We start from the raw sequence: 116,672 nt of genomic DNA, 5'->3' as shown, positions 1-116,672 counted from the left end.
CACACATGATTGTGCGTGCTGCTGGTCCACTAATAGTACTAACCTTTAACAGTTCATTTTACTCATTTTCATTCATTACTAGTTTCTATGTAACTGTTTTTATATTGTTTTACTTTCTTTTTTATTCAAGAAATGTTTTTAATTTATTTATCTTTTATTTTTTTTAAAAAGGACCTTATCTTCACCATACCTGGTTGTCCAAATTAGGCATAATAATGTGTTAATTTCACGACTGTATATATCGGTATCGGTTGATATCGGTATCTGTAATGAAAAAGTTGGACAATATCGGAATATCGGCAAAAAGCCATTATCGGACATCCCTATAACCAACCATGCATCACTATAGCTCTTGTCTCAAAGTAGGTGTACGGTCACGACCTGTCACATCACGCTGGGACTTATTTGGATTTTTTTGCGGTTTTCCTGTGTGTAGTGTTTTAGTTCTTGTCTTGCACTCCTATTTTGGTGTCTTTTTCTCTTTATTTGGTATTTTCCTGAAGAAGTTTCATGTCTTCCTTTGTTAAAAAGTTAAAGTACCAATGATTGTCACACACACACTAGGTGTGGCGAAATTATCCTCTGCATTTGACCCATCACCCTTGATCACCCCCTGGGAGGTGAGGGGAGCAGTGAGCAGCAGCGGTGGCCGCGCCCGGGAATCATTTTTGGTGATTTAACCCCCAATTCCAACCTTTGATGCTGAGTGCCAAGCAGGGACGTAATGGGACCCATTTTTATAGTCTTTGGTATGACTCGGCCGGGATTTGAACTCACAACCTACCGATTTCAGGGCGGACACTCTAACCACTAGGCTAATGAGTATGTTATTTCAGCGATATGTCCCGCATCTACTTTGTTTTAGCAATCAAGAATATTTCAGTTGTGTTTATCCTTCTTTGTGGGGACATTGTTGATTGTCATGTCATGTTCGGATGTACATTGTGGACGCCGTCTTTGCTCCACAGTAAGTCTTTGCTGTCGTCCAGCATTCTGTTTTTTTTAACTTATTAGCCAGTTCCGTTTTAGTTTTGTTTCGCCTTCCCTAAGCTTCAATGCCTTTTCTTAGGGGCACTCACCTTTTGTTTATTTTTGGTTTAAGCATTAGACACCTTTTTACCTGCACACTGCCTCCCGCTGTTTCCGACATCTACAAAGCAATTAGCTACTGGCTGCCACCTACTGATATGGAAGAGTATTACACGGTTACTCTGCCGAGCTCTAGACAGCACCGACACTCAACAACAACACATCATTTGCAGACTATAATTACTGCTTTGCAAAAAATATTTTTAACCCAAATAAATGAAATTAGATCATCTCCCACGGCACACCAGACTGTATTTCACGGCACACTGGTTGAAAAACACTGCTTTAGATCAACTTCAGATCTATATGTCGACATAAAATGTACAAACCCCGTTTCCATATGAGTTGGGAAATTGTGTTAGATGTAAATATAAACGGAATACAATGATTTGCAAATCCTTTTCAAGCCATATTCAATTATATGCACTGCAAAGACAAGAGTTTGATGTTCAAACTCATAAACTTTTTTTTTTTTTTGCAAATAATAATTAACTTAGAATTTCATGGCTGCAACACGTGCCAAAGTAGTTGGGAAAGGGCATGTTCACCACTGTGTTACATGGCCTTTCCTTTTAACAACACTCAGTAAACGTTTGGGAACTGAGGAGACACATTTTTGAAGCTTCTCAGGTGGAATTCTTTCCCATTCTTGCTTGATGTACAGCTTAAGTTGTTCAACAGTCCTGGGGTCTCCGTTGTGGTATTTTAGGCTTCATAATGCGCCACACATTTTCAATGGGAGACAGGTCTGGACTACAGGCAGGCCAGTCTAGTAAATAAATGATAAATGGGTTATACTTGTATAGTGCTTTTCTACCTTCAAGGTACTCAAAGCCCTTTGACAGTATTTCCACATTCATCCATTCACACACACATTCACATACTGATGGAGGGAGCTGCCATGCAAGGCGCTACCAGCACCCATCAGGAGCAAGGGTGAAGTGTCTTGCCCAAGGACACAACGGATGTGACTAGGATGGTAGAAGGTGGGGATTGAACCCCAGTAACCGGCAACCCTCCGATTGCTGGCACAGCCACTCTACCAACTTCGCCACGCCGTCCCCCGCACTCTTTTACTATGAAGCCACGTTGATGTAACACGTGGCTTGACATTGTCTTGCTGAAATAAGCAGGGGCGTCCATGGTAACGTTGCTTGGATGGCAACATATATTGCTCCAAAACCTGTATGTACCTTTCAGCATGAATGGCGCCTTCACAGATGTGTAAGTTACCCATGTCTTGGGCACTAATACACCCCTATACCATCACACATGCTGGCTTTTTCACTTTGCGCCTATAACAATCCGGATGGTTCTTTTCCTCTTTGGTCCGGAGGACACGACGTCCACAGTTTCCAAAAACAATTTGAAATGTGGACTCGTCAGACCACAGAACACTTTTCCACTTTGTATCAGTCCATCTTAGATGAGCTCAGGCTCAGCGAAGCCGATGGCGTTTCTGGGTGTTGTTGATAAACGGTTTTCGCCTTGCATAGGAGAGTTTTAACTTGCACTTACAGATGTAGCGATCAACTGTAGTTACTGACAGTGGGTTTCTGAAGTGTTCCTGAGCCCATGTGGTGATATCCTTTACACACTGATGTCGCTTGTTGATGCAGTAACGCTTGAGGGATCGAAGGTCACGAGCTTAGCTGCTTACGTGCAGTGATTTCTCCAGATTCTCTGAACCCTTTGTTGATATTACGGAGCGTAGATGGTGAAATCCCTAAATTCCTTGCAATAGCTGGTTGAGAAAGGTTTTTCTTAAACTGTTCAACAATTTGCTCACGCATTTGTTGACAAAGTGGTGACCCTCGCCCCATCCTTGTTTGTGAATGACTGAGCATTTCATGGAATCTACTTTTATACCCAATCATGGCACCCACCTGTTCCCAATTTGCCTGCTCACCTGTGGGATGTTCCAAATAAGTGTTTGATGAGCATTCCTCAACATTATCAGTATTTATTGCCACCTTTCCCAACTTCTTTGTCACGTGTTGCTGGCATCAAATTCTAAAGTTAATGATTATTTGGAAAAAAAAAAAAAGTTGATCAGTTTTTCAAATATGTTGTCTTTGTAGCATATTCAATTGAATATGGGTTGAAAATTATTTGCAAATCATCGTATTCCGTTTATATTTACATCTAACACAATTTCCCAACTCATATGGAAACGGTGTTTGTATATTTCAACACAGATAGAATGTAAAGCTACAGATATATTTCATTGTAACATTAGTAAAAGTAGAGAAAGTCAGTGTTACCCCTCCTCCCCCCTGTAATATAGGTGTCTGTTTCAACAGAAACGGAAATCTAAGCGTAGAATAAAATCATAATAATATTATTTTGAAAATACAGCCATAATGATTTGAAATCGCTATTTGCTAATTTGCAAAAATACACAACTTCAACTTTGAAGCTAAAGACTTAATTTTCCCAGTAAAAGCAATTCCTTACTTCCGGTTTAATTAAAGCAGTGTTTTTCAACCACTGTGCCGCGTGAGATATTGTCTGGTGTGCCGTGGGAAATTATGCAACTTCACCTAATTTATCCCAAAAATATTTTTTGCAAATCAATAATTAGAATCTGCCAATAATGTGCCGTTGCTTAGAGTCTGTGCTGTGTAAAACTCGGCAGGGCAACCAGGTAATACTCCATGTCAGTCGGTGGCAGCATTGCTTTGTAAAAGTCGGAATGTGTCGGGTGAGACGAGGATGGTTTGTTGTGATCCCGATATGCAGACCACAGTGGGAGGCAGAGTGCAGGTAAAAAAGGGTATGTAATGCTTAAACCCACAATGAACGAAAGGAAAAGGCTATGCAAAACAAAAGTCAAACTGAACTGGCTACAAAGTAAACAGAGACAGAATGCTGGACGACAGCAAAAACTTACGGCATCCACAAAGTACATCCGTACAAGACATGACAATCAACAATGTCCACACAAAGAAGGATAGCAACAACGTAAATAGCCTTTTTTGCTAACACAAAGCAGGTGCGCAGAATAGCGCTCAAAGGAAGACATGAAGCCACTACAGGAAAACACCGGCAATACAGGAAGGGCCACCAAAATAAGCAAGACAAGAACTAAAGCACTACACACAGGAAGACACCAACACACTCAAAATAAGACATGACGACTTGGTGGAGTTACATTTTTTAAAGTTTTCTGCTGGTGGTGTGCCTCCGGATTTTTTTAATGACAAAAATGTGCCTTGCCTCAAAAAAGGTTGAAAAACACTGAATTAAATAGCAAAAGGTAATTGTAAAGTGCTGAAGTGTAATGATAATAGTTCAGCAAACTAACTGTAGAATGCAAGTGAATGAGATTGTGTGACATATTTAAAAAACACTGGGTTAAATAAAAGAATATAGAGTAGGGATCCACACTCCATTTCAGTAGGTGGCGGTAATGCACACCAAAAGGTTGCATGCCAACCGCCATTGCAGCAGCAGCAGCAGCAGCAAGATGGTGAAGATGGTGAAAGTGTACCTGCTGAGCGAAGAGGAGGCGGTGAAGGAGATCCACAAGTTCCTGGTGACTGATTGATTGAAACTTGTATTAGTAGATCATCAGCTGAGACCATTTCTAAATTGAAATCGTTGTTGTATACTCCTAGCTTTTTGTAGTAGGCTTTAATGTGTTCTACACCAAAGCGACCAGAGTGGTGAGACAGCTTGTTAAATAGAGTTGTGGCTATGCTGGTGAAAAAGGTGTTAAGTCTGCTTTCTACCTCCAGTTTGTCTGTGACGTCTACGAACTCCGCCAGAAAATTTCCAAGCTGTTCTCCAATCTGAAGAACACCGCCTTCAACATGTACTACAGAGGTCAGTCTACATGTTCTACGGAGGTCAGACACTTGGCAGCTGCTTGTGTGAGCGACATGTTGGAGACCATCGATGTGCTTGATTGGTTGGGTTGATATCAGCACTTCAGTAATCAACAATAATATCATCAGAGAAATGGACATTGAAACAGTGTAGGTCTCACTTGGTAGGATATGTGTAGCAGGTATATAATATATATGTTATGCATTCCACCAAAATTCCCTCACGTTTTATTTGATTGCTCTATTGCAGGGGTCACCAACGCCAGGTCACCCGTAAGGACCAGATGAGTCGCCCGCTGGCCTGTTCTAAAAGTCTTATCTTTTTTTTATTTTTATTTTTTAAATCAACATAGAAAAAACACAAGATACACTTTCAATCAGTGCATCAACCCAAACAACCTCCCCCCATTCACACTCATCCACACCCACTCACACAAAAGGGGTTATTTCTTTCTGCTACCAATATTCTAGTTCCCACAACATAGACAACACATCTGCAAGGGACACAGTCCCTGAAGCACACATGATTGTATGTGCTGCTGGTCCACTAACATTTTCATTAATTACTATTTTTTGTGTAATTATTTTTATATTGTTTTACTTTCTTTTTTATCCAAGAAAATGTTTTTTAATTATTTATCTTATTTTATTTTTTAAAAAAGGACCTTATCTTCACCAGACCAGGTTGTCAATGAAATTGGATTTGTTTAAAGGGTTTTTAAAACCAGGTCCAATCCAGATAATGTCCAAGTCGGACTCAGCAACACACACCTTCATTCATGTACACAGAAAAAAATTAGGGAACACAACGGATTGCATATAATTTATAAACAAAATTACATTTTCAAAATAAGCATTTATGTAGTCCAGATTATGTCCAGGTCACTCAAATTAGGGAACACAACAACAGATAGCATATAACAGTGACGTGCGGTGAGGTTCATGGCTGGTGAGGCACTGACTTCATCACAGTCAGATTTACAAACATATGAACCCTAAAGAGTATCTTATTCACCATTTGATTGGCAGCAGTTAACGGGTTGTGTTTAAAAGCTCATACCAGCATTCTTCCCTGCTTGGCACTCAGCATCAAGGGTTGGAATTGGGGGTTAAATCACCAAAAATTATTCCCGGGCGCGGCGCCGCTGCTGCCCACTACTCCCCTCACCTCCCAGGGGGTGATCAAGGGGATGGGTCAAATGCAGAGGACAACTTTCACCACACCTAGTGTGTGTGTGACAATCATTGGTACTTTAACTTAACTTTAACTTAACACATACAAACTGTAGCACACAAAAAAGCACATTTAATAAAAAAAAAACGTTATTATGGTCTTACCTTTACTTATAAGTGTGGGAACAGTGGTGTTTGTGTTGGAGGAGTTGTGAATGAATGAAATATGAAATCCATGCTGCAGTCTGCAGGTGTACCTAATGTTGTGTCCTCCTCCGGCGCGAGCATTGTTGTTTTTGCACTTTTTGGCTTCTTGTTAAGTGACTTTTTTGGGGTGGATTCGGTCTTGCACGTGAAGGGTTTGGGTGTGGGCTTTGGTTGGTGTGGCCCTCCCGTCAGGAGGTGCATTCTGCGCGAGAGTGCATTATCCAGCACAAGGAGGCGGGGTTACGCGAGCCTCACACAGTGCGTCTTCGCAGCAATTTTATGATCGCTCAGCACAAGAAATACTTTACACACATACAGTTGTTGACAAAATACACTGTACATTATATACCTCAGCTAACTAAACTATGGAAATGTATAATATAATTCATATAGCAATACGGTCTCACTGCACAGCAGGCCAGCAGTTAGCCGAGTCATTGCGCACAATCCATGTTGAGGCTCTGAGTGACGTGCCTCAACTGGCTGCTGATCACCGCACCGTCTCTTCTCAGTATTTGAACGGCAAATGTGAAAATAAAAATAAAAATAATCAAACTGGTGAAGTTAAATGGAAAATAACTTTAGTATAATCACTGAATAAATATAACAATTTAATTAATTTTTTTTTCTTTTTACATTTTTTTTCTTTCCATGATGGCAGGTGAGGCCGTGCCTCCCCTGCCTCTAGTGACTGCACGTCACTGGCATATAATCTATAAACATAATTATACTTTCAAAATAAGCATTTGAGGACTTCCCATCTTTTTTTATGTTTTTTGGCATCATTATCGTTTTCAACCACGTAACTTTCTAAAGTTAAAAAATACTGAATAAATGTTTTAAAGAAAGTAATACTAAGTGAATATCTGTTTTTGGCCTTAGAAATAAACCTTTTACCGAGTACTATAATTAAATTGACTAAATCATGATTGTCAATGAACTCTCCTAAAATAACAGAAACCACATTAAGCTTCATAAACAAACCAATCCTTAAACACATTTTTTTCAACTTCCACCCAAAACGAAGACCCAATATGACAATACCAAAACAAATGCAGGGTGGATTCAGACTCCTGACAACAAAATCGGCAATCATCTGACTGTCATATTCCATCATTTTAACATTTTCCCCGTGGGTAGGAAGTTATAAATAATTTTAATTTGAAAATAACGATTTTGCACATCTATAGTAGTTTTATAGATTAGTTTGAATATTGCATCCCATGGCAACGGGCAGTCAAAAAAGTCCTCCCATTTTCCATGTGTTGTATGGGGCAGCCTTCAAAGATTTCTTTATTAAATAAAAATTATATATTTTTCTATTTATTTTAGTTCCTTTTTGCCAACTAGAATTTCTTATTAGAGGTTTACAAACTAATAATTTAGTAGTTCCATAATTAATTCTTTGTTTCCATCTTTTCCCAATTACTCCAGTTAGTTGATTAAATGAAAAGCTTGAGCAAGCATCACCATACATAGTTCTAAATTCATCATACTTCATCATTTTACCATTCTCATTGATAATATCATTGACAAAAATGATTCCTCTTTCAAACATATTTTTCCAAAAGAAAGGCTTTCCATCTATTACAATATTAGAGTTCATCCATATTATCTGCTGCGAAATATCGTCTCTTTTTTCTGGCACATCAAATTGAAAACACCACCATGAGTGGATTGTTTCCTTTATGAACCCCGCCATGTTTCCCAGCAGACTCTCTACATAAGAAAAATGGGAGGGGATCACTTGTAAAAAAAATGATACAATTTCTTTTGATACAGTACATGTTTTTTGTCCAACAGGACACTTGTGTACCACTCAGTGTTTAAATACATCTTTGGAACAATTGATGCTTTTAAAGACAGACACATAGCTTCAAGGTTGAGAAGTTTCAGGCCCCCATATTCATACTCATTGTACAAAACCTTTCATTTAATCTTTTCTGGTTTGCCGTCCCAGACAAAATCAAAGACCCTCCGCTCATAAATCTTAAAAAAGTTTTGTGATGGAGCTGGTAATGACAAAAACAAATAAATAAATTGAGGAATATTTAACGAGTTGACAATAGATATTTTACCATACAAGGTTAAGGATTTCCCTTTCCATATTGCATAATTTTGTCCAGCTTTCTTAGTCGATTATCATAATTTACTGAGCCTAGATCTTCCAGATTTTCTGGGACAACAACACCAAGTATGTTAACTGGTCCATCTGTCCACAAAACAGGCACTTTGCATTCCATTCGAAAGGACGTTCCCTTTAGATTTCCGATCCTTAACATTTTACATTTATCATGATTAAGCTTAAGGCCAGATTGCTGTGAAAATATGTCCAAAAGGTTAAGAAGGTTCCGCAAACAATGAGGAAAAATCTTATCTTTGTGAATCAGCCTTTTCTGACATGAACTTCATCAAGAACAAACACAGAACACGCCTCACTGATGCACATCTGCAAGACTCACTCAGAGTTGCAGTGTGAAGTTACACACTAGAGTACAACACACTAGTAACAGCATGCAATGCCAGGCTTCCCACTAACTGACAAAGAAACAGATTTGGTGTCCAGTTCAAAGTGTGACATGATTTATTTAAAAATTTGAGAGTTTACTTTTGTATTTTACATGAGTTACTATTTGTACAAACATGGTGCAAAGTAATTCATGATTTGTTCAAAAATGTTATTGGCTAGCTAGTTAAAATGTGATATTGTGATTTCACAAGACTGTCTTAGAAGTGATCATTTGAAAATTTTCAATTTGAAAAATGTGCACTTAGAGAAAATATAAAAATAAAGTGTTGCATATTGATATTTATCTGTTTCTATATATATATATTTATTGTGAGAAATCATTAAGATGATCAGTGTTTCCACAAAGATAAATATAATTAATTATTAATAATAACAGAGTTAAAGGTAGCCCTTCGCATTAATCAGTACCCAAGAAGTAGCTCTTGGTTTCAAAAAGGTTGGTGACCCCTGCTCTATGGTATTCATTGTCACTTTTATTTTGTAATTTTTCAGCAAATAGTTAGTTTTGGGAGCATTTGTCATTTTATTTTGAAGTCCTATCTTCTTCCGGTAGTGACGTTGTCGTCCTCAGGCTCACTCGCTGTTGAGACTTGCCGTGAGGAGGTGAGCGTTTTTCTCTGCACTCGTGTTTTAAAGAGAATGTAACTGTGAAACGAGGTTATAAGTTACTCTTGTGCTGCTAATGTTGCTGACATGTTCATGTACACTTGTTTTGCTCAGAGTTTGAGTGTTTTAGCAAACGTTTTGCTAGTGTACTGTTAGGTAGCACTTCCCACTCACACACAGTGGCAGCGGCACTTCATTGAAGTTTTCCCTCCATTTTAGACTGGTGTGCTGCAGACTGGTGTGTTAATGCTGCCGCATTATTTCCTGTGTATTCCATACAGGTATGTTTCTGTTGCTCCCATTCTATTTTTCTGTACTGTTTTAATTTATTGTTTATTTTCCTATTGTATAAAATATTTGATGGTGGTGTATTAATTTTCAGTGTATTAGTAATTGTGATGTATAGGTTTTGTGACATTTGAGAATGTTTTATATAGCATTTCTGGTCATTTAAACTCACTCGCTGTTGAGACATACCGTGAGGAGACTGGTGTGCTGCTGACTCGTGTGTTAAAGGCCTACTGAAACCCACTACTACCGATCACGCAGTCTGATAGTTTATATATCAATGATGAAATCTTAACATTGCAACACATGCCAATACGGCCGGGTTAACTTATGAAGTGCCATTTTAAATTTCCCGCGAAACTTCCGCTTGAAAACGTCTATGTATGATGTCGTTTGCGCGTGACATCAATGGTTGAAACGGAAGTATTCGGACCCCATTGGATCCAATACAAAAAGCTCTGTTTTCATCGCAAAATTCCACAGTATTCTGGACATCTGTGTTGGTGAATCTTTTGCAATTTGTTTAATGAACAATGAAGACTGCAAAGAAGAAAGCTTTAGGTGGGATCGGTGTATTAGCGGCGGACTACAGCAACACAACCAGGAGGACTTTGACATGGATAGCAGAGGCGCTAGCCGCCGACCTCACCTTGACTTCCTCCGTCTCCGGGCCGCCGACCGCATCGGTGATCGAGTGAAGTCCTTCGTCGCTCCGTCGATCGCTGGAACGCAGGTGAGCACGGGTGTTGATGAGCAGATGAGGGCTGGCTGGCGTAGGTGGAGCGCTAATGTTTTTAGCATAGCTCTAGGTCCCGTAGCTAAGTTAGCTTCAATGGCGTCGTTAGCAACAGCATTGTTAAGCTTCGCCAGGCTGGAAAGCATTAACCGTGTAGTTACAGGTCCATGGTTTAATAGTATTGTTGATTTTCTGTCTATCCTTCCAGTCAGGGGTTTATTTCTTTTGTTTCTATCTGCATTTAAGCCCGATGCTATCACGTTAGCACCGTAGCTAAAGTGTTTCGCCGATGTATTGTCATGGAGATAAAAGTCACTGTGAATGTCCATTTCGCGTTCTCAACTCTCATTTTCAAGAGGATATAGTATCCGAGGTGGTTTAAAATACAAATCCGTGATCCACAATAGAAAAAGGACAAAGTGTGGAATCCAATGAGCCCTTGTACCTAAGTTACGGTCAGAGCGAAAAAAGATACGTCCTGCACTGCACTCTAGTCCTTCACTCTCACGTTCCTCATCCACGAATCTTTCATCCTCGCTCAAATTAATGGGGTAATCGTCGCTTTCTCGGTCCGAATCACTCTCGCTGCTGGTGTAAACAATGGGGAAATGTGAGGAGCCTTTCAACCTGTGACGTCACGCTACTTCCGGTACAGGCAAGGCTTTTTTTATCAGCGACCAAAAGTTGCAAAGTTTATCGTCGATGTTCTCTACTAAATCCTTTCAGCAAAAATATGGCAATATCGCGAAATGATCAAGTATGACACATAGAATGGATCTGTATATACATATATATACACATACATATACTGTATATATATACTGTGTGTATATATATATATATATAGTGTATATATACACAGTATTTATATATACAGTATATATATATATCTATATACACACAGTGTATATATATCTATATACACAGTATATATATCTCTATATACAAACACAGTATATAGATATATATATATATACACAGTATATATTTATATATATATATACACACACAGTATATATATATATCTATCTATCTATCTATCTATCTATCTATATATATATATATATATATATATATATATATATATATATATATATATATATATATATATATATACATATATATATATATATATATATATATATATATATATATATATATATATATATATATATATATATATATATATATATATATATATATATATATATGTATATGCATGCTTGCATTGGAGCACCTGCCTCGAAAGAAAATAATGTTTGCTATGCTGCACTTCCAACTTGGCTTGGTGCCCTAAAATTGCTTTTTTGACACAAAATGTTGCCGACCTCTGAAAAATGCTAAAGTGGACATTTTGCATCAGTTGAAAAAACAATCTCACACCTAGTTAACAGTTCTCTGTCCATTCTCGGAGGTCAAGGTCACCTTTGGGGCGGCCATCTGCCTCGTCCACTTGGGTTGCAGTCAGTAGTAGACAGAAACAAGTTTGACCGAGGGCCATGTTTGTTTTGTACTTGGTGTACCGGTATAAAGTTTATGTAGCATCTTGTTTGACGCTTTCTGCGCTAATTAGCATGCAGCTGAAATCTAAAAGCTCAAAAAAGTCGAGCAAGTTTATTTCCGTCAAGTCAGTCATCCTTTATTTCCAAAATTCTTCCTCAGTTTTGAAGTAGACAATTAAAGAAAGCCAGCGGGACCTAACAGTGTTTTTGTCGAGGCTAACAAAGGAGATGAGACAAGCCTTAATGATGTTGTTTTAGGCCCCGCCCTCAAAAACATAAAGATTTCAGCGGTTTTGTTTGCTTTGATCGTCAGTCGTTTTTAAACATAATTGATATTTTATTTTTGGACTTCCCGTCTAAACTGAGGAAAGCCAGCACGATGCTAACATTAGCAGCGTAATTTTCTCTCGACGTTCAAACTCGGTAAAGAAATGACCAAGAAAGACGACCTCGGCCAATCCGATGCTGAGCTGCGTGTCCTGGCGGTGAGAGGCGCTCCGTCGCCGGCGGGAAACTTCCGGCACGGCCCCGCAGAGTCTGCTTTAAGACCGAGCCTTCATGGACGCCAGCGGCTGATCGTCCTACTCAACCAGGACACCTGAAGGCGACATGACGGACGTCTGAGAAGGCGGACATTTTTGATATCATAACATGCAGGATTCCTTTGTACCAAGTAGTGGGGCTGGACGATTATGGCAAAAATAATAATCACGATTATTTTAATTGATATTGTAATCACAAATAATCGCACGATTATTCATTAATTTGAAAACATGAGTATTTATAGTACAACAAAAACTAAGCTTTAAATATAGTTAAAAACAGATATAAATTAATAACAAATAAACCTCAACAAATAAAACAATATTAGTACTAACAAATTCAAATAATAGAAATATAAAAAATGTTTTTCAGTTTTGTTTTTAATTCCGTTTTTTACCTTTTGCGTGCTTTTTGTGTCAAATAAAATTGTATAAAATGTTTGTTAATTAAATGTAAAAATGCTCACATTTATTGGTGAAATACATCTTTGGACAATTTTTTACCAATAATTTAGGTCAGGGTGTGTCCAAACCAGTGTGTTTTTGTGTGTGTGTGTGTGTGTGTGTGTGTGTGTGTGTGTGTGTGTGTGTGTGTGTGTGTGTGTGTGTGTGTGTGTGCGTGCACTAGTGTTGTCCCGATACAAAAATTTATTTTGATACTTTTCTAAATAAAGGGGCCCACAAAAAATTGCATTTTTGACTTTATTTTAACAAAAAATCTTAGGGTACATATTAGAGATGTCCGATAATGGCTTTTTTGACGATATCCAATATTCCGATATTGTCCAACTCTTAATTACCGATTCCGATATCAACCGATACCGATATATACAGTCGTGGAATTAACACATTATTATGCCTAATTTTGTTGTGATGCCCCGCTGGATGCATTAAACAATGTAACAAGGTTTTCCAAAATAAATAAACTCAAGTTATGGAAAAAAATGCCATATTTATTATTGAAGTCACAAAGTGCATTATTTTTTTTAATATGCCTCAAAACAGCAGCTTGGTATTTGGGACATGCTCTCCCTGAGAGCATGAGGATGTTGGGGGGTAGGGGGGGGGGGGGGGGAGTATTTTGTAGCGTCCCAGAAGAGTAATGCTGCAAGGGGTTCTGGGTATTTGTTCTGTTGTGTTTTTGTTGTGTTACGGTGCGGATGTTCTCCCGAAATGTGTTTGTCATTCTTGTTTGGTGTGGGTTTACAGTGTGGCGCATATTTGTAACAGTGTTAAAGTTGTTTATACGTCCACCCTCAGTGTGACCTGTATGGCTGTTGACCAAGTATGCATGGCATTCACTTGTGTGTGTGAAAAGCCGTCAATATTATGTGATTGGGCCGGCACGCAAAGGCAGCGCCTTTAAGGTTTATTGACGCTCTGCACTTCTCCCTACGTCCGTGTACACAGCGGCGTTATAGTCATAAATTTTACTTTTAGAAACCGATACCGATAATTTCCGATATTACATTTTAAAGCATTTATCGGCCGATAATATCGGCAGTCCGATATTATCGGACATCCCTCGTACATATGTTTCTTATTGCAAGCTTTTCCTTAAATAAAATAGTGAACATACAAGACAACTTGTCTTTTATTAGTAAGTAAACAAACAAAGGCTCCTAATTAGTTTGTTGACATACGCAGTAACATATTGTGTCATTTATCATTCTATTATTTTGTCAACATTATTAAGGACAAGTGGGAGAAAATGAATTATTAATCTACTTGTTCATTTACTGTTAATATCTGCTTACTTTCTCTTTTAACATGTTCTATCTACACTTCTGTTAAAATGCAATAATCACTTATTCTTCTGTTGTTTGATACTTTACATTAGTTTTGGATGATACCACAAATTTGGGTATCAAACCGATACCAAGTAGTTACAGGATCATACATTGGTCATATTCAAAGTCCTCATGTGTCCAGGGACGTATTTCCTGAGTTTATAAACATCATGTAAATTAAAAAAAAAACGAAAGAAGATTTTGTGATGCTAAAAAATATTGATGTAATCATAGTAGTATCGACTAGATACGCTCCTGTACTTGGTATCATTACAGTGGATGTTAGGTGTAGATCCACCCATGGCGTTTAACATTGTGCCGCCAGTGAGCTACGGTGTGTAGTGAAGCATGTTTAGCTATCCCTCGTCCTGCAGGGATGATACTTGTAAGAAACTTACTTTATTTGTCGCAATGGAGGTGAGGATTAGTGATTTAGAAGTAGCTACAACACTGCAGACTGCGGATGGACTTTAGCCGCTAGCTAGCTAGCCATGTCTTAAAGCACCTCTTCCTGAGGGCGTTTCAGTGTTAGAACTTCACCTTTATCGTTAGTTTTTAAGGAAAAATGCGTCCATTTTCCCTTTTCTGTCTACACACTGTGTCTGCTTGTAAGTACTCTGTGATTGTGCGCTGCCGAACATGCTCCTCTGCTCGTAAAACCAGCAATGACACGACGTGATGACGACGGAGGGCGGGGGACCTGTACTTTTTAGAGGCGATTCATTAGTATCGCAGTACTATACTTATACCGGTATACCGTACAACCCTAGTGTGTACATATTATGCTAATATTATTGATATATAATGTATTGGATATATAATTGGCTATTAGGAGTATGTGAAAGTTTTACCCCTACATTGTTTACTTCCAAGATGACCTTCTTAAAGTTTGTAATCAATCAGAAGTATCAAGCAGCTACAATGAGCCAAACATGGATAAGTGTGGAGTGTTTTACACTTTTCCTATCATGCACTCTCATGGATTTAAATGGGTGTTTCATAATATCCACAATGTTCAGTGAGCACGATGTGTTATTTGTGACCATGTTTTATGTTTGTTGCCTTTTTTTTTGCACCATGACTAGGGAAGGTTGTTTGGATTGTGTCATAAAAGCCAATGCTGTGCTATTCCCCTCGTGGATTAATAAAGTATTTCTGCTTTCAGATTATTTCAAAGTACTTTCAAGGGTGATTGATCTGATTTACTCACATTGTCCACAAGATGGCAGCAAATATGTGGCATTCAGAGATCACCTGATATTTAAGATGAATTTGCAATGCTTTGTTGAACTCGTGACGTCTCACGGGCCAAATTGAAGAGGCTGGCAGGCCGTATTTTGGTCACCCTTGCTTTAGGTCTAAGCATAATAATTGTGTAAATGTATCAATAAGTGTTTTAAGTGCATAATACGTGTGTAAGGTACTCTTTTTGAAACCTTTATTTTGTTAGTGCAGTCAGACTGAATGTGGCACACTATTATTGTGAAGCGGGGGGGAAGTGTGCAATGCTATTGTTCTCAGCTTGATGAGCAAAAAAAGGCCTTCGGGCTGTAAAAAAAAAAAGAAAAAAAAAAGTGCAGCGCTACTCCCAAGTTACGGCTGCTCTCCTCCTGTTTGTACATATACACTATATCAGGGGTCACCAACGCGGTGCCCGCGGGCACCAGGTAGCCCGTAAGGACCAGATGAGTAGCCCGCTGGCCTAAAAATAGCTCAAATAGCAGCACTTACCAGTGAGCTGCCTCTATTTTTTAAATTGTATTTATTTACTAGCAAGCCGGTCTTGCTGTGCTCGACGTTTTTAATTCTAAGAGAGACAAAACTCAAATAGAATTTGAAAATCCAAGAAAATATTTTAAAGACTTGGTCTTCACTTGTTTAAATAAATTCATTATTTTTTTTACTTTGCTTCTTATAACTTTCAGAAAGACAATTTTAGAGAAAAAATACAACCTTAAAAATGATTTTAGGATTTTTAAACACATATACCTTTTTACCTTTTAAATTCCTTCCTCTTCTTTCCTGACCATTTAAATCAATGTTCAAGTAAATTAATTTTTTTAATTGTAAAGAATAATAAATACATTTTAATTTAATTCTTGATTTTAGCTTCTGTTTTTTCGACGAAGAATATTTGTGAAATATTTCTTCAAACTTATCATGATTAAAATTCAAAAAAATTATTCTGGCAAATCTAGAAAATCTGTAGAATCAAATTTAAATCTTATTTCAAAGTCTTTTGAATTTCTTTTAACATTTTTGTTCTGGAAAATCTAGAAGAAATAACGATTTGTCTTTGTTAGATATATAGCTTGGTCCAATTTGTTATATATTCTAACAAAGTGCAGATTGGATTTTAACCTATGTAAAACATATCATCCAAATTCTAAAGTGTATCTTAATCAGGAAAAATTACTAATGATGTTCCATAAATTATTTTTTTAATTTTTTCAAAAAGATTCGAATTAGCTAGTTTTTCTCTTCTTTTTTTCGGTTTAATTTTGAATTTTAAAGAGTCGAAATTGAAGATAAACTATGTTTCAAAATTATAACTAATATAATTAATTAATAATAATAACATAGAGTTAAAGGTAAATTGAGCAAATTGGCTATTTCTGGCAATTTATTTAAGTGTGTATCAAACTGGTAGCCCTTCGCATTAATCAGTACCCAAGAAGTAGCTCTTGGTTTCAAAAAGGTTGGTGACCCCTGCACTATATTGTCAAAAGTATTTGGCCACCCATTCAAATGATCAGAATCAGGTGTCCTAATCACTTGGTGTATAAAGTCAAGCACTTAGGCATGGAGACTGTTTCTACTAACATTTGTGAAAGATTGGGCCGAGCTCAGTGATTTCCAGCGTGGAACTGTCATAGGATGCCACCTGTGCAACCAATCCAGTCGTGAAATTTCCTCGCTCCTAAATATTCCAAAGTCAACTGTCGGCTTTATTATAAGAAAATGGAAGAGTTTGGGAACAACGGCAACTCAGCCACCAAGTGGTAGGCCACGTAAACTGACAGAGGAGTCAGCGGATGCTGAAGCGCATAGTGCAAAGACTTTCTGCACAGCTCATTGACAGTCATGATTTAGTCAATTTAATTATAGTACTCGGTAAAAGGTTTATTTTTAAGGCCAAAAACAGATATTCACTTAGTATTTCTTTCTTTAAAACATTTATTCAGTATTTTTTAACTTTAGAAAATTATATGGTTGAAAACGATAATGATGCCAAAAAACATAAAAAAAAAGATGGGAAGTCCTCAAAGGCTTATTTTGAAAATGTAATTTTGTTTATATATGATATGCAATCTGTTGTTGTGTTCCCTATTTTAAGTGTACATAAATGAAGGTATGTGTTGCTGAGTTCGACTTGGATGTGATCTGGACTGTACATGGGTGCTTAATTTGAAAATGTATTTTTGTTTGTGGATTGTATGCAACCTGTTGTGTTCCCTGGTTTTCAGTGTACATGGGTGAAGGTGTGTGTTGCTGAGCCTGATCTGGACGTAATCTGAACTGGACCTGGTTTTAAGAACCCTTTTGAACAATCTGATTTCATTGACAACCCGGTCTGGTGAAGATAAGGTCCTTTGTTTGTTTTGTTTTGTTTATTTATTTTTTTAATGACTTTTTTATTTGTATTTTTTATTTTTTTTATTTGGAATAAAATAAGATAAATAAATGAAAAAAAACAAAAACAAAAGTAAAAAGAAAAAACAAAAAAGAAAAATACTTTTTCTTGGATAGAAAAGAAAGTAAAGCAATATAAAAACAATTACATAAAAAATAGTAATTAATGAAAATGTTAGTGGACCAGCAGCACACACATCATGTGTGCTCTAAAGATTGTATCCCTTGCAGACAGTATTATTCTATATTGTAGGAACCAGAAGTTTTTAATAACAGAAAGAGACAGCCCCTTTTGTGTAAATGAGTGTGGATGAGTCTGAATGGGGGAGGGAAGGTTTTCTTGGGTTGATGCACTAATGGTAAGTGTATCTTGTGTCTTTTTTTATGTTGTTTAAAATAAAATAAAAAATAAAAAAGACTTTCTGCACAGTCAGTTGCTACAGAGCTCCAAACGTCATGTGACCTTCCAATTAGCCCACGTACAGTACGCAGAGAGCTTCATGGAATGCGTTTCCATGGCCGAGCAGCTGCATCTAAGCCATACATCACCAAGTCCAACGCAAAGCGTGGGATGCAGTGGTGTAAAGCACGTCGCCACTGGACTCTAGAGCAGTAGAGATGCATTCTCTGGAGTGATGAACCACACTATTCCATCTGGCAATCTGATGGTCTAGTCTGGATTTGGAGGTTGCCAGGAGAACGGTACATTTCAGATTGCATTGTGCCGAGTGTAAAATTTGGTTGCGGAGGAATTATGGTGTTTGGGTTGCTTTTCAGGAGTTGGGCTTGGCCCCTTAGTTCCAGTGAAAGGAACTTTGAATGCTCCAGAATACCAAAACATTTTGGACAATTCCATGCTCCCAACCTTGTGGGAATAGTTTGGAGCGGGCCCCTTCCTCTTCCAACATGACTGTGCACCAGTGCACAAAGCAAGGTCCATAAAGACATGGATGACAGAGTGTGGTGTGGATGAACTTGACTGGCTTGCACAGAGTCCTGACCTGAACCCGATAGAACGCCTTTTGGGATGAATTAGAACGGAGACTGAGAGCCAGGCCTTCTCGACCAACATCAGTGTGTGACCTCACCAATGCGATTTTGGTAGAATGGTCGTAAATTCCTATAAACACACTCGGCACTCTTTTGGACAGCCTTCCCAGAAGAGTTGAAGCTGTAATAGCTGCAAAAGGTGGACCGACATCATACTGAACCCTATGGGTTAGGAATGGGATGGCACTTCAAGTTCATATGCGAGTCAAGGCAGGTGGCCAAATACTTTTGGTAATATAGTGTACGTTACATCGATGATATCGTTCACAACAACACAAGCAGATGAGATGTGTTGTGGGTGTATGAATTGTTCTTGCGAGCTTTAGTTTCCTAGTTTAGTCGCTGTTTCAAGTGATCGTTTCGACATTGTTTAATTTATGGCGTGTTTCCGTGGCTAATGAGCGTTCCTAGACACATTATTTTCCCCAAACAATTGTTTCTTCTCCTTACAATGACAACATTTCAGTCACATTTAGGTCATCTTCCCTGATATTATTTTTCATTTATTCGGGGATTATGTGACTTATTCCGCGGTTACTGCAACACGGAAATAATACGCCTTATCTTTTTTGTTGAGTTCAGCGATTATTGGTTAGCGCTGTGTCAAAAAGTAGTAACTATGATGAGATCAGAGACATCTTTTTTCCCCACTCATAGATAGATAGATAGATAGATAGTACTTTATAGATTCCTTCAGGAGAGTTCCCTCAGGAAAATTAAAAAATGTGCTCACCCATCTGTTTCCTGTTACAAGCTCTGGAATTTACATGCATGTTGCACGGCCCATTAATTGTTTTTAATCCGATTATTATATTTTCATGATCGTGAGGAGCCATAATCAAAACAAAAGAGTGATTATTGTCCAGCCCTACCAAGTAGTAAGTAATAAAAATGTCACCTGCTTCTGCTTGGTTGGCCCTCATCAATCCTCTAAACCGTGGAGAAGCTTGCGGGATCCATCTGGTTCATCTTCAGGTGGTTGTCTAGAATCTGGAAGATCTCCTGGATGTTTGGCACGTAACCCGACTGAAGCTTCGACCAGATGGGAACGTCTGAGGCGGCACCAAGACGACCAATTAAGAGTCAGTGTTTGATATGAGGCAACGGACCAATCAGACGCACCATTGAGAGTAACTTCAAAGGCTCCGGTGGACAGGAAGTGGGTCTCCATCATGTTGCAAAGGAAGAAGGCCATCAGACAGGAGAAAATCTGACAAGGACAGTCGGCGTAAGTCTGGGGCGAGTCGACATGAGCCGTTGGCATGGCAACCACCCACCTTGTTCTCCTGACTCCAGGTCCAGGCTCTGGGCGTGTTGACGCCGAGCATGACGAACACGTTCTGGCCGCAGACGATCAACAAGATGGAGAGAAGCTTCACATAGGAGATCAAGTTGCCAAGAATCCTGTGGACACAGCAGACACCAGCTTGAGGTTTACAGAACCAACTCCAAACATTTTCCAGCGAGGACCACATCAGTAAAAATTGTAGGATTAAAGATACTAAAACATAGGTCAATCAATGTATTGGTACACTGTCTCAACACAACATCCATATTGTGTTATTGGTAGCAATATTCTTCACTGGCTTCCTGTTCCACTCAGGATTGAATACAAAGTCTCCCTACTAACCCACCAGTGCCTCCATGGAAATGCCCCCCTCTACCTCAAAGAACTACCGTAATTTCCGGACTATAAGCCGCACCTGACTATAAGCCGCACCAGCTAAATTTAGGGGAACATACAGATTGCTCCATATATAAGCCGCACCCGACTATAAGCCGCAGGGTTTTGATGTGTAATTACCGTAGTATATAGGGGTTCCTGCTACCACGGAGGGGATTGTCGGGACAGAGATGACTGTTTGGGAACGCAAAGCGTCCCATTTATTAACAATAAATCTTTCAATCATTCAATCAAACTTTCACATCTTTGACATGGCGAACAGCATTCGTGCAGAGTACAAATAATACAACGGTGCAAAGTAATACAAAGTGCTCACCTGTACGTTATCAAAATAACCAGCCTACCGGTATATGAAAAGTCAGTCTTTAATCATTGTGTCATCGTCTTCCTCCTGCGTACTAAAACCACCGAAATCCTCTTCGTCGGTGTCGGAGAAGAACAGGCCGTAAATAAGCCGCACCCTTGTATAAGCCGCAGGGACCAGAACGAGGGGAAAAAGTAGCGGCTTATAGTCCGGAAATTACGGTACTCACCCCCAAATCCTCAACTCGACACCTCCGCTCCGGACAGGCTAAGCTCCTCCAACCTCCGAGGACAAAGCTACGAACACTCCGCCGCTCCCAGTCTGTGGAACGCTCTCCCTGACCACCTGAGGGCACCACAGACTGTGGATGCTTTTAAAAAAGGCTTAAAAACCCTTCTTTTTTTTAAAAAAACTTTTTTTTAGATATATGCATACTAGTTCTAGCTCAGTGGTTCTTAACCTTGTTGGAGGTACCGAACCCCACCAGGTACAAATGCGCATTCACCGAACCCTCCTTTTTTTTTCAAATTCAAGACAAAGTTATTATATGTTTTTGGTAACACTTTAGTATGGGGAACATATTCTAAGTAACAAAGACTTAATTTAGAGTTATTTAGTTAGGGTTAGGGCCAGGGTTAGAGGGTTAGGGTTATAATAAGGCCATGCCGAATAAGGCATTACTAAGTACTTAATAATGACTAGTTAAGAGCCAATATGTTACTAATTTGCATGTTAATAGGCAACTAATTAATGGTGAATATGCTACCATGTTTTTTTACTGGTGCACAAAATGAACCGTGCATGAACATCACCTTGTTCTAACAACAAAACCAACACAGTGCATAAACTCACAACAAATTACACACCTGCAAATCAGTGTGACTTCTGCTGTTGCCGTATCCGTAATACGCCGATAGGGAGAAGTTTTTATTTACACGATGAGTCAGGTGTGTTTTGACCTGTGCCGAACCCCGTAGCCCGACTCACCGAACCCCGAGGGTTCGATCGAACCCAGGTTAAGAACCACTGTTCTGGCTATTTGACTGTTCTAGTTTTTATTTTTATGTATTTTTTATTATGTTTTTATTTTTATTTTTTTAATACACTGTAGCACTTTGAGGTTGTTTACTCAATATAAAGTGCTTTTTACAAATAAAATCTATTATTATTATTATTATTATTAAGAAAGCATATATATTAGGTAAATGTGCCCTACATCAGTGTTTCTTAACCCACTGTTGGGGCGCTTAGGGCTGCAAAAAAATATTTGTTTCTCAGCTGCAATCCGTATGGGCCGCAGAGGTACTTAATTGCAATACACTTTTCTACCACTTGTGGCAGTAATGACAATGTCAAACAAACAGAAGAAGTCTGGCGCTGAAGTCATAGATAGTTTTTAAGTGCAAAAAATATGACTAAAGTGGTGAAGCTGTATTGTCATTTGCACTTTAATTTTATTGTCAGTTTAGTCAGGAAACATTCGCTATTAATTTAGTTTATTTTAGCACGACATAATTGTAAATATTCATTTTTTTGTCAGTTATTTATGAGTCCTTTCTTATGCAGTATATTTGGTTAGTACTTATTTTTCTAATCAGCCTGACTTAAGTCTAAGGTTTATGCATACTTGCCAACCCTCCCGTTTTTAGCGGGAGAATCCCGGTATTCAGCGCCTCTCCCGACAACCTCCCGGCAGAGATTTTCTCCCGACAAACTCCTGGTATTCAGCCAGAGCTGGAGGCCACGCCCCCTCCAGCTCAATGAGGACCTGAGTGGGGACAGCCTTTCTCACGTCCGCTTTCCCACAATTTAAACAGCTTGCCTGCCCAATGACGTCATAACATCTACGGCTTTTAGAGAGTAGAGTGCACAACAAGGAGAGAGAGTTCTTGGTTTCTTATGTGGGTTTAGTGTTAGGCAGTTTCATTAACGTCCTCCCAGCGCGGTAACAACACACAACAACAGCAGTCACGTTTAGTCTACCGTAAAGCAGTTCGTCTGCTGTAAACAGCAATGTTGTGACACTCTTAAACAGGACAATACTGCCATCTACTGGATAGCCTGCAGGACACTGAAATGCAAGTATTTTATTTATATGTATTGTATAATAAAATTAAAAAAAATATATATATATATATATGTATATATATATAGCTAGAATTCACTGAAAGTCAAGTATTTCATACATATATATATATATAAATGAAATACTTGATTTGGTGAATTCTAGCTGTAAATATACTCTCCTCTTAACCACGCCCCAACCACGCCGCTCTCCCCCCCCCCCCCCCCCCCCCACCTCCCGATATCGGAGGTCTCAAGGTTGGCAAGTATGGGTTTGTGTGTAAAAATGAATCATCCTGGTGATTAACACATGGTTTCATATCATTTGACAAGGTTGTAAACTGTAAGTAGGTTAAATGTAATTACTCAACACAATTAAAATCAAAAGTAAGATTACTAATTCGGTATTAATATTTGAGTGGGCCCCAAAGCCTTCTGTTGTGGAAAGGTTGGGGCCCAATGTCAAAAACGTTAAGAACCCCTGCCCAAAATAAGCATATCAAGCATAAAAATGGCTAAATGAACTAAAAGTATCAAGACTACAGTAGTATTTGGCCACTAGACCAGACCAAAACAATCAGACCGCACTGTTCAGTATCGTGGCCACTGATTGGCTCAGCCTCAAGCAGCATTACTAACATGAGCAGGCTAAATTGTAGCCAATTCTGCAGCTGAACGTCTCAGACTCGTATAACTTGGTGCTTGACACATTTACACGGTTAGCAATTTAACGTTAGCATGCTGACATTAAGGTGCTAACTTTTTCTTAGCCAATTTTACAACCGAAAACCCAGTCATTTAACGTGTTACTTGCTAACTGTTAGCATGCTAACCCACTAACATTCGCATGCTACCTTTTTTAGCCAAATTTGCAGCCGTACACCCCAGAGTCCTACAACTTGGTACATGACACTTTAGCGTGCAAACTTTTTAGCTCATTTTACATGCGTACATGTCATAGTCATATGACTTGGTACTTGAAGCATTCGCACACAATTACCCCCAAAATTGCATATTCTAGTTTTTAGTTTAGTTCTAATCTAGGGTGTTTTTATGTAGGGATGTCCGATAATGGCTTTTTGCCGATATCCGATATTCCGATATTGTCCAACTCTTAATTACCGATACCGATATCAACCGATACCGATATCAACCGATACCGCTATATATACAGTCGTGGAATTAACACATTATTATGCCTAAATTGGACAACCAGGTATGGTGAAGATACTTATTTAAATTAATAAAATAAAATAAGATAAATTAAAAACATTTTCTTGAATAAAAAAGAAAGTAAAACAATATAAAAACAGTTACATAGAAACTAGTAATGAATGAAAATGAGTAAAATTAACTGTTAAAGGTTAGTACTATTAGTGGACCAGCAGCACGCACAATCATGTGTGCTTACGGACTGTATCCCTTGCAGACTGTATTGATATATATTGATATATAATGTAGGAACCAGAATATTAATAACAGAAAGAAACAACCCTTTTGTGTGAATGAGTGTAAATTGAGTGTAAATGGGGGAGGGAGGTTTTTTGGGTTAGTGTACTAATTGTAAGTGTATCTTGTGTTTTTTATGTTGATTTAATAAAAATTTTAAAAAAAAAACGATACCGATAATTTCCGATATTACATTTTAAAGCCATTATCGACATCTCTATTTTTATGTTGTCTTTAGAATGTGTCGCCTGCCAATAAAAATCAAGCTGCGGGCCCCAATTTTATCACAAGGTTCTTGTGGTAAACATGGCATGTTACAGTCTAATTGTTCCTGCTGTAAGAAGCATTACAAGTTAATGATCATAGGTTCACGTCTAAAAGGTCACCTGTTGAGACGGGTGGGGGGGAAGTTTTCGCCTTCAATGCGCATGTCCGGGTACAATTGGCTGATAGCCCGAGAGTACTCCTGGAATGCTTTACTGTAGCCTCAGGAGATACTAGAAACACACACATACAGTCAGCAAATTAGTGCGTATACAAACCAGAAGTGGGTACAAGTATTCATCAAAGTGGGCTGTTTTAATACTGGGACTAAGGGAGAATGGAAAAAAAAAGTGTGTGTGTCCAACACACATGCCAAGTTAACTTTCAGTTTCGATCAACCTCAGTGGACATAAGGATGGGACGAGGACGACCATTTTAGAGATTGTTTGTACTTCTTTGTTTAGAATAAATTCAATTATAGTCATCTCTACGGAGCCCCTAAAGGGACATGGGGGAAATGTTGGTTTTTTTTAGACATGTAACTCGTGCGCACGAGAAAATGTTTATAAAGTTCTAAAAGGAATAATAAATACATTTATAATTTTTTTAATTTTTTTTTAGACATGTATCTTTAGACATCGCACGAGAAACTTCCTCGTGCGATGTCTTTAAAAAAAAAAAAGTAAAAAAAATGTTTGTGTGTTTTTTTAGAAATGTATCTCTTGGTCACGAGAAACTTTTTATAAAGTTCTAAAAATAAAATAATAAAATAAATGTTTTATTTTTTTTTAGACATGTATCGCACGAGAAACTTTCTCGTGCGATGTCTTTAAAAAAAAAAAAAGTAAAAATTTTTTTTGTGTGTTTTTTTAGAAATGTATCTCTTGGTCACGAGAAACTTTTTATAAAGTTCTACAAATAAAATAATAAAATAATTTTTTTTTTTTTTTTAGACATGTATCTTTAGACATCGCACGAGAAACTTTCTCGTGCTACGTCTTTAAAAAAAAAAGTAAACATTTTTTGTGTGTGTTTTTTTAGAAATGTATCTCTTGGGCACGAGAAACTTTTTATAAAGTTCTAAAAAAATAATAAAATAAACTTTTTTTTTTATAGAAATGTATCTCTTGCACACGAAAAAACTATCTCGTGCGCAGGAGAAATTTTCTTGTGCGCACGAGATACATTTCTAAAAAATAAAAAATAACATTATTAAAAAAAAATGTTTCCCCCATGTCCCTTTAGGGGCATCTCTTATCATTTTAGACAGCCTTAGAGTAAAAGGATCTGGTGGACTCTTCCCTTTTGAAAGGAGGGTCTTAATGGACAGATGTCAGCTCACTGACATTTTTACTTCCGAGTAAGATAAAAGGAGGTGGCATTTCGTCCTAAATGCGACGACATTTGTGATGGTCGTGACGGAAACAGCTCTTAAGAGTCATACTTGCCAACCCTCCCGATTTTCCCGGGAGACTCACGAATTTCAGTGCCCCTCCCGAAAATCTCCCGGGGCAACCATTCTCCCGAATTTCTCCCGATTTCCACCCGGACAACAATATTGGGGGCGTGCCTCTAAGGCACTGCCTTTAGCGTCCTCTCTCACCTGAAACTTCACCCCTTAACAGCCGCATGCTATCCGCTTTTCTTCCATTTGAATTTTTCGGACTATAAGTCACAGGTTTTTTCATAGTTTGGCCGGGGGTGCGACTTATACTCAGGAGCGACTTATGTGTGAAATTATTAACACATTACCGTAAAATATCAAATTATATTATTTAGCTCATTCACGTAAGAGACTAGACGTATAAGATTTCATGGGATTTAGCGATTAGGAGTGACAGATTGTTTGGTAAACGTATAGCATGTTCTATATGTTATAGTTATTTGAATGACTCTTACCATAATATGTTACGTTAACATACCAGGCACATTCTCAATTGGTTATTTATGCCTCATATAACGTACACTTATTCAGCCTGTTGTTCACTATTCTTTATTTATTTTAAATTTCCTTTCAAATGTCTATTCTTGGTGTTGGGTTTTATCAAATAAATTTCCCCCAAAAATGCAACTTATACTCCAGTGTGACTTATATATGTTTATATGCATTTTCGGACGGTGCGACTTATACTCCGGAGCGACTTATAGTCCGAAAAATATGGTAATAATGTAGCGTTTGACGGGTTTAACACTGGTCTTTTCTCGAAGATGTCAAGAAATGCTGACACGATGTATCATCTTTTAACTGGTTTAATGATAACGTTGATTTCAAGCACACACACACACACAAGTGAATGCAAGGCATACTTGGTCAACAGCCATACTTGTCACACTGACGGTGGCCGTTAGGGGTGTGGGAAAAAATCGATTCAAATTCGAATCGCGATTATCACGTTGTGCGATATTCAGTATCGATTCTCATTTTTAAAAAATCTATTTTTTTATTTTTATTTATTTATTATTTATTAATCAATCCAACAAAACAATACACAGCACTACCATAACAATGCAATCCAATTCCAAAACCGACCCAGCAACACTCAGAACTGCAATAAACAGAGCAATTGAGGAGACACAAACACGACACAGAACAAACCAAAAGTAGTGAAACAAAAATGAATATTATCAACAACAGTATCAATATTAGTTACAATTTCAACATAGCAGTGATTAAAAATCCCTCATTGACATTATCATTAGACATTTATAAAAATAAAAATAAATCAACAATATTGTCACAGTGGCTTACACTTGCATCGCATCTCATAAGCTTGACAACACACTGTGTCCAATATTTTCACAAAGATAAAATAATTCATATTTTTGGTTCATTTAATAGTTAAAACAAATTTACATTATTGCAATCAGTTGATAAAACATTGTCCTTTACAATTATAAAAGCTTTTTACAAAAATCTACTACTCTGCTTGCATGTCAGCAGACTGTGGTAGATCCTGCTGAAATCCTATGTATTGAATGAATAGAGAATCCTTTTGAATCGGGAAAATATCGTTTTTGAATGGAGAATCGCGTTGAATCGAAAAAAATCAATTTTGAATCGAATCGTGACCCCAAGAATCGATATTGAATCGAATCGTGGGACACCCAAAGATTCACAGCCCTAGTGGCCGTATAAACAAGTTTAACACTGTTACAAATATGCGCCACACTGTGAACCCACACCAAACAAGAATGACAAACACATTTGCACCGTAACACAACACAAACACAACAGAACAAATACCCAGAACCCCTTGCAGCACTAACTCTTCCGGGACGCTACAATAACATCTACGGCTTTTGGAGCTCAGTGCACAACTGCACACACAACAAGAAGGAGACGAAGAAGGAAGAAGAGACATGGTGGCAACGAGTAAGAAGAAGAAGTACGCTTGCAAGTTCCAAAATGATTGGAAAAAATAATTTAATTTCATCCAGGACAGCTCGAAGGGGAAGGGTTATGCTGCCTGCACCTCATACCTTTATATAGTGGTAGCACATTCTGACAGGCATATTTAGCCATGAAATAATGCTCCCCCCACCGCTCGGTTGTTGGGCACGACTTTTTTGTTCCCCTGTGCACACGCAACCTTTTTCTTACTGAATTGTTTTCTCTGAAATTGCTATTTCTGTTTAGACGGTGATAAAAACTAAAATGTAGGCTACCCAATATTAGCGTCAATTTTCGGTGTTGGTGGGTGTATATTGTGGCGTCCCGGAAGAGTTAGTGCTGCAAAGGGTTCTGGGTATTTGTTCTGTTGTGTTTATGTTGTGTTACGGTGCGGATGTTCTCCCGAAATGAGTTTGTCATTGTTGTTTGGTGTGGATTCAGTGTGGCGTATATTTCTAAAAATGTTAAAGTTGTTTATACGGGCACCCTCAGTGTAACCTGTACCGCTGTTGATCAAGTATGCGTTGCATTCCCGTGTTCGTACAGAAGCCGCACACATCTTGTGACTGGACCGGCATGTTATTAGAATGGAGGAAGAGCGGACGTGACGACAGCTCATATTAAGTGCCTTTAAGGCACGCCTCCAAGATTATGGTCCGGGTGGACTACGAGATATAATGACTGATGAACACCTTCGTTGAAGGTTGCCTCAGCTCAAATACTGAGCCCCGATATTAACAAACTAGCATCCAAGAAAAGATGCCAGGTATCAGGCTTGGGCACATCAGATTAAATCAGTGTGTTGCAAACTGAGCAGTTTAAAGTCCTGAATGGTTGGTTTATTCATTGTTATTTTATTTTCAAGTTTATTAGCCTGTGGAAAAAGTCAATGTTGATATTTACCTCAGAAGGCTGCAAATAGAAAAGATTGATATTTTTAAATTATTATTATTATTATTTGAAACTGAATTTTGCATGTCACTATAAAGTTATATAAGCCTTGCTTGTTCAATATTCAATGCAAAACTTGTTTGGGTCCCTATTAAAAGGTTAATATGTTCAACCTTGGCCCGCGGCTTTGTTCAGTTTTAAATTTTAGCCCACTCGGAAATTTGAGTTTGACACCCCTGGTATACACGCTTACTGGTCAGAAGACACTATGACAGAATATACTTTAATTTATTACTTAGTTGTAGCACCAGTGACAAAAGTCCACTTTTTATCGACACAAGGTAGCTCATGTCGATGGGTATTTAACTCCAGACACTTATCGGTGACGCGCATGCGCAGTAGCTTTAAGTAGCTAATTTCGCGACATCATCCATAGCATTAATAGTGTGTGTTTGTATATTCTACAAGATGATAACTACTACTTTTCTATCAAATCAAATCAGGTTGTTTAATACTAAGGGCACTAATAAAAGCAACAGTGGTATGTAATGTGAGCTCATATGAAATGAGTCAATGTTTTTGCTTGATGCTAACGGTTAGCTCACCAGTACTGGAATCTGAGTACAGGCCCGCTATACATTGTCGATTTGGCAGCTTTGCCGGGCTCCATCCCCCGATTCACGTCCACTGACTGGCCGGGACCGCTGCTGTGTGGCGGACTCGACCTGCCGACGTAAACGTCGCGGAGGGTGAGAGCCGTGAAGAGGAGCAGAGCCGCGACAAGCCCTGCCTGGCTATACTCCGCCATCTTGTCTGGCTGTGTTCCACTTCCGCCTTCAAAATAAAGCTATAAAAGGGAAGTACGCTAATGAATTATTATTATTTATATTATTTCATTCAGGACACAAGTGGTATATTTTATACAAGTGATTCATCCCATATATTTAATATTATGTTGCCCTATACTATACCCCTTTATAAAAAACGACTTCATCAACGGCGGAAGTAATGTAATGTGAAATGTAGCGTTAGTTTCCGGTCTGACTTTGATGACAATCCAGTGTAATCTCATCCGATTTCCTCAATCCTCTCGTTTGTTCATCCAAATCCTCTTTTTAATAGACGTTACGTTATGTCAACACATTGAATTACATTTATTCAACCAAAGATAAACATGTCGTGTGTAAGGACGAGAGGCAAAGGATGGAGCTAACTGTTAATGACATTCGCTTTTGTTTAAAACAACAACCAAAACTCATCCGCGGTTTAATGTGTCCCGTGAAAAACCCTCCGACTGGAACGCTTTAAAATTAACTAAAGTTTTCAATAAACCAACGGTAAACATGTAGCGTGTAAGGAGTGTCAAAGGATGGAGCTTTACTGTTTTAATGACATTCACGTTTGTTTAAAATAACAACTAAACCCGTCATACGCCGCTTACGCACAACGGAATTGTGTTGTGTGAAAACTCCTCCGACTAGCGCTCTCTAAAAACAACTGGAGTTCCGTGGGTGAGTTATGTAAAACCTCTATAAACACAACATGGTGGGTGAATAAAGCATTTTATATAAATGTGTGACACCCTATCTTTATAACAGTATACATCCAACAATGGACAGAGTCGTTCATAGCATGATAAATTATAATTAAAATGTGTTGTTTCTTTTTTTTTGTTTTTTAATAAACCTCAAACAGTTGAAAATAATAATCAAAGTAAATACAAAAACAGTACAAAGAAGCGCCAGGGGGTTGTAAATTCAAAGTAACTAAAATATGTATTTTTTGGTAATATCGCTTTTGCTGACGTCACATGTAGTCGCCGAAGAAGTGGATTACGTCATCAAGCTGCACCGCGGCTTGTCGGCTGTTGTCTGACTGCGGGACGGCGGAGAAAAGTCACCAAAACGCCCTCGAACAACCAGTTTTCAACTAAGAAGAAATCCAATGTTTTAATTAATGTAAGGTTGGTCTTTTGTTTTTATTCCTACTTTGATTGTACAATGTAAATCTGACACGTTATAATTTTGAAACAGGTGAGCCTCCGGGTGACGTCACATTTTCATCAACATTAAAATGAGATTAGGCTTAATTTTGTCAGCTGTAGCAATGTTTTGCATTTGTCTAAAAATCATTTTAATAAACTTCCATTTTGTGATGACCTCTGACCCCTGACAGGTGACGTGTTTGAGGAGTAGGGGGGTGCTACCATGCTGGCTCTGGGGGGGCTCCGCCTCTTGCGGCTGCCCGCCAGAGCTGCCTGTGGCGCGGCGTTCCTCAGGAGGTCTTCGCCTTCGGCCACTCACTCTGACAGCTCGGCGGGACACCGGCTGTCCTCTGGGGACGCCGCTTCCGGGTGGTACCATCAGGTGTCGCACTCGGCCCCTGTGCACCTGGCCGAAGACTTCCTGGTCCACGTCCAGCAGAGCAGCGGTCTGCCGTGGTGGCTCAGCATCGTCGTCGGCACGCTGTCAGTCAGGACGCTCGTGACGCTGCCGCTCGCCGCCTACCAGCTCGTCATTCTTGGCAAGGTGAGCGCCGCCTGGAACGTCCTGGTCCGCCACGCCACCTGGCATGGAGACTTTTTACTTGCTAGACCATGTCCACAGGGAGACGCTTGGCTTTGCGCTAAACTGGTAGTACATCAGGGGGTGTCCAAAGTGTGGTCCGGGGGCCGTTTATGGCCCGCTGCTAATGTTTTACGGCCCGCGGCACAATCGAAGAATATCAAAGGGCATGAAACAAACAAAACAAAAATAATAAAATAACCTTATAATGGATGGATACATCTGAAGTTTAGTTATCATTTAAGCAGTGAAAGTAATATATATCTTTATAACTTATTTTTTAATATTTTATGAGTGCGACCCTTTCGGATCCCCAAGGATTTTAGTGGGATTATTTTTCAACTGTTGTTGTCCAAAAAGTAATACAAACATTATTGTACTATTCGAGACTCTTATTACTCCACATCAAATATTCCACTTTTAAAGGCCTACTGAAATGATTTTTTTTTATTTAAACGGGGATAGCAGATCTATTCTATGTGTCATACTTGATCATTTCGCGATATTGCCAAATTTTTGCTGAAAGGATTTAGTATAGAACAACGACGATAAAGATTGCAACTTTTGGTATCTGATAAAAAAAAGGCTTGCCCCTACCGGAAGTAGCGTGACGTAGTCAGTTGAACATATACGCAAAGTTCCCTATTGTTTACAATGATGGCCGCATGAAGTGAGAGAGATTCGGACCGAGAAAGCGACAATTTCCCCATTAATTTGAGCGAGGATGAAAGATTTGTGGATGAGTAAAGTGCAAGTGAAGGACTAGTGGGGAGTTGAAGCTATTCAGATAGGGAAGATGCTGTGAGAGCCGGGGGTGACCTGATATTCAGCTGGGAATGACTACAACAGTAAATAAACACAAGACATATATATACTCTATTAGCCACAACACAACCAGGCTTATATTTAATATGCCACAAATTAATCCTGCATAAAAACACCTGCGTGTTTGTTATGCTAGCTCCTAGCTCCTATGCTAGCTCCTAGCTCCATAGAACACGCCAATACAATTCAAACACCTGATCAACACACACAATCACTCAGCCCAAAAGACCGTTCACCTAACCCAAGGTTCATAAAGCTTATATATTTTAAAAAAGTTACGTACATACGCAAAAAAAAGTTGCGCACATACGGTCAAGCGATCAAATGTTTAGAAGCCAAAGCTGCATACTCACAGTAGCACGTCTGCGTCTTTGTCATCCAAATCAAAGTAATCCTGGTAAGAGTCTGTGTTGTCCCAGTTCTCTACAGGCGTCTGTGTATCAAAGTCAAAAGTCCTCCTGGTTAGAGTCTCTGTTATCCGAGTTCTTCCATCTTGACTGCATATTTCGGGAATGTAAACAAAGAAGCGCCGGCTATGTACTGTTGTGGCTGACTACGTTCGAAAAATACGTCCATTTCGCACCGACAGCTTTCTTCTTTGCTTGCTCAGCTTCTTTCTCCATAATGCAATGAACATGATTGCAACAGATTCACGAACACAGATGTCCAGAATACTGTGGAATTATGAAATGAAAACAGAGCTTTTTCGTATTGGCTTCAATGTGGAAGGCATACCCGTGTTCCCCGGGCTACGTCACGCGCATACGTCATCCTCAGAGGCGTTTCGAACCGGAAGTTTAGCGGCAAATTTAAAATGTCACTTTATAAGTTAACCCGGCCGTATTGGCATGTGTTATAATGTTAAGATTTCATCATTGATATATAAACTATCAGACTGCGTGGTCGGTAGTAGTGGGTTTCAGTAGGCCTTTAAGTAGGTAGTGTAGTAGACCTAAGTATTCATTAAGTACCACCATAATGACAACATTAAAATACAGTAGTGTAGTAAACCTAAGTATTCATTAAGTACCACCATAATGACAACATTAAAATACAGTAGTGTAGTAGACCTAAGTATTCATTAAGTACTACCAGAATGACAACATTAAATCACAGTAGTGTAGTAGACCTAAGTATTCATTAAGTACCACCATAATGACAACATTAAAATACAGTAGCGTAGTAGACCTAAGTATTCATTAAGTACCACCATAATGACAACATTAAAATGCCGTAGTGTAGTAGACCTAAGTATTCATTAAGTACCACCATATTGACAATATTAAAATACAGTAGTGTAGTAGACCTAAGTATTCATTAAGTACCACCATAATGACAACATTGAAATACAGTAGTGTAGTAGACCTAAGTATTCATTAAGTACCACCATAATGACAACATTAAAATACAGTAGTGTAGTTGACGTAAGTATTCATTAAGTACCACCATAATGACAAACATTAAAACACAGTAGCGTAGTAGGCCTAAGTATTCCTTAAAAACAAGGCAGATGTTTTATTTAACAATTATATTTATTATTTTTGTCCCCTGTAACATTATGCACAGTTTGAACAGTAACACTGTGTTTGAATGTTTAGTCAAGTGATTCTTTGGCCTACCACTAGATGGAGCTAGCATACCACAGTTTGAGAGTCACTGGTCTCGAGATTTAGGTGTTGAATACCATTTAAAAAAAGACCATTTCGGGTCCCGGGGCCAAACTTGAGCGGAGCCCTAAAAGGTAAAAAAAACCCCTCAATATATTGTAATGGTTTTGAAATAAAAAATATATAAATGGCTGCCGCATGTTTTGATTTTTCAGTGGAAAAAGTTTGCACGTCCTTATCGTTAACCGTCCTTCAAGTATTTGTTTTGTTGCTGTGCTGGCCTCCATCACTGTAACCATGGCAACCTGCCCCCTCTCATCCGCGTCTCCCGTAACCATGGCAACATGCAGGTGGAGGCGCTCCAGGCGGAGATTGCGGTGCTGGCTAAGAGGCTCCGGTACGAGGTGTCCCTGCGAGCGAAGGAGAGAGGCTGGACGGACAAACAGTGCCGGTGAGAAGAGGCAGAGTTGTTCCTCGGTCTTCCAGGATCTCCATGATACCGGTCTTTCTTCCTGTTCAGGTTCCAGTTCCGCAAGAACTTGCGCCGCGTGGTGTCCCAGCTGTACATCCGGGACAACTGTCACCCGTTCAAAGCCAGCCTGCTGGTGTGGGTCCAGCTGCCCCTCTGGATCAGCCTGTCCCTGGCCCTGCGGAACCTCAGCCTGGAAGAACTGGGTGAGACCGGCTGGGGTCCGGGTCCATGGCCTGAGACTAAGACTAGCCTGTGTTTGCGTTGCAGCCCTGAGGCCGGATCTGATGACTGGCGGCGCTCTGTGGTTCGCCAACCTCACGTCGCCCGACGCCACCTGGCTCCTCCCACTTTCCCTGGGCCTGGTGAACCTGCTCACGGTGGAGGTGCGTGACGGACAGCTGCCGGGTCACATGACTCCTCGATGACATCGCCACGCTTTCTTCCTCAGGTATTTTCCCTCCAGAGGTCCAAGGAGTCGTCTTCTCACAAATGGCTGACCAACGCCATGCGAGGCTTTGCCCTGCTCATGATCCCCGTCGCCGCCGCCGTCCCTTCCGTGAGTTCTGGTCCGCTCCCACTTGGTGGTCTAGGCCACAGGGGTCAAACTCAAGGTCCGAGGGCCACATCCTTTTAATTGGCCTGGAAATATCGTCTTTTCTTCTCTTTTCAGCTTGAAAATCATCCAATAACTTTTTTCTGTTTAAAAAGAAATCATTTTTATTTGCTCGACATGATTTCAAAGCAAATTATGCACTCTAAAAACCACAAGATTTTACGGTAAAATTGACTTTGTGCAAATGGGGAAAAAAAGTAAGATTCAATTCTGAGAAGTGAGCTGTCAATTTTTTTTTACTGTCAAAAATGTATGTATAATATAAAATAATACACCATAAAATCTACAGGTGTTGTTTTTAACAGTAAAAAACTGGCAGAATTATACTGTGAAAAAGCACTTGTCTATTTACAGTAACAACAAATAGCTTCAATTTTACAGTAAAATTGTTCCGACTGAGCTGCCTTTTTTTTTACCGTAAAATTGCAGCTGTGCTGTTTTTCCATTTACAGTAATATGCTGTAAAACACTGAATTTTACAGTAAACAGACTGCGACTAAGCTGCCACACTTTTACCGTAAAAAAACAGCAGCACTGTTCTATTTACAGTAATATGCTGTAAAAAAAAAAAACCTGTGAATTTTACAGTAAATTTATTGCGACTAAACTAACATTTATACCGTAAATAAGCAGCAGTACTGTCTTTCCATTCACAGTAATATGCTGTAAAATACAGTCAATTTTACGGGGAAGTTATTGCGACCTAGCTGCGAGTTTTTACTGTAAAAAAACAAAACAGTAGTACTGTTTTTCCATTCCCAGTAATATGCTGTAAAAACACTAAAATTGTATTCCGACCTAGCTACTGTAAAAAAAACAGCAGTACTGTTTTTCCATTAACAGTAATATGCTGTAAAAAAAAATTTACAGTAAATTTATTGCAACTAAATTGCCAGTTTTGTCGTAAAAAACAAACAGCAGTACGGTTTTTCCATTTACAGTAATATGCTGTAAAACACTGAATTTTACAGTAAACAGACTGCGACTAAGCTGCCAGATTTTTACCGTAAAAAAAACAGCAGTACAGTTGTTCTATTTACAGTAATATGCTGTAAAAAAAGAGTGAATTTTACAGTAAATTTATTGCGACTAAACTGCCATGTTTTTCCATTCACAGTAATATGCTGTAAAATACACAGTCAATTTTACGGGGAAGTTATTGCGACCTAGCTGCAAGTTTTTACTGTAAAAAAACAAAACAGTAGTACTGTTTTTCCATTCCCAGTAATATGCTGTAAAAACACTAAAACTGTATTCCGACCTAGCTACTGTAAAAAAACAGCAGTACTGTTTTTCCATTTACAGTAATATGCTGTAAAAAAAAATTTACAGTAAATTTATTGCAACTAAATTGCCAGTTTTGTCGTAAAAAAACAAACAGCGGTACGGTTTTTCCATTTACAGTAATATGCTGTAAAACACTGAATTTTACAGTAAACAGACTGCGACTAAGCTGCCAGATTTTTACCGTAAAAAAAACAGCAGTACAGTTCTATTTACAGTAATATGCTGTAAAAAAAAGAGTGAATTTTACAGTAAATTTATTGCGACTAAACTGCCATGTTTTTCCATTCACAGTAATAGGCTGTAAAATACACAGTCAATTTTACGGGGAAGTTATTGCGACCTAGCTGCAAGTTTTTACTGTAAAAAAACAAAACAGTAGTACTGTTTTTCCATTCCCAGTAATATGCTGTAAAAACACTAAAATTGTATTCCGACCTAGCTACTGTAAAAAAACAGCAGTACTGTTTTTCCATTTACAGTAATATGCTGTAAAAAAATTTTTACAGTAAATTTATTGCAACTAAATTGCCAGTTTTGTCGTAAAAAAACAAACAGCGGTACGGTTTTTCCATTTACAGTAATATGCTGTAAAACACTGAATTTTACAGTAAACAGACTGGGACTAAGCTGCCAGATTTTTACCGTAAAAAAAACAGCAGTACAGTTCTATTTACAGTAATATGCTGTAAAAAAAAGAGTGAATTTTACAGTAAATTTATTGCGACTAAACTGCCATGTTTTTCCATTCACAGTAATAGGCTGTAAAATACACAGTCAATTTTACGGGGAAGTTATTGCGACCTAGCTGCAAGTTTTTTACTGTAAAAAAAAAAAAGGCAGTACTTTTTTTCCATTCCCAGTAATATGCTGTAAAAACACTAAAATTGTATTCCGACCTAGCTACTGTAAAAAAAACAGCAGTACTGTTTTTCCATTTACAGTAATATGCTGTAAAAAAAAATTACAGTAAATTTATTGCAACTAAATTGCCAGTTTTGTCATAAAAAAACAAACAGCGGTACGGTTTTTCTATTTACAGTAATATTCTGTAAAAAAAGAGTGAATTTTACAGTAAATTTATTGCGACTAAACTGCCATGTTTTTCCATTCACAGTAATATGCTGTAAAATACACAGTCAATTTTACGGGGAAGTTATTGCGACCTAGCTGCAAGTTTTTTACTGTAAAAAAAAAAAACAGCAGTACTGTTTTTCCATTCACAGTAATATGCTGTAAAAACACTGATTTTTTTCGGTGAAGTTATTCCGACCTAGCTACTGTAAAAAAATAGCAGTACTGTTTTTCCATTTACAGTAATATGCTGTGTAAACACTGTCAATTTGACATAAAAATTATTGCGACTTAGCTGCCTTTTTTTACCGTAAAATTGCAGCGATAATGTTTTTCCATTTACAGTAATATGCTGTATAAACACTGTCAATTTTACATAAAAATTATTGCGACTGAGCTGCCATTTATTACCGTAAAAAAACAGCTGTGCTGTTTGTCAATTTAAAATATGCTGTGAAAAAAACAAAAACAAAAACTGTCAATTTCTGGTAAAATTACTGCGACTGAACTGCCAGTTTTCGTTGTAAAAACAAAACAGCGGTACTGTTTTTCCATCCATCCATCCATTTTTCTACCGCTTGTCCCGTTCGGTTTTCCATTCACAGTAATTTGTTGTAAAACAAAAAACAAAAAACTGCAGTACTGTTTTTCCATTCACATTAATATGCTGTAAAAAACAGTAAATTTTACATAAAAAACCTTTGCAAATGAAAAATTCCATTCACATTAATATGCTGTAAAAAACTGTAAATTTTACATAAAAAACCTTTGCAAATGAACTGCCAGTTTTTTGTCGTAAAAAAACCCAAAACAGTGGTACTGTTTTTCTAATAGTCATTCACATCGACGTCCCTTATGTGGGCTCTGTACCGAGGATGTCGTTGTGGCTTGTGCAGCCCTTTGAAACACTTGTGATTTAGGGCTATATAAATAAACATTGATTGATTGATTGATTGATACTTACCATAATATGCTGTAAAAAAAAAAAAAAGTCAAATTTACAGTAAACTTATTGCAACTAAACTGCCAGTTTTTACCGCAAAAAACTGCGGTACGGTTTTTCTATTTACAGTAAGATGCTGTAAAAAAACAAAAACATTTTACAGTAAACTTATTGCAACTAAACTGCCAGTTTTTACCGTAAAAAACTGCGGTACGGTTTTTGTATTTACAGTAAAATGCTGTAAAAAAAAAAAAAAAAATTTTTTTTACAGTAAACTTATTGCAACTAAACTGCCAGTTTTTACCGTAAAAAACTGCAGTACGGTTTTTCTATTTACAGTAAGATGATGTAAAAAAAAAAAAAAAAATACATTTTACAGTAAACTTATTGCAACTTAACTGCCAGTTTTTACCGTAAAAAACTGAGGTACGGTTTTTCTATTTACCGTAATATGCTGTAAAAAAATAAATAAAAAAAGTCAATTTTACAGTAAACTTATTGCAACTAAACTGCCAGTTTTACCGTAAAAAACTGCGGTACGGTTTTTCTATTTACAGTAAGATGCTGTAAAAAAAAAAAAAAAAATTTTTTTTTTACAGTAAACTTATTGCAACTAAACTGCCAGTTTTTACCGTAAAAAACTGCGGTACGGTTTTTCTATTAACAGTAATATGCTGTAAAAAAAAAAAAAATTAAAAAGTCAATTTTACAGTAAACTTATTGCAACTAAACTGCCAGTTTTACGGTAAAAAATTGCGGTACGGTTTTTCTATTTACCGTAATACGCTGAAAAAAACAAAAACAATAATTTTACAGTAATATTATTATGACTGAGCTGCAAGTTATTTACCATACAATCTACATATATATATATATATATATAATCAAATACAATAATGAAAGCATAGGAAGTTGTGTAATCAAGTGATATAAGAGGCCCCTGAGGGCGAACATAAAGCGATGTGGCCCTCCATGAAAAGGAGTTTGACACCCTGGTCTTCATGTTGACTTGGGGAAGATCTAACCTAGCTGTGCCTCCCCCCTCCCCCCCCTCCCCTCCTCCAGTCCATGGCGCTCTACTGGTTCTCCTCCAGCGTGGTGGGCCTGGGTCACAATCTGCTCCTTCGTTCTCCCGCCCTGCACAAGCTCCTGAAAGTTCCCAGCAGATGCTCAGACACGCCGTACAGAGACCTGCTGGCCGCCCTGGTGGCCAAGTACCGCAAGTAAACTGGAACATTTTCCTGCTGGACTCGCTGACCCCGAGCTAGAACTTCATTTCCTGTCCACTGTAGACAATACAAATCTACTGTGGACCCTCAAACATTTCCTGTTTTCCTACTCACTGTTTTTGTTTTTTTCCTGTACAAAGTGTGGAAGCTCCTCTGCTACTAAACAATGACCCAACAGTGAGTCAGAATCATGAGACAAAAAGATGAAATGATGAGATAAAAAGTCATAATCATGAGATAAAAAGATAAATTAGGTATCATGAGATAAAAAGATGAAATGAGATGAAAAGTCACAATTATGAAATAAAACGTTGAAATATAAATGAGATAAATGGGTTATACTTGTATAGCGCTTTTCTACCTTCAAGGTACTCAAAGCGCTTTGACAGTATTTCCACATTCACCCATTCACACACACATTCACACACTGATGGCGGGAGCTGCCATGCAAGGCGCTAACCAGCAGCCATCAGGAGCAAGGGTGAAGTGTCTTGCCCAAGGACACAACGGACGTGACTAGGATGGTAGAAGGTGGGGATTGAACCCCAGTAACCAGCAACCCTCCGATTGCTGGCACGGCCACTCTACCAACTTTGCCACGCCGTCCTCATCATTTTTACTTTGTATCTCATAGTTATGACTTTCTCATAAATGTCATAATTCTGGTTTTTGATCTGATTATGACTTGATTTAATTTTAACTTCTGATCTCATAATTTTAACTTTATCTCATAGTTGACTTTCTAATAATTTTGACTTTTAATCTCATAATTTTAATTTATCTCAGTTATGACTTCTCATAATTATGACTTTTATTTCATAATGTTGAGTGTTGATCTGATAATTATGACTTTTGATTTAATAATTAAGACTTATGATCTCATAATTTTGACTTTTGATCTCTGAATTTTGACTTGATTGAATAATTATGACTTTTTATCTGATAATTATGACTTTTGATCTGATATGACTTTTGATAGAATAATTATGACTTGATCTCATAATTGTGACTTTAGATTGAATAATTATGACTTGATCTGATGACTTTTGATATGATAATTATGACTTTTGATCTGATAATTATGACTTTTGATCTCATAATTGACTTTTGACCTGATAATTATGACTTGATCTCATAATTATGACTTTTGATCTCATAATTATGACTTGATTCAATCATGACTTGATATAATAATTTTGACTTGATCTGATATGACTTTTGATCTCAAAGTTAGGACTTGATTTGATCATTATGACTTGATTTAATAATTTTGACTTTTGATCTGATAATTATGATTTGATCTCGTAATTATTACTTTTTATCTGATCATTATGACTTCTCATAATTATGAATTATTTCGTAATTGTCAGTCTTGATCTGATAATGATGACTTTTGATCTCATCATTTTGACTCATAATTATGACTTATTTCATCATTTAGATTTTTGATCTGATCATTATGACTTTTGATCTCATAACTATGACTTTTGATCTGATGACTTGATCTCATGATTATGACTTTTGATTTAATCATCATGACTTGATCTGATATGACTTGATCTCATAATTATGACTTGATTTTATCATTATGACTTGATTTAATAATTATGACTTTTGATCTGATAATTATTTGATCTCGTAATTATTACTTTTTATCTGATCATCACGACTTCTCATAATTATGACTTATTTCATAATTGTCAGTCTTAATCTGATAATTTTGATTTTTAATCTGATAATTATGACTTTTGATCTCATAATTTTGACTCTCATAACTGACTTATTTCATCGTTTAGATTTTTGATCTGATCATTATGACTTGATTTGATAATTATGACATTTGATCTCAATTTTAACTTATCTCAATTTCCCCCAGGGATCAATAAAGTACTTTCTATTCTATTCTATAATTATGACTTTCTAATAATGATGACTTTGATGTGATAATGATGAGATATCATGGGTGTATTTCCAGAGGATGTTGGAGTGTCCTGATAATATTGTGTGTGCTGCATGGAATGTGCCTTCAATAAATTGCGTGGGAGAGAAACATCCCAACATGGATTCCTTCCCAAGCCCCGCCCTCATCCTACAAGGCGGAGTCTGCATCCCAGAGTCCCCCGTGGTTCCGTTCTCTAGTCAGAAGCTTGTGAACTTCAGCCGGTCCGCATCATGGCGTCCAAACTTGTGCTGGCGTGTCTCATTCCGCTGCTTTGCGTCCTCTTCGCTCAGGCGGCGGCTCCCGGATGCGAACCCTGCGACCCGGCCCGTTGCGCCCCCCTCCCGGAGGCCGGCTGTCCCGCCGGCTCGATCACGGACCCGTGCGGCTGCTGCGCGACCTGCGCCGCGGCGGAAGGGGAGCAGTGCGGCGGGCGCCGCACGGCCAACCGCCGCTGCGGACCCGGGCTGGAGTGCATGCGCGGCTCCGAGGACAAGAAGAGCAAGCAGGGCGTGTGCACGTGCAAGAACAACTACCAGGTGTGCGGGAGCGATGGCATCACCTACGCCAACGCCTGCGCCCTGAAGAGCGCCGGCGTGCGCGCTCTGGAAGACGGACAAGCGGAAGTGACCATCCACAACAAAGGACGCTGCGCCGCAGGTGAGAGCACCTGTTCAGGGGGTCAAGGGTCACGTTGACACATGCGAGCGCAGTGCTTCTAAAGTAGTTGGGCAGACCCCCTGGGGGAGTGAGAGGCAATAGCATGTTAAGTGTGTGTCAAGACTCAAGAACTATCTCGACATTGAAATAAACATCCAGTTCAGGGGGGGTGAAAAAATATGCTGTCCCCTGGGGGCAAAAGCGTATACTTTGAAACATGTAGATAACTGTGAGGTGTCGAAGAAATGGGGTGTGAGAGGCAAAGCTCACTACTCAGTGGCCTAGTGGTTAGAGTGTCCGCCCTGAGATCGGTAGGTTGTGAGTTCAAACCCTGGCCTATAAAAATGGGAGCCATTACCTCTCTGCTTGGCACTCAGCATCAAGGGCTGGAATTGGGGGTTAAATCGCCAAAAATTATTCCCGGGCGCGGCCACCGCTGCTGCTCACTGCTCCCCTCACCTCCCAGGGGGGGATCAAGGGTGATGGGTCAAATGCAGAGAATAATTTTGCCACACTTAGTGTGTGTGTGACAATCATTGGTACTTTAAATTTAACTTTTAACAAAAGCGTATATTTTGAAACATGCAGATGACTGTTAGGTGTCGAAGAAAGGGGGCTTGAGAGGCAAAAGTGTATATTTGGAAACATACAGATGACTGTTAGGTTTTGAGGAAATGGGGCATGAGAGGCAAAAGCGTATACTTTGAATTACAAACCCCGTTTCCATATGAGTTGGGAAATTGTGTTAGATGTAAATATAAACGGAATACAATGATTTGCAAATCCTTTTCAACCCATATTCAATTGAATGCACTACAAAGACAACATATTTGATGTTCAAACTAATAAACTTTATTTTTTTTTTGCAAATAATAATTAACGTAGAATTTCATGGCTGCAACACGTGCCAAAGTAGTCGGGAAAGGGCATGTTCACCACTGTGTTACATCACCTTTTCTTTTAACAACACTCAATAAACGATTGGGAACTGAAGAAACTAATAGTTGAAGCTTTGAAAGTGGAATTCTTTCCCATTCTTGTTTTATGTAGAGCTTCAGTCGTTCAACAGTCCGGGGTCTCCGCTGTTGTATTTTAGGCTTCATAATGCGCCACACATTTTCGATGGGAGACAGGTCTGGACTGCAGGCGGGCCAGGAAAGTACCCGCACTCTTTTTTTTACGAAGCCACGCTGTTGTAACACGTGCTGAATGTGGCTTGGCATTGTCTCGCTGAAATAAGCAGGGGCGTCAATGAAAAAGGCGGCGCTTAGATGGCAGCATATGTTGTTCCAAAACCTGTATGTACCTTTCAGCATTAATGGTGCCTTCACAGATGTGTAGGTTACCCATGCCTTGGGCACTAATGCACCCCCATACCATCACAGATGCTGGCTTTTGAACTTTGCGTCGATAACAGTCTGGATGGTTCACTTCCCCTTTGGTCCGGATGACACGATGTCGAATATTTCCAAAAACAATTTGAAATGTGGACTCGTCAGACCACAGAACACTTTTCCACTTTGCATCAGTCCATCTTAGATGATCTCGGGCCCAGAGAAGCCGGCGGCGTTTCTGGGTGTTGTTGATAAATGGCTTTCGCTTTGCATTGTAGAGTTTTAACTTGCACTTACAGATGTAGCGACAGTGGTTTTTCTGAAGTGTTCCTGAGACCATGTGGTGATATCCTTTAGAGATTGATGTCGGTTTTTGACATCAATCGAAGGTCACGGTCATTCAATGTTGGTTTCCGGCCATGCCGCTTACGTGCAGTGATTTCTCCAGATTCTCTGAACCTTTTGATGATATTATGGACCGTAGATGTTGAAATCCCTAAATTTCTTGCAATTGCACTTTGAGAAACGTTGTTCTTAAACTGTTTGACTATTTGCTCACGCAGTTGTGGACAAAGGGGTGTACCTCGCCCCATCCTTTCTTGTGAAAGACTGAGCTGTTTTTATACCCAATCATGGCACCCACCTGTTCCCAATTAGCCTGCACACCTGTGGGATGTTCCAAATAAGTGTTTGATGAGCATTCCTCAACTTTATCAGTATTTATTGCCACCTTTCCCAACTTCTTTGTCACGTGTTGCTGGCATCAAATTCTAGAGTTTATGATTATTTGCACAAAAAAAAAAATGTTTCTTTTAAAGATTAAAGTACCAACACACACTAGATGTGGTGAAATTTGTCCTCTGCATTTGTCCCATCCCCTTGGGGAGCAGTGGGCAGCAGCGGCGCCGCGCCCGGGAATCATTTTGGTGATTTAACCCCCAACTCCAACCCTTTGTTGCTGAGTGCCAAGCAGGGAGGTTATGGGTCCCATTTTTATAGTCTTTGGTATGACTCGGCTGGGATTTGAACTCCAACCTACCGATCTCAGGGCAGTTTGAACATCAAATATGTTGTCTGAAGCATATTCAACTGAATATGGGTTGAAAAGGATTTGCAAATCATTGTATTCCGTTTATATTTACATCTAACACAATTTCCCAACTCATATGGAAACGGTTTTGTATATAGGTAGCTGTAAGGTGTAGGGGGGTAAAGAGGGCGTGAGAGGCAAAAGCGTATACTTTGAATTATATATATTGCTGTGAGGTGTCGGGGGTAAGGGGGCGTGAGAGGCAATAGCATAATGGCATCTTTAGTGTTATTAAATAATCAATCAATCAATCAATGTTTATTTATATAGCCCTAAATCACAAGTGTCTCAAAGGGCTGCACAAGCCACAACGACATCCTCGGTACAGAGCCCACATAAGGGCAAGGAAAACTCACCCCAATGGGACATCGGTGTGAATGACAATGGGACCACATATGTGGGTAACCCCTCCCCTCTAGGGGAGACCGAAAGCAATGGATGTCGAGTGGGTCTGACATAATATTGTGAAAGTCCAGTCCCTAGTGGATCTAAATAAAACATTACCTTGGGGGGGGGCGTGACATAAAACCATTGAGAAGCACTGTGCTTGAGGAAGGGGCAGTTCAAAGGTCACGTCGGGGTCACGCGCAGGTGTTTTTCCCGTCACTCACTAGGCCAACGTGGAACATGTCGACTCAGCGTGTTTTAGACTTGAAGCAACACGATGTGGGGCGCAGCAAGAACGCGGCGATGTTTGTTCCCGCATGTCGACTCAAGTTGCTCGTCCAGGCGGAACGTCAGCGTCTATCCTCCTAATCCTCACGCAAACACAGAATTCCACACTGAGCGCGCTCAGACCCAACAGAATGCTGACCTGTCTCATCGTGTCTGTGCAGCTCCACTCATCGTCACGCCCCCCGGCCGGGTCTTCAACGTGAGCGGCGCTCAGGTGTACCTCAGCTGTGAGGCGGTGGGCGTGCCCACACCTGTGCTCACCTGGAGGAAGGTATGCCTGCTCAATGCCAACAACAACAACGCTATCTTTACACCAACTTCCTGCTTCCTTATTACACAATAAGAACGTGCAGACAGAAAATACAAAATGTCCATTCAATCTAAAAATAATTCTGATAATATTATAGTATAACATTTCAATATAAAATGTTGTAAAAAATACTATTTGAAAAAACAAAAGTGGAATAAAAGAGCAAACAGGTGAAATGTAACAAGAAAAAGTTGCAATGTTGACTCCAATAACAAAACTTTCATGCAGGCTGTTTTTTCTTTGTCTTTTTCTTTTGTCACCACTAAAAAATGTTTTTTAAAATTTAAGTCAATATTATGAATTATTATTCAAGACTCCAATTACTTCACATCAAATATTCCACTTTTTGGAGGAAAATATTGCATATTTAATTTTTTTGTTCTTTGACGAAAAAAGGGCATAAAACATAAAAACTAGGGATGTCCGATAATGGCTTTTTTGCAAATATCCGATATTCCGATATTATCCAACTCTTAATTACCGATACCGATATCAACCGATACCGATATATACAGTCGTGGAATTAACACATTATTATGCCTAATTTGGACAACCAGGTATGGTGAAGATAAGGTCCTTTTTAAAAAAATTAATAAAATAAGATAAATAAATTAAAAACATTTTCTTGAATAAAAAAGAAAGTAAAACAATATAAAAACAGTTACATAGAAACTAGTAATTAATGAAAATGAGTCAAATTAACTATTAAAGGTTAGTACTATTAGTGGACCAGCAGCACGCACAATCATGTGTGCTTACGGACTGTATCCCTTGCAGACTGTATTGATATATATTGATATATAATGTAGGAACCAGAATATTAATAACAAAGAAACAATCCTTTTGTGTGAATGAGTGTAAATGGGGGAGAGAGGTTTTTTGGGTTGGTGCCCTAATTGTAAGTATATCTTGTGTTTTTTATGTTGATTTAATTAAAAAAAATATATATTAAAAATAAACCGATACCAATAATAAAAAAAACAATACCGATAATTTCCGATATTACATTTTAAAGCATTTATCGGCATATTTTATCGCTAATAAAAACATTTAAACTTTATGTCAACGTATGGATTAAAGGTTTATTTTCAGATATTTTAGTGTTAAAAGAAAAAAAAAAATTATATACAGTCACGATCGAAAGTTTACATACACTTGTAAAGAACATAATGTCATGGCTGTCTAGAGTTTCCAATCATTTCTACAACTCTTATTTTTTGTGATAGAGTGATTGGAGCACATACTTGTTAGTCACAAAAAACATTCATGAAGTTTGGTTCTTTTATGAATTTATTATGAGTCTACTGAAAATGTGAGCAAATGTGCTGGGTCAAAAGTATACATACAGCAATGTTAATATTTGCTTACATGTCACTTGGAGGAGAAAAGGTGAGGCCTTTAATCCTAGTAACACCATTCCTACCATCAAGCATGGTGGTGGTAGTATTATGCTCTGGGCCTGTTTTGCTGCCAATGGAACTGGTGGAATAAATGGGACAATAAAAAAAAGAGGATTACTTTCAAATTCTTCAAAGTTTATCAATCAAAGTTTACTTATATAGCCCTAAATCACGAGTGTCTCAAAGGGCTGCACAAGCCACAACGACATCCTCGGCTCAGATACCACATCAGGGCGAGAAAAAACTCAACCCAATGGGATGACAATGAGAAACCTTGGAGGGGACCGCAGATGTGTGGGGACCCCCCCCCTTTAGTGTGATTTTTTTTAAACTGTGATTGTTAAAAAAATAAATAATGAAAATCAATGTTATGAATTATTGACCTATTCAAGGCTCCAATTACTTCACATCAAATATTCCCCTTTTCGGGGGGAAATAATTGCATATTAACTTTTTTTTCCTTTGACGAAAAAAGGGCATAAAACATAAAAACATTTAAACTTTATTGTCGACATACAGATTAAAAGGTTTATCTGCAGATATTTTAGTGTTCAAAGTAAAAAAAATCTATATATATGACTTGCTTTTTAACACTTTAATGACCCCGAAAGGGATAAGCGGTAGGAAATGGATGGATGGATGGATGACTAGGACCCTTTTGGGTTCCTGATTTTATTTTTTTTTAAAGCTGTCATTGTTGAAAAAAATAACAATTAATCAAAATCGATTTTGTTATGAATTGTTGACCTATTTATGCCTCCGAATATTTCACAATATTCCACTTTGAAATATTTTTTGGGGGGAAACATTGCATATTTAGTTTTTTTGCCATAAAAAACAGGGGTTTCAAAAACTATTTTCTGCAAGTAAAACAAAGATCCGCAAGTAGAAAAACAATTTTCTGCAATTAAAAAAACATGAGCAAGTATTTTTCTGAAAGTAGAAAAAAAAAATTTGGAAGTATAACAATTTTCTGTAATTATAAAAACAGATTTGCTAGTATAAAAACAATTTTCTGCAAGTAAAAACTTTTGGCAGTAATATTCCACCCTGCGCGATCCATACAACGACAGGTGGTGCTGCTGCGTCAATTTAGGACTGTCAAAGCTGCTGGTATTTGTGCATAGTGCCGTTCGCCAAAAATAACAAAAGAAGAAGAAGAAGCAGGGTGGGGAGTAAAATAGATGAAAGAAGAGAGGGCACACTTACAGGTTGGGCTTGTTGAAGGTCTTAAATTGACTTAATAGCACCACCTGTTGTTGTAGTGTGTGAACTACAGGTGTGTGGATCAGGCAGGGTGGAATATTACTGCCAAAAGTTTTAACATGAAAACTATTTTTTTTACTTGCATATTGTATTTTTACTTGCAGAAATTTTTTGGAAGAGAGTAAAAAAACAATGAAAATGTAAGAGAAAAAAATCTAACAAATCGGACAGTAATGACAACAAACCGAAATGTTCTAACTAATTATTAATAATAATATAGTTAGTCACTTTTAACAAAGTTTTCTATTGAAGTATATATTACTTTTTTTTTTTTATTAAAAAAAAAATAAAAAATCCCCCACATACTTAACTTTTCAGTATGCAGCCTTTGGTGGGAAAAGTTTAGAGACCCCTGATCTAAAATATTAGAAGCTATCAAAATCAAAATAAAACACTTTTTAGTTGAATAAAAAAATTTTTTTTAAAAACATACAAACTTATAAATTAATAATTTGAAATTACAACAACGATAAACACTGTTAAATGTGTAACTGAACATTAATATTTTCATACAGGCTGAATTTTTAAGGTTAGGTTATGCAGTTATACAATCTCAATATTATTATTATATTCTTACAGGGGGAAAAACTGTAAAAATGTAAGGGAAAAAAAGAGGGAAAAAAACCCTGAATATAATGAGGAAAAGCTTAAATGTTCTAACTAATAATTAATAATATATTTAGTAATTTATAATACAAAGCTGACACAAAAGTTATGTCTGTAAAAATATTTAACATCTGTTTTTAGCAACAATAACAAAAAAATAAATGTATATATATCAAAATAGCCCCGCTTTTTAAAGGTGGAAAAAGTTTTGACACCCCTCTTGATAGTTAAGTTTTGAAAGTACAAAAAAATATATATTTTGAACACTTATGAGTGGCCTTTTTAGATCCAGCAATTTTTTTTTTTAAATGTTATTGCTAAAAAAAAATAATGTATCAAAATCAATGTTGTTATGAATTTTTGACCTATTGAAGGCTTCCATCACTTCACATCAAATATTCCACTTTGAAATATATTTTGGGGAAAATATTGCATATTTTGTGTTTGCTACATAAAAACCTAAGTTTTCTTTGACAGAAATAAGGTAAAAATACATGAAAACATAAAAACTTATAATCGCCAGATTGATTTGAAGTAAAAAAAATAAAATAAAAAATGGAATGACTATTTATTAACACTTTTAAATGTCATTGCTTAAAAAATTATAATGAATTAAAATGAATTTTTCAAATAATTGACCTATTTAAGTATCCAATTACTTCACATCAAATATTCCACTTTGAAAGCATTTTGGGGGAAAATATTGCATATTTTGTGTTTTTGCCATAAAAACAGGGTTTTGACAGAAAAAGCATAAAACATTAAAAAAATAAAATAAATGCTTTATATCGACAGACCAGAAGTTGATATTGACATTTACTGTAAGGGTTGAATAAAAAATAATTATAACAATATGGGACCTATTTTTAACATTTTAATGACTTTTGGGTCCCTGGGACCAAACTTAAGGTAAAAGTTTTTAAAGAACATGCCGCGGCGTGGAAAAGGTTTGAGCGAGACTGACCAATGACGATGTCGTCCTGTCATCAGGTGATCACCGGGAGAAAGAGGGTGGAGCTTCTTCCCGGAGACCGAGACAACCTGGCCATCCAGACCCGAGGAGGCCCGGAGAAACATCAAGTGACGGGCTGGGTTCTGGTCCGTGTCGCCATGTCACCTGCGGGGTTGGGAAAAAACTTTTGTGACATTCACGCATGTCACCTTTGACCTTTCAGATCTCGCCACTCACCAAAGAGGAGGAGGGTTCTTACGAGTGCCACGCCACCAACGCCAAAGGCGAAGCGTCGGCTGTCGGCTCCATTGAGGTGGTGGAGTCCATGGATGACATGGTCGTCAAGAAAGGTAAGAGCTGATTGGCTGGCAAGAAGTGAGTTACTGATGATGTCATTTCCTTTCAGTGACGAAGGAGGAAGAACTGTGAGCGGCTGATCTTCATCCTTGACTCGCCTGACATTTATTCTCTCTTCTTGCCGGCATATTTTATTCGTAGTAGGGATGTAACGATAAGAACATTGCACATTGTTGTTGACTGTGCTAATAAAGTAATTATACAAACCAAATTTTGTTGAAAATATAAATACAATTAATAGCCACACAGACTTTTTTTTTAAATATTGTTTTGGCAATTTTTATTTTAGTGTATTTTCTTCCCTTTAAATTTTTTTTAATGCTAAAGAAAAAAACCTGTGTTGGGTGAGTCACACAAATTCACTTCCTGTTGTCAAATCGCTTCGGGTAACAATCGATAGTTATGTGTGATACCACAGAGTAAAATTGTGGCTGGTATCAGAAATACCGATCCGATTCGCTACTGTGTGCAAATGTACCCAATATATGTTTGGTAAAAGTTGTGCATTTCAAGTGTTGCTGCTTTTGGGAAATCGTCTTTAAATGATATAAAATCACAGGGTGTTATTCCGCACTTATCTTATTTACATTCAACTCTATCTCTAAATAGCAAGCAATAAAATTATACTTACACTTGCTGCTTTGTAATACCGAGTGACTCATTTTGATTGTCATTTTCTTGCCAATCACGTTCCATTGGACCACTATGTTGTGAAATTACTGCCAAGACTCCACAAACATGTTTTTTACTCTTGCCCAACGATTCACAAGTAAATGGTAAATGAGCGCTTTTCTACCTTCAAGGTACTCAAAGCGTTTTGACACTATTTCCACATTCACCCATTCACACACGCATTCACACACTGATGGCGGGAGCTGCCATGCAAGACCCTAACCACGACCCATCAGGAGCAAGGGTGAAGTGTCTTGCTCAGGGACACAACGGACGTGACTAGGTTGGTAGAAGCTGGAGATCGAACCAGGAACCCTCAGGTTGCTGGCACGCCGTAAAAGAAAAATGTTCTGCAAGTAAAAAAACGGTGCGTAAGAAAAAAAAAATCCTCACTTAAACGATTTGCAAGTTTAAAAAAAACAACATTTTCTTTAATTTAAAGTAAAATAAAAACTATTTTCCTTAATTAGCAAACGATTTGAAAGTATAACAAATATTTTCTGCAAGTAAAAAAAAGATTTGCAAGTGTAAAAATGTTCTGCAATTATAAAAAAAAAAGATCCGCAAATATAAAAACAATTTTCTGCAAATAAACATGTTTTTTGCAACTATAACACATTTTCTGCAAGTAGAAAAAAAGATTTGCAGGCATAAAAACTATTTTCTGCAAGTAGAAAAACATTTCTGCAAGTAAAAAAAATTAGCAATTATAAAAATTTTCTGTAAGTAAAAAAGAAAATTGCAAATATAAAAACAAACAAGTAGAAAAAAAAATTCTGCAAGTATAAAAAAGATCTGCAAGTATAATATAAACGTTTTCTTTACGTAAAAAAAAAGATCTGCAAATATAAAAACAATTTTCTGCAGGTAATTTTTTTCCCCCCAAATACAACAAATTTTCTGCAAGTAAAACAAATTGCAAATAGAAATCATTTTTTGCAAGTAGAAAAAAAGATTTGCAAATATAAAAACTATTTTCTGCAGGTAGAAAAAACATTTCTGCAAGTAAAAAAAAAATTTCAAACAGAAAAAATATTTTATGCAAGTAAAAAACGGTTTGCAAGTATAATTACTTTCTGCAAATATAAAAAAACATTTCTGCAAGTTAAAAAAAAATTCAAACAGAAACACAATTTTATGCAAGTAAAAAAATGTTCTGAAATTATATAAAAAAAAGATTCGCTAATATAAAAAAACATTCTGCAAGTAGAAAAAACATTTCTGCAAGTAAAACAAAATTGAAAACAAAAACAATCTCCTGCAAGTAAAAAAGATCCGAAAGTATAAAAACTATTTTCTGCAAGTAGAAAAACTTTTTGGAAACTATAGAAATTTTCTGCAATTATTAAAAAAAAGGATTTGCATATATAAAAACAATTTTCTGCAAGTAGAAAAAAAGATTTTCATGTATAAAAGCAATGTCCTGCAAGTAGAAAAACTTTTTTGAAAGTATAAACATTTTCTATTATAAAAAAAAAGATTTGCAAATATAAAAAATATTTTCTGCATGTGGAAAAAACACTTCTGCAAGTAAAAAAAATTTTTGAAAATACAAAAACAAATTTCTGTAAGTAAAAAAAAAAGATCCGCAGATATAAAAACAATTTTCTGCAATTAAAAAAAATTGCAAATATAAAATTTTCTGCTAGTAAAAAAAATTGCAAATATAAAACATTTTTTGCAAGTACAAAAAAAGATTACAAGTAGAAAAACTATTTTCTGCAAGTAGAAAAAACATTTCTGCAAGTTATTATTTTTTTTTTTTTTAAACAAACAAAACAATTGTCTGCAAGTAGAAAAACATTTTTGAAAGTATAGAAATGTTCTGCAATTATAAAAAAAAAAAAAGATTTGCAAATATAAAAATGTCCTGCAAGTAAAAAAAAGTTGCTAATTTAAAAACAATTTTCTGCAAGTAGAAAAACGTTTTTGAAAGTATAAAAATGTTCTGCAAATATAAAAAATAAGATTTGCATATACAAAAAAAATTTCTGCAAGTAAAAAAATTTTTTAGGAAAATATAAAAACTATTTTCTGCAAGTAAAGAAAACATTAGAGAGTATAAAAAAAATGTTGTGCAAGTAGCAAAAAAACTTTCGAAGTATAAAAAATGTCTGCAATTATAAAAAAAATATTTGCAAGTATAAAAACAATTTCCTGCAAGTAAAAACTTTAGGCAGTTATATTCCACCCTGCACGATCCACACAACAACAGGTGGTGCTGCTGAGTCAATTTAAGACTGTCAAATTCTGGTATTTACGCATGGTGCTGTTCGCCAAAACTAACAAAGAAGAAGAAGAAGCAGGGTGCGGAGTAATATAGATGAAAGAAGAGAGGGACACTTACAGGTTGAGCTTGTTTGAATGTCTTAAAGGCCTACTGAAACCCACTACTACCGACCACGCAGTCTGATAGTTTATATATCAATGATGAAATCTTAACATTGCAACACATGCCAATACGGTGCAATTTTAAATTTCCTGCGTAATATTCTGCGCCCCCCGCGACCCCGAAGGGAATAAGCGGTAGAAAATGGATGGATGGATGGATATTCTGCTGAAAACGTCTCGGTATGATGACGTTTGCGCGTGACGTCACAGATTGTGCGGACATATTGGGACAGCATTGTGGCCAGCTATTAAGTCGTCTGTTTTCATCGCAAAATTCCACAGTATTCTGGACATCTGTGTTGGTGAATCTTTTGCAATTTGTTTAATGAACAATGAAGACAGCAAAGAAGAAAGCTGTAGGTGGGATCGGTGTATTAGCGGCTGGCTGCAGCAACACAATCAGGAGGACTTTGAGTTGGATAGCAGACGCGCTACCGTGAGTACGTAGCTTTGGCTTCCAAACATTTGATCGCTTGCCCGTACGTGCGTGCCGCTATGTGCATGTCACGTACGTAACTTTGGGGAAATATATGTGCTGTATGAACTTTACGGAGGTGAACGGTACTTTGGGCTGTGGGATTGAGTGTGTTGTGCGGGTGTTTGAGTTGTATTGGTGGGTTATATGGACGGGAGGGGGGAGGTGTTTGTTATGTGGCATATTAAATATAAGCCTGGTTGTGTTGTGGCTAATAGAGTATATATATGTCTTGTGTTTATTTACTGTTTTAGTCATTCCCAGCTGAATATCAGGTCCCACCCACCTCTCACAGCATCTTCCCTATCTGAATCGCTTCCACTGCCCTCTAATCCTTCACTCTCACTTTCCACATCCACAAATCTTTCATCCTCGCTCAAATTAATGGGGTAATCGTCGCTTTCTCGGTCCGAATCGCTCTCGCTGCTGGTGGCCATGATTGTAAACAATGTGCAGATGTGAGGAGCTCCACAACCTGTGACGTCACGCTACTTCCGGTACAGGCAAGGCTTTTTTTTATCAGCGACCAAAAGTTGCGAACTTTATCGTTGATGTTCTCTACTAAATCCTTTCAGCAAAAATATGGCAATATCGCGAAATGATCAAGTATATAGAATGGACCTGATATCCCCGTTTAAATAAGAACATTTCATTTCAGTAGGCCTTTAAATTAACAGCACCACCTGTTGTAGCGTGTGGATCAGGCAGGGTGGAATATTACTGCCAAAAGTTTTAACTTGAAACATTTTTTTTTACTTGCATATTGTATTTTTACGTGCAGAAAATTGTTGGGAGAGAGTAAAAAACAACAATGAAAATGTAAGAAAACTTTTTTTTAATTTTTTTAATTTTTATAAATCAGACAGTAATGAGAATTTTTTTTTCAAACTAATGATTAATAATAATATAGTTAGTCACCTATAATACAAAGTTTTCTATTTAAATATAAATAACTTTTTTGAGCATTTTTTTTCAGTAAAAATATTTTTAAAATCCCCCGCATAATTGACCCTTCAGTATGCAGCCTTTGGTGGGAAAAGTTTAGAGATCCCTGATCTAAACTCTCAAAATAAAAATATAAACACTTTTTAGTTTAATTAAAAAAAATAAAAAAACACCAATCATACATATTACTGCCAAAAGTTTTTACTTGGAAAAAAAAAGTTCTTACTTGCAAATTGTATTTTTACTTGCAGAAAATTGTTGGGAGAAAAACACGTTTTAGTGTATTTGTGGTGATCTCAGTGATATAGTTGACACTGTATTCCTGTTCATGACATACATTATCTTAAATAACTAAAAAGTATACATATTTCGATTTGACAATTGATATTAGAGCATAAAAGTATCACCAGTGTCGATCCACAAATCATTATCGATCGAACGTTTAGTGTGCACAATTGAATATCCATGTTGCGCAGACGGTTAGATTGGAGAACACCTTTTATGTTGCGGAAATATGTTATTGTCTCTTGTTTTCATGTTAACGTTTAAGCTCACTTCTCTCGTAAAGTCTGTGGTTGAACAAAGTTTTTTACAAGACTTTTCATTTAGAAGTTTAACGTTTATCGCTAATTTGTAGACATCCTCAATACGTATCGTCAATAAAGAGTTGATGGATAAAGCCAAGCGTGACGCTGACCAGCCGGGGGAGCATTTCACACTCCACACCCCCAGGGGGCGGAACCAAATGATCACTAAATAAGGTCAAAATGATCACTAAATAAGGTCACGTGACAAACCTTTATTGTCGCTTACAAAATCTACACAAAAAAAGACGACTTTTAGGAAACTTAAAACGAGTCCACCTGCAGGCAGGTGTCTGATTGGACGAGGCGCTCTATGATGTCATCATACGAGGGGCGATGCTCATGGACATCAACTCCTGGAAGAGAAGTTTGCACGCGTACGGCATCCGCACCAGCGAGATCTGAAACACACACACACGGTGTAGGCCACGCCTCCTGGAGTCACGTGATGCGAGTGTGAGGTACCTGTGTCTTGTTGCGGCAGCCGCGACATTCATAGGTGTGTGTGCGTGTGTTGGCGATGGCCATGAGTCCGCACAAGTTGCACACGTGCACCTGGTAGGGATCGGACGCCTCGAAGAGACGCTCTCGCAGGAACTGAGCGGCTCCGTGAGCGATCTGACAGTCACGCTCCATCTCCCCGAATCGCAGACCGCCATCGCTGCGCAGTGACACACACACACACACAGGTCAGACACACACGTCAAACACACAAACAGAGGTCAGACACGCAGGTCAAACATACGCGCGCAAACACACACACACACACACGTACATACACAGGACAGAAAGGCATAGAAACACACGCACACACGGGACAGATGCACACAAACACGCAGACACACAAACACGCACACACATGACAGAAAGACATACACACACAAAAACATGCACAAGCACAAACATACGTACACACAGGACGGACAGACATACACAAACACGCGTACACAGACACACAAACACACGTAGACAGACACACAAAGACGCCTACACAGATACGCATACAGAGACACACAAAGATGCGCACACAAACACACGTACAAAGACACACAAACACAGACACACAAAGACTCGTACACAAACACACAGACAGACACACAGACGCGTACACAAACACACAAAGACACGTAGACAGACACACAAACGGGTACACAAACACACCTACACAGACACACAAAGACGCATACACAGACACACAAAGACGCATACACAGACACAAACACACGTACACGTGCACTCAAAGATGAGTACACAGACACACGTAGACAGACACAAACACAGACACACAAATACGCGTACACAGACACACGTAGACAGACACACAAACACAGACACACAGAGACGCGTACACAAACACACGTAACAGACACAAACGCGTACACAGACACAAACACGCGTACACAGACACAAACACACAAACGTGTACAGACACAGACACAAAGACGCGTACACAAACACAGACACGTACACAAACACACGTAGACAGACACACAAACGGGTACACAGACACAAACACACGTACACAGACACACAAACACGTACACAGACACACAAAGACGCATACACAGACACAAACAAACGTACACATACACTCAAAGACGCATACACAGACACACGTAGACAGACACACAAACACAGACACACAAAGACGCTTACACAAACACACAGACGCGTACACAAACACACATAGACAGACCCACAAACGGGTACACAGACACAAACACACGTACACAGACACACAAACACGTACACAGGCACACAAAGACGCGTACACAGACACACAAAGACGCATACACAGACACAAACACACGTAAACATACACTCAAAGACGCGTACACAGACACACATAGACAGACACACAAACACAGACACACAAAGACGCGTACACAAACACACGTAGACAGACACAAACGCGTACACAAACACACGTAGACAGACACAAATGCATACACACAAACGGGTACACAGACACAAACACACGTACACAGACACACAAACATGCATACACAAACACAAAGACACGTACACATATACTCAAAGACGCGTACACAGACACTCGTAGACAGACACACAAACACAGACACACAAATACGCGTACACAGACACAAAAACACGTGCCCGTACACAAACATGCGTACAGACACATACACACAAACACGCGTACACAGACACACAAACATGCGTACAGACACACGTAGAGAGACGTGTACACAGACACAAACACGCATACACAGACACACGGACAGACACACAAACACGCGTACACAGACACATGTGGAGAGACGCGTACACAGACACACGGACAGACACACAAAGACACGTAGACAGACACATACACAAACACACATACACAAACAAACACAGGTAGACAAACACACTTACACAGACACACAAACACGCGTAGACAGACACACGTAAACAAGACAGACAGTGTGCATGTTACCGCGATCGTCCCTCCATGGGTTGTCTGTTGAGGATCTGGACGGGTCCTCGGGCCCGGGAGTGGATCTTGTCGTCCACCATGTGTTTGAGGCGCTGGTAGTACGTCGGGCCGATGAAGATCTGCGAGGTCAACTTGCGGCCTGTGAAGCCGTTATATAAAACCTGAACACAAATCAGTCCGTCACTTCCAATGTGAACAGGCGCTGGAGCCGTGGCGTAGAGACTTCACTTCACCTCGTTTCCTCTCAGGTGGTAACCGTACTCTGACAGCAAGTTGGACACCTTCTGCACGTTGACGGCGTCGTTGAAGGGCGTGGCGTCGCCAATCTCGCCTTTGTTGGCAGAAACCTGCAAAGAGCAAATAAGACCGCCCCAGTTTCAAAATAGAACTAGAAATTTTTTTTTTTAAAAAGGATTTCATGTGCATAGGGATGGGTACTTTTCACACTGGAACCGATACGGTGCCTGGGAATCGATACCATGGGTACTTTCATAGGCGCTGAATTCCGTCGGTTCTACCGGGCATCGATTCACGTAAAATCAAACCTTGCCAAAAATAATGAAACCTTGGCTGCAAACTCGTCATGTCTGGCTGCAGACGAAACACTGGCTGACCTAAAAAAAAAAATCACTCAAGCAGCACTCTGGGCAGACTCACAAAAAATTCCTCCAAATCACAGGTCTCAAACTCAAAATCTGGCCCACCACATCAAAGCCAGGAAGTAGTCTTTGCCCTTAAGTTGCCTTGTCTTTTGAGTCCTACAAAGTGTTTGTACTGTAAGTATTGTACCGATGACACCCCAGCTGTTTGATGGTGGAACGGTTCGAATCGGGGGAGAAATGTGGTATATGGAGAGTTTTGTATATTGTGTTAGTCCTAGTTGTAGTTTTAATTACCACATTTGGCGGTGCTGAAATCGCCATGTAAAATCGCTGATGCTAATCAGTAGCACGTACAGTGGTGGTCAAAAGTAGGGATGTCCGATAAATGCTTTAAAATGTAATATCGGAAATTATCGGTATCCGTTTCATAATTATCGGTATCGGTTTCAAAATGTAAAATTTATGACATGTTAAAATGCCACTGTGTACACGGACGTAAGGAGAAGTACAGAGCGCTTTAAAGTCACACACACAAGTGAATGCAAGCCATACTTGGTCAACAGCCATACAGGTCACACTGAGGGTGACCGTATAAACAACTTTAACACTGTTACAAATATGCGCCACACTGTGAACCCACACCAAGCAAGAATGACAAACACATTTCGGGAGAACATCCGCACCGTAACACAACATAAACACAACAGAACAAATACCCAGAATCCCTTGCAGCACTAACTCTTCCGGAACGCTACAATATATACACCGCTAGCCCCTAAACCCCGCCCCCCACCTCAACCCCGCCCACCAATAATGCACTTTGTGACTTCAATAATAAATATGGCAGTGCCATGTTTGCATTTTTTTCCATAACTTGAGTTGATTTATTTTGGAAAACCTTGTTACATTGTTTAATGCATCCAGTGGGGCATCACAATAAAATTAGGCATAATAATGTGTTCATTCCACGACTGTATATAACGGTATCGGCTGATATCGGTATCGGTAATTAAGAGTTGGACAATATCGGAATATCGGATATCGGCAAAAAAGCCATTATAGGACATCTTTAGTCAAAAGTTTACATACACTTGTAAATAATAATAATAATAAAAATGGATTAGATTTTATATCGCGCTTTTCTATTATTAGATACTCAAAGCGCTCACAGAGAAGTGAGAACCCATCATTCATTCACACCTGGTGGTGGTAAGCTACATTTGTAGCCACAGCTGCCCTGGGGTAGACTGACGGTGTAAAGAATGTATGTACAGAACATAAAGTCATGGCTGTCTTGAGTTTCCAATCGTTTCTACAACTCTTATTTTTTTGTGATAGAGTGATTGGAGCACATACTTGTTGGTCACAATAAACTTTCATGAAGTTTGGTTCTTTTATGAATTTATTATGGGTCTACTGAAAATGTGAGCAAATCTGCTGGGTCAAAATATACATACAGCAACATACATGATCAATTTTGGTGATGTACAAAAGTTACAATCAAATCAAATTAGCTTCATGGCATGGCCTCTTAACTTCATGTGAGTGATTATGATTGACAACACCTGTTGACTTCTCTGAGCCCATTTAAATAGGGGCGGCATGGCGTAGTGGGTAGAGCGGCCGTGCCAGAAACCTGAGGGTTGCAGGTTCGCTCCCCGCCTCTTGACATCCAAATTGCTGCCGTTGTGTCCTTGGGCAGGACACTTCACCCTTGCCCCCGGTGCCGCTCACACTGGTGAATGAATGATAGGTGGTGGTTCGGAGGGGCCATAGGCGCAAACTGGCAGCCTCGCTTCCGTCAGTCTACCCCAGGGCAGCTGTGGCTACAAATGTAGCTTACCACCACCAGGTGTGAATGAATGATGGGTTCTCACTTCTCTGTGAAGCGCTTTGAGTATCTAATAGTAGAAAAGCGCTATATACAATCTAATCCATTATTATTATCATTATTATTATGTGATGCAGTCATTAGACTCGGTTACAAACGCGACAATGGAAGCCCTTGCTCCAGAAGCAACACCTTAAGGCTCGTCTAAAGTTTGCTGCTGATCACACGGCAGTGTTTCACACACATTCATTTATTTGTGGCGGCCCGCCACGAAAGAATTACGTCCGCCACAAATAAATAAAAAATAAAAAATAAAAATTTAAAATTTAAAAAAAAAAAAAAAAAAAAAAGTTTTTTTTTTTTTTGTCCTCTCCAGCTTCTCAAGCAAATCATATAGTTGATGTAGATGCCCATATCGGCTGTTCAGATTTACTTTACAAAAGAGAAGTGTAGGATACTTCTCTTGTTGCCTTATTTGTATTTGACTTTATTAAATGTATTTATATAAGAAACACAACATGTGTATATAACAAAGGGTGCAAAGTCTGCAGGCAGTAGGAAACACATGGTTAAGTGTAGGGAGTAAAACTGATGGCAGTCTAAAGTTCAAGATTTTTGGAGCTCTTTGTTCAGTGGATCATATGTTTGATGAAGCTCTGTGTCTATCTACCACCACTACTGTTTTCTGTTTATTTGTTACTGACTGTGGCAGGACACCTCTGCCTCTGTTTCACTTTATGTTGCTGGTAAATAATATGGTTGTAGTAGTAGGCTAAAGTTAAATTATTTAGTATGCACTAATTAAAGGGGCAGAGCTTTGAGACATTTTAGCTTTTATATTTTATAAGATATATTTTTTGTAAGAACCACAATTAATAAATATATTTCAGTGAATAACTTATTGTTCAAATCTGTATATAAATATGTACATAAAGTGTTATAATTATATTGTAAAATGGATGGATGGATGGACGTTTAAAACAAAACTGTTATTATTAATTAATAAGTATACATTTTTTGAGCCTTTTTAGAGAAAATCAAATCATTGTAGTAAATTATGCAAATTACTCGATGATGTCATAGTGACCACGCCCACAGCCACGCCCCCACCACCACAGGTATCTTGGCAGTTTATGGGAAACACTGCATGGACAAAGATAAGACCTTCTGGAGGAAAGTTCTGTGGTCAGATGAAACAAAAATTGAGCTGTTTGGCCACAATACCCGGCAATATGTCTGGAGGAGAAAGGTGAGGCCTTTAATTCCAGGAACACCATCCCTACCATCAAGCATGGTGGTGGTAGTTACAGTATATGCTCTGGGCCTGTTTTGCAAAATGAAAAAGGAGGATTACCTCCAAATTCTTCAGGACAAGCTAAAATCATCAGCCCGGAGTTTAGGTCTTGGGCGCAGTTGGGTGTTCCAACAGGACAATGACCACAAACACACGTCAAAAGTGGTAAAAGAATGTCTAAATCAGGCTAGAATTGAGGTTTTAGAATGGCCTTCCCAAAGTCTTGACCTAAACGTGTGGACAATGCTGAAGAAACAAGTCCATGTCAGAAAAGCAACACATTTCGCTGAATTGCACCAATTTTGTCAAGAGGAGTGGTCAAACATTCAAGCAGAAGCTTGTAGATGGCTACCAAAAGCACCTTATTGCAGTGAAACTTGCCAAGGGACATGTAAGCAAATATTAACATTGCTGTATGTATACTTCTGACCCAGCACATTTGCTCACATTTTCAGTAGACCCATAATAAATTCATAAAAGAACCAAACTTCATGAATGTTTTTTGTGACCAACAAGTATGTGCTCCAATCACTCTATCAGTTGTTGTAGAAATGATTGGAAACTCAAGACAGCCATGACATTATGTTCTTTACAGGTGCATGTCAACTTTTGACCACGACTGTATATGGCATATGCAATGTAAATTAGCATCAAGCTAGCACATTTTGAAAAGTGAAGCCCACAGGAATGGAAATATGGTACAGATGGATGCTCTGTGACTCGATACCCGGTAGTGCCGACGGAATCCGGCAGGCATCGCCACGGTTGTGTGTGTGTGTGTGTGTGTGTGTGTGTGTGTGTGTGTGTGTGGCGAGTGACGTCACCTTGCCCTGCAGGCACTCGATCAGATGGCCGACCGTCATTCTGGACGGGATGGCGTGAGGATTGATGATGATGTCCGGTGTGATGCCCTCGCACGTGAACGGCATGTCCTTGGAAACAAAAACAACCGTCACAGACACGCCCACTTCCTGTCTGGCTTCCTGTATACCTCTTGTCTGTACTGGATCCCGCAGGTTCCTTTTTGTCCGTGTCTGCTGGCAAACTTGTCTCCAATTTGAGGAATCCGGACAGAGCGAACCTAGCGGGCCAACAAAGCGGTGAGGAAATGAAAAGGCGAGAGCCAAAAGGAAATGTTCAAAGTAACAGATAACTGACAATATAACCTGGTCCCTACACACTTGTAAAAAGAGCTCAGCACCGCATGCACTTTTTGCGTCGGATGAATAGAGCACAGCTCCCTCCCCCCATTCTCAGCACATTCTACAGAGGCACCATAGAGAGCCTACTGACCAACAGCATCTCTGTCTGGACTGGAGCCTGCAGTGCCTCAGACTGGAAGTCTCTCCAGAGAGTGGTGAGGACGGCGGAAAGGAGATCGCAAAAAGCCGCTGCCTGACCAGGGCTCAGAAAATCTGCAGAGACTCCTCCCACCCCCACCAAGGACTGTTTTCACTGCTGGACTCTAAAAAGAGGTTCCGCAGCCTCCGAAGCAGAACCTCCAGGTTCTCTAACAGCTTCTTCCCTCAGACCGTAAGACTCTTGAACGCATCAAAATAATCCCCTCAATTCCCCCCAAAAATTGATTAACTGGCTGGAATATAAAGACAATATAGCATACATCCATAAACCTGGATGCATATACAAAAGTGCAATATATTTATCTGTACAGTAATCTATTTATTTATATCTGCACCTTATTGCTTTTTTATCCTGCACTACCATGAGCTAATGCAACGAAATTTCGTTCTTATCTGTACTGTAAAGTTCAAATTTGAATGACAATATAAAGGAAGTCTAAGTCTAACTTTGCGTCACAGGCGGTCTTACCCGGATTTTGCAGAATTTGTAGCCCTCCTGGTTCAGGGTCACCATCACCTGGTCCACGATGCCGGTCTCGCTGGTCCTCAGGAAGGTGCTGCAGTCCCTCTTGGTGTAGCGCCGGTTGGTGCTGTCCAGTTCGTCGTCGTTCTCCGGTAGTGTCACGGTTTTGCCGATGATCACGTCCTCGCCGGAGACGCGCACGCCGGGCGCGATGAGCCCGTCGTCGTCCAGTTTGTCGTAGATGGCGTGCCTCATCCCTGGACACAGAAAGTCACTCGCATCTCCAGGGAAGGGAAGCGGAGGTTGGACTCTGTTGGCTTTACTCACCCTGGCAGGTTTCTCGTGTGGGTTTCTCAAAGATCTCTTCCTGATCGAAGCCTTTCTTGGACTCCTGCTCCTTGTAGGATCGATAGAAGACAGACCGGAAGAAGCCTCGGTCCACCGCTGAGCGGTTCATGATCACGGAGTCCTCCTGGTTGTAGCCCGTGTAGGAGGCGATGGCCACGATGGAGTTGATGCCTGCAGAACAGGAGGTTTCCGGTTAAATAGTGATCAACTCGGCCTTCTGCCGCTTTGTACCTGCTGGCAGCTCTCGGAAGCGCAGGTACTCCATGGAGCGCGTGGTGACCAGTGGCTTTTGAGGGTAGTACAAGACGTGCGCCAGCGTGTCCATTCGCACGTGGAAGTTGGTGATGTAGACGCCCATGGCCTGCTTGCCCATGGCCGACTGGTACGTGTTCCTGGGAGACTGAAGGTCAAAACGAGAGACGCTAAAAGCAATCCAGTGTAGGTCATGATATAAAGTTAAAGTATCACTGACAGTCACACACACACTAGGTTAGGGCTGGGCGATACATTGATATACTCGATATATCACGGGTTTGTCTCGTGCGATATAGAAAATGACTATATCGTGATATTCGAGTATACGTTCTCACACAGTTGCTTTTAGCTGCGGGCATTAAACTGCATGCTTTTCTCCCTCTTTCTTGTCTCTCCTTCTCACAGAGACTTAAAACAAGCGCACCTTCTTACATACGTCACGTGTGCAACGTCACACGCTCCCACAGAGCAGGGAGGTAGCGACATGGTAACATTAGCTGTGATGCTAACCGAGTGGTGCGAGTGGTAATACGAGAGAGAGAAGGTGCCAATCTGGTAACAAATGGAGGAATAATTAATTCCAAAGAAAAACAGCACAGGGTCCATCGTCTGGCGGTGGTTTGGCTTCAAGCGGGAAGATGTCGAACAATTATGCAGTGTTGGGTTAGTTACTGAAAACCAGTAACTAGTTACAGTTACTAGTTACTTTATTTCAAAAGTAACTCAGTTACTAACTCAGTTACTTACACCAAAAAGTAATGAGTTACTGTGAAAAGTAACTATTTAGTTACTTCTTTTTTTCCCTTTTTTTTAAAGGCTCCCATTAATGCCCTTTTAGCCTTCATTTCAGTACTGTTATTGCACTGGAGAATAATACAATCTGTTGATCAACTTGACATGCATTTGCATCACTGAACTCTGCTAAGCAATGTGCTCTACATACAACACACAAAGACAAAGATATGTTTCAAAGGGCCAATTTATTTCAGGCCAGAACAAATTGACAAAACTATTTTAAATAGCTGCAACATAATGTCACTTTAAAGGCCTACTGAAATGAGATTTTCTTATTTAAACGGGGATAGCAGATCCATTCTATGTTTCATACTTGATCATTTCGCGATATTGCCATATTTTTGCTGAAAGGATTTAGTAGAGAACATCGACGATAAAGTTTGCAACTTTTGGTCGCTGATAAAAAAAAAGTCTTGCCTGTACCGGAAGTAGCGTGACGTCACAGGTTGAAGGGCTCCTCACATCTGCACATTGTTTTCAATCATGGACGCCAGCAGCGTGAGCGATTCGGACCGAGAAAGCGACGATTACCCCATTAATTTGAGCGAGGATGAAAGATTTGTGGATGAGGAAAGTGAAAGTGAAGGATTAGAGGGCAGTGGAAGCGATTCAGATAGGGAAGATGCTGTGAGAGGCGGGTGGGACCTGATATTCAGCTGGGAATGACTAAAACAGTAAATAAACACAAGACATATATATACTCTATTAGCCACAACACAACCAGGCTTATATTTAATATGCCACAAATTAATCCCGCATAACAAACATCTCCCCCCTCCTGTCCATATAACCCGCCAATACAACTCAAACACCCGCACAACACACTCAATCCCACAGCCCAAAGTATCGTTCACTTCCGCAAAGTTCATACAGCACATATATTTCCCCAAAGTTACGTACGTGACATGCACATAGCGGCACGCACGTGCGGGCAAGCGATCAAATGTTTGGAAGAAAGCTGCGTACTCACGGTAGCGCGTCTGCTATCCAACTCAAAGTCCTTCTGGTGGTGTTGCTGTAGCCAGCCGCTAATACACCGATCCCACCTACAGCTTTCTTCTTTGTTGTCTTCATTGTCCATTAAACAAATTGCAAAAGATTCACCAACACAGATGTCCAGAATACTGTGGAATTTTGCGATGAAAACAGAGCTGTTTGTATTGGGACACAATGGTGTCGCGCAAACATCATATCGAGACGTTTTCAGCCGGATATTTCCCGGGAAACTTACAATTCTACTTTATAAGTGAACCCGGCCGTATTTGCATGTGTTGCAATGGTAAGATTTCATCATTGATATATAAACTATCAGACTGCGTGGTCGGTAGTAGTGGGTTTCAGTAGGCCTTAAGTAGATAGGATCTTTGATCCTAGACACAACTTATATTTAACTAAAATGTTATTTTCTTTGTGCTCGACAAAAGAAAAGTAGTGAGAATGTTAAGACACTCGACTTCTGGCTTCACCATGATGTCATGTTAGTTGTTATGAGAGTAGCGTATGTGTGTGTGTGGCCCTTTAAGATATGACAGCATGTGAGGTGAGTGACGTCAGTGAGTGAGTGGGCGAGAGAGGTGAGGGAACGGCGACAGTGAGTGCGTGCAGGTGCTCTAGCTTGGTGGATGGCTGCGTCCAATAAAGTCACAAAGTTGCAACAAACCGCCGGCCTCGTCATTCACCCTCAGCTGTAAAGACCCACTTCCGGGTAAAGTGAAGGTTGTTAGCCCCGAAGTACATAGGCCCTGGAGGAACATCTCCCTTGTGCCCCTCAACTACGGTCTGGGAGCCCCCCGCCCCCACCCACACAAAGCAGCCTCTTCTTTTCCACCACAGCGCTGCAATAAAATACTCAGATCTTCTGTTTCTAGCCGATACTACATAAAAAATAACGCAGTAACGCATCATGTAGTAACGGTAACTGAGTTACTGAATATAAAAAACAACGCGTTAGATTACTAGTTTACTTTGTAACGCGTTAGTCCCAACACTGCAATTATGCGGCAAAAGCGTTGCTACTACAAGTAGCACCACTGCTAATTTGTAGCATCATTTCAAAAGTCACCCGCTAGAAAATGAAGAGTGCTTCAAACTCCGCATGTCAACATCTCCGTTCGGTGCCACACCAACAAAATGCTGAAGCAACCATTTCCACATCAACACCGTATGACATACACTATTTGATATGCAGCTCATTTTTATGTGACACTTATTGAAATATATTAATATATATATTATTGAAATATATTAATATATATCAAACTATGAAAAAAACTGTGACTTATAGTCCGAAAAATACGGTACATTACCCAGAAGGCTGAGGGTTGTAGACGGGAAGAAGGTCTAAGCTACGCGGGTAAATGACAATTGTGCTATTTGAGCAATAAGACGATGTATTGTTACACGTTGTTGGTCCTTAATTTGCATGAATTGACCACGTGTGAGTACACTGGGGCTGGGGGATAAAACGATACCAATATATACCGCAATAAACACGTAATTGATATAAAAATTCGATAAAATGTTAAAATAAAAATTCCTTCGTTGGAAGAAAGTGTGAGTATGGAAGCAAGGTTGGTTGCATGAACAAAGGCACACGCTTTCTGGTAACTGAGCAACGCAGGAAGGAAGTGATCGCTGATCAGTGGGATTGACACGCTAACAGCCAATCAGGTAACAGTATCCACTATCAAGTTTGGTTGCGAAATCTGGTTGCGAAATCTGGTTGCAGTTGATTCTTTGCATGGAGTGAAATGCGAAAGTAAAAACGAAGAAATTGTGGATAAAAGGAGGAAAAGTCACCTCGCGAGTATGAGAGTTTGGGGATTTATTTTAAAAAAGGGACCGTAGTCAGACGTGGGTCTGTAAATGATGCAAGGCGCTCGTCCCCACCAAGACCGCTAATACCACACCACTTTAGCCGCGCTCACCCTTTAGCGCACAGCTGTAACTTCCTGGAACTAAACCGGCAGAAAATAGTTATTCTCAGGTTTCTCTATGTTTACATTTTCACTATTTTCTTATACTTTATTAAGCATTTCTTACATATTCCTTAATTTTGCACCTTAATTTGAAGACCTTATTGTTAAGTGTTCAATGTGATTTTACCACACACACACACACACACTCACCCACACCCACAGAGGTCAGCCACAGGTCAGACACACACACACAAGTACACACACAGGACAGACACACACGTGCACACACAAGACAGAAAGACATAGAAACACACACACACACACACACACACACACACACACACACACACACACACACACACACACACACACACACACACACACACACACACACACACACACACACACACACACACACACACACACACACACACACACACACACAACCAACCAAGCACCCAACTTCCTGGCACTAAACCCACAGAAAATAGTTCTTCTTGTTTCTCTATGTTTACATTTTCACTATTTTCTTATAGTTTATTAAGCATTTCTTACATATTCCTTAATTTTGCACCTTCATTTTAAGACCTTATTTGAAGTGTTCAATGTGATTTTACCATTTTGTTGACATTGTTTGGGTGTTTTCCATGCTTGTGTTGACATTTCCTTTCCTTTCTGCCTTGATAGTTGAGGGGATTATAATCAGAGGAAGGTTACATTTGAAACAATAATGTTTACATTTAATGTATTTTTCTCCTGGTCCTTATTTTCCATAGGTCATAAAACATTTCAATTACCGTATTTTTCGGAGTATAAGTCGCTCCGGAGTAAAAGTCGCACCGGCCGAAAATGCATAATAAAGAAGGAAAAAAACATACTGTATATAAGTCGCACTGGAGTATAAGTTGCATTTTTTGGGGAAATGTATTTGATAAAACCCAACACCAAGAATAGACATTTGAAAGCCAATTTAAAATAAAGAATAGTGAACAACAGGCTGAATAAGTGTACGTTATATGAGGCATAAATAACCAACTGAGAATGTGCCTGGTATGTTAACGTAACATATTATGGTAAGAGTCATTCAAATAACTATAACATATGGAACATGCTATACGTTTACCAAACAATCTGTCACTCCTAATCGCTAAATCCCATGAAATCTTATACGTCTAGTCTCTTACGTGAATGACATAAATAATATTACTTGATATTTTACGGTAATGTGTTAATCATTTCACACATAAGTCACTCCTGAGTATAAGTCGCACCCCACTTTGAAAAAAACTGCGACTTACAGTCCGAAAAATACGGTATCTATATCGAACGATATAAAACACTTACACTATATCGTGATACGGTTTTCCTTGATTACACCCTCAGAACCTTGGAAGGATCTAACATTATTCCCAAATATCTGCCTTAAGTTGGACAAGAAGCACAATGATGGCAGGTCCCACCTGGTTGTGATCCGGAAAAGGGATGATGGATGCGCACACTCCCAGGATCATGGACGGGTGGATCTCACAGTGGGTGTACGTTGAGCAGTAAGCCACGCCCTTCTCCTGCAGGTCATCAGGGGTCATGGCCAGCATCACAGTCTCCTCCTCCAGCGTGTCGATGTACTCCACAACGCCACTCGCTACCAGGTCCTGCCAGCTAAAGGAGGAGACACACCTCATCACGTGGACCCGCTCCCTGTGCTCACCTGTGGACCCGGCGCCTCACCTGTAGTTGTTGTACTCCCGCTCTTTAAGCTGGTCTATGTGCCGCCTCTTCAGCAACAGCTTCTGTTTTTCCACAATCAGCAGCGGTCTGCAGATCCGCCCGGCGTCCGTGTAGATTCGGATCTCGCGCTCTCTGATGTCTCGAATCATGGACACCTGGGACATTCGAGGAGGTGAAGGAGACGCGGACGCCGATTTAACGAGCACGAGTGGCGTGAGAAAACAGGCGTCACCTCAGACACGATGATGTCCATCTGACGCCGAAGCTTCCTCAGCGTGTTCATCAGCTGTTCGGGATCTTTGTGTATTCCCACCCAGCAGCCGTTGACAAAGATCTTGGTGGCGCTACAACATTACACAAACTCAGATATGCTGTGTGTGGCGTTAGAATAGTGTGTGTATGTGTGTGTGTGTGTGTTGGGCACTGACTCTGCGATGGCAGCAGGAGAGATCTCTTCCAGGTTCTCCATACTCCACTCCTCCAAAAACTCCAGGATGGGAGAAGGTTGGGATCCCACAGAGATGTAAGCCATCAGGGCAAGATTCTTCACCAGGCCCACAGCGTGACCCTGAAACATCCAACCAATCAGCTGACATCTGATGGTGGATTGTGGTAGAGATTGACCGATTATCGGCGTATATCTAACTACCGTATTATACGGCGCACTTAAAATAATTTTTCCCTCAAAACCCGACAGTGCGCCTTATAACCCGGTGCGCTTAATGTACGGAATAATTCTGGTTTTGCTTAGCAACCTCGAAGCAATTTTATTTGGTACATGGTGTAATGATAAGTGTGACCAGTAGATGGCAGTCAAACATAAGAGATATGTGTAGACTGCAATATGATGGCAATATGACAAGTAAACAACACCAACATTTTATATGTTCCATTGAAAATGTAGAACATTACACACGGCGCTCAAAAATCTATCAAAATGTTTTAGTACGACTTTGGTAAGCTATGAAGCCGCTCCGCTTGATGGATTGTACTGTGCTTCAACATACATATTATTGTGTGTGTGTGTGTGTATAAGGTAAGACGTTATCCAGCGTTTTGTTTCGCAATATTCTGCAAAAGCAACTTTTCTTAACTTCTGGTAGCTGCAGATCTGTATTTGGGATCTGCATAAATCCTGGAAAATTGCACAAGTCCGCCTTTGTAACATAGTCGATACGCTTCTTCTTTTTCTCTTGTTATGGGACATTCGTCCTCCGCTGTTGCCATTAATAATATTAAGTAGTGTAAAGTTCTTACTTATATCTGTCAGTAAACTCGCCATGAAAACGCTAAAACATACCTGTGTAGTGAGTTTACATTATTCACCCAAGGAACTTATTATTAGTAGGGGTGTAACGGTACGTGTATTTGTATTGAACCGTTTCGGTACGGGGGTTCCGGTTCGGTTCGGAGGTGTACCGAACGAGTTTCCACACGGATATATTAAGTAGCATAACACACGTTGTGTAAACAATGCACACCGAGGCACAACACACGGCATGCTAGCAGCTAACGGGCTACGATATACTGACCATACGTCCTCTTTTCACTGGACATGTCCTATTTGGCGGAGCTGTCAGGGCGGGGTTTCTTAAATGCCTCAAATGTCCGGCATTTTGAGTTAGGGTTGCGTGTATTTTCTAAGTATGTTCAGGGTTAAGAAGGGGTTAAAAACAAAACAAATTGTGCACGCAGCAGCATTGGTGAGGGAGGGGCAGAGACAGAGAGAGCGAGAGAGTTATGATAAACGCGCATGCGTCGCCAGGCTCTTTTATCCATAGATTTAATTTTACGACACATTCTAAAAATACTATTAAAATAAACAAAAACATAACAAAAGTGAAATAAAAAAGCTTAAAGGTTAAATGTAATTTAGAAAAAGTTGCAATGTTGACTAAGAAAACAAAGCTGTTTTTTTTGTCTTTCAAACCGTCATTGCTCAAAACATAATATTGAATCAAAATCAATGTTATTATGAATTTTTGACCTATCCAAGGTTCCCATTACTTCACATCAAATATTCCACTAAGAAAAATATTTTTGGTGGAAGATTTTGCAAATTTGGTAAATAAATAACCCAAAAATGTATATTTTGTTGTTTTCTTACTGTACCGAAAATGAACCTAACCGTGACCTCTAAACCGAGGTACGTACCGAACCGAAATTTTTGTGTACAATTACACCCCTAGTTATTAGAGAGTTCCGGTCCGACAGTTTTTCACGGGACACATTTCCGGTGTTTCCAGATGAGTAGATGCTGCTCCGTTATTGATTTAAGCAAAGTCTGAATGTCATTAAAACAGTTAACTCCATCTTTTGACACTTCTTCCACGCCCGTCATTCGACGCTACATTGCTACAACAAAGATGACGGGGAGAAGACACTGTCGAAGGTGAGCCACGTAAATAAGACCGCCCACAAAACGGCGCATCCTGAAGCGACTGTCAGAAAGCGGCTTGAAGATGATCTGTAAAACATCATCTATGCAACATTTTGACCAAAGAACCACCATTACATGTTATGTAGACCACAAGGAAGTGTTTTACATTAAGAAAAAAATAAATAATAATTAGACTTCTTTGATGCACCCTATAATCCGGTGCGCTTCATATATACAAAAAGATCAAAAATAGACCATTCATAGGCAGTGTGCCTTATAATCCGGTGCGCCCTATGGTCCGGAAAAGACGGTATACATCTTTTTTTTTTTTAATCTGTAACCTTTTTTCCCCAAAAACTACATCGGCAGATACAATATACATACACATACGATACAAACAAATAATTATTAGTGAGGTAGATAGTAGTAACCACTGCTCAAGCAACAGGCCCTGCATTTGTTGCCTAATTTTAGATCAATTTAAGAATAAAAATTACTCCGTCAATAATTCTTCCTAAATATGTTTAGATATCTGGCATGGCATTTATTTGAGCTCTTCTGTGAATTGGATATGGATGAGGAATAGGGGATTATTATAAAATTGAAAAAAGAGCAGGCAGCAGCTAAAACATTCTCAAACTTTATGTAACATCCAGGACGAAATGATGTCAACCAGCTTGAAAAATGTCTCAACTATAATCTACGTGAAGGAGCCAAGAATCGTTTATATTCAAAAGTTCACGATATTTCATGGGTCACCGCATTGTTAACTCTGTAAAGCACTTTGTGTTGCATTTCTGTTACGATGAAAAGCGCTTTATGAATAAAGTTTGATTGATTCAATGTTATTGGGGAAAAAAAGTGGGTTAAGACATTACAACTACTGACCGGCTTTATGTGTCGTCATGGAAACACTCCAGACGAAGGCGGCAGTGCACGCAGACCAAAGAGGTTGTGTTTTTGCCACTTCAGGGTTTGTTGGTCTGTCTGTTAGCAACGTAACTCAAATAGTTACAGACCGATTTTAAAGAAAACTTCAGGAAATGTTTGAAAAAAACCACCCTTTCTCTCTCTCCACACACGGACCTGACATACTCGCGCTACGCAGGGAATTTTGGGAGATGTACTTTACTTCCGGACCGGCCAATTCAAAAAGGCCGTCAATCGCCAAGGCGTTATTGTGATGATTTTGATACTGAAATACCACGGTATTTACAATGTTGAACTAACTTTAACTGCAAATGGATGTCAGTCATGGGCCTCCTTGACCCATAACTGGGTCAAGGAATTGTGTCGTGCACACAACGCTTACCTCGGGGGTCTCAGCGGGACACACCATCCCCCAAAGTGTGTTGTGCAGCTGTCTGGGTTTGGCCAGTTTTCCGTCCCGACCGATGGGGGAGTTGACTCGGCGAAGGTGAGACAGTGTGGACGCGAAGGTGAGGCGGTTCAGCACCTGCGAGCGACGGGACGGTTAGGGGACACGGTCCAGGCGGATGTGGGCGTGTCATGAGCGGCCAGCCACACCTGGGACACGCCCGCTCTGGCCTGGTGGGCCTTCTTGACATCTCCCCAGTTGCCGGTGGCCAGCGAGTACTTGAGGCCGTCTGAGATGATCCTGGTCTTGATGGCGAGCTCCAGGTTGAAGTCTTTCCCTCGGTCGATGAACTTCTGTGCGTACATCCTGATCTCCTTCAGCAGGTTCTTGAACATTCTGAAGAGATGGTGTGACACCTCAGTAGTTGAGCGTTATGCCTCATAAGGAGGCGGGTAGTGTTACATGCACATACCAAACGCCACACGCTGGGAACAAGACGAACAAAGCGCTGACAGGGAGGACATAAGGTTCCTTCAAACGACCAACACACTAACACGCGTGCATTGGGTACCTCGGTTTTTGTACAAACCCCAAAACCAGTGAAGTTGTGTAAATCGTAAAAAAAAATAAAATACAATGATTTGCAAATCCTTTTCAACCTATATTCAATTGAATAGACTGCAAAGACAAGATACTTAACATTCGAACTGGAAAACTTTGCAAATATTAGCTCATTTGGACTTTGATGCCTGCAACATGTTTCAAAAAAGCTAGCACAAGTGGCAAAAAAGACTGATAAAGTTTAGGAATGCTCATCAAACACTTATTGGAAACATCCCACAGGGAAACAGGCTAATTGGGAACACGTGGGTGCCATGATTGGGTATAAAAGCAACTTCCATGAAATGCTCAGTCATTCACAAACAAGGATGGGGAGAGGGTCACCACTTTGTGAACAAATGTGTGAGCAAATTGTTGAACAGTTAAAGAACAACATTTCTCAACGAGCGTTCAGAGAATCGAGAGAAATCACTGCACGTAAGCGAGGATATTACGGACCTTCAATCCCTCAGGCGGTACTGCATCAAAAAGTGACACCAGTGCGTAAAGGATATCACCACATGGGCTCAGGAACACTTCAGAAAACCACTGTCAGTAACTACAGTTAGTCGCTACATCTGTAAATGCAAGCTAAAACTCTACTACTACTGGGGCGGTATAGCTCGATTGGTAGAGTGGCCGTGCCAGCAACTTGAGGGTTCCAGGTTCGATCCCCGCTTCCGCCATCCTAGTCACTGCCCCATCCTAGTCACTGCCGTTGTGTCCTTGGGCAAGACACTTACCCACCTGCTCCCAGTGCCACCCACACTGGTTTAAATGTAACTTAGATATTGGGTTTCACTTTGTAAAAGCGCTTTGAGTCACTAGAGAAAAGCACTATATAAATATAATTCACTACTATGCAAAGCGAAAGCCATTTATCAACAACACCCAGAAACGCCGCCGGCTTCGCTGGGCCCGAGCTCATCGAAGATGGACTGATGCAAAGTGGAAAAGTGTTCTGTGGTCTGACGAGTCCACATTTGAAATTGTTTTTGGAAACTGGACGTCGTGTCCTCCGGAACAAAAAGCAAAAGAACCATCTGGATTGTTACGGGCGCAAACTTCAAAAATGTCTATATTACTTAAAAGAAAACTGTGTTTGTTTGATAAAATTATACCCAAACATTTAATAAAGTCGAATACAAATTATGCAACAAGAGAAGTATTGAACACTTCTCTTTTTAAAGTAAATCTGTACAGCAGATATGATCATCTACATTAGGCCTTGGCAATTATTTTGCTTCGGGGGGCCAAATTTAGAGAAAAAAATGTGTCTGAGGGCCAGTATATCTATTTTTAGGAACACTAATACAAAACCTCACAATAATGTCTGATTGGATGCTAAAAACGTTATAATGGACCACCTTAAAAACGGAATTGAATTTTAAATTTTTTACTGAATGAGACACCCAGAATGTAAATGAAAATAAAGAATGTGGGATTTACAATATTAACTATGAACGATAAAACACTGGATATTGACAACATATGAACGTCACACCCCCTCTCAATGGACATATTTTACTATCAAGTGAAACGCAACAAAAATGCAACAAGCAGCGAAATATGAACGCGAAGGTTAAAAAAACCCCACCTACAATCTGATATATTACTTAGAACTTTGTTGTAGAAATCTCCTTCCGTGTCTGTCCCTGACACCCAGGCTGGCCATTCTGGAAACACTCTGTGGAAACGCTCCCCACCCACACTGCTTGGTGCCTCGTCTGAGCTGATGTGACTTAGAGTACCATAGTAACTAATTAGATGACCATAGTAACTAATTAGATGTCCATAGTAACCAATTAGATGACCATAGTAACTAGTATATCATGCAAAAGCACAGATTCCAACCATTGAAATACTTTGTATAGTTCAAGACTTACGGTCATTTGAAAACATAACTGCACATCATAATGGCAGCTACACTTTTCATCTTAAAGATCTAAAAAAATTATTTGGGAATGTCCGGCGGGCCAGATTGAAAAGCTTAATGGGCCACATGTGGCCGCCGGGCCTTAATTTGCCCAGGTCTGATCTACATCAACAATATGATTTGCCTGAGTGGCTGGACAGGACAGATTTAAATATATAAATAAATATATATATACTTTTTTTTTTATCGATTATTGATGTTTTTAATTGATTAAGAATCGTTACAAATAAAAATCAAGATTCATTCCAAAAACAATTTTTTTGACACACCTACTATACATATCCATTCATACATTTTTAATGTGTGGGGGCTTTTGAGTTCACTTTTTTAAGTAATTACATGTAGGGGAAACACTGGTTGTATCTGAGGCGTTGAATCGCAGCAAACACATAAACAAAATAACGTTAATATGTTTTTTAAGATCTCATATACACTACCGTTCAAAAGTTTGGGGTCACCCAAACAAATTTGTGGAATAGCCTTAATTTCTAAGAACAAGAATAGACTGTCGAGTTTCAGATGAAAGTTCTATTTTTCTGGCCATTTTGAGCGTTTAATTGACCCCACAAATGTGATGCTCCAGAAACTCAATCTGCTCAAAGGAAGGTCAGTTTTGTAGCTTCTGTAACGAGCTAAACTGTTTTCAGATGTGCGAACATGATTGCACAAGGGTTTTCTAATCATCAATTAGCCTTCTGAGCAAACACATTGTACCATTAGAACACTGGAGTGATAGTTGCTGGAAATGGGCCTCTATACACCTATGTAGATATTGCACCAAAAACCAGACATTTGCAGCTAGAATAGTCATTTAACACATTAGCAATGTATAGAGTGTATTTCTTTAAAGTTAAGACTAGTTTAAAGTTATCTTCATTGAAAAGTACAGTGCTTTTCCTTCAAAAATAGGGACATTTCAATGAGACCCCAAACTTTTGAACGGTAGTGTATAAATAGATGCAAGTACCTGGGGAGAGGGAAGTCTGGGCTTCTCTGCTTAGGCTGCTGCACCCCCAACCCGATTTCGGATAAGCGCATTTAAGAATTTTTACAAGATATGGATGGAATTTAAGACATTTTAAGGCTTTAAATTCAAATTATTGGACTATATACTTTTTAAGACTTTTTAAGACTCCACGGACACTCTGACACACACACAATTAATTACAAAACCTGAAAAACCAAGGTCGATAAGGACGGATTGTTCCCGAGTGGTCAAGTATTTTACTGTGTACTGTTGCATTCCTAACACATGCGTACACACAGAGAAAGAGAGAGAGAGAGACTTACCCTCTAAAGAGGAAGGCCAAGAGTGGGCCAGCCAGGTCCAGTCTCTTGTTTCCGTAGTGATCTCTGTCATCAAGCTCTCGTCTACCAAGTGCGGCCAGCAGCAACCTGTGGACCATGTATCTACACACACACACACACACACACAATGAACAGTGATGCAGCATATTGTTGGGTGAATGCTAGAGAGTGTGAACCCACCCCAGGAAGTAGGCCTTCTTGGTCTCACAGAAGTCGCTGACGCCAACGTGCGGCAGCATTTCTTTCTGCAGAACTTCTTTGGCATACTTGATTCTGCGCTCCTTGGTCACTCCGGGTTTGGCGCCCCTGGATCCGATAAAGTTCAGGGCCACGTTCTGCTCCTGGATGACGAAGGCTTCGTCCAGAGACGGCTTCACCTGCGGAACGAGAGCGTGGTCACGCGTCAGCCCGGTGCGGACCACCGAGCACACGGTCTGCCATAGTCACCATCTCCATCATCTCGGGGTCGTCAAAGTCATAGATGATGTGTTCCAGGATGTCTCGATCCGACACAAAGCCCAGTGCTCGGAACACGATGATGATGGGGACTTCTTGTCGGATGTACGGCAGCGTGGACACGATCCTCTGGCCGATGGCGCTCTTCTTCACTCCCTGAGAGACCATCAGCACGTCAGACACGTTCCCCGCCACGTCGACGGCCAGCAGACATTCGGACTCACCTGCCCTCCTCGGGCCATCATGCTGACCCAGATGGTGCTGGTGGGACGAGACGAGTTCTCCAAACAGGACCGACATTCCGCCGTGTAGGCGTACTTGGAGTCCTTCTTCGCGAACACGTAAACCGTGTTGGTGGCCATCTTCTCTTGAGCAATGAGCACCTGAGCACCAACAACGCACACGTTTACAATTAAGATTGTATTTTTCCGACTACAAGGCGCACTTAAAATTCTTAAATTTTCTAAAAAAATCGGCAGTGCACCCTACAGTCTGAAAAATTCTGTATTGGTAATCTTCAACGGTTAGCTTAGCACGGGGGTCAGCAACCCGCGGCTCTTTAGCGCCACCCAAGTGGCTCCCTGGAGCACTTTCAAAAAACGATTGAAAATGGAAAATGAGGGAATAATTTTTTTGTTTGAGTATGGTTTTTGTTTGAGGACAAACATGACACAAACCTTCCCACTTGTTAGAAAGCCCACTGTTTGATATGTTTATGTGTATGCTTCACTGATGAGAGTATTTGGTGAACATCGTTTTGTCCCACTAATTTCGACGGTTCTTGAACTCCCCGTAGTGTGGACTGTGACGCAACGGTTTGTTTACATGTAAAATCTTCCACTCCTTTGTCTCATTTTGTCCACCAAAAGTTTCATGCTGTGCGTGAATGCACAAAAGTGCGCTTTGTTGATGTTATTGACTTGTTGGAGTACTAATCAGGCTATTTAAGACAGCTGTATGTACATATTGCATCATTATGCCTCATTTGTAGGTATATTTCAGCGTATTTAATTTCCTTTACTTTTATCCTCTTTGTATATAATTCTGTTTTGCATGTCTCATGACTAGAGATGTCCGATAATGGCTTTTTTGCCGATATCCGATATTCCGATATTGTCCAACTCTTAATTACCGATACCGATATATACAGTCGTGGAATTAGCCTAATTTTGTTGTGATGCCCCGCTGGATGCATTAAACAATGTAACAAGGTTTTCCAAAATAAATTAACTCAAGTTATGGAAAAAAATGCCAACACGGCACTGCCATATTTATTATTGAAGTCACAAAGTGCATAATTTTTTTTAACATGCCTCAAAACAGCAGCTTGGAATTTGGGACATGCTCTCCCTGAGAGAGCATGAGGGGGTTGAGGTGGGCGGGGTTGGGGGGTGGGGGGGGGGTGTATATTGTAGCGTCCCGGAAGAGTTAGTGCTGCAAGGGGTTCTGGGTTCTGTTGTGTTTATGTTGTGTTACGGTGCGGATGTTCTCCCGAAATGTGTTTGTCATTCTTGTTTGGTGTGGGTTCACAGTGTGGCGCATATTTGTAACAGTGTTAAAGTTGTTTATACAGCCACCCTCAGTGTGACCTGTATGGCTGTTGACCAAGTATGCTTGCATTCTCTTGTGTGTGTGAAAAGCCGTAGATATTATGTGATTGGGCCGGCACGCAAAGGCATTGCCTTTAAGGTTTATTGGCGCGCTGTACTTCTCCCTACGTCCGTGTAGACAGCTGCGTTTTAAAAAGTCATACATTTTACTTTTTGAAACAGATACCGATAATAAAAAAAAACTATACTGATCATTTCCGATATTACACTTTAAAGCATTGATTGGCCGATAATATCGGCAGTCCGATATTATCATGACACATTATCTGTATGTAATATTGGCTGCATTTCAGATAGTTGTTTGTGTGCCATGTTGTTCCAGACCACAGCAAACGTTACCTAGCTTGCCAAAGATTGTGATAAATTAGAGATGTCCGATAATATCGGCCTGCCAATATTATCGGCCGATAAATGCTTTAAAATATAATATCGGAAATTATCAGTATCTGGGTTTTTTTATTATCGGTATCGTTTTTTTGTTTTTGTTTTTATTAAATCAACATATAAAAACATAAGATACACTTACAATTAGTGCACCAACCCAAAAAAACTCCCTCCCCCATTTACACTCATTCACACAAAAGGGTTGTTTCTTTCTGTTATTAACATTCTGGTTCCTACATTATATATCGATATATATCAATACAGTCTGCAAGGGATACAGTCCGTAAGCACACATGATTGTGCGTGCTGCTGGTCCACTAATAGTACTAACCTTTAACAGTTAATTTTACTAATTTTCATTAATTACCAGTTTCTATGTAACTGTTTTTATATTGTTTTACTTTCTTTTTTATTCAAGGAAATGTTTTTAATTTATTTACCTTATTTTTTTATTTTATTTTTTTTAAAAAAGGACCATATCTTCACCATACCTGGTTGTCCAAATTAGGCATAATTATGTGTTAATTCCACGACTGTATATATTGGTATCGGTTGATATCGATATCGGTAATTAAAGAGTTGGACAATATCGGAAATCGGCAAAAAGCCATTATCGGACATCCCTATAATAAATCCATTATAAGCAGACAGCCTGCCGTTTCCTTTAACTTGGACACACAGGAGATATCTCACAACTAGCCTCTGATTTACTAATGTTTTCCAATGTTGTAAAAATGTGTAGAATAAATATTACATTTCTGTCAACAAAGATTTGTTTCAACCTGCGACACAGTCATTTTGATAGTAGGCTATTATAGCTAATATAGACATTTACGTCATGTGTTGCCTTCATTATAACGCTTATACACGGCTTTTCGTTTTTTGCGGCTTCAGACAGATTTGTTTTTTGTATTTTTGGTCCAATATGGCTCTTTCAATGTTCTGGGTTGCCGACCCCTGGCCTAGCATAAGGGCCTGAGGCGCTCACAACGCACCTTCTCCGAGCCGTTGATGATGAAGTATCCTCCAGGGTCAAGCGGGCACTCGTGCAACTCACACAAGTCACGATCTGTCAGGCTGCTCAGGAGGCAGTAGGTGGAGCGCAGCATGATGGGTATTTTCCCGATGAAGGTCTTCTGGTGTTGAGTCTGCAGCTGGTCCTCGCCCTCCTTGATGATGGTCTTGGTGATGTCCACGTACAGAGGGGCCGAGTATCTGCGGGAGGAACGACAAGAAGACCGCACGGACTAAGTGCGATACGGGGAAAGAAGAACATTCTCAGAGCGGACGGGGACCTACGTGAGGTTTCGGAGTCTGGCCTCGTTGGGCATCATCGGAGACGGAGCGCCGTCCCTTTCCCAATGCGTGGGTTTGGACAGGTAGATCTGCTCGAACTTCAGCAGGTAGCGAGGCTGCAACAGACGCCACACTTGTCACAAGGCCTGAGCGGAACAGGGTCCCTTTCACGGCGGTAAACCTCCACCAGGCGCTTACCGGCTCCTCCACCTCTCCTGAGGTGTGCTGGGCTTCAGCCTGCAGGTCGATGGGTGGAGCATCCTCCACTATCCTCTGCACAGACATCTGGATGAACTCATCGAAAGAATCCAGCTGTTGCCGCACCAAACCCTTCTCGTCAAAATAAGAGCTGGAAAAGACAAATTTTAAGTGATTTTCTTTAACTCTTTATCAATCAATCAATCAATGTTTATTTATACAGCCCTAAATCACAAGTGTCTCAAAGGGCTGTACAAGCCACAACTAGTTTATTGCATGCATTTATGACAAATAATAACGGAGCTTGTTGTTTAGAAGTTCACTTTCTAAAATGCAAATTAATGGTCAATTCAGGACAAAAAAAGCAGTATTTTTTTTAACTTAAAAAATTAAAGCTCCCTTCATTTTTGGCATATCACAATGGTTCAAACACCATTGGAAGGTTGTTTCCTAGGTCTTGCAATGGTGCCATAAATACATACATATATATATATATATATATATATATATATATATATATATATATATATATATATATATATATATATATATATATATACACACATATATATATATATATATATATATATATATATATATATATATATATATATATATATATATATATATATATATATATGTGTGTATATATATATATATATGTGTGTATATATATATATATATATATATATATATATACACATATATATATATATATATATATATATACACACATATATATATATATATATATATATATATATATACACATATATACATACACATATATATATATATATATATATATACACATATATACATACACACATATATATATACATACACACATATATATATATATATATATATATATATATATATATATATATTTACCATTTTACATTTTTTGTCACGTAGCTACATTTACGGTAGTCCGCTGACGTCACACCTGGCAAAAACGCCACCAAATGAGGCATATTCCAAACGGCTCGTTTCCCAGAAGTATGAAGGAAGTCAAGATAATTGTTTTATAAATATCTCAGCAATGCCTCCGTGGTTTGATTTTACATTTTCGGGACTTATGCAGATCCCAAATACACAACAGCAGGTACTAATAGGTAAGAAGCAACAGGTTCCCTTTAAGAAGTTGGCCAGAAATTAGTACATTTTCACCCAAGCTCACAGGAAAATTATATTTATATAGCTGGAATCGTCTTTAGGTTTCATCTTCAATTAATGTTTTAATTTGTACACATTAGGGTTGTACGGTATACCGGTATTAGTATAGAACAACGATACTAATGAATCATATTTGGTACTATACCGCCTCTAAATAGTACCAGTCCCCCAGCCCCCGCCGTCGTCACGTCATGTCATTGCTGGTTTACGAGCAGAGGAGCATGTTCGGCAGCGCACAATCACGGAGTACTTACAAGCAGACACAGTGTGTAGACAGAAAAAGGATAACGGACGCATTTTGGTCTAAAAACTAACGATAAAGGTGAAGTTCTAACACTTAAACGCCCTCAGGAAGAGGTGCTTTAAGACATGGCTAGCTAGCCAGCAGCTAACGTCCATCCGTAGTCGGCAGTGTTTTAGCTACTTCTAAATCACTAATCCTCACCTCCATGGCGACAAATAAAGTATGTTTCTTACAAGTATCGAGGAATAGCTAAACATGCTTCACTACACACCGTAGTTCACCGGCGTCGCAATGTAAACAAAGGCCATTGGTGGATCTACACCTAACATTCACTCTAATGATACCAAGTACAGGAGTGTATCTAGTCTATAGTACTAGATAGATAGTACTTTGATTCCTTCAGGAAAATTTAAAATCTAAAATTAAAATTACAAAAAAAATTACTATGATTACATCGATCTTTTTTAGCATCACAAAATCTTATTTCGTTTTTTTAAAGTTTATATTACGTTTATAAACTCAGGAAATACGTCCCTGGACACATGAGGACTTTGGAATATGACCAATGTATGATCCTGTAACTACTTGGTATTGGATTAATACACAAATCTGTGGTATCATCCAAAACTAATGTAAAGTATCCAAACAACAAAAGAATAAGTGATTATTACATTTTAACAGAAGTGTAAATAGAACATGTTAAAAGAGAAAGTAAGCAGATATTAACAGTAAATGAACAAGTAGATTAATAATTCATTTTCTACCACTTGTCCTTAATAATGTTGACAAAATAATAGAATAAAAAATGACACAACGTGTTACTGCATACGTCAGCAGCTAAAATAGGAGCCTTTGTTTGCTTACTTACTAATAAAAGATGAGTTGTCTTGTATGTGCACTATTTTATTTAAGGACAAACTTGCAATAATAAACATATGTTTAATGTACTGTAAGACTTTTTGTTAAAATAAAGCCAACAATGCAATTTTTTGTGGTCACCTTATTTAGAAAAAAAAAATATCGAAAAGCACCGAAAAGAAAAGTATCGAAATACATATTGATACTGTAGTGGATTGTCCGAAGCTTAAGCAGGCAACAAAAGTAGTTTAGTACAACAAATTTATTTACCCATTATCAGAAGTGCAGGTTGAATTAAGTTGTCCGTGCAAGCAGACACAATGTACTCCAGAGCACACAAGACACACACAAGCCAAAATCACCCCCGAGTTCCAGTCTTCTGCCATTTTTTATATGTCTGTTGTGCGTCATCGTTCCTTATCGAGTGCGTCAAATGTCTTGTTTTGCTTTTCCTATCTGTTCCATAACAACTCGAATCCTTTAGACAGTCAACACATTCTATAGACAGGTTGGCACGACTTAATATTCACTTTTGTCCCACAACTGGTCCATTCAATGGCACAAAAATACAAGAGTATTGAAAATGAGCGGACATTCTTAAAAGACAAGAAATATAGGTCAAAAGGTCAGAAATTCTACTACAATACCGGTACCAAAATATTGGTATCAGGACAACACTAGTACACACATACCTAAACCTAGTTTAAGAGAAAACAATGTCGTCATCACTGATTACCAGTGTTGTTATTTTTTATATTCAGTAACTCAGTTACCGTTACTACATGATACGTTACTACATAAAAAATAACGTAAAATAACGCAGTATCGGCTAGAAACTGAGAAGATATAAGTGTGTTTTATTGGAGCGCTGTGGAAGAGGCAACCGGAAAAGATGCGCGCGCTGTGTATGTGTGTATGTGTGTGGGAGGGGGCGTGTCTGGGTTTACATCATGGCAGAGCCAGAAGTCGAGTTTTTTAACATGGAGATATTCTCACTACTTTTCTTTTGTCGACCACAAAGAAAAGAACATTTTAGTTAAATGTAAGTTGTGTCTTGGAGACACACTTCACCTCCACCTCCAACAGCGGCTGGATTTTAACAAGGCACTGCGCACTGAAGGTACACACTCTGTCAATTCTCTTATATATTCTTTCATTCTAGACTTCTAGAGGCTTTGATTATCACATCACTCTAAATGTATAGACTATAAAGTTCACAAACATAAAGAGGGATCCTAGTGGGCCAGGCCAATCTTTCCTTTTCTCTAAACTAAAACTGGGGAAATGGGTAGAGTGTTCTGGGCTTCAGACATGATTTTATTTCAGAATTTCTTGAGAGAAAAAAACGCCTCGTTAGGCTTTGTGTATGTAGTGTGTGCCTTCCTTGGTTTACCGCTATGTTGTTATTATGCTTGTTTGTTACTTACGTATGTTATGTTGCAGCTATTTAAAATAGTTTTGTCTATTTGTCCTGGCCCGAAAAAATTGGCCCTTTGAAACATATCTTTGTCTTTGTGTGTTGTATGTAGACCACATTGCTTAGCAGAGTTCAGTGATGAAAATGCATGTCAAGTTGATCAACAGATTGTATTATTCTCCAGTGCAATAACAGTACTGAGATGAAGACTAAAAGGGCATTAAATGGGGGCCTTAAAAAAAAAAAAAAAAAAAAATATATATATATATATATATATATATATATATATATATATATATATATATATATATATATATATATATATATATATATATATAAGCAATGTTCCCTCTAATTGTTCATGTGTGTGAGCAAACACAAAAACTCCCTGAGCATTCAGTGGAGCACATGTGAGCAACATCACATGTGGCAATACCAGCAGCACACCTGTCTCAAACCAATCTTTTATAATAACACTCAAATGACAGGAGTCATTTTCATGAGATTATTTTCTAATATTAGTGATTAGGCCCACTTGTAATGAAAATAAAAGAAATCTTGTTTTTCATAAGCTATGGATTAGTATTGTACAATATGTCTGGGTGGGGGTCCTGCTTTGGAAATCATTTGTACCCCTTTCAGAGATCACATTTAGTTGCCCTTAAACATCTTCATGTTGCACAACGAAATGTAAGCATAGGATGAAGTGTGCATTCCTGTAACTTTCTCTAGTAACAGCTTTCCATCATTAATATCAATAAATTAACATTAATAATAAATTACACTTGAATAAGCACACATATGACTGAGGAGTCATAGTGTAACTTTGTGTGGTGTTTGAGTTGTCCGACTTTTTGTGTGGCCATAAATGCACCAGTGGTTTAGTTTCTATGCGTGATGGTGACAGATGACAAGTTGGTTTTGGCCTGGTTTGTACGGCAGAAAATGACTAGTTTTTCGAGATAGAAGTTTTTTACTCGTGTTTTGGTGTGGTTATGGCCGAATATAAACAGTTTTCCTCAATAAAGTGATCGATATAATTCCTGTCCTCGAAGCATCTCGATAGACGTTACAACAATTGAACGGTGTTCAATTGAACGGTGTTGACGAACACCGTTAGGGCCGCTTGTTGTCACTGTCACTCAGAGTTGCATTGCAAAATTACACAGAATAAATGTGTTTATTTTGTTTAGAATTCAGATGAGATTTGATTTGGTGCACGGCATATATTTGCTGTGCGCAGAGGATGCTTGAGCCGTGCGCAATTGCGCAGGCGCGCACCTTAGAGGGAACGTTGTATATAAGTAACTAGTTACTTTTCGCAGTAACGCATTACTTTTTGGTGTAAGTAACTGAGTTAGTAACTGAGTTACTTTTGAAATAAAGTAACTAGTAACTGTAACTAGTTACTGGTTTTCAGTATCTAACCCAACACTACTGTTTACAAGTGTACAGTATGTAGTGGACGTTCACCTGATGACGATCCAGCATGCTTCCTGCCACAGATCCGGCGTGATCTCATCATCATCTTCCTCGTACTGGTTCTCTGCACGCAGACATGACAACTCATGATCAACAGAAAAAAGTTACCACACAAGAAAGTTAATAGCCTGACATGTTGGCTTGAATAAAGCAGTTAGCGTCTGTTGCCATACTTTATTTACTTGCTCGTTGAGGTCACGACTGGCTAACATGTTTGCTACAAAATGTTTTAGATGCCAACAGCAAGTTGGAATATGCGAGAGTTTGTAGCTGTGATGCTATTGTGTTCATTCAGTGACTGTGGCTAACGTTAGCATGCGCGTTAGCACCTGCGCCGTGATCGATTTATGAGCGCAAAGCACATGTGTTGTCTATAAAGTGCCCACATCTAGCGCCTTACCTTCGTCTTGGTCGTACATGTTTAGCCTCAAAACCAAGGGAAAAGAAACAAGATGACAAGTTTTACGAGATGCTGATTCGCGACAGCGCGCTACCGGCTTCTTCTTTTACGGAGAAACTGCTGAATTAAATCACGCGTTGCTGCCCCCTCTGCTCACATGACGGAACTGCAGCTTAGTGTCATTTATCAGGGGCGCCAAACATAAAAGTGAATATACAGTTGTGGTCAAAAGTTTACATACACTTGTAAAGAACATAATGTCATGGCTGTCTTGAATTTCCAATCATTTCTACAACTCTTATTTGTTTGTGATAAAGTGATTGGAGCACATTCTTGTTGGTCACAAAAAACATTCATGAAGTTTGGTTCTTTTATGAATTTATTATGGGTCTACTGAAAATGTGAGCAAATCTGCTGGGTCAAAAGTATACATACAGCAATGTAAATATTTGGTTACATGTCCCTTGGCAAGTTTCGACGGGCCACTTTAGAATGATATGGTGGTCAATAAAAAAATTATGTCGTGATCCACCGATTAGAATGATGTGGTGGCCCACTTTAGAATGATGTGGTGGTCCATAAAAAAATGATGTGGTGGTCCACCTTAGAATGATGAGGTGGTCCATGATGAAATGATGTAACGGGCCATCCATAAAATAGTTTAGCGGGCCACAATTAAATGATGCAACCGTCCACTTTAGAATGATGTGGTGATCCATATTAAATTGAGGTGGCGGGCCACTTTAGAATGATGTGGTGGTCCATAATAAAATTATGTGGTGGGCCACAATAAAATGATGCGACGGGCCACTTTAGAATGATGTCGTGGTCCATAAAAAAATGATGTGGCGGGCCAATTTAGAATGATGTGGTGGTTCATAAAAAAATTATGTGGTGAGCCACTTTAGAATGATGTGGTGGTCCATAAAAAAATTATGTGGTGGGCCACAATAAAATGATGCGACGGGCCACTTTAGAATGATGTCGTGGTCCATAAAAAAATTATGTGGCGGGCCAATTTAGAATGATGTGGTGGTTCATAAAAAAATTATGTGTAGAGCCACTTTAGAATGATATGGTGGGTGACTTTAGAATGATGTGGTGGTCCATTAAAAAATTATGCGGTGGGCCACAATAAAATGATGCGACAGGCCACTTTAGAATTATGTGGTAGTCCACTTTGGAATGATGTGGTGGGCCACTTTAGAATGATGTGGTGATCCATACTAAATTGAGGTGGCGGGCCACATTAGAATGATGCGACAGGCCACTTTAGAATTATGTGGTGGTCCACTTTAGAATGATGTGGTGGGCCACTTTAGAATGATGTGGTGATCCATACTAAATTGAGGTGGCGGGCCACTTTAGAATGATGTGGTGATCCATACTAAATTGAGGTGGCGGGCCACTTTAGAATGATGCGACAGGCCAATTTAGAATTATGTGGTGGTCCACTTTAGAATGATGTGGTGGGCAACTTTAGAATGATGTGGTGGTCCACTTTAGAATGATGTGGCGGGTCACTTTAGAATGATGTGGCGGGTCACTTTAGAATGATGTGGCGGGCCACTTTAGAATTATGTGGTGGTCCACTTTAAAATGATGTGGCGGGCCACTTTAGAATTATGTGGTGGTCCACTTTAGAATGATGTGGTGGGCCAAATTAGAATGATGTGCAGTGTTTCCCATAAACTGCCAAGATACCTGTGGCGGTGGGGGCGTGGCTATGGGCGTGGTCACCATGACATCATCCAGTAATTCGCATAATTTACTACAATGATAGGATTTTCTCTAAAAAGGCTCAAAAAATATATACTTACTGATTAATAATAACAGTTTTGTTTTAAACGTCCATCCATCCATCCATTTATTTTACAATATAATTACAACACTTTATGTACATATTTATATACAGATTTGAACAATAAGTTATTCACTGAAATGTATTTATTAATTGTGGTTCTTACAAAAAATATATCTTATAAAAATATAAAATCTAAAATGTCTCTTAAAGCTCTGCCCCTTTAATTAGTGCATACTAAATAATTTAACTTTAGCCTACTACTACAACCATATTATTTACCAGCAACATAAAGTGAAACAGAGGCAGAGGTGTCCTGCCACAGTCAGTAACAAATAAACAGAAAACAGTAGTGGTGGTAGATAGACACAGAGCTTCATCAAACATCTGATCCACTGAACAAAGAGCTCCAAAAATCTTGCTCCTAAACTTCTCTTTTGTAAAGTAAATCTGAACAGCCGATATGGGCATCTACATCAACTATATGATTTGCCTGAGAAGCTGGACAGGACACAAAAAATAAAAAAATTAATCTTTTTTTTTTAAATTAAAAAAAAAAGTTTTATTTTTTTTGTGGCGGCCTTAATTCTTTCGTGGCGGGCCGCAACAAATAAATGAATGTGTGGGAAACACTGATGTGATGGTCCATAATAAAATGATGTGGCAGGCCAATTTAGAATAATGTGGTGGTCCACTTTAGAATGATGTGGTGGGCCACTATAGAATGATGTGGTGGTCCATAATAAAATGCAGTAGTGGGCCACTTTAGAATGATGTGGTGGTCACTTTAAAATGATGTGGTGGTCCATAATAAAATGATGTGGTGGGTCACATTAGAATGATGTGGTGGTCACTTTAAAATGATGTGGTGGTCCATAATAAAATGATGTGGTGGTCCATAATAAAATGATGTGGTTGTCCATAATAAAATGATGTGGTGGATCACATTAGAATGATGTGGTGGTCCATAATAAAATTATGTGGTGGTCCATAATAAAATGATGTGGTGGATCACATTAGAATGATGTGGTGGTCCGTAATAAAATGATGTGGTGGATCACATTAGAATGATGTGGTGGTCCATAATAAAATTATGTGGTGGTCCATAATAAAATGATGTGGCTCGACACATGAAAATGATATAGCAGGACACATAAAATGATACCGCGGGCCACGTTAGAATTATGTGGCATGCCATGATAAAATTGTGGGACGGGCCAAAATAGAATGTTATGTCAAACCACATAAAATTATGTGGTAGGCCACGTTAGAATTATGTGGCATCTCATAATAATATTGTGGAACGGACCACACTAGAATGATATGGTAGGCCAAAATAAAATGAAATGGCGGACCACATAAAACAATGTGGCAGGCTGCATTTTAATTACAACGTGGCGGTCCAGATTTGACACCTGTAGATGGTTTGTGGAATAAAATGACAACAAATTGGCGTCCACCATCAACATACTGACCACTCAGTCCACAGGGGAGTGTGACAGGTGTGGGCGCTGCTCACCTCACATGCTGAAAGATGCCAAAAGTCTGTCTGTCTCAACATCCTTTATTTACACACAATTTGTCATTTTGTATAAAAGTAAAAAGCTTCCATAAACAAAAATATTTACAGCGAGTTTCATGATCCGACGTGACCTCACCGGCTCAGCTTTGTGCTGCTCAGTAAACTACGGCTCTGCAGGAGGGAAACAAACCACGTCAACTTTTCACACAAAACAACCAGATCAGGGGCGGGGGGGTCTGGGTCTGACCTGGAGAAGGCGGACAAGGCGAGGACGCCCAGCAGGAACTGGAGGCCGTAGAAGCAGAGGAGCACGATGCTGAGGAGGAACTCCAGACGCAGGACGAAGGTCTGCAGCAGCAGGAAGTAGGCGGCCAGCGTGGCGCACGGCAGCAGCAGGAAGAGCGACACGGCCGTGGTGAGAGAGTGCTCGCACAAGTTGCCCTTCCAGGCTGGAGACACACACACACACACACACACACACACACAAACACACAGTAAAGTACAGTTTAAAGTACAGTTTCCAACCGAGAAACTTTTTTTTTTTGTGCAAATAATCTTTAAATTACAATTTAATGGCAGCAACACATTGCAAAAAAGTTGGCACAGGGGCATTTTTACCACTGTGTTCCATGGCTTTTCCTTTTAACAACACTCAGTAAACGTTTGGGAACTGAGGAGACACATTTTTGAAGCTTTTCAGGTGGAATTCTTTCCCATTCTTGCTTGATGTACAGCTTAAGTTGTTCAACAGTCCGGGGGTCTCTGTTGTGGTATTTTAGGCTTCATAATGCGCCACACATTTTCAATGGGAGACAGGTCTGGACTACAGGCAGGCCAGTCTAGTACCCGCACTCTTTTACTATGAAGCCACGTTGATGTAAAATGTGGCTTGGCATTGTCTTGCTGAAATAAGCAGGGGCGTCCATGATAACGTTGCTTGGATGGCAACATATGTTGCTCCAAAACCTGTATGTACCTTTCAGCATTAATAGTGACTTCACAGATGTGTAAGTTACCCATGTCTTGGGCACTAATACACCCCCATACCATCACAGATGCTGGCTTTTCAACTTTGCGCCTAGAAAAGTCCTTTTCCTCTTTGATCCAGAGGACACAACGTCCACAGTTTCCAAAAACAATTTCAAATGTGGACTCGTCAGACCACAGAACACTTTTCCACTTTGCATCAGTCCATCTTAGATGAGCTCGGGCTCAGCGAAGCCGGCAGCGTTTCTGGGTGTTGTTGATAAATGGCTTTCGCTTTGCATAGTAGAGTTTTAACTTGCACTTACAGATGTAGCGACCAACTGTAGTTACTGACAGTGGTTTTCTGAAGTGTTCCTGAGCCCATGTGGTGATATCCCTTACACACTGATGCAGTACCACCTGAGGGATCGAAGGTCCGCAATGTCATCGCTTAACGTGCAGTGATTTCTCCAGATTCTCTGAACCGTTTGATGATATTACGGACCGTAGATGGTGAAAGCCCTAAATTCCTTGCAATATCTGGTTGAAAAATGTTGTTCTTTAACTGTTGGACAATTTGTTCACGCATTTGTTCACAAAGTGAACAAATAATTTAGCATTTCATGGAAGCTGCTTTTATACCCAATCATGGCACCCACCTGTTCCCAATTAGCCGGTTCACCTGTGGGATGTTCCAAATAAGTGTTTGATGAGCATTCCTCAACTTTCTCAGTCTTTTTTGCCACTTGTGCCAGCTTTTTTTTAAACATGTTGCAGACATCAAATTGCAAATGAGCTAATATTTGCAAAAAATAACAACGTTTTCCAGTTCGAACGTAAAGTATCTTGTCTTTACAGTCTATTCAATTAAATATAAGTTGAAAAGGATTTGCAAATCGCTGTATTTTGTTTTTATTTACCATTTACACAACGGGCCAACTTCACTGGTTTTGGGTTTTGTACATAATGTATAAAATAGTTTTTTATGTACGGTATGCAGCCCTCGCTGGAAAAAGTTTAACCACCCCTTGGCTTAAATTGACTTTTAGGTCCACTAGGAGTACACACCCACCATAGAATATCCTGAGTATCTCCAGTCCGAGGAAGAGAACCAGTAGCACCACATCCAAAACCAGATTACCAGTCGGGTACGGCAGTAAAATACCTGCAGACAACATGAGTTAATAAAAGCCAATATAGCATACGTGCAGATGTCTTCCAGGTCGTAAAGGTGTGTAGAAAGAATAGCACCTTTATAGATGAACATGAGAACTTCAGCCAGGTAGAAAGCGCCAAAGTACCAACTGTTGAGGTACAAGAGGACCTGCAGAGGAGTGGATGACAGCTGAGGGCAAAGGTCAAGGTTTCGAACACACACACACACGCACACACACTCGCAAAAACGCGCGCGCGCACACGCACGTGCAACATCAGCCTCACTGTTTACATGAAAGATACAATTGGCTGGCTTCCTGCAGAAAAAAACAACAAAAGAGTAAAACAACAGTGCAAATGTGTAATTACCAGAATAATGAAACAGTAATATGTGGTGCTGCTAAAATGATACTTTACTGTGGTTTTACTGGCAGGTTCTAGTGTTAGCTTCCGCTTCTTAACTTTTGCTAGTTCAATTTAAAAAACTGCGTTTAGAAGGGAATATCAAAATATGTCAAACTGTAGCCCCTCAAGGTAAAAAGCGCACACGTATTCTAATACAATTACAGTCAAGTACAATTTCGAAAAGCCATCTTTTACTCGTACATCGCAACACAATACGGCAGCGCTACTTACCCGGCGCCATTTCTGGTTACCGTGGCAACACCTGGGCGGAAGTGACGTTTCGGCGTCCGTCGATTAAAACACACCGCGATTTTTATATTTTTCTTTACTTATTTTCATTCCATGATTGGAAATTAGGAAACAAAACAGAAAACGATTAAGTTTGTTTGAATTTCATTTTAAAATGCAAAAAAATGAATACAAAAACAAAGCGTTTTTCTTTGTGGTGTCGAAGAAGGTAGCTTCAATTCATTCTATTTCCAATTCTGAAACGCAAATCAAAAAACAAAGTTAGGGCCGTTTTTCGATTTTTACTATACATGCAGATTTTTAAAACAAACAACAAAGGGTTGATTTTCATAAAAAAATTGCCATGAAATTTGAGTTTGTACTGTTTTCCTTTTATGGATTTTTATTTTTCCAGATAAACACAAAAACCCAATTCATGTTTATCCAAAATGCATCTGTTTGACGACAAATTGAACCGGAAGCAGTATTTTAAGATTTTCCTTCGCGTTTAGCATGTTTTTAGCATTACGCTAACACCTTGTTCAGCAAGAGTCCTATTGTGGTTTTTAAAATATGTCATTAAATAGTTGTCCAACTTTTGTTTCAGAAATAAAAATAGAAAACATGGCCCAAAATTTGCATTTGAGAATGCGAGATCGAATTCACGAACCGAAGAACAATAATCACCTCTATTTTAATTTTATGTATCATGTAACAAAAAATTAAAATACCCAGTAAATAAAAAACGATAAAACAGAGCAAAACAAAAATAAAAAAACGATAAAACAGACCAAAACAGATGTTTTTTTAAACGTACGAACACCGGAAAATCTATGTCAAAATAAAAGCAGGGATAATTACTGACTTTGACTAAAATGTCTTTGGGGTACTACACACAAATTATTTTAGACAATGCACAACGAGGGCTGACACCTACGGAAATCTCTACGCACATATCAACAGAAACTGGAAAACAGACCAGAACGGACGTGTTTTCATATGCCAACACTGAAACCGGAAGTAGCAATTTTAAAGCCTGGACCGTGCTGGCCTGTAGAAAAGGTACTTCTAATCAAAAATCTTTTTTTGCCTCCACCTTTGTTTTGTATGTCCATAGAGATATCTGTAGATGTATTCCATGATCGTTGCACCATGTCTAAAATAATGTATTTGTGGGGCATCAAATACATTTTAGCCGGTTGCACGGGTACCGTAGTATCTCCCTTTTACTGTGAAAATATTAACTTCCGCTGTCGGAATAATAAAAAAAGCATCCGTTTTGGTCTGTTTTCGTTTCTTTTTACTAAGGATCTAAATGTTTGTTATAGGAAATTAAATAAAAATCGACCCGTTTTAGGCGTTGTTATTGCTCTTCAAAACTCAAGACGTTTTTTTATTTGTTTTTAATTAAATTTAAATAAACGAGTCGGTTTTTTGTCTGTACAAATAAGTACTTTTTGTTAGGTTTTTTTTTTACACTCTATTCAGTCACTTTATTGGTATTGGATTAAAATATAGGCAGTTTTAAAATCGTGGCATTATCTTGCGCTTCGCTGATTGGTCATTGTCAGTCCGTGGGGTTACGTGGCGCTGCGGCGTCCGCGCAGGCGCACTAGCGCTCTCTCCTGGCAGTAAGATGGCGGCTGTCAGAATGTATTCTGCTCTGTTGTCGTTTTTACTTTTCAACGTCTTCTACGGCCTCGTCTCCGCCCTGTACTTCCACATCGGGGAGACGGAAAAGAAATGTTTCATAGAAGAAATCCCAGATGAGACGATGATCATCGGTAACGAAGCAAGCTGTCTTGCTAACGCTAACGGCTAGCTGACCAACTTTTAGCTAACATGGCAACACTGAACCTAATAATTTATATCAAAGTTGCAGCAAATGTAGATACGTCTTATTTATTGTATTAGGCTGAATTAAGCATTACTTTATCGTGTTTATATTTGGTTCTTTGTAGGCCTGCAACAACTAATCGATTATAAACATAGTTGGCGATTAATTTAGTCATCGATTCGTTGGATCTATGCTATGCGCATGCGCAGGACTCCTTTTTTATTTGTTATTATTTTATTTAAATTTTTTATAAACCTTTATTTATAAACTGCAACATTTACAAACAGCTGAGAAACAATAATCAAAATAAGTATGGTGCCAGTATGCTGGTTTTTTTAAAATAAAATACTGGAAAGGATAGAAAGGTGGTTTGTCTCTTTTATCCGATTATTAATCGAAGTAATAATCGACAGATTAATCGATTATCAAATTAGTTGTTAGTTGCAGCCCTAGTTCTTTGCAATAGTTAATTATAGCGTCAAATATGACTTATTCACATGGTGGCACTTTATTCCAGTGTTTGTGGCTGCAATAAAAATGACCAACTAGGAAATACAGCAGGATTTGTGTTTTGTTTCACAGGAAACTATCGGACTCAGCTTTATGACAAACAGAAAGAGGAATATCTCCCGGCTACGCAGGGTCTGGGCATGTTTGTGGAGGTCAAAGACCCTGACGAGAAGGTACATCAGTTATCATCAAGACATTAAAGGTGCAGGGTTGACTAACATCTGTGCTGGCTGCAGGTGATTCTGTCTCGACAGTACGGCTCCGAGGGAAGGTTCACCTTCACGTCTCACACCCCCGGAGAACATCAGATCTGCCTTCACTCCAACTCCTCCAAGTTCTCCCTCTTTGCTGGAGGCATGCTGGTGAGGGCCGCGCCCGATGTTTTTTTCTCTTTCACACTTGATTGCCTGAATCCTGACGAGTGTTTTTCTGGCGCCGCGCTGCAGAGGGTTCACCTGGACATCCAGGTAGGCGAGCACGCCAACAACTACGCAGAGATCGCCGCCAAAGACAAACTGACGGAGCTGCAGCTGAGAGTGAGACAGCTGGTGGAGCAAGTGGACCAGATCCAGAAGGAGCAGAACTACCAGAGAGTAAGCGGGTGGTACCATTCTGATGTGTCACGGGGGTCTCGGCGGGATAGTGCAACATTATACAGTGTTGGCGCTAGAAATTTTCAAAGCATGAACGGTTTTTATATATATATATATATATATATATATATATATATATATATATATAAATATATATATATATATATATATATATATATATACTATAAAAATGGGACCCATTACCTCCCTGCTTGGCACTCAGCTTCAAGGGTTGGAATTGGGGCTTAAATCACCAAAAATGATTCCCGGGGGCGGCACCGCTGCTGCCCACTGCTCCCCTCACCTCCCAGGGGGTGATCAAGGGGATGGGTCAAATGCAGAGGACAAATTTCACCACACCTAGTGTGTGTGTGACAATCATTGGTACTTTAACTTTAACTTAAAGGCCTACTGAAATTACATTTTTTTATTTAAACGGGGATAGCAGATCCTTTCTATGTGTCATACTTGATCATTTCGCGATATTGCCATATTTTTGCTGAAAGGATTTAGTAGAGAACATTGACGATAAAGTTCGCAACTTTTGGTCGCTGATAAAAAAAGCCTTGCCTGTACCGGAAGTAGCGTGACGTCGCAGGTTGAAGGGCTCCTCACATTTCCCCATTGTTTACACCAGCAGCGAGAGCGATTCGGACCGAGAAAGCGACGATTACCCCATTAATTTGAGCGAGGATGAAAGATTTGTGGATGAGGAACGTGAGAGTGAAGGACTAGAGTGCAGTGCAGGACGTATCTTTTTTCACTCTGACCGTAACTTAGGTACAAGGGTTCATTGGATTCCACACTTTCTCCTTTTTCTATTGTGGATCACGGATTTGTATTTTAAACCACCTCGGATACTATATCCTCTTGAAAATGAGAGTCGAGAACGCGAAATGGACATTCACAGTGACTTTTATCTCCACGACAATTCATCGGTGAAACACTTTAGCTACGGAGCTAATGTGATAGCATCGTGCTTAAATGCAGATAGAAACAAAAGAAATAAGCCCCTGACTGGAAGGATAGAAAGAAGATCAACAATACTACTATCAGGAGACACCGAACCAAACACTGGACCTGTAACTATACGGTTAATGCTGTGCCGCCTGTCGAAGCCTAGCAATGCTGTTGCTAACAACGACATTGAAGCTAACTTAGCTACGGGACCTCGTCAGAGCTATGATAAAAACATTAGCTCTCCACCTACGCCAGCCCTCATCTGCTCATCAACACCCGTGCTCACCTGCGTTCCAGCGATCGACGGCGCGACGAAGGACTTCACCCGATCATCGATGCGGTCGGCGGCTAGCGTCGGATAGCGCGTCTGCTATCCAAGTCAAAGTCCTCCTGGTTGTGTTGCTGCAGCCAGCCGCTAAAACACCGATCCCACCTACAGCTTTCTTCTTTGCTGTCTTCATTGTTCAGTAAACAAATTGCAAAAGATTCACCAACACAGATGTCCAGAATACTGTGGAATTTTGCGATGAAAACAGAGCTGTTTGTATTGTGATACAATGTGACCTTCCGTTTCAACCAGTGACGTCACGCGCAAACGTCATCATACATAGACGTTTTCAACCGGAAGTTTCGCGGGAAATTTAAAATTGGACTTTATAAGTTAACCCGGCCGTATTGGCATGTGTTGCAATGTTAAAATTTCATCATTGATATACAAACTATCAGACTGCGTGGTCGGTAGTAGTGGGTTTCAGTAGGCCTTTAACATATATATATATATATATATATATGTATGTGTGTATGTGTATATGTATAAATTTATATGTGTGTATACATACATACATATATTATATATATACATACACACACATATATATATATATATATATATATATATATATATATACATATGTATGTGTATATGTATAAATTTATATGTGTGTATACATACATACATATATTATATATATACATACACACACACATATATATATATATATATATATATATATATATATATATATATATATATATATATATACAGGTCTGTCTCAGAAAATTAGAATATTGTGATAAAGTTCTTTATTTTCTGTAATGCAATTAAAAAAACAAAAATGTCATACATTCTGGATTCATTACACATCAACTGAAATATTGCAAGCCTTTTATTATTTTAATATTGCTGATTAAGGCATACAGCTTAAGAAAACTCAAAAATTGTATCTCAAAAAATTAGAATATTTCCTCAGACCAAGTAAAAAAAAAAGATTTATAACAGCAAAACAAAATCAAACATTTGAAAATGTCAATTAATGCACTCAGTACTTGGTTGGGAATCCTTTTGCACGGATTACTGCATCAATGTGGCGTGGCATGGAGGCAATCAGCCTGTGGCATTGCTGAGGTGTTATGGATGCCCAGGATGCTTCAATAGCGGCCTTTAGCTCATTTGCATTATTAGGTCTGGTGTCTTTCAGCTTCTTCTTCACAATACCCCACAAATTCTCTATGGGGTTCAGGTCAGGGGAGTTGGCAGGCCAATCGAGGACAGTAATGCCATGGTCAGTACACCAGTTACTGGTGGTTTTGGCACTCTGGGCAGGTGCCAGATCATGCTGGAAAATGAAATCATCATCTCCATAAAGCTTTTCAACAGATGGAAGCATGTAGTGCTCTAAAATCTCTTGGTACACAGCTGCATTGACTCTGGACTTGATGAAACATAGTGGACCAACACCACCAGCTGACATGGCTCCCCAAACCATTGCTGGCTGTGGGAACTTCACACTGGATTTCAAGCAACTTGGATTTTGCTCCTCTCCAGCCTTCCTCCAGACTCTAGCGCAGGGGTCACCAACCTTTTTGAAACCAAGAGCTACTTCTTGGGTACTGATTAATGCGAAGGGCTACCAGTTTGATACACACTTAAATAAATTGCCAGAAATAGCCAATTTGCTCAATTTACCCTTAACTCTATGTTATTATTAATAATTAATGATATTTACACTTAATTGAACGGTTTAAAAGAGGAGAAAACACGAAAAAAATGACAATTAAATTTTGAAACATAGTTTATCTTCAATTTCGACTCTTTAAAATTCAAAATTCAACCGAAAAAAAGAAGAGAAAAACTAGCTAATTCGAATCTTTTTGAAAAAATTAAAAAAATAATTTATGGAACATCATTAGTAATTTTTCCTGATTAAGATTAATTTTAGAATTTTGACGACATGTTTTAAATAGGTTAAAATCCAATCTACACTTTGTTAGAATATATAACAAATTGGACCAAGCTATATTTCTAAGAAAGACAAATCATTATTTCTTCTAGATTTTCCAGAACCAAAATTTTAAAAGAAATTCAAAAGACTTTGAAATAAGATTTAAATTTGATTCTACAGATTTTCTATATTTGCCAGAATATTTTTTTTGAATTTTAATCATAATAAGTTTGAAGAAATATTTCACAAATATTCTTCGTCGAAAAAACAGAAGCTAAAATGAAGAATTAAATTAAAATGTATTTATTATTCTTTACAATAAAAAAAATAAATTTACTTGAACATTGATTAAATTGTCAGGAAAGAAGAGGAAGGAATTTAAAAGGTAAAAAGGTGTATGTGTTTAAAAATCCTAAAATCATTTTTAAGGTTGTATTTTTTCTCTAAAATTGTCTTTCTGAAAGTTATAAAAAGCAAAGTAAAAAAATTAATGAATTTATTTAAACAAGTGAAGACCAAGTCTTTAAAATATTTTCTTGGATTTTGAAATTCTATTTGAGTTTTGTCTCTCTTAGAATTAAAAATGTCGAGCAAAGCGAGACCAGCTTGCTAGTAAATAAATACAATTTAAAAAATAGAGGCAGCTCACTGGTAAGTGCTGCTATTTGAGCTATTTTTAGAACAGGCCAGCGGGCTACTCATCTGGTCCTTACGGGCTACCTGGTGCCCGTGGGCACCGCGTTGGTGACCCCTGCTCTTGCGCCATGACTTCCAAATGAAATACAAAACTTGCTTTCGTCTGAAAACAGGACTCTGGACCACTCTGCAACTGTCCAGTGCTTCTTTTCCATAGCCCAAGTCAGACACTTCTAGAGATTTTAGAGCACTACATGCTTCCATGGGAATAGGTTGATTGGCAACACTAAATTGGCCCTAGTGTGTGAGTGTGAATGTTGTCTGTTTATCTGCGATGAGGTGGCAACTTGTCCAGGGTTTACCCCACCTTCTGCCCGAATGCAGCTGAGATAGGCTCCAGCACCCCCCGCGACCCCGAAAGGGACAAGCAGTACAAAATGGGTTGATGGATGGGCTAGAAAGGACAGATTAAAAAAATAAATAAATAAAAAGTTGTTTTTTTCTACTCGGGACTACCCGCGGCCCGGATGTTGAACGCTGGCGGGCCGTAGTTTGGGGACCCCTGGCTTAGTGCATTACAAAAAAAAAAGTGTTCTTGTCTTACATAGGGATCGTGAATGACAGGCAAAATTCCAACAAAAAGTGCAGTTCCCCTTTTATTCAAGTCAAGAAATAACCAACACTGCTGTCTTTTCTCCTTTAGTACCGCGAGGAGCGCTTCCGTCAGACCAGTGAGAGCACCAACCAGCGCGTCCTCTGGTGGTCCATCGTCCAGACCCTCATCCTGGTGGCCATCGGCATCTGGCAGATGAAACACCTCAAGAGCTTCTTCGAGGCCAAGAAGCTGGTCTAAATCCTTCACTGCGTGTAGATGTATGTATGTATGTATGCATGATGCATGTGTGTACATAGGTATGTATGCATATATATATATATATATATATATATATATATATATATATATATATATATATATATATATATATATATATATATATATATATATATATATATATATATACACACACACATGTATATATGTATGTATGTATGTATGTATGTATGTATGTATGTATGTGTGTGTGCATGTGTGTATGTATGTGTGTGTATGTATGTTTGTATGTGTGTATGTATGCGTGTGTATGTATTTGTGTGTGCATGTGTGTATATAGGTATGTATGCATGCATGTGTGTATGCATGCATGCATGTGTGTATGTATATATATATATATATATATGTATATATATATATATATATGTATATATGTGCATGCATGTGTGTGCATGTGTGTATGTATGCGTGTGTATGTATGTATGTATGTGTGCATGTGTGTATGTATGCGTGTGTATGTATGTATGTATGTATATTTGTGTTTGCCCTATGAAGTGATTGAGTAGAGCGCCGTGGCAGCACATGACTTGCAGAGAAGTTACTGGAACCTTGCCGAGACGATGACAGACAAGTGGTCAGGCGAACTATTTATTGACGGCTTTCGTTCTGAAGTCGAGCCGAGACGTCGTCGCCACACGTTCCGTTGTTTTATACACCCCATCTTTGCTCTCTGTGACGACGCGCCTGCAGTCCGCCATCTGCTTCGATGACCGCTTGTCGCAAATTGTCGTCGTAGTGACGCACGCGTCGCCCCGTGGGATTTCTTTGAAAAAAAAAAAGAGGACAACATGGTTTTAGCCTGTGAAAATCACGAGAGATTATCTTACCGAGTGCACGTGGACTCGTTTTAAACGACTCTTTAACAATCTATGCAGAGTTTACGTTCATCAGTGTGTAGAAGTGGGGTCACGTTTCTGTTACTTGTGTCCCAGTTAAGAAAATGTACAATTTTGAATGACGGGATTGAAAATATTTTTCCAAAAACCTCACTCGCATCAACAATTGTCCCATTTGTTTTGTGTCCACCGTTCGCTTTATACTTCCATTGAAGATAAAAACCTGTTTTTAACAATGTTTTGCTTTCACTGAGCTACAATTTGAGAATAAATCTGACTGTAAAACAACTGAAATAATGTGCTAATAAAGGTTACAAGATTTCACTACGTTTTTTTTGTCCTGTTTGGTACATTTGAAAACACTGGATCAGCGCTTCTCAAAAGTTTTTCACCAAGTGCCACCTCAGAAAACACCATAGTGACCCACATTAAAACACAGTAGTGTAGTAGGCCTAAGTACTCATTAAAAACAAGGCAGAGGTTTTATTTAAAGGGTATATTCATACACTAACATTACACACAGTTTGAACAGTAGCATTTAATATAGGAAAATAAAACAGTACTTTCTTCAAGTGATCCTAAGGCGTACCTCAGTTTGAGGATCACTGCACTTCCTCTTTGGTCCGTAGGACACAACGTCCACAGTTTCCAAAAACAATTTGAAACGTGGACTCGTCAGACTACAGAACACTTTTCCACTTTGCATCAGTCCATCTTAGATGAGCTCGGGCCCAGCGAAGCATAGCAGAGTTTTAACTTGCTCTTACAGATGTAGCGACCAACTGTAGTAACTTATACTTCCATTTAAAATAAAAACCTGTTTTTAACAATGTTTTGCTTTCGCTGAGCTACAATTTGAGAATAAATCTGACTGTAAAACAACTGAAATAATGTTCTGATAAAGCAGTGATTCTTAACCTGGGTTCGATCAAACCCTAGGGGTTCGGCGGAGGTCAAGACACACCTGACTCATTGTGTAAATAAAAACTTCTCCCTATCGGCGTATTATGGATACCCCCAAACAATGTTCCCTCTAATTTTCCATATGCGTGGACCTACTCAGTGGCCTGGTGGTTAGAGTGTCCGCCCTGAGATTGGTAGGTTGTGAGTTCAAACCCCGGCCGAGTCATACCAAAGACTATAAAAATGGGACCCATTACCTCCCTGCTTGGCATCAAGGGTTGGAATTGGGGGTTAAATCACCAAAAATTATTTCCGGGCGCGGCACTGCTGCTGCTCACTGCTCCCCTCACCTCCCAGGGGGTGAACAAGGGGGCGGGTCAAATGCAGAGGACAAATTTCACCACACCTAGTGTGTGACAATCATTGGTACTTTAACTTAGATGTGCTCACTCTGGCCACACCAGCAGCACACCTGTCTCAAACCTGACTAAATACCAAGTAAAATGTTTTATTATTATAATCAAATGACAGCAGTCATTTCCATGGGATTATTTTCTAATATAAGTGTTTTGGCCCACTTACAATGACAGTAACACAACATATTGTTTTTTATGAGCTGTGTACTAGTATTGTATGTCTGGGTGGGGGTCCTACTTTGAAAATAATTTGTACCCCTTTCCGATATCGCATTTAGTTCCCACTAAAACATTCACATGCTGCACAATGAGATGTAAACATGGGATCATGTGTACATTCCTGTAACATTCTGTTTGTAACATATATCTTTATGAGTATTTCTTTAATATAATAATATCATTTCATGATTAATATTTATTAATTAAGATTAAATTAAGAAAAAAAACATTTTATTTTTCACTAGAGAAGGGTTCGGTGAACTGGTGGGGTTTCAGTACCTCCAACAAGGTTAAGAACCACTGTGATAAAGGTTACAAGATTTCACTAAGTAATTTGTCCTGCTTGGAAACACTAGATCAGCACTTCTCAAACGTTTTTCATCAAGTGCCACCTCAGAAGACACCATAATGAACAACATTAAAACACAGTAGTGTAGTATGCCTAAGTAAGGGGTCGGCAACCCAAAATGTTGAAAGAGCCATATTGGACCAAAAATAAAATATAAAAATCTGTCTGGAGCCGCAAAAAAATAAAAGCCTTATATAAGTGTGTTACGTTCCACGTAGTGGTGGTTTGTTTGTTTTGTGTTTCTTCTTCTTTTGTTTTACAGGTCACACTCAATCACTGCCTCTGCTGCCAATCAACCGGTTCCTGTTCCCAGCTGCTCCTCATTTCACCGGTTGATCAGCCAGCCAATCCCGGTCCACCATTCATCCTCCTGTGCTGCTTAAAACCACCTGCTCACCACTGGATGAGGGGGAATTCTTTTTCTGACATGCTGTGTGGAGCTTGGAGAGACGCTATTTTTTTTTGTCTTCATTTTTTCTTGACCTTTCAACCTTTTGTAAGTATCTGCAGCCTGGTCTTGGGAAAGGTTAGCCAGAGGCCTCTATACACTACACATGTAGGATTTGTTTGTGTATAGAGACACCAGGCTTAGTGGTGGCTGTCACCCTTGTATGTTTTGGACCCCCTCTTTGGCTAGAGTAGGTAGGTAGGTTTTTGGTTTGTGCTAATTAAATAACTTCAGTTAGTCAGCTTACCTTTTCTTTTCTAGAGGTGTATTTTGGTATGTTTTGTTCATTTCTTTGACAGCACCTGTATTCCCAAGCTACGCTAGTGTTGTCTTGTTGTAACCCCCCCGCCCCCCTTGGTTACTTTTCAATAACACCAGTTTTTGTTTTCAATTCTTGGCTTTGGTGTCTTTAATTTACAACTCATTTGGTTTATACACTTTTATGTTGCGTTCCCCTATGATCCCTAGACTCTGAGCCATCAGGGAACGTAACAAAGTGTAATAAGGAAGGCAACCCATGATAGAAGTGTCTATATTGGCCTACTATCAAATGCTGATGCAAATCTTCGACAGAAATGTTGTATTTTAATTTATATTTTACACATTTTTGGAACATTGGAAATCATTAGTAAAATGGAGGCTTCTCACAGGATGAGATATGTTTTTACTGGCTCAGAATGGCCAAAGGTACAGATGTGTGTGTCCAGGTTAAAGGAAACGGCAGGCTGTCTTCTTCTAATGGATTTATTACAATCTTTGCAAGCTGGGTAACGTTGGCTGTGGTCTGGAACAACTATGAGAAATGCAGCCAATATTACATACAGATAATGTGTCATGAGACACACAAATATAAATTAAATACACAGAAAGGAAATTAAATGAGCTCAAATATAGCTACAAACGAGGCATAATGATGCAATATGTACATACAGCTAGCCTAAATAGTATGTTAGCATCGATTAGCTTGCTGTCATGTACTGACCAAATATGCCTGATTAACACTGCAAGTCAATAAAATCAACAAAGCTCACATTTGTGCGTTCATGCACAGCATAAAACTTTTGGTGGACAAAATGAGACAAAAAGAGTGGCATAAAACACGTCTTTCTGTGGCAACATCGGAGAAAGTTGTACATGTAAACAAACTATGTTGAGTTCAAGGATTGCTGAAATTAGTAGGACAAAACGGTGCTTGCCAAATACTCAGTGAAGCATGTATAACATAAACAGTGGAATTTGTAACAATTAGGAAGGTTTGTGTCATGTCTGTCCTCCTACAGAAAATATATTAAAACAAACAAAAAAAGGTTTCTTCATCTTTTTCCATTTTCACACATCTCTGAAAGATGTCCAGGGAACCAGTAGGGCGGCGCTAAAGAGCCGCATGCGGCCCAAGAGCCACGGGTTGCTGACCACCGGCCTAAGTACTCATTAAAAACAAGGCAGAGGTTTTATCATATCCTGTGTCCCCCGCCCTTAAGTTCCCCCTACAATGGATCCGGTATTGTCCCATGACCTGAGTAACCAATACATGACACGTACGTCAATCAATCAATCAATGTTTATTTATATAGCCCTAAGTCACAAGTGTCTCAAAGGGCTGCACAAGCCACAATGACATCCTTGGTTCAGAGCCCACATAAGGGCAAGGGAAAACTCACAACCCAGTGGGATGTCAATGTGAATGACTATGAGAAACCTTTGAGAGGACCGCATATGTGGGTGACCCCCCCCCCCCCCCCCCTCTAGGGGAGACCGGATGCAATGGACGTCAAGTGGGTCTAGCATAATATTGTGAAAGTACAGTCCATAGTGGATCTAACATAATAGTGAGAGTCCAGTCCATAGTGGATCTAACATAATAGTGAGAGTCCAGTCCATAGTGGATCTAACATAATATTGTGAAAGTCCAGTCCATAGTGGATCTAACATAATATTGTGAGAGTCCAGTCCATAGTGGATCTAACATAATAGTGTGAAAGTCCAGTCCATTGTGGATCTAACATAATAGTGAGAGTCCAGTCCATAGTGGATCTAACATAATATAGTGAAAGTCCAGTCCATAGTGGATCTAACATAATAGTGTGAAAGTCCAGTCCATAGTGGATCTAACATAATAGCGAGAGTCCAGTCCATAGTGGATCTAACATAATAGCGTGAGAGTCCAGTCCATAGTGGATCTAACATAATAGTGAGAGTCCAGTCCATAGTGGATCTAACATAATAGTGAGAGTCCAGTCCATAGTGGATCTAACATAATAGTGTGAAAGTCCAGTCCATTGTGGATCTAACATAATAGTGAGAGTCCAGTCCATAGTGGATCTAACATAATATAGTGAAAGTCCAGTCCATAGTGGATCTAACATAATAGTGTGAAAGTCCAGTCCATAGTGGATCTAACATAATAGCGAGAGTCCAGTCCATAGTGGATCTAACATAATAGCGTGAGAGTCCAGTCCATAGTGGATCTAACATAATAGTGAGAGTCCAGTCCATAGTGGATCTAACATAATAGTGAGAGTCCAGTCCATAGTGGATCTAACATAATACTGTGAAAGTCCAGTCCATAGTGGATCTAACCAGGGGCGGATTAAGAAATTTTGGCCCCCTGGGCCTGACATGGTCTTGGCCCCTCAACCCCCCGCGCGTGTGGGCGCACACACACGCACGCACTATGCAAGAAATACTGTATACTGTGAACAGACATGCACACTGTACTGTACAGAAGAGTGCACATACTGCACACACACTATTAGGTATACCACACAGACACTGACAAGCACAGGTTTCACACAGACACAGGGGGAGGGGATAAATGGCCTAAAAATAAACATTTTTGAAAATGATTACGCCCACTTCAGTGATGGTGCATTGGGTCATTTGAGAGATATTATGTATTGGAAGTTGGTAGCTATCATGAAATAAACCCCCCAACCCACCCAAAAAACTAAATCGGACATGATTTTTGCCCCCTTTTCCTCCCTTCTATCATTAAAAATAAAATAATATCTTAGGAAAACACATTGGCATAACGGCAGCTGTGCAGCAAATTGAGGCTCAAAGTCTGTATCTATTTGTGGTTAAGCTTGAGGAGAAGGAGAAAGGTAAAATGATAACATGCATCGGAGAGCACCACAAAGAAAGGTGTAGGCCAGTTCATGGTACAAGGGCTGCATGCAGGTCAAGATAGCCCATTTCCAAGAATGCTATAGTGGCTGGACAGGCACTGGACATGTCCTGAACTCAGTGTCAGACGTGGCTGCCGAATACTTGGATGAAGTGAAGCGGCTGACAGATCTCATGCTGCCCCATCTGAAGACTGTCCTGGCCAGGCAGAGGATGGATGAGGAGACCTTCCCAATGGACCCTGTCAGTGAACAGGCTAGTAACATTGATGGCACCCCTGTGCACAACATTGGGATGGAGAGACAATGTGGCAAGGTGGACTACAAACTGAAGAAGTTGGGCACACTGAACGCAGTCAATAGGTCAATAATTTTACAGAAGAGCCAGGAGCTTCAGAGGTTTCAAGGCAGCAGCACAAGCAAAAAGGGAGGTTGAACTCAACTGGAGTAAATTCATGAAGGCAAAATTCGAGAGTAGGGCAGATGAGAAACAAGAGATGGCTCAAAGAAAGGAGAGTAAGAGACTAGACATGCTGGACACACTGAAATCTTTTGATGGCCCCTTCACGATAGTGGGGAAGTTGAAAAGTTCCTTGTGGATGAAAGTCTGCACAAGAATGCAAAGCTGCAGAGAATGAAGCTTGAGGTTCAGTTTGCCAGAGAAAGCACCAAGCTTCTGCCTAAAGTCAATCCTATCTTCACAATCCAGGTGACACTTCCCAGAAATGGCAAAAGTGCAATTCTCCAAGTCATAATGGATACTTAGAATTTTATGGTGGTGGTAAGTATTCATGAAAACAGGTAGCCTAACATTAGTGAATGGGTGAATTCTGGAAATAACCTAAAAATCTTACACAGTGCACCTTTAAGCAAGGGGTTTCTTTCGTGCTTTCAATTTTGCAAAATCATCCACCACATCATTGAAGTCCAACTCTCTTGTCAGCTCACTCTCAATTGCCATTAGAGATAACGCATTTAATCTTTTCTGAGTCATTCTTGTGCGCAGCTCATTTTTTACTCTTGACAAAAGAGAGAATGAGCGTTCTCCCTCACAGTTACTGACCGGTAGAGTGAGAAAAATCTGTAGCGCAATGTATGTATTAGGAAACGTAGGCTGTAGTCCAAAATGTATTATTGTTTTGAGCAGTCCTGAAGGGGTCCTCTCCTCATCAGTGTTGTTGAGCTGTATAAAAGATTTGAACTGTATAAGCTCCTGTCCAAGACTTTCATTGAGGTCAGATGGGTATGATTCAGTGAGAATCTTGGCCTTGTGAAGGACTGAAGCATTGGACTCTGTATCCAAAGAGAAAAGGACACTGAACAAATTGTTCAGATGTTTGTAGGCCTCCAGACGGTGATTAAGGCTTGAACTCAGTTGATCAATAGAGGCAATAAATGTCTCTATTTGAAACAGTTGCCTTCCCTCAAGCACAACATCTGGGGATGCTGATTCATCAGCAAACTTTTTACGTTTCCTCGTCCGTTCAGCCCTGTAAGATGGGGTGCCACCCAACATGTTTAAGGCTTTCTGCTCAAAATGATCAAATAGATCTCTTTGGGAGAGAACAAAGGTGCGCAGAGATTCCAGCAATCTAACTGCTGTACCAAGGTCCATGTCTGCTTTTTGAAGTTGCAGACTTGTGGCCTGAAATCTGGACAGAACAGTGTCCCAAAAGCCTGCCATGAAGGCCATCTCAAGTGAATCCAGCTTCCGCACTAGACTGTCAGCTTCAGTTCGTGTGTCTCGTTTCTCTGTGTCATCAGTGGAAATAACCTGTAGTGCTGCTTTTATTTTACTGTAGTTCTGCCACAGTGCTTTGGTAGATTCTGCACGGCAACTCCAACGCGTGTTGGATAAAGCTTTAAGTGTGAGATCTATGTTGGAATTGCCAAATACCCTGTCCCATCGGTGTGTGGATGCAGTTGTGAAGTTGTAAATAGACTGAATCAAGTCAAAATACTTAGAGACTTCATTTCCACATCTGTCAATGCTGTTGACTCCCACCAAATTCAAAGAGTGAGCTGCACATGGAATATAGTGTATTAATGGGTTGCTTTTCTTTAAGTGAGCCTGCAACCCATTATACCTCCCTGACATGTTGCTGGCATTATCATAAGCCTGCCCCCTGCAATTTGACAGCTCTAACCCTAGATTTTCCAAGACAGACATGACACAGTTAGCCAAACTTTCACCTGTATGGCTAGTAATGGGCTCAAAACCCACAAAGCGTTCAACAACACTGCCCTCTTTGCTAACAAAACGGAATATGAATGTCAATTGGTCCACATGAGATAAATCTGGGGTTGAATCCACAATGATAGAGTAGTATTTGCTTGCTTGCAGTTCATCTGCTATAGCCTGTTTGGTTTTTGCACCCATCAATTCAATGAATTCCTCACAAATGGTGGAGGACAGATATGAGGTATTACCTCGACCCATCTGCCCAAACTTTCTGATGTGATCCTTTAGAAAGGGATCAAATTCAGCCAGGACCTCCAGAATACCAAGGTAGTTCCCATTGAGAGGAGACCCTAACGATTCATTTTTACCCCTAAATGCAAGGCCCCTTTCTGCAAGGAATTTAATGACTGCAACAACTCTTTGTAACACCTGCCTCCAATAGCTGCTCTCTGCCTGAAACTGTTTGAACAGGTCTGCATCAACTGTGGCACCTTTGGCGCGGTTCAAGACTGCTTGCATGCAGGTTATGTGCTCAGCACTTCGCTCATGTTCACCAAATCTTTCTGAGTGTTTCCAATCACAATAGCCTGTCACAAAAGAATGCGTTTTTGGGGAAAACAGTTTGCATGCAAAGCAGTAAACATTACCAGTAGAGGGAGAGTACATCAGCCACTCTCTTTGTACTCGTTGTCCATTGGGCAAGTGTGAAGTAAAATGTTCATTGTTTAGGCATCGGGTTTTGCCTCCTAGCCCACTGTTCCTCACAGAAGCTGGATAATGGCTGTGACGGTTGTGAAATGATTTTGCACCTCTTTGAATAAGAACTTCCTTCATTGACTCAGTGAGGGTCTCAGCCCATTTAGCGGGATCACTAGGTAGAGTTGTCACTGTAGATGGTGTTGAAGAAAGATTCAGCTCATTTTCTATGCTGTCCAGAGGTGCAGTGACCTCACATTCATCCGAGCAACTGGCTACTGCTGAATTGGTTGAATCATAAGCATCAGAAGCATTTGGTTCAGTGTCTACACTTGTAGTGGTCTCAGGATCTTGGGAGCTACATGCTAGCTCAGGTGCATTGCTAACCTTAGCTGAATTTGCAGTAGCATTTATAGAATTGCTTTCAGCAGATGTCTTTGTACTGAAGAAGCTGGAGATATTTGGAACACTCTCAAGTAAAACTGATTCCTTTTTTTTCTTTTCTTGCTGAATTTTTTTTCTAGCTCCTCCACTTAAACGTTTATGATCCATATTTCCCTTCTTTCTTTGCACATTGGCTCTTTGCCTATCACAACAGATAAACCAACTATGTGTGTGTGTGTGTGTGTGTGTGTGTGTGTGTGTGTGTGTGTGTGTGTGTGTGTGTGTGTGTGTGTGTGAGTTTGTTTGTGTGTTTATGATCGGTGCTGCTTCCTTCAAGTGTGTGAGGTGATTTAGAAAACTAGCAACCCAGCATCAACACTCCAAAGCAGAGAATAACAGCTTACTAGCATAGACAATTGAGAGCAGAGAATCAACTGATTCGTCTGATAGACAGCAGGAGAGCAGAGTGGTCAGTGATGATCGAATCAAGAAAATGTCTAAATGGCAAGGGAACAGACTGATTTGTACTGAGGAGAAAGAGAGAGAGAGCCAATTACAGTGAAATATATTCCAAAAGAGCCAAGTGACTAGCTGAAGGCAGGGACAAATGCCTTGGAGTGACCAACAAGAGTGCAAAGTACCAAATGGCAAAATGTGGAAAGACCAACAGGCAGATCTGCTTTTACCTCTTATCTTCACAACCAAAAAGTTGCTAAATGATGTTTTCAGTCGCTAGCCAGGTATGGCCAAAAGACGCGAAATCTAGCGGCAAAGTCGGTCAATCACACTGACAGTGAAACAAATATTTTGAAAAGATAATAATTGTACACCTTTGTGCACTTTAGTCTTCTATCTAAATATTTTCACAAAGGACACCAAGGCAGCTTGCTAGCTATGATGGGAGCAACAATGTCTGATAGACAGCAGGAGAGCAGAGTGGTCAGTGATGATCCAATCAAGAAAATGTCTAAATGGCAAGGGAACAGACTGATTTGTACTGAGGAGAAAGAGAGAGCCAAGTACAGTTAAATATATTCCAGAGCCAAGTGACTAACTGAAGGCAAAGACAACAGCCAGATACCTTAGCAGAGACCAACAAGAATTCAAAGTACCTAATAGCAAGATGGCGAGACCAACACAATAAATTGTATTAGGATTTAATTTATTAACGTTAATCTTAACAGCCAAAAAGTTGCTGAATAATGTTTGTAGTCGCTAGCCAGGTATGCCCAAAACAAGAGTCGCTAAACCTAGCAGCAAAGTTGCTTAATTGCAACACACTCTAGGATTCAGGGGAATTAAGGATAATAAAGATATTAATTGTACAACTTTTTGTACTTTTTTTCTAGTTTTTTGAGTCGCCAGCCATGTATGGCCAAAAGTCGCTAATTGAATGCCAACGTTGCTTAATCGCCAACACACTGGGACTCACTGAAGGACTGACTGAATAAAAAAGATAATTAAGATAATTGTGTACTTTTCTCTTCTGATATTTTCTCTAAGGACCCCAAGCTATCTGCAAGCAGCAATAATGTCTGACAGACAGGAGAGCAGAGTGGTCAGTGATGAATGGCAAGGGAACAGGCTGATTTGTACTGAGGAGAAAGAGAGAGAGAGAGCCAATTACAGTGAAATATATTCCAAAAGAGCCAAGTGACTAGCTGAAGGCAGGGACAAATGCCTTGGAGTGACCAAGAAGAGTGCAAAGTACCAAATGGCAAAATGTGGGAAGACCAACAGGAAGATCTGCTTTTACCACTTATCTTCACAACCAAAAAGTCGCTAAATGATGTTTTTAGTCGCTAGCCAGGTATGGCCAAAAGACGCGAAATCTAGCGGCAAAGTCGGTCAATCACACAGTGAAACAAATAATTTTAAAAAGATAGTAATCGTACAATGTCTTGTACTTTTGTCTTCTTTCTTAATATTTCTCAAAGGACACCAAAATGTCGCTATCTGCAGGCAGCTTGCTAGCTATGATGGCAGCAACAATGTACCTTAGAGTGACTGACCAACAAGAGCTCAAAGTACCTAATGGCAAAATGTGGAGAGACAGACACAATAAATTGCATTAAGATGAAGAGAACTGTTGCTATTATTAATCTTAACATCAACCAGAAAGTCGCTAAATGTCACCAGCCAGGTATGGCCAAAAGTCGCTTAATTGGCCACACACAGTAACAGAGAAACTAACAAAAAAAAGATCATAAAGATAATAGTTGTACAACTGTGTGTACTTTTGTCTTCTTTCTAAATATTTTCCCAAAGGACACCAAAATGTTGCTATCTGCAGGCGGGAGCGTGCCTATGTTCCCCGGGTCCTATGTTCCCCGGGTCCTATGTTCCCCGGTTGTTCCTGGGTCTTTGTATGCGACCGGGGAACTTAGGACCCTTTTTCTAAAAAAGGGTCCTATGTTCCCTGCATTGTATCTGGCGAAATTGCGAAATTGTGCCCTGACCAAAACCATCCCTAAACCTAACCTGTCACAGGGCGTTGTGGAGCACTTTTTTTTGGCGAAATTGTGCCCTGACCAAAACTATCCCTAAACCTAACCTGTCACAGGGCGTTGTGGAGCACTTTTTGGGCGAAATTGTGCCCTGACCAAAACCATCCCTAAACCTAACCTGTCACAGGGCGTGCGGCAGCAGATAGAGCAACTCAAACGCGAACTTCCTTCCTTCGACAACTTAAACGCGTCTCTGTCATGCGTGTCTGCGTGCGTCTTACTTAGTCGCGCATTGGAAGCAGCGGGGAACATAGAACCCTTTTCTGGAAAAAGTGTTGTACGTTCCCCGCAGCGGGGAACATAGAACCCTTTTTTTTAAAAAGGGTCCTTAGTTCCCCGGTAGAGGGAAACATAGGACCCGGGTAACATAGGGACGGGGAACATAGGGATGACCCGCTGCAGGCAGCTTGCTAGCTATGATGGCAGCAACGATGTCTGCCAGACAGGAGAGAGTGGTCAGTGACGATCGAATCGAGAAAATGACAAAATGGGTCAAAGACCAAAAAGTTATTAACTGACAGCAGTGACAAATGTCAGACTGTAAACTTTCTCGAAAGAAAAGGACAAAATGGGAAGATGCTCATAATAACAGCAAAATGGAAAATATAAGAATTTCCAAGTAATGCTCAACTCAAGTGTGTGTGTGTGTGTGTGTGCGCGCGTTAAACTTCTTGTTGAATGATTTCAAATTATCTCTGAGTCTGAACTGAGGGAAAGGAAACCAAATTTTGAGCAGTCTCTCACGAGTTCAAAATACCAAATGAGGAGATTCTAAAAGAACAGACCGGTTTATGAAAGACTTGATGGGGGAGGGGCACAGCTAAGAATACTTGAGTGAGATTCTGTGATCCAAATTCGAGATAGAGCTTTTTGATAATGATAATTTGTCAGAGTAAGGTTGTGTAATCAAAATTTGAGAATGAGCTTTGTCAATCAATCAAGAATATTTGCATTAAGTTCTGTGATCAAAATTCAGAAACAACCTTTAATAATTGATAAAGAATATGTGAGTGAGGTTGTGTGATCCATCCAATTTGAGAATTAGCTTTGATAATAATGATTGAGAGCCTCTGGCCCTCTGTGGATCATGGCCGCGGGGCCAATTTTGCCTGGCCCCTTGGGGCCTCTGTGGGTCGTGGCCGCGGGGCCAAGTTGGCCTGGCCCCTTGGGGCCTCTGACCCTCTATGGATCGGGGCCAAGTTGGCCTGACCCCTCGGGGCCTCTGGCCCTCTATGGATCATGGCCGCGGGGCCAAGTTGGCCTGACCCCTTAGGACCTCAGGCCCTCTGTGGGTCGCGGCCGCGGGGCCAAGTTGACCTGGCCCCTTGGGGCCTCTTACCCTCTATGGATCGTGGCCGCGGGGCCAAGTTGACCTGGCCCCTTGGGGCCTCTGGCCTTCTGTGGCTCGCGGCCGCGGGGCCAAGTTGGCCTGGCCCTTTGGGGCCTCTGGCCTTCTGTGGGTCGTGGCCGCGGGGCCAAGTTGGCCTGGCCCCTTGGGGCCTCTGACCGTCTATGGATCGTGGCCGCGGGGCCAAGTTGACCTGGCCCCCTGGGGCCTCTGACCCTCTATGGATCGTGGCCGCGGGGCCAAGTTGGCCTGGCCCCTTGGGGCCTCTGACCGTCTATGGATCATGGCCGCGGGGCCATGTTGGCCTGGCCCCTTGGGGCCTCTGGCCCTCTGTGGGTCGCGGCCGCGGGGCCAAGTTGACCTGGCCCCTTGGGGCCTCTTACCCTCTATGGATCATGGCCGCGGGGCCAAGTTGGCCTGGCCCCTTGGGGCTTAAGATTATTATTTTTGCAAAAGTAGTTTTGCTTGGGTCGCGGCCGCGGGGCCAAGTTGGCCTGGCCCCTTGGGGCCTCTGGCCCCCTGGGCCTGGGCCCGGTAGGCCCGGTCATTAATCCACCTATGGATCTAACATAATATTGTGAAAGTTCAGTCCATAGTGGATCTAACATAATAGTGTGAGAGTCCAGTCCATAGTGGATCTAACATAATAGTGAGAGTCCAGTCCATAGTGGATCTAACATAATAGTGAGAGTCCAGTCCATAGTGGATCTAACATAATACTGTGAAAGTCCAGTCCATAGTGGATCTAACATAATATTGTGAAAGTTCAGTCCATAGTGGATCTAACATAATAGTGTGAGAGTCCAGTCCATAGTGGATATAACATAACAGTGTGAAAGTCCAGTCCATAGTGGATCTAACATAATAGTGTGAGTCTAGTCCATAGTGGATCTAACATAATAGTGTGAGAGTCCAGTCCATAGTGGATCCCCCCCCCCCCCCTCTAGGGGAGACCGGATGCAATGGACGTCAAGTGGGTCTAGCATAATATTGTGAAAGTCCAGTCCATAGTGGATCTAACATAATAGTGAGAGTCCAGTCCATAGTGGATCTAACATAATAGTGAGAGTCCAGTCCATAGTGGATCTAACATAATATTGTGAAAGTCCAGTCCATAGTGGATCTAACATAATATTGTGAGAGTCCAGTCCATAGTGGATCTAACATAATAGTGTGAAAGTCCAGTCCATTGTGGATCTAACATAATAGTGAGAGTCCAGTCCATAGTGGATCTAACATAATATAGTGAAAGTCCAGTCCATAGTGGATCTAACATAATAGTGTGAAAGTCCAGTCCATAGTGGATCTAACATAATAGCGAGAGTCCAGTCCATAGTGGATCTAACATAATAGCGTGAGAGTCCAGTCCATAGTGGATCTAACATAATAGTGAGAGTCCAGTCCATAGTGGATCTAACATAATAGTGAGAGTCCAGTCCATAGTGGATCTAACATAATACTGTGAAAGTCCAGTCCATAGTGGATCTAACATAATATTGTGAAAGTTCAGTCCATAGTGGATCTAACATAATAGTGTGAGAGTCCAGTCCATAGTGGATCTAACATAATAGTGAGAGTCCAGTCCATAGTGGATCTAACATAATAGTGAGAGTCCAGTCCATAGTGGATCTAACATAATACTGTGAAAGTCCAGTCCATAGTGGATCTAACATAATATTGTGAAAGTTCAGTCCATAGTGGATCTAACATAATAGTGTGAGAGTCCAGTCCATAGTGGATATAACATAACAGTGTGAAAGTCCAGTCCATAGTGGATCTAACATAATAGTGTGAGAGTCCAGTCCATAGTGGATCCAACATAATAGTGAGAGTCCAGTCCATAGTGGATCTAACATAATAGTGAGAGTCCAGTCCATAGTGGATCTAACATAATAGTGAGAGTCCAGTCCATAGTGGATCTAACATAATATTGTGAAAGTCCAGTCCACAGTGGATCTAACATAATATTGTGAGAGTCCAGTCCATAGTGGATCTAACATAATAGTGTGAAAGTTCAGTCCATTGTGGATCTAACATAATAGTGAGAGTCCAGTCCATTGTGGATCTAACATAATAGTGAGAGTCCAGTCCATAGTGGATCTAACATAATATTGTGAAAGTCCAGTCCATAGTGGATCTAACATAATAGTGTGAAAGTCCAGTCCATAGTGGATCTAACATAATAGTGAGAGTTCAGTCCATTGTGGATCTAACATAATAGTGAGAGTCCAGTCCATAGTGGATCTAACATAATATTGTGAAAGTCCAGTCCATAGTGGATCTAACATAATAGTGTGAGAGTCCAGTCCATAGTGGATCTAACATAATAGTGAGAGTCCAGTCCATAGTGGATCTAACATAATAGTGAGAGTCCAGTCCATAGTGGATCTAACATAATACTGTGAAAGTCCAGTCCATAGTGGATCTAACATAATATTGTGAAAGTTCAGTCCATAGTGGATCTAACATAATAGTGTGAGAGTCCAGTCCATAGTGGATATAACATAACAGTGTGAAAGTCCAGTCCATAGTGGATCTAACATAATAGTGTGAGTCTAGTCCATAGTGGATCTAACATAATAGTGAGAGTCCAGTCCATAGTGGATCTAACATAATAGTGAGAGTCCAGTCCATAGTGGATCTAACATAATAGTGAGAGTCCAGTCCATAGTGGATCTAACATAATATTGTGAAAGTCCAGTCCATAGTGGATCTAACATAATAGTGACAGTCCAGTCCATAGTGGATCTTGCATAATAGTGAGAGTCCAGTCCATAGTGGATCTAACATAATACTGTGAAAGTCCAGTCCATAGTGGATCTAACATAATAGTGAGAGTCCAGTCCATAGTGGATCTAACATAATAGTGAGAGTCCAGTCCATAGTGGATCCAACATAATAGTGAGAGTCCAGTCCATAGTGGATCTAGCATAATAGTGAGAGTCCAGTCCATAGTGGATCTAACATAATATTGTGAAAGTCCAGTCCATAGTGGATCTAACATAATAGTGAGAGTCCAGTCCATAGTGGATCTAACATAATAGAGTCCAGTCCATAGTGGATCTAGCATAATAGTGAGAGTCCAGTCCATAGTGGATCTAACATAATACTGTGAAAGTCCAGTCCATAGTGGATCTA

At 39.6% G+C, this 116,672-nt stretch overlaps 6 protein-coding genes across 8 annotated transcripts; 3 read left to right on the top strand and 3 right to left on the bottom strand.

Moving 5' to 3' along the window:
- Window positions 1–12,072: 12,072 nt before the first annotated feature.
- Window positions 12,073–29,872, bottom strand: selenot2 (selenoprotein T, 2). Its single transcript, XM_062040001.1, has 6 exons — window positions 29,629–29,872; window positions 24,864–24,974; window positions 20,254–20,380; window positions 20,099–20,186; window positions 19,875–20,028; window positions 12,073–12,559 (listed from the first exon to the last, which is right to left on the bottom strand). Exons 1-5 carry the CDS (start codon window positions 29,829–29,831, stop codon window positions 19,907–19,909), a joined length of 651 nt encoding a protein of 216 aa, XP_061895985.1. The 5' UTR covers window positions 29,832–29,872; the 3' UTR covers window positions 12,073–12,559; window positions 19,875–19,906.
- A 197-nt stretch (window positions 29,873–30,069) lies between these two features.
- Window positions 30,070–40,981, top strand: LOC133645152 (cytochrome c oxidase assembly protein COX18, mitochondrial). Of its 3 annotated transcripts, XM_062039997.1 has the most exons (8): window positions 30,070–30,534; window positions 30,840–30,981; window positions 31,199–31,551; window positions 34,370–34,470; window positions 34,540–34,694; window positions 34,759–34,874; window positions 34,940–35,047; window positions 39,471–40,981. In XM_062039997.1, the coding sequence occupies exons 3-8, from the start codon at window positions 31,231–31,233 to the stop codon at window positions 39,630–39,632; spliced, it is 963 nt and encodes a 320-aa protein (XP_061895981.1). In that variant the 5' UTR covers window positions 30,070–30,534; window positions 30,840–30,981; window positions 31,199–31,230; the 3' UTR covers window positions 39,633–40,981. The 3 variants fall into 3 exon arrangements, with proteins under 3 accessions (XP_061895981.1, XP_061895980.1, XP_061895982.1); XM_062039996.1 differs by having other exon boundaries at window positions 30,070–30,981; XM_062039998.1 differs by having other exon boundaries at window positions 30,070–30,986.
- Window positions 40,982–41,642: 661 nt separating this feature from the next.
- Window positions 41,643–50,860, top strand: igfbp7 (insulin-like growth factor binding protein 7). The gene is made up of 5 exons (XM_062040000.1): window positions 41,643–42,233; window positions 45,494–45,603; window positions 49,905–50,012; window positions 50,090–50,216; window positions 50,273–50,860. The coding sequence occupies exons 1-5, from the start codon at window positions 41,807–41,809 to the stop codon at window positions 50,293–50,295; spliced, it is 795 nt and encodes a 264-aa protein (XP_061895984.1). The 5' UTR covers window positions 41,643–41,806; the 3' UTR covers window positions 50,296–50,860.
- A 4,635-nt stretch (window positions 50,861–55,495) lies between these two features.
- On the bottom strand, window positions 55,496–86,539 carry polr2b (RNA polymerase II subunit B). Its single transcript, XM_062039645.1, has 24 exons — window positions 86,395–86,539; window positions 85,986–86,058; window positions 80,815–80,965; window positions 80,620–80,732; window positions 80,316–80,535; window positions 77,551–77,709; window positions 77,318–77,482; window positions 77,051–77,247; window positions 76,853–76,972; window positions 73,236–73,422; window positions 73,021–73,164; window positions 69,757–69,896; window positions 69,561–69,672; window positions 69,329–69,483; window positions 69,061–69,259; window positions 63,864–64,032; window positions 63,612–63,803; window positions 63,291–63,541; window positions 62,452–62,541; window positions 62,285–62,392; window positions 57,967–58,080; window positions 57,734–57,894; window positions 55,756–55,951; window positions 55,496–55,691 (listed from the first exon to the last, which is right to left on the bottom strand). The coding sequence occupies exons 1-24, from the start codon at window positions 86,411–86,413 to the stop codon at window positions 55,602–55,604; spliced, it is 3,525 nt and encodes a 1,174-aa protein (XP_061895629.1). The 5' UTR covers window positions 86,414–86,539; the 3' UTR covers window positions 55,496–55,601.
- A 3,202-nt stretch (window positions 86,540–89,741) lies between these two features.
- tmem216 (transmembrane protein 216) lies at window positions 89,742–92,581 on the bottom strand. Its single transcript, XM_062039674.1, has 6 exons — window positions 92,475–92,581; window positions 92,142–92,155; window positions 91,935–92,028; window positions 91,756–91,848; window positions 89,965–90,166; window positions 89,742–89,888 (listed from the first exon to the last, which is right to left on the bottom strand). The coding sequence occupies exons 1-6, from the start codon at window positions 92,482–92,484 to the stop codon at window positions 89,873–89,875; spliced, it is 429 nt and encodes a 142-aa protein (XP_061895658.1). The 5' UTR covers window positions 92,485–92,581; the 3' UTR covers window positions 89,742–89,872.
- A 1,491-nt stretch (window positions 92,582–94,072) lies between these two features.
- On the top strand, window positions 94,073–100,148 carry tmed9 (transmembrane p24 trafficking protein 9). The gene is made up of 5 exons (XM_062040018.1): window positions 94,073–94,255; window positions 94,891–94,991; window positions 95,055–95,180; window positions 95,265–95,411; window positions 99,933–100,148. The coding sequence occupies exons 1-5, from the start codon at window positions 94,108–94,110 to the stop codon at window positions 100,080–100,082; spliced, it is 672 nt and encodes a 223-aa protein (XP_061896002.1). The 5' UTR covers window positions 94,073–94,107; the 3' UTR covers window positions 100,083–100,148.
- The last annotated feature ends 16,524 nt before the right edge of the window (window positions 100,149–116,672 follow it).

Source organism: Entelurus aequoreus, linkage group LG28 (assembly GCF_033978785.1).
Source record: "Entelurus aequoreus isolate RoL-2023_Sb linkage group LG28, RoL_Eaeq_v1.1, whole genome shotgun sequence".
Taxonomy (NCBI): Eukaryota; Metazoa; Chordata; class Actinopteri; order Syngnathiformes; family Syngnathidae; genus Entelurus; species Entelurus aequoreus.
This window is presented reverse-complemented; position numbering and strand designations above follow the sequence as displayed.

Excerpts from the sequence above, each read along its gene's own strand:
- LOC133645152 (XM_062039997.1), top strand. The coding sequence starts at position 31,231 with ATGCTGGCTCTGGGGGGGCTCCGCCTCTTGCGGCTGCCCGCCAGAGCT. Across the intron at positions 34,471-34,539 it reads TGGACGGACAAACAGTGCCG|GTTCCAGTTCCGCAAGAACT; the intron begins GTGAGAAGAGGC and ends CTTCCTGTTCAG. Across the intron at positions 35,048-39,470 it reads TCGCCGCCGCCGTCCCTTCC|TCCATGGCGCTCTACTGGTT; the intron begins GTGAGTTCTGGT and ends CCCCTCCTCCAG.
- tmed9 (XM_062040018.1), top strand. The coding sequence starts at position 94,108 with ATGGCGGCTGTCAGAATGTATTCTGCTCTGTTGTCGTTTTTACTTTTC. Across the intron at positions 94,992-95,054 it reads TCAAAGACCCTGACGAGAAG|GTGATTCTGTCTCGACAGTA; the intron begins GTACATCAGTTA and ends TGCTGGCTGCAG. Across the intron at positions 95,412-99,932 it reads AGGAGCAGAACTACCAGAGA|TACCGCGAGGAGCGCTTCCG; the intron begins GTAAGCGGGTGG and ends TTTCTCCTTTAG.
- igfbp7 (XM_062040000.1), top strand. The coding sequence starts at position 41,807 with ATGGCGTCCAAACTTGTGCTGGCGTGTCTCATTCCGCTGCTTTGCGTC. Across the intron at positions 45,604-49,904 it reads CTGTGCTCACCTGGAGGAAG|GTGATCACCGGGAGAAAGAG; the intron begins GTATGCCTGCTC and ends TCCTGTCATCAG. Across the intron at positions 50,013-50,089 it reads AAGTGACGGGCTGGGTTCTG|ATCTCGCCACTCACCAAAGA; the intron begins GTCCGTGTCGCC and ends TTGACCTTTCAG.
- tmem216 (XM_062039674.1), bottom strand. Across the intron at positions 91,849-91,934 it reads TCTCATGTTCATCTATAAAG|GTATTTTACTGCCGTACCCG; the intron begins GTGCTATTCTTT and ends TGTTGTCTGCAG. Across the intron at positions 90,167-91,755 it reads GATACTCAGGATATTCTATG|CCTGGAAGGGCAACTTGTGC; the intron begins GTGGGTGTGTAC and ends GTGTGTCTCCAG.
- polr2b (XM_062039645.1), bottom strand. Across the intron at positions 80,733-80,814 it reads CAGGAGAGGTGGAGGAGCCG|CCTCGCTACCTGCTGAAGTT; the intron begins GTAAGCGCCTGG and ends CGTCTGTTGCAG. Across the intron at positions 63,804-63,863 it reads CTTCCGAGAGCTGCCAGCAG|GCATCAACTCCATCGTGGCC; the intron begins GTACAAAGCGGC and ends CCTGTTCTGCAG.